This window comes from Phyllostomus hastatus, unplaced genomic scaffold, assembly GCF_019186645.2.
Source record: "Phyllostomus hastatus isolate PE091 unplaced genomic scaffold, TTU_PhHast_1.1 phas_contig_29, whole genome shotgun sequence".
NCBI classification, from domain to species: Eukaryota; Metazoa; Chordata; class Mammalia; order Chiroptera; family Phyllostomidae; genus Phyllostomus; species Phyllostomus hastatus.
In genome coordinates, this window is record NW_025333835.1 from 47,178,244 (window position 1) to 47,290,027 (window position 111,784).

Here is a 111,784-nt window from a genome sequence, read left to right on the forward strand (position 1 = left end):
GATGCAGTTACACCTGTAATCACTGTACATGTATCATCTCACTCAACCCATCGAGCCATTCGGCAGAGCAAGGATATAAGCAATGTTTATTTCTATTTTATAAACGAAGAAACTGAGACATAAAGACAGAAGACAGTGTGCTCAGGGATCACACAACCGGTGTATGGCTGGAGGGGGGGATGCAAGTCCAGACACTCAACTCCGACTTCCACAGCTTCAGCCAATGCTGCACTGGGCCACACAAACCACTTTCCCGAATTATACGCTCATACTTCTACAGTCGGAACTACACCCCAGCAAGATGCCCACCCACGTCCAGAGGGACATCCTGACCAATGCTGCCGTCTCTTACACAACCTTGACCTGTCACTAGATGGTGATCCCTCCCAACTGTTTAATCTTTCTTGGTTATTCCCGCATAATCCCGGAGGAAAGAAGTTCTACACTTTATGCTCTTAAAATGCTTTTAAGATTTATTGAGGACCTCAAAGACCTGTTGTTTATGCAGATTATGTCTTTTTTATGTTTACTAGATCAGAAATTAAAACAGACAAAATGTAAAGGATGCGTTTATTCATTCATTTAAAAAATAGTTGCCCCGGCTGGTGTGGCTCAGTGGATTGAGTGCCGGCCTGCGAACAAAAGGGTCGCCAGTTCAATTCCCAGTCAGGGCACATGCCTGGGTTGCGGGCCAGGTCCCCAATAGGGGGCGCACGACAGACAACCACACACTGATGTTTTTCTCCTCTTTCTCCTTCCCTCCCCCTCTCTCTAAAAATAAATACATAAAATCTTTTTTAAAAATAGCAAACCAATTAGATGTCAACATAAACATATTTTTATGAAATTACATTTTCCAAAACAAAAAATAAAATAGTGAAAACGTTGGCACAATTTTACACATTTGGCAAAACTCTCACCGTCTTGGGTAAAAGAAAACAGCTGGCCGTGTCCCCTGCATCGCTAACACCCGACGCGGCGGTGACACCCACGCTGAAGCCGGCGAGCACCACCAGCGCCGCGGTGATGCTGGGTGAGGCGCCGCGCTCCGCCCAGCATTTCCCCCGCCCACTCGGCGCGGAGGCCAGAGAGCTGACAGTGTGGCCCCGGTTATTTCAAAGGAAAAAAAAAAACTAAACATAACACTGATCAAATGAAGCTTTTGTTTGCACCAGCGCACTAGGTCATCCCTGACTGGTCTGCCAGGAGAAGTGTGTCCAGATACAGGTGCACGTTTAGTCTGTTCACGGGAGGGGGCGGGCCCCACGTCCTCTTAGGACACAGCGTTGGGCCGCCCGTCTGGAAACCACGTTCCTGCCCAGAGACTGGGTGTCGTCGTCCAAAGTAGACTTGAGACCCAAGACCCCGCTCCGGGTCTCGCTGCCGCTGCCATGCTGCGCTGCGTGCGGCCCGGCCAGCCTCTCCCCCGGCAGACTCCGACTCCCGGGTTTTGTCAGAAGGGAACCTGATGAAAGACAGAGGTTTTCTGCAGCGCTTTAAATTCTTGACCCGGACTGGAATTTCTGTCTAGCCGGAGCCACGGACTCTTGGAGCCGTGCTACTCAGAATCCGCCAGACCCGAGCAGCCCAGGGACTCAGGCTGAAGGAAGGCGCTTTGATGCGCGAACCCGTTCTCGTGGGAACTCGCACACTGTCATCTGGACATCGGGGCAGGGACATGCCCCTGCTGTCATCGCGTCACAGTCGTCTGGTCTTTCCGCCGCCTGCTCCGCTTATTTTTAGATGCCCTTGATCTCCGCCTCCTCCGTCACGAGAATAAAAGGACTCCTGTAAGCCCCGTTTGTCCCCTTGTGTCCCTGCTCATGTGTCGTTTTTGCTGCCGCACGATTGTTGAAACTCAGCCCCAGATGATTTAAACATAAGCTGGTTTACACATCTGGATGACCCCCTAGAAAGAAAACGTTACATTCTAAGTCGCATTGCTCGAGAGATCACTGTCGCATTGTGTGTTTTACTTTATTGCACAAAGGGGGGGGGGGTTGGCAAAAGAACGGGTCGTTTTGGCTGTATAATTATTCTGTTGTTCATCAGTAAAAGTGAAGATGAGAAATAACTTCTATAGAAGAGCATCTCCCCTTCTGGGCCTTTGGGCCACTTTCGAAGGTAACCTATCAAAAGCAGAGTCAAGGAAATTAAACAAAGGCTTATACTATTAAACATCAGTGAGGGAAAGATCCAGTTCAGAAAACCACAAAAATATATGAGTCAGGAATAAAGTAAATTAAATCTTCAACTTCATCTTCAAGCAGAACACACTTAGCTAAATTGTCTAAGTATCTGATATGGCAGCATCCAAAGTCAAGTGATTTAAAATTGTGATTAAAGAAGCAAAGAGACCACATTTATTTAAATGTAAATTAATTATTGACCACATGGCTGAGTTGCAATTTTAACTTTGGTTAAAGATTAATTCTGGTTGTTCCTAAACTCTTCCAAAATCTTATTACTTTGTAATTAGATGCAAAGATCATGCTTAAAGTTAATTTTTTATGTCATATTAGAAAGGAGAGGAAATTGATTGCATTAAGCAGAAAATTTTTCCTTAACTCAGGCACACTGATGTAAAAATGAGGGCCAAGTGAAAGAAAGGATCTGGTTTTTTTTTTTATTTGATCTTTGTTCGTCCTTCATTTATCTTAGAATTTATTACAAAGCTTCTCTACTAGAAATTGCTTTGTTGATTTATATTCAATGTAATATTATTAGAAAAAAACTTACCCCACCAATACAAATATACAAATACAATACAATACAAATAGTTCCTTCTTAAGTGTGTCTGTGAACTAGTTGTAATTAATATAATTTCAAATTAAACATCATAATTCACTTCCCCAGAAGAAAGAGTAACGCTTGTATTTGCTATATTTTAATTTACACTCCAGAAATACCCATTCCTCGCCTGTTCTTTGAGAATACTTGAACAATTCCAATAGCACTGTGTAAGAATGCTCAGCATAAGGCACGGATACTTTAATTTCGCTGCTATCAGGTGCCGTGAGCAGCGGCCAAGACGGCTCCCACCGACCCGGACTTTCAGAGCACGGGGCGGGCCTGCGGGAGGCCGCAAGGCAGAGGCCTGGGGTTGCAGAGTGAAGACGGTGCTGGGCCCCCAGCCCTGGTTCTCGAGTCAGAGTCCGGGTCAGCGCCTGGGATTCCCAGTGGGCTCCGGAGACCACACCGAGTTTATGCTAATGAGGGCACTCCTGATAGGCCCCTGCTAGTCTCACCGGGAGGCGGGCCAGGCCTGGAAGACCAACCAGGTGACTAGGGGGTGGGGACTCGGCGTCACGTGACATCGGGCTGCGGCCCGGGGGCGGGGCGGGGGCGGGGGAGGGGAGGCTCAGATGGAATTTAAAATCCTGTGGCTCACGAGGGGCTCCACCCAGGCTGCCCAGCGAAACCCTTCTAGGGGCCCTGGGTCCCGAAGGAGCTGGGGGAGCGCGCTGGAGGGGGACCCCCGCGAGTCCTGCCGGGGTGCCAGTCCTGAGACCGGGCGGCCACGTGCTTGAACCCCCTGACCTTGCCCTTTGCGTCTCTCTGGTTGGTTGGTTGGTTCCGATTCGAGAAGATCCGCGCTGCTCTCCCGAGTCCTGGGCGGTTGTTCTCGTGCCTGGGAGGGCGCTAGAGACCCCCGCACCTGCGGCCAGGCGGTCAGACGTGCTGCTGGCCTGGGAGCGCCCCAGCTCTCCGTCCCTGAAGCTGAAAAGGCCTGTGGGAGACGGCGTCCTGAGTGTGCGAAATTTGCCCAGACTCGGGAGAGTTCAGAGTCAGAGTCTCGTTGCTCGGGGACGTCCTTTCTAAGAGCAGGTAACGAAAGATGTGGCTCGCGCCTCACTGTCTGGGCTGCCCGTCTGGAGGGGTGGGAACCAACCACCCACCGAGCTCCTGGTGGACACTGAGATGCCCGGCCACCCGCCGGGGCAGGGAGCCTTGTCTGGACCTGGGCGCCCGGCCGCCCGGGCACCCCGCAGGGGGAGAGCCCTGGCGGGCATCTGGATGGTCATCTCATCTGAGACCCGCGTGGCTGAGCCCCGGACACGGGGGGTGGCAGCTGCTCGAGGTTTTAGCCCCCACATTCCGGGGCGATTCGCGATGCAGCAATGAGTAATTAGGACTCCAGGGGACATGCGGTCAAGGGCATTTCGTGGTGAGACTCGGGTCTCTGCCGTCCCAGCTCGCCCAGAAGAACGAGGCGTCCTTGCCCTCCTGTCACGGACTGGTTCTCTCGGGAACGGGCTCCAGTACATGCACATGCGTCCCCCAGGGCAAGCGAGATTGTCCCTCCGCCCACCGGGAGGGGTCGCACCAGCCCCCCGATCTCCACGGCAGGGCGCAGGACGGTCTAGTCCCGGTCCCGGCAGCCGCCCTCCAGGCACTCAGTCGGCCGCCTGGGCTTCTGTTCCCACGCGAGGAGGTGAGGAGGGTCGCCCGGGGCGTCCTCCCCGGGGTCAGGAAGGACGCACCTCACCCCGGCCCACGCCCCGCGGCCCAACCCAGTCACCCGGCGCCCCGCAGACTGCCGGGGAAGCCTCGGAGTGTGGTTTTTACACCCAGCCAGAAAGACAAAATAAAATCTGTGGCACAGATTGCACGCCATACAGTAGGGATCGGGGTTTTTGGAGGGTCCCGGGGCTGGTCGGGAGAATCAAGGTGTCCGTAACAGCGTCCTCCAGCGAAATCCGGAGGGGGGCACCTGCGTGATTCCCAGAGCACAGTCGGTGCAGGCAGGGGGACGCCTCCGGGGGCGACACGCGAGGTGTGTCCAAGTTCACTCTGGCACACGACCAGTCGGACGAACCCAAGGCAGGTTTCTCTGTTTCATGGGCTTTTGTGTTTTGTTCTATCGCATCTGGGACGGTTACAGTGTTAACGTGTTATAAATGTGTGATGTCACTGTGTGGCGCGGGTTGCACGGCGTTCAAACCAATGACGAGCAGAGGAGTGGCGTCGTCACCCGCACCCAGGGCGCAAGCTCCGACTGGGCTGCCTCCACGGCGGGCAGGTTGGTGCCTGATCTCCGCGGGGCCCCGGCCCGAGCGGGTCTGGTCAGGGCAGTCTGCGGCGGGCAGGCCCGGACACACCCGAGTGCTGCAGCCCCAGCGGACGAGTCACCTTCCTGCCCTGAGCACCCGCCTGGCCCTGCCTGCCACCTTCTTCTCCAGTCCACACCCATGCCCCCTTTTCTCCCATCCCACCACACACACACACACACACACACACCCTCTACAAGTGCCTGGGCCGTGCGACACTGGAGCTGACGTGCGTGTGTGTCTCCGACTCCAGGGGTGCAGCCACGGGGGGACCGCCCTGCCACACCCAGGGGCTGACATCCAGTTGGGCTTCTGTCCAGTCGGAGTCTGAAATCGGCCTCCCCGCTCCGGAGCTTCGATTTGGGTGAGGGTGCCGGCCGGCGACACGCCCGTTCCGGCCCACCCCCCGGACCTGCCCGCTCCTGGATTCCTCCCCGCGCTGAAGGCCACCGGCGGAGTGGCCGCCGAGTCGGGGCCACGCCTCCATGGCCGGGACACGATTCTGTGACTGCTTGTACACCAAGGCCTGTGACGGTTGAGGTGCGCTGGAGAGAAAAGAAAAGCTTGACAGGAGTAAACAATTATTTTTGAAAATTGAGAGTGCTAAGTAATTTGGGGTGTTTGTGAGACAGGAAGAAATTACCGTGATATTGTATTTGCACATACATGGATGATAATGTTAAAATACAATGAAGACTACAGAAACACACGAGTAAAAAACAACTTGGGTTGGAAAGGAGGAAGTCAACGTATAATAACATGAAACACCTTAAATCACCTCCCTGCATGCTCAATCTTTAGGTCCCGGGTCTCTGGAAGAAAAAATGTACATATTGTCTCAGCTGCGTGGAGCTCACAGAGAACCTGGAATTCAAACTGAAACTTGAGGTTGAAAGTCAGCGTTGTGGGCACACACCCTGTGGAAGAGAGAGGTTCCCCAAAGAGTCAGACTCTGCCCTTCCCAAACATGTGTCTGCAGAGCTGCCTTGAACTTGAATGATGGTAACAAGATTGAGGTTTTATTACCTTCGTGTAAAACCGAGGGAGTTGGGGCGGGGGGCGCGGGAAGGGGGTAGAGAATGGGGGGAAAAGGTGTTCCAACAAGCATGTTAACTGCCTCCTTTTAAATCTTGATTCATCTAGACTTTCCAGATCTGGGCACTCTCCACACCTTACCCCAAGCTCCGCTCTTTACCCGTGGATAGATCAGAGGAAGAAACTCCAAAACTAGGAGAGCCTCAGGTGTGCTGACCCCCGGCACGGGCTCTGGAAGCATGCGTCACACAAACAGACTCGAGGCCGTTTCCCTCTGTTCCCCCTGGAAGAAGAGAACGGGCGCAGGAGTTTCCACTGGCCGTGTCTGCTGAGCGCTCTGCTCTGTCTGCCAGCAGGGCTCAGCAGAGTCAGGGGGCCGGCTCCCGCACCAGTGCCCAGCCCTCCCCTGGCCGTGAGCGCCGGAACGACTCGGGCAACCGCGGATGCCCGGCTGTTCCCAGACGCCGGCTCTTCCAGCTGCCACCGAAGGAGGGCGGGCACCGGCAGACGCAGGAGCAAGTGCACCGGTTCCGTTCTGGACCGACTTTGATTTCACCGGGACGCTGGCCGGCAAGCGCCCCTCCCACAGAGAACTCGTGGGAAAGTGTTTTCCATGACAAGTGTCCGCTCTAGGTTCAAATCCCCACAGTCCCGGGCAGCCGGCCCTCGTCACGGGCACCGGCCTTTCGTCACCGGCTGGCGACGTGCACCTCGCCCTTGCCCCGTCCCTGGGCAAGGCCGCGGGGACCGCAGAGGGAAACGGGGGCTTGAACGCCGTCAACACCGTGAGCCTGAAACTCCCCTTCGTGGGAACAGAAAGGTGAACGAGAGGGACAAGAGAAGCGTTTCGGCCTCAGGACCCGTCCGACCCTCACGTCCCTTCTGCCTGTTCAAAAGCTTCGTTCCCATGAGGTGAGTCTGAGAGATCGTGTTTCTGCTCTGGAGGGGTCTTCCTCCTTTCAGAGAAAGTTCGGAATAGCATCTTCTCCCGGGGCGCCGAACAGGTCAAGTTTTCCGAGTGCCCCGGCTTGAACGTGTATGGAGGAGTGCGAGTCTCACGTTAGCTAAATAAGACTTCACTGGTGGACTCTGCGGCCAGGAGGGGCAGAGACAGTCTCCGTGCCCACTAGTACCCATTCTCTTACTTAGTTTTCACCGTCGCCGAAGATCGGCCTCATAAGGAAACTGGGAATTCGAGAGATGACCCAGCTAAGTGATAGCATTTCCGAGTTCTCTTGCATCGACACCTCCTGACCGCCCCTTGCAGAGGGACGCGGTTCAACGCGAGCAAAGCGGCCTTTGACGTGTTCAGTGTAGACGAGCACGAGGAACACCACACGAAACCGTGTGAGCGGCGCTCAGTGGTGCCTCCTGATCTTGAACTTTCTGCGTTTTAATGCGTCTTGTCGGGGGGCCTGTGGGCTCGTCTTGTCGGGGACTCTCTGCTTCCAGACTTACGTGGCCCTTTCCTGCACCGGGTTGGGAAAGTTTCCGGCCGTTATTATTCCTTCAGATACGTTTCCTGTCCCTTTATCACTCTCTTTCCCTCCTGGGGCCCCTGTGATTTCAGTGTTGGCACACTTGATGTCATCCCAGAGGTCCCCTAACCCATCCACCTTTGCTAACCTCCCTTTTTCTTCTTGCTTGTTGGACCGGGTGATCCCCGCCACCTCGTCTCCCAGCTGCTGGCTTGTTCTCCTGCGTCCTCTGTTCCGCTGCCGGTTCCCGCTGGCCTGTTTCTCATTTCGGTGGTTGTACTCTCCAGCTCCAATGGGTTCTTTTCTATATTTGCTGTCTCTTGGTCGAAGTTCTCGCTGAGCTCATCTGTTTTTTCCCTGAGACGGCTGAGCATCTTTATAGCCGTAGGTTTGACCTCTTTCTCTGGCAGATTGCTTGTCTCCTGCTCAGTCCGTTCGTTGTCTGGGGCTTTGTTCTGCTCTTTGGTTTGGAACACACTTTCTGTCTCCCCACTTTGACTCTATCTCTGAGTTTGTTTCTCTGAATTAGGTGAAGCCACAGCCTCTCCTGGTCTTGAAGGAGGGGCCAGTGTGGGAACCTCCTTCCATGAGCTGCACGGCAGGGCGCCTTTGGAGGTGCAGCCGGCGCTGAAGCCGGCATAGGAGTGGGTTGTCGTGAGTCTGGTGGGCAGGCTGAGCTGGGATCACTTCGGTTGGACCGCTGGAGTGGGAGTGGGCGCAGGTTGCAGCGTCCAGAGAGCAAGCCACGTGGGACCTCAGTGGTTGCTGACCCTGGCATGGTGTATGGGAAGTCCTGGGGACAAGCCAGGCCAGGGGAAACTATAACCGGGGAACTCCAGTGGGTCCCGGTGGTAAGAAGTCCCGTGGGCAGACTGCACTGGGACCACCGCGGCAGGCCGGCCGGAAGCTGGAGCTGGAGCTGGAGCTGGAACCAGCCGTGGGGAAGCCCCGGGGCAAGCCGCTTCGAGGCCCCGGGGCCGAGGTTGGAGAGGGGGCAGGCCAAGGAGAGTCCCAGGGGCAAGCCCTGGAGCCGCTGTGGGCCCGTGGCGTGCAGCTCCCAGGGGTGGCCCCGGCCAGCTGGCCGGAGTGCCTGGATGGTGCCCTGCCCGTGTGACCGAGCAGGGGGACCGCAGAAATGCTGCCTTCTGGAGCCCCCAACACGGAGACTCCCACGGTTCCCCTTCCACCTGGGGGATGCTCTGAGGTTGGGAAAGAAATTTCCTTCTTGTATGGTCTGGGGGCCTTTATTTATTCATTTACTTATTTTTTATTGCATGTATTGGGGTAACACTGGTTAGCAGAATTATACAGGTTTCAGGTGCACAGGCCCACAGGGCACATCACCCGTACACTGTACGGTGTGTCCACCGCCCCCCCTCAAACCTCCTTCCCTCACTCTCCCCCCACCCCACCCCCCCGCCCCTCACACTGGTCCATGTCCCTGAGTCCTTCCTCTTTTCTTTCTTTTTTGCTCAGTCCCTCCACCTCCCCACCCAGCCCGACCCCTGACAGCTGTCGGCCAGCTGTTTGTCTATGGGCCTGCCTCTGTTTTGCTTGTTAGTTCATTGAGTTCACTAGATTCTACATATAAGTGAAATCACGTGGTATCTGCTTTTCTCTGACTGGCTTATTTCACTGAGCATAATGCTCTCCAGGTCTGTCCATGCTGTCACAAAGGGCAAGATTTCCTTCTTTTTTACAGCCAAGTCATTGACCACCGTGCAAATGTACCAGAGCTTTCTCATCCACTCATCTGTCAAGGGGCACTGGGGCTGCTTCCATGTGTTGGTGGTTGTCAGTGATGCTGCTATGAACACAGGGGTGCATGTATCTGTTTAAATTAGTGTTGCAGGTTCTTCAGATAAATTCCCAAAAGTGGGATCGCTGGGTCATGAGGCCGTTCCATTTTTAATTTTCTGAGGAAACTCCACACTGTTTCCCACAGGGGCTGCACCTGTCTGCATTCCCACCCACAAGGCACGAGGGTGCCCTTTTCTCTGCATCCTGCCAACACTTGCTGTTTGTTAATTTATTGATTCTTGGCATTCTGACAGGTGGGAGGTGGAATCTCACTGTGGCTTTAATTTGCGTTTCTCTGCTGATCAGTGACGTTGAGCATCTTTTCACACGTCTCTTGGCGTCTGTGTGTCCTCTTTGGAGACGTGTCTACTCAGGTCCTCTGCCTCTTGTTTAATTGGATTGTGTGTCTGTTTGATTGCTTTTTGGTGTTGAGTTTTATAAGTACTTTATAAATTTTGGATATTAACCCCTTATCATATGTATTGGTGAAGGTGTTCTCCCATCACTGGGCTGTGTGATACACCACGTCAACTAAGTGCAGGATAAAAACCACGTGATCATGTGAGTGGATGCAGAAAAAGCATTTCCTAAAACCCAGCGCCCACGTATAAAAACTCTCAGCGAAGCGGGAACAGAAGGACGCTGCCTCTTTGTGGCAGGGGCCGTACCTGGCAAACCCGCAGCCAGCGTCACGCTCGGTGGGACAGAACTACAGGCACCTCCCTCAAGATCAGGAGCGAGACAAACATGCCCACGCCCGCCTCTCCTATTCGACACAACCCTGGAACAACCCTGGCCACAGCAGTCGGACAAGAAGAGGAGCTAGAAGGCACCCGAGCTGGACAGGAGGAAGCAAAACTTACTGATTTCGGATGACATGATACTGTGTGCAGAGAACCCTGAAGGCTTCACCCAAAAGCTACTACCACTGATGGATGAATTCAGTACAGCAGTAGGATACAAACTAAATCAGTAGTAGTGCATTTTTACACACTAATAATAAACGATCAGAAGGGGAAACCAGGAAAACAACCCCATTCACAATCGCTTCGAAAAGAACAAAGTACCTAGGAATAAATTTAACCGGGGATGTAAAAGTCCTGTGCTCAGAACACGGTAAGACACTGAAGGAGACACAAATAAAATGGGAGTCTATACCGTGTTCGTGGACAGGAAGAGTTAACATCATTAAAATGTCCGTACCACCCAAGCCATCTCCCTGCAGATCCGACGCAGTTCCTGTCAAGACACCAGCGGTGCATTCCGGGGAACCAGGTCCCCTTTAACTCGCCGAGTTTTTGTTGTGCTTGGGGGTGGGCCCTTCCGGGAGCCCTCCACACCGCAGGGCAGCACGTGGGGGCGGGGGCGGGGCCCGAGGTACCGGGTCTGTGTCTGTCCCCTCTGTTTCCGCATGGTCTTCCTCTCGTTCGTCATGTAGAAGCTACTCCGTCAGCTCCCAGTTCTTCTTCAGCAGGAATCGCTCCATTCGAAGGCGTAAGTTTGACGTGTTCCTGGGCGGAGGGAAGTCCAGGGGTTCTGCACCCCAGAAGCCTGAGCAGAGCTCCGTAATCGGGGTGCCTGCCCCCTCCTCCCCGCTTTGTTTCCATGTCCCTGTCTCCCCATACACGAAAGGGTTGTGCAGGTCCCCCAAACCAGGAGTCAAAGTTGAGGAATTGCTAACTCCTCTCAGTTCTTTAAATTACACAGTCGTTCAGGTCCCCTATGTCTCTCAAGTACTTTTACATAAATAGATGTCTTTCCTTGAAGTCTTTCTGTCCTTTTGACCCTTCCCTCATCTGACTCACTGGCAGTTCCCCCCCCCTGAAATGCTGAAACGCCCTCACCACGTCCCTCTGTGCTCCCCCCTCCAGCCCCCGGTGCCCCCAGAGCTGCAGCACAAGCGTTCCTGTCTTTGCTGATCCCGTCAAGAAACCCACGTGCAAAACCTGTTTCTCCTTTGTGTTCAAATTATGCAGTCTATCACTAAATCTCTAGATGTCTCTGCATCTCCACACTGCAAATGGGAGAAAGTTTTCAGTAAAACCATGAACGTCTCGCCCCTGGGGACAGCTCGCATTTCTTTCGTCGCGCTGACAGGTTCACGATCTGCCTGTGTGCCATTCCGCCCGCGGCAGATTCCACCCACCCGGCTTCGCTCCGTTCGGTTTGGTGTTACTGTAAGTGCACGGCGGAAGCTCAGAGCCCCGCACAGCTGAGCGGTGGGTGCCGCAGCGCGGCGAGGCCGGTGCCCGGAGCCGCGGCGTGCTCCTGCAACCTGGCTGACGGGCGGCAAGCTCCCAGTCCATCAGCAAGCGCGCCCCGCGTCCCACACGGGTGCGGCACGCCTGCATCCTGTCTGCTTCTGCAAACGCGAGTCTGCTTTCCGGTCGGTCTCCGAGGTGGAGAGAGACGCGCCGCAGAGGAGGGGAGAGGAGCAGCCGCGCTCTGCGTGCTCAGACCTGACGGCGGGTTGTTGCGAGGTCTGCACCACGGTAGAGTGTGCCTGGGGGCAAGCTGTGTCGAGTACGCATGACGGCGTGCGGCCTGCAGTGGAACCAGGAATCTCGGACGCCTCAGACCCTCGAGGGAGACGCAGACGCGCTGTTGGCCACCCGGCGGCGTGGAGCAGAAGACTTCCCACGTGGTGAGAACGGCAGCAGACCCGGAGGGAAGCGATCTGCCCGCAGACGTGGGGTGGGTTGGCAAGGACGCCGAGACTGGGCGACCCAAGGCCACACACACGCCGTCTGTAGAAGAAGCTCCTCCTCTCTCCACACGCGTGTTTCTATTTTTATTCATGTGTCCGCGTCCACATCAGCCACGCGGGGGCCGGACAGCAGGGCGGGCAGGCTGTGTGCTGAGTGCGCTGCTCAGAGAGAGTCAGACTCACAGTCGTTCTGCAGGGGGGTCTGACGGCAGTCAGTCTTACACGAGTGGTTTCAGAATGTGAGATTCTGTGAAAAGGGAAGGGAGGAAAGAGAACCAGAGACGATGGAGACAGCGTGGCAGGAACGGCAAAATCCGGCGGAGGCTTTGACTCTGAAACAACTCCACCCCACACACCCCTCCCCCCCCCCGTCAGTCCCCTCTGGCTCCGGGCTCTGCCCCATTTAACCCGAGACTGGAACCCCGTCTTCAGGCGCCTGTGTGCTCCTTCGTCGGTTTCCCCAGGGCAGGCGTCCCAAGTGCAAGGCCCATGAACTCCCGGACTCCGTGACAGAACTCGGGGGCGGGGGGTGCAAAGCCGTGCGCCCCCTCAAGGGGCGGGAACCCCTGTGTGAGCGGGCCGCTGTGCGCTCCCCGGGGAAGGGCAAGTCTTATTCAGATACATACATATATATATATTGTTCAGAAATACAAGAAAAGCACTAGCTGGAAACAAGTGTTAGTGGGAAACCGGGAGTTGTGCATTGCACAGCCGCTGTCCTAGCCGATGGGGGAGGGGTGGAGTCCAGTGAACGGTGACTCCTGGCCCCGGAGGGCCACCCCCAGGCTCTCGGGAGCCCCCCGCCGGCCCCCTGGTCGTTGAGACCGGGGTGACCGTGCCGACGCCCTCGGACCGCTGGTCTCTCGCCCCCCTCCCGTCGCAGCGGTCGCTGGGGGTGGCCGAGGCCCATGCTTGGCGTCTGACGTGTTCTGAAGTCCTCTTCCTCCCGCTGTTCCGACGAGCGCCCAGTCTAACGCTTACGACTTGTTTGTACCTGGAATTTTCCACTTCCCGTGTTCAGACCACGGTTGACTGCAGGGAATGGAAAGAAAGCCGTGGGTTGTTGTTTTTTTTTCCTGAGTTCAGGCTCACCTGGCCCAGCGGCATATTTCTGCAGAAAACGCCCGCCCACATGGGGGGTGGGGGGGGGGGCTGGTGCTGCATCCAGACACACACACAGCCAGACAGACACCAACGCGCAGGAACCTGGAGATGTCAGGAAGGGCAGTGTGAATGTGCCAGAAGACACTAGCTTAGCTACGTAATTAAGAGAAAGGGCTTCTGTTAAATCTCGCCGTGCACCCCAAAGACACCACAATAGGCACTTCTAATGGGCACCTCGAGAGAGGCCTCTTAATAAAAGCCAAAAAACAGGGTTGCTGTGCAAAACTGGCAGAAGTCGTCACATAATTTATTTTTTTTTAATTTAGGTGCCAGCAAGAGATGAGCTTTCTCCCTCACTCGTGTTTCATTTGGGTTTTCTGGGTCCGGCCCAGTGGGGGTCCCTTGTGTGGGCCGTGTCTAAACCCCACTGCGTTCTGGGTTTTGCTTGAAGACGTACGGGGGGAAGCCCACAGATACAGGCGCCCAGGATCGCGGGCTGTAGAACTCCATCCTCGCGCGCACGGCCAGGTATCTGGGGAGGCCGGTTTCAGAGGAGCCAAGTGCGGGCTGTTGTGCTGAACCCCAGGCCCCGCTGAGTTCCTTGGGCGGAGCCCCGCCCCCTGCGGCCGCAGGGACCGCCAGCCTCCTCCTCCTCCTCCTCCTCCTCCTCCCTGGTTCTCTTTCCTCAGCCAGATGGGTCCGTGTGGGCCGAGCGGTTCCCAGGGTGTGCACTCGGCGGTCCCCATCGTCGAGGTGGCCGGAAGACACGGCATCACCAGCCACCCCGCCCGCAGTGCTCAGCCACCCGGTGGAAGAAAACAGTCCGAGGGGTTTGCCGAATGTCCTTAAAAGGGAAAAACAGCATCTTTCAAAGTGTAAAGGAAGGAGCAAACCGCAGTCCTTGATTTTTAGTTCTTTTGATTTCACATCATTTCATCCAGTGTACCTCATCCTGGGTTTGTCCATGATTCACGAACTTGAGAAAAAGCGCCCTGAACCCTGCTGAGTGTCGGTCTCCCCGGATGTGGAGTGGCGCCACTGGGGCGTGCCGTGGGGCGCCGGCAGTGACCGCTGTCGCCCCTCAGACGGGCCCTGCTTCACTCCGGGAGGGGGACCCACGCGGCCTGGGTCCCGGAGGGGGGCTGGTCCCTCCACACCGGGCGGCCAAGAAGGACAGGCGCGTCCCTCCCCAGGGCCCTCGCAGCCCACGGGTGGGCCCGTGACTTCAGCTTGGGCTCGTCTGGGCCTTCGAGTTCACAGGGGCAGGGAGACGGTCGGAGCGGCTGCAGGGACACGCGGGTCCCGGTGGCAGGGCTGCCGCACTGGCCGAGGGGCTGGGGGGGGTCGGTGCCCCTTCCTCCAGGCCGTCACCCAGTGGCGCTCGGTGCCCGGAGCCGAGGCTCCTTGGCTTGGCTCACGTCCACATTCCGGAACCTTCTGGAGCCAGCTTCCCAGAATCCAGGGGAGCTCGACCACATCGTCGTCGTTTTTCCTTTTCGTCCAATTCAGCCCAAGTCAGGTCCCTGGTGGACTGCTGAGGAAACCGACCGGGACACCCGGCCACCCCGCAGAGCTGTCGGGAGGCCTGGCCCGAGGCTCCCAGGACACTCCCTGGGAAAGGATGGACGTGGGGCCGGCGTCACGGCGGGAGGCTCCTGCAGATCTCCGTGGAGGCGACGGGCGAGCAGCACGCGGGCGGCGCTCAGGTGCCTTCCCCGCGGGGAGGACCCAAGCGGGCAAAGGGGGAAACGAGCCTCCACACCACTGCTGCCCCGGCCGGTGGCTCCGTCGGACGGAGCGCCACCCAGTGCCCCAGACGTCTGGAGTTCCATCTCCGGGCCGGCGGGGACCTGGGCTCCACGGCTGTCGGGTTTCCTCCCGGACAAGGCGTGTGTGGGAGGAACCAACTGACATTTCTCTCTCGTATCGGTGTTTCTCTCTCTCTCTCCCACCAATAAACATTTGAAAAAACAAACCCGCTCACTCCTAGTCCAGGGTCCTCTCCTCTCCTCCACCATCGTGCCCACCTGGACATACCTCTGTCTGGAAGATCCAGGTGTTTCTGATGCTCGTGTGTCCTCTGAAAATAGATCTATCTTGAAAATTCATCTGTCCCCACAGTGAATTCGGTTTTATTTTATATCCCTAGGTTTTTCATTTTCTTGTTGCTTAACAGAAACGTAGTTCCTCAGTGTGCTGGGCGTGAGCCACCCGGACCAATGGACGGACATGCTGTCCCGTGTGTTTTGGGAGGAGCACCCGGTCGCCGGCATGGGCTCCGACCCAGTGTCCGTGCACAGAGTCCAGCTTCCCGGCGAGAACCAGAGCTGCTGCCTCTGACCGTGGAGCTCGGGGCCGCAAAACGCCAGGCCGTCCGTCCACTGGGCCCCGAACTCCAGGACCAGAGGGGCAGGCGTCGGAGGGGGGCTCGCGGCCGCAGTCCGAGTCCCTGGGTTCACAGGAAGAAGGCTGCAGCGGCGACACAGAGTGGGGAGCTGCCGGGCACAGAGCTGCTGGACGCCGGGCCAGGCCGGAATTCCCGCTCTGGGTCAGCTGGCCCCTCGGCCCGCAGATCAGCGAGGTGGGCGTTTATGGGCAGGCGCGGTTCGGGAGCTCCCGGAGAAGGAAGTTCTGTTGAGAGCTGTCTAGGGTGTTCGGTACAAAACCCCGGTCATTCACCTGTAAGCGTTTCCAAGGCGCCTCTGAGGCCATCCGTCCCACTGGGGCCTCAGGGCCCGAGACGCGGGAAGTGGACTCTGGACTGACCCCGAACCATTCCCAGTCTCACCAGATGGGGCTTCCGCTGGTCTGACTCCAGGGCCCCGGACCCGCCTTCCACTTTCTGCCCGAGTGTCTTAACTCTGCCCCCTTCCCCCTTTGTTTTAGGGAACAAGTTCTCTGAGCGTCACCTCGGTCCTGAGACCCTGCTGAGCCCCTGCCGCTCCCTCCCCTCCCCCTTTCTTTCCTCTTCGCTGCCCTCCCCACATTAAAAAAAATACCCCCCCAAAGTAAATAAATAAAAGTTTTAGCTTGAAGTTGACTGGAGGAGACGTCTTGGTGTGTTTTTCATTTGCTAAACAAATTCAAGAATTTATTTTAAAGGACATTTTGCCCAGAGTACATTCAGAAACTATTAAAAGGCTTAAGAAAATAAGAACTGAAGATTTAAGCTGAGGCTTAAAAAAAAGTGTAAGTTTTTCCAACTTATTTTATCCCTTATGAAATTGGGAATGTCAGCCGTAAAATAGTATTCCCTTGCTGATTTAAGGGTAGAAACTTTTAACATTGAAGAAGTTACCCAAAAGAGACATCTTCATCAATAATACTGACTTTCAGATGAGAATTGAACACTTCACTATTTTTTCAATAATCATAATGGAACATATTTAAGCAAATAACAGTATGTTACCTTCTATGTAGTTAAAAAATAACTAAGACATTTACCTCCCCCCTCCAAAAAACAGTAAGTCCTAAGAATCACTCTACACTTCAATCAAGGCAGGACAACAAAAGTTTTTTTAAAAGTACTTTATTGTCTTCCTTAAATATAAATGTGTGTGGCTCAGGGGGTTGAGTGCCCACCTGGGAACCAAACAGCCACTGGTTCAATTCCTAGTCAGGGCACGTGCCTGGGTTGCAGGTGAGGCCCCCAGCAGGGGGCGCACATGAGGCAACCACACATTGATGTTTCTCTCCCTCTCTTTCTCCCTCCCTTCCCCTCTCTAAAAATAAATGAATGAAATCTTTAAAAAACAAAATGAATGTGAGCCTCTATTCTTCCAACCATGAAACAAAATACTGAACTCTGCCCTTCAGGCATCCGACCATCCTTCAAATGCTGCTCTCGTCCATCACGGCTGGCGAGAGGAACAGAGCTGGGCTCGGAGGAAAGGGGGAGAGGAAAGCCCCGGAGCCACTTGGGAAGTGGCGGGGGCGGGGCTGTCGTCTGGCTCTGGCTGGGACATCCCCACAGCGACAGCACTGGGACGAAGCCCACTCAGCTTTCATCTGACCCTTGCCAGTTGAAACATACCCAGAGTTTGAGGTACGGCACATAAAGAGCCATATTCTGACATAGATGATCTGCCTCACGTGCATCTTCCAGGTTTACTTGTGAAAAGGCCCTAACATTTTTTTTTCCCCTGGGCACTGCAATTTGAATTCTGTACGCAACAGTAAGCAAGCATAATAAATGATAAAATAGGCCAAAAAATGTCAAAGCCAATTGGACATTGGGGAACAGTGTGAAGGGGAATTTCTTACACGTTGAGAACCCTGGCCACAAACCTCCTATGTTCCCGAATGCCCATTTCGTACTAAAGTGTGAAGTGTTCTCATCAAGGGCAAGGGGAGTTAAAAGCTTGCCCAAAGTACAAAATATAGAGGATGAACTCGGTATTAATTCACTTACCTAAATGTTATATGTTTGGATGAGTGTTTCATTTGAAAATCTCCCTCCCTCCCCCTCCGCCTCTGCCTCCCCCACCTCTGCCTCCCCCCTCTCTCTCCCCCTCCCTCTCGGAAAAATTCCAGAACTTTCCATCTTGACCCCAGGGGCAGACACTGCCCCGTGGGCTTCCTGGGGCAGAATCCCACAGCTCCCACTGAGACGGAAATTTAAAAGGGCACAAGAGCTCCTTACACTCCCTCCTTTCCCAAATCCAAAATATCTTTCAGCGGGAAAAACGGCGGGATGGCCCTTACTCCATTCTGTACTCCAGTTAATCACCCGATCGTTATTTTTAGGGAGAAAAGAACGTCACCCACAAGGTAACGCTCAGGTCGGTGCAAGCCAGACTGCTGGAGGAGCTAATGGCTGAGTTTTCCTTGTGAGCGTTTGGGAGGGGCGGGCAGGTAGAAAACTCCCCAGAAAGGGCGCTCACACCCGCCCGAGGCCGGACGGACGCCAGGGGGCAGGAGCAGGCGCTCGAGCTCCGACTTCCACTCGGGCGGGCGGCGGCGGGAGCGCACCTATTCCAGGTCGCCCTCGGGGTGTTTGTGGCTTCTCCGGGCGCGCCGAGGAACGCGCCGCCGCCGGGCGGGTGGAGTCTGTCCGCAGAGTGCTCGCCGCGAGCAGCACGGCCCGGACGCCGCTGGAGCGGCGCTGGCTCTGGAAGAGCCCCGGGCTGAACATTCCTCAAAACATTCCCGCGGACGGACGGACGGACGGCCGCGCTCGCCGGCTCCCCGAGTCCTTTCTCGCTTCTGCGCTGTGAACTCCGTTTGCGAAGGAGGAGCTTGAGAAAAACTCTCCGACCCCAGGCCCGGGTCTGTTTTAAGTCACCGAGAGACAGCGGCGGGAGGGGCGCGGGGGGAGGGGGGCGCTCGATCTACTTTGGCTTTTAGGTGCAGCCGTTCCCTCGCACACACGCTTCGGAGGGCGCCCCCGCACCCGCCCCGCCCCCACAAGCTGCACGCCGCTCCGGGTTTCGACTGGCGCCCCCGCGGCTTCGCGCAGAACTTGGCTCTCGGGCGCAATGCCAGTTCCGGGCGGACACGACCACCCCGGCGCCGGGCTCCCCTGCGTGCGGGGGTGGGGGCGGAGGTGGGCGGTCCTGCGTTGCAGGTAGCCGGGGAGGCGGATCCAGCCCAGCGGGCGGCCACGGCGGGGCGCGCCGCAGGGCGGGCGGGCAGCCCCGGGCCGCCCTTGGCCTCGCTCGCGGGACCAGCGGAGGAATCTTCTCTCCGCGGCCCCGCCCGCTCTCGCCCCGCCCCCGACCGCAGCCGCTGATTGGCAGGAATCGCTGTCCAACCCGCGGCTAGGGGCCTCCTCCAGGGGCCCACGATTGGCTGCCTCGGAGTAAGGGGTGCCAGGGGAGGGATTTCCCTCAAAGCTCAGGCTCGGTCCCGAGCCCCGGGGAGGAGCAGTGGAGCGGCTCGCTTCGCGCCACGGACCCGCGCGAGGCCGGGAGGGCCCGTCGTCCTCCCGGCGAGGTCCAGTCCCGCCCGCCCGCGCGCCTGGCCGGTCCTTCGGTCCCAGCCTCGGCCGCAGCAGGTCGCCGCAGGCAGCGCGCGGAGTCCTGGCACTTTCCGGAGGGGGTCTCTTGCGCCTGCCCGGGGACTGACCGCGCGCTCTCGGGCTTACCTGTCCGGGCTGCAACACCTGCACCATGCACGCCGCCGGGACCCCCGGGGGCGCCTCCTGCGCGCGCCACGGAGTCAGCTCCACCGGTTTGCAGCTCGCGCCGCCGCCGTGGCGGGTGCTGCTGCTGCCGCTGCTCCTGTCACTGGTAAGCCGCGCCCCGGCACAGCCCGGTGCCCCCGGCATGGAGTCGCTGTCCTCGGATCTCCCGGGGGTGGCCGGGGTCCCCGCCGAGGAGGCTATAGTCATGGCGAACCGTGGGCTCCGGGTGCCCTTCGGCCGAGAGGTCTGGCTGGACCCCCTGCACGACCTGGTGCTGCAAGTGCAGCCCGGGGACCGCTGCGCCGTGACCGTGCTGGACAACGACGCCCTGGCCCAGCGGCCCGGCCGCCTGCACCCCAAGCGCTTCCCGTGCGACTTCGGCCCTCGAGAGGTGAGCTACTCTCACCTGGGCGCGCGCAGCCCGTCGCGAGACCGCGTCCCGCTGCAGCTGCGCTACGACGCGCGCGGAGGGACGGCGGTGCTTCCCCTGGTGCTGGAGGTGGAGGTGGTCTTCTCGCAGCTGGAGGTGGTGACCCGGAACTTGCCCCTGGTCGTGGAGGAGCTCCTGGGGACCAGCAATGCCCTGGACGCGCGCAGCCTGGAGTTCGCCTACCAGCCGGAGACGGAGGAGTGTCGCGTGGGCGTCCTGTCCGGCTCGGGGACGCTGCCCCGCTACGGGGAGCTGCTGAACTACCCGCTACGGGCAGCTGCGGAACGACGGCCGGCCAGCGAGGGGGGCGCGGGGGAGCCCCTCCTGATGGACTGCAGAGCTTTCCAGGAGCTGGGCGTGCGCTACCGCCACACAGCGCCCAGCCGCTCCCCGAACCGCGACTGGGTGCCCATGGTGGTGGAGCTGCGCTCGCGAGGCGCCCCCGCGGGCAGCCCCGCTTTGAAGCGAGAGCACTTTCAGGTGCTGGTGAGAATCCGAGGGGGCGCCGAGAACACGGCGCCCAAGCCCAGCTTCGTGGCCATGATGATGATGGAGGTGGCCCAGTTCGTCCTGACCGCGCTGACGCCGGACATGCTGGCGGCGGAGGACGCGGAATCTCCGCCGGACCTGTTGATCTTCAACCTCACCTCTGCGCCCCAGCCCGGCCAGGGCTACCTGGTGAGCACGGACGACCGCAGCCTGCCCCTCTCCTCCTTCACCCAGAGGGACCTGCGCCTGCTGAAAATCGCCTACCAGCCGCCGTCCGAGGACTCGGACCAGGAGCGGGTCTTCGAGTTCGAGCTGGAGGTGGTGGACCCAGAAGGGGCGGCCTCAGACCCCTTCTCCTTCATGGTGGTGGTGAGGCCCATGAACACGCTGGCGCCCGTGGTCACCCGCAACACGGGCCTCGTCCTCTACGAGGGCCAGTCCCGGCCCCTCACCGGGCCCCCGGGCGGCGGCCCGCAGAACTTGGTCATCAGCGACGAGGACGACCTGGAGGCCGTGCAGCTGGAGGTGGTGGCCGGGCTGCGGCACGGACACCTGGCCCTTCTGGGCGGCGCCGGCGGCCGCCCTGCCCCCAAGACGTTCACGGTCGCCCAGCTGGCGGCCGGGCAGGTGGTGTACCACCACGACGGCAGGGACGGGTCCCTGAGCGACAACCTGGTCCTGCGGATGGCGGACGGGGGCCGCCGGCACCGGGTGCAGTTCCTGTTCCCCATCACCCTGGTGCCAGCGGACGACCAGCCGCCCGTCCTCAACGCCAACACGGGGCTGACGCTGGCGGAGGGCGAGACGGCGCCGGTCCCGCCCTCCGCTCTGAGCGCCACCGACGCGGACTCGGACGACGCGCTGCTGCGGTTCGTGCTGGAGTCGCCGCCCGCCGCGGGGCATCTGGTTCTGCGCCAAGCCCTCCCCCCCGGCGAGGCCGAGCCGCTGACCGGGAGCCCGTGGCGCAGACGGGGCGCGTTCTACGAGAAGACCGTGACGGAGTGGCGGCAGCGGGACATCGCGGCGGGGAGGCTGTTCTACGCGCACACGGGGCCGCACAGCCCCGGGCCGGTGACGGACCAGTTCGCGTTCCGGGTGCAGGACAACCACGACCCCCCCAACCAGTCCGGCCCACAGAGGTTCGTGGTCCGCGTTCATCCGGTGGACCGCCTCCCTCCGGAGCTGGGCAGCGGCTGCCCCCTGCGGATGGTGGTGCAGGAGTCCAAGCTCACGCCGCTGCGGAGGAAGTGGCTGCGCTACACGGACCTGGACACGGACGACCGCGAGCTGCGCTACACGGTGACCCAGCCCCCGACGGACACGGACGAAAACCGCGCCCCGGCCCCGCTGGGCACCTTGGTCCTGACCGAAAACCCGTCGGTGGTGGTGGCCCACTTCACCCAAGCCCAGGTCAACCACCACAAGATCGCCTACCGGCCGCCCGAGCAGGAGCTGGGCGTGGCCGCCCGCGTGGCGCAGTTCCAGTTCCGGGTGGAGGACCGCGCGGGCAACGCGGCGCCCGGCACCTTCACGCTGCACCTGCAGCCGGTGGACAACCAGCCGCCGGAGATCCTCAACACCGGCTTCTCGGCGCCGGCGGGGGGCCGCCACACCCTGAGCGCGGCCGAGCTGCACGCGACCGACGCGGACACGGACGCCGCCCACATCACCTTCACCGTCACGCAGGCGCCCCAGCACGGCCACCTGCGCGCGTCCGGGCGGGTCCTGCCGGCAGGGGGCGCCTTCCGCTTGGAGGACATAGAGCAGGGTCGGATTTCCTACGAGCACAGCGGGGACGCGTCCCTGGCCGACAGCTGCTCCCTGGAGGTCAGCGACAGGCACCACGCGGTGCCCATCACGCTCAGGGTGGCCGTCCGGCCGCGGGAGGACGAGGCGCCGCCGCCGAGCCTTCCCGAGGGCACCCTGGGGTCCCACCTGGACGTGCTGGAGAACGGAGCTGCCGAAATCACGGCGGGCGTGATCGCGGGGGCCCAGCGGGGCCCGGAGGACCTGCCGCTGACCTTCCTCCTGGAGGACCCGCCCCTGCTCGGGGAAGTCCTGGTCGGCGGCGCCCCCGCGGGGCAGTTCACCCAGAGGGACGTCCTGGAGGGCGCCGTGGTCTACGCCCACACCGGCGGCGAGATAGGCCTGCTGCCCCGGGCGGACTCCTTCAACCTGAGCGTCTCGGGCGCGGCGTCCGGAGCATGGCGCGTCGGCGGCCATGCGATCCGGACAGTGACCGTGTGGGTGACCGTCCTGCCCGTGGACAGCCAGGCCCCGGAAGTGTCCGTGGGTGAGCAGTTCACCGTGACCGAAGGGGACAAGGGCGTCATCACCTCGCGGCACCTCAGCGCCCACGACGTGGACTCGCCCCACGACGACCTCCTGTGCACCGTCGTCGCCCAGCCCGCCGCCGGCTACGTGGAGAACGTCTCGCCGGCCCCCGGCTCCGAGAAGTCCCGGGCGGGCGTGGCCGTGAGCGCCTTCACCCTCAAGGACGTCGCGCAGGGCCACGTGAACTACGTGCAGAGCGTGCACCGAGGGGTGGAGCCCGTGGAGGACAGGTTCGCCTTCCACTGCTCCGACGGCGTGCACTTGTCGGAGAGACACTTCTTCCCCGTGGTCATCGTCCCCGCCAACGACGAGCCGCCGGAGCTGTTCGCCCGCGAGTTCGTGGTGATGGAGGGCCGGAGCCTGGTGGTCGACACGCCCCTCCTCCACGCCGCCGACGCCGACGTCCCGCGGGAGGAGCTGACGTTCTTCCTGGCCCGGCCGCCCGCGCACGGCCAGGTCCTGAGCCAGCTGCCCAACGGCACGGCGCCGGTGCAGAGCTTCACGCTGGACCAGATCCTGGAGAGCTCCAGCATCATCTACGAGCACGACGACTCCGAGACCCGGGAGGACAGCTTCGTGCTCCAGCTCTCGGACGGGGAGCACTCCGTGGAGAAGACGGTGCTGGTGGTGGTCCTCCCCGTGGACGACGAGACCCCCAGGATGGCCATCAACCGCGGGCTGGAGGTCGAAATCGGGGAAACCAAGGTCGTGAGCAACAGAATGCTCCTGGCAACGGACCTGGATTCGGAAGACAGCTCCCTGGTCTACGTCGTGCGCTACGGGCCGGAGCACGGCGTGCTACAGAGGCGGACGCCCACGGGCGCCTTCGAAAATGTCTCGCTGGGCATGAACTTCACCCAGGAGGAGGTGGACGGCGACCTGCTCCGGTACGTGCACTCCGGGCGGGAGGGCGCGCGGGACCTGATCAAGTTCGACGTCACGGACGGCACCAACGCCCTCATCGACCGCTACTTCCACGTCTCCGTGGGCGGCGTCGACGTGGTCTTCCCCGAGGTCGTCAGCAAGGGCGTGACCCTGAGGGAAGGCGGGAAGGTCACCCTGACCACGGACCTGCTGAGCACCAGCGACCTGAACAGCCCCGACGAACACCTGGTCTTCACCGTCACCAGGGCGCCTGTGAGGGGCCTCTTGGGGTGCACCGACCGCCCCGGGGCGCCCGTCTCGTCCTTCACCCAGCTCCAGCTGGCGGGCAACAAAATCTACTACGTCCACACGGCCGACGACGAGGCGAAGACGGACAGCTTCGAGTTCCAGGTCACCGACGGGCGCAACTCCGTCTTCCGGACCTTCCGCATCTCCATCCGCGACGTGGACAACAAGAAGCCGGTGGTCACCCTGCACGACCTGGTGGTCAGCGAGGGGGAGCACAAGCTGATCACCCCCTTCGAGCTCACGGTGGAGGACGGGGACACGCCCGACCGCCTGCTGGAGTTCACGGTCACGCAGATGCCCCTGCACGGCCAGCTGCTCCTCAACGGCAGCGGCCCCGCCGCAGCGTTCACCAAGCAGGACCTGAGCGAGAACCTGGTCAGCTACAGGCACGACGGCTCCGAGTCCGGGGAGGACAGCTTCTCCTTCACGGTGACCGACGGGGCCCATGCGGACTTCTACGTCTTCCCCGACACGGCGCTCGGGACGCGGAGGCCCCAGGTCGTGAGGATCCGGGTCCTGGCCGTGGACAACAGGGCCCCCCAGGTCGCCGTGAACAAGGGGGCCTCGTCGCTCCGCACGCTGGCCACGGGCCACTTGGGGTTCGTGGTCACCAGCAAGGCCCTGAAGGCGGAGGACAGGGACAGCCCGCGGGCCTCGCTGCGGTTCATCGTGACGGGGGCCCCTCGGCACGGCCACCTGCTGCACCTGGGCCAGGGCAACCACAGCGTCTCTCGGTTCACACAAGGTACGTGCGCCCGCGCTTCCCCTCCTGCGTGGCCCTTCTCCGGCGGCGGCAGTGGTGCCGGCCTTGCTTCCGGAGCACGTGGCTGTCCCTGGAAACTGCAGGGAGGAGGGCCTCGAATTCGGGTCCCGAGAAGGGGCAGGGCGGGGGGTGGGGGCAGAGAGGGGGAGGGGGAGGGTCCGGGGACTCTCCTTCCCGGGAGGGCAGCCCCTCTCTTGGCACAGGTTCCCCCCCCCCCCGCCCCGCGGGGACCTCCGGTAGCGCATCGGCAGGTGTGGATGGCAGGGGCCGGGCTTCCCAGCTGGGCTCCGAGCACCGCACCCCCACCCTCCGAGGGCGCGGCCGCTCTGCGAGCTGTGCACAGTGCGTGAAGCGGTTCATCCCCGCGGGCAGAGGCGTGCTCTCTGCACGCTGAGTGCCCAGAGTACTGTTATTATTATTGTTATTATTATTACCACCATCACGTAGCATTGGAAGAGGGCCCCCAAATTTGCATTTCTTTAATTTTTTAGGGCGTTGTTCTAGTACAGTCATAGTTGTAAGTAAAATTAAAAGATGTATTTGTACGTTGGAGATTGAATAACTTTGTATGCCTCAGGACCAACACCTGTCCTGGGGTGAGAAGCAAGCCCCTAGCTAGATCCATGAAGATTACAGGCCCCGGGCGTGTCGCCACGGCACACCCCAGACGGGGGGTGTTAGCAGGCATGGCACAGGAGGAGACGGTGTGTCTGTCACCGCGGTGGGCCTCCACCTCACTGTCAGGACCCCAAAGACACGTCAGTGAAATGAGTAGCAGCGTAAGCGGGGAGTTGCTTTGTCCTGAAACCTCTCTCTGCCCTGTTTCAAGCGCAGCAACAGACTCCCCCGGCCCCCGCCCTGGTCTGCATTCTTGAGGCTGACGCGTGTCCCTAACCTGGATCTCGTGTGTGGGGGCCCCACCGGAGCCAGGAAGGGCGGAGGGGGGGCTGAGCGGTCGGACGGCTCTCACGGCCAAGGGCTCTGGGCGGCCCCCAGGAAACCCCCACCTCCTCGGGGGTGGGAAGGGGATCCGTCCTCTGTGGGCTCTGTGGGCGGAGACGGAGTGTGACCCCCGGGCGTCCCTGGGGGGGGTGTTCTTTTCCCGCAGTCGTGTGGAGCTCTCAGACAAGCAAGGCGTCAAGAAACACGGAGGCCGCAAAGCGCAGGGTTCGAGTGAGCCGCTGCTCTGCGTTAGGGGCTGGCGGCGCGCCCCACGGGCCGACCTCCCCCCGACTCTCGGCCAGAAGCCGGCGTGCGCCGCCGCAGGGCCCGCGGGGACAGGAAGGCTCCGAGGGCCCACGTCACGCCGGCCCGGCAGGCGGCTTTTGTGGGAAGGCTCTCGGAGGAAGGAGGCGCAACCTCAGACGGGCGTCTTCCCGGGGACAGGGCAGGGGGTGGAAGGAAGACGGGGCGGGCGGAGGTGGCTCCCAGTGTCCACTTCCCTCGGCCGTTAGCCACACCGCCAGCCGTCGTCACCAAACAGATGAATCTTCCCACGGAAGGACACGCGGTGGTGGCAGCAGTGAGACGGCAAACACCGCACATAATGACGTATGTAACAAGTGAACGATGGCCAGAGTGAACCCTGTGTTTCACGCACTCACCGCTGTAAGCCTACTCCTGCCCCCCCCCCGCCCCCCACGCCGACACTGAGGGTTTAGAAAGGTCACTCTGCATCACTGCTCTGGCCAGAGGAGGATGCCAGTCAGCCTCGGGGGTGTCTTAAAGGGGATTCTGGGCGAGACCCGCAGATGTGCCGTCTCGTGGCAGCTGCTGGTCTGGGGCCCCTCCCGGGACTCCTCACGACCGCCTCGGTGGTCCTTTGTAAGTGACGAATGAAGAACAGTAAGTTTGTGGTAGAAAAAAGGGAACGTAAACCTTGAAGATTTCTTTCTGGAAAGAGATCGTCCCATGCCAGGAAGAACCCGGTAGTGGCCGGGAAGCTGCAGGTGCTGAGCCCCCCCACGCTCTCTTCCCCGGCGGCTCTCGGGGCGACTTAGGGGAGGAGGTCGGAGGAGGTCGGAGGAGGTTGGTGCGCGAACACCGACTGGGGGGCGGGACTGCAGGACCCCCGTGGGCGCTCTCCCCCGGCGGGGAGACGGAGTGGAACTCCTAAGGGGCGCGAGCCCGGCGGGGCGCACGGGGCCTGTGCCGTCTCCCCAAAGCGGGTTTCGCGGCGACGCCCCCCCCCCGACCTCGCCTGGGAACAGCTCCACCGAGCTTGGGGTGGACTGGATGACCGGCTAAGCTCTGAGCGCCCCCGGGCAGGTGCCAGGGCGGCACCTTCACGGAGGAGAGCTGGTAACACGGACAGATTACGTTTTAAAAACTGTGTTCGCCAATAATAAAGACAGATTATGCCGGGGAAGTTAGTGGGTCGCTAAAACCGGAAGCCATGGAAAGGGCCTGTCTTTTCTTTTTTCTGCCCCTCCCCCACACGTCTGTTCTGTTGTGTGTTTTTTGTTTGTTTGTTTGTTTGTTTAAGGGCATTTCCGAGGCAGATCCGTTTCTCCCCGTGAGTAAGGGTCTTAGCGTTCATTAGATGCGTTGTCTTCTCTGTTCTCTCCGACATCGACTCATGACGGCTGGGTCAGTGTGGGGTTTTTTTTTTTTTCTGATTTTTTTTCTCCTTCAAAACGTGGGCTACTTAAAGTCAGCCGGCGGCATTGCGACTGGTGAGAGAGTGAGCTGGCGGGCGGGCGGGCCCCTGCCCGCTCCTGGGGCCGGTCCTGCAGGGAGGCCACGGGCGTGGCTCCTCCGGTGCCAGGAACCCTTCCAGGCCCCAAAATATCTCCCTGTCCAGCTGTCATGGGGCCCCATATTTAGGCAGCCGCTGCTCTGGTGCGTGGACATTCAAATGCCATGCAGGGTGGGGCAGTGCCGCATTATTACAACCAAATTCTTTTTTTAAAGCTTTATTATTGTATTATTTATTTTTAGAGAGAGAAGAGAGGGAGAGGAACATCACTGTGTGGTTGCCTCTCACGTGGCCCCCTACTGGGGACCTGGCCCGCAACCCAGGCCTGTGCCCTGACTGGGAGTCGAACCAGTGACCCTTTGGTTCGCAGCCGGCGCTCAGTCCACCGAGCCACGCCGGCCGGGGCTACAACCTGACTCCCGAGCTGCGTGTGCGGCACCGGGTTCCCGCGGGAAGGTGAAACCGAGGGGCTTAGAGACAGGAGCCCCCACTGCCTCCCTCCGGGGAAGGGGGTGGTGGCAGCCCACAGGGTCCCCTGAGTCACGAGGCGGGAGCCCCAGGGACTCATCGGTCGCCTTGTCCCTTGGCTCTTTCCCAGCGGACATCGACGACATGAAGATCTGCTACGTCCTGAGAGAAGGGTCCAACGCCTCCAGCGACGCCTTCCAGTTCACCGTGGAAGACGGCGGTAAGTGCCCCGCTCGCCTGCCGGTGTGCGCAGAGGGCCCCCCCCCCGCCCGGTCGCTCCGCGGCGTCACGAGGAGCCCGCACCGGGCGCTGTGCTGCGCCCGCCGGTTCCAGACCGAGGGAATGCGCTAGTCGCCGCAGGAAGTCCTGCGCGCGCTCCCCTCTGGCGTCTGGTGCAGCGCTGCTGGGCGGTGACCTCAGGTGACTGTTCCAGTCACTTCTGTTCCGTGGCCGGGGCCCCTGAGGGAAAGGTCTGTGCAAGCAGGACTCCCACGTCCCGGTGTGCGGACCGCGCCCGGCATCACGCCGCCCGCTCCGGCGACGAGAGGACGCCGGAGTCCAGCCGGGCTCCACGGGCGAGCCGTGTGCCCCCCCCGGAACCCCCCCCCGGTGTGTCTGCTCACGCGCACGTGGGAACACGGTGCCCTTTCCAGCTCGCACGGGGGCACGGGGGGCACTGACGCTGCTGGGAAGCGAACCGCGGTCACCAAGAAACCGGTGCGAAAACCGGTGCGAAGGAGAGGTGTGCGGGCCTCACCGATCTCGGTGTGTGCGCCCATTTCCTCAGCCGCGGGCACCTGGTGACTTGTCCCCGTGAAGTCTGTGTGGCGCGGTCTGAGCAGTGCTGGGGGGCGGGGACAGGCCCCGCGTCCCCAGGGTCCCCAGCGGGGGGCGTTCCTGTCGTCATCGCCCCTCGGGAGCACTGCCCGCTGCTCCCACACCTCCCGGCCCCCCCCAAACCCCGTAGACCAGGAGGAACGAGGCGGCGGTGGCGAGGTTGGCCACAAAGGCGTGCTCGTCCCCACGTGCTCGTGCGAGGCTTACAAGAACGTGGGGGGGGGGGGGGAATGTGCGTCGTGTGAACGGACGCAGGACATGGGGGGACGAGTGTAAGAAATTGGGGGGAGATGGAGAAAAGAGACAATTCGGGTGGAGTCGGCGGTTTTCCTGGGACTCTTTGGAGACGGCGCGCCAGCCCTGGCTGCATGGCTCCGTGGGTGGGCCAGGCGCCCGCCGTCCCGCGGACCAGAAGGTCTGGTTTGACTCCTGGTCAGGGCAGAGGCCTGGGTTGCGGGTTCGACCCCGGATCCGGGCGGGAGCAGGAGGCAGCCGACCGACGCCCCTCTCTCCCCCTGCGCACCACCTGCCGTCTCCCTGAAAGCGCTGACGACAGAAGCGCCCTTGGGGGGGACGCGATCTAGACGGACAGTGTGGCTCACCGTGGCGTCGTCACCTCGAAAGGACGGCGCGGCCGCCCCTCTCACGCGGTGAGGCCGTCCCTGGCGCTTGTTTAAAACCTCCGCGGGCGCAGCGGGGTCCCAGCTGGGGAGCGGCCCCCGCGGGGCGTGCGCCGGAGAAGCAGAGCGGGTGTGTCCCCGGGGGCTGCCGGGCTGTGTCCCGGCTGCAGGTCCAGGCTTCCCAGGCGCGGTCGGTGCCTTTGTTCATGCGGGACCACGGCCCAGCGATCTGTGTGCTGATGATAAGTGAGTCTTAGAATAAGACCCAGTTCTAAGAGGGAAACCAACTTGTACAAGAATCACCGGCTGCTCGCACCTGCTGGTCAGTAAACTTTATGGTGGGGGGGGGGGCTCTAAAACGATCTAATCCGGAAACCCGATTAAAAGGTAAAGACCAAATGGTTGGTTCAGGACGCCCTGTTGAACTCTAATAATGACTGAACAAACCTCCACAGCAAAAACACAGTTTTCTTTAAAACTGCAAAAAAAAGTTTGAAACTCAGTGGCCACCATTCTGAGACGTAGCCTATCCTTTTTATATTTTGCTTTTTTTCTTCCTCATTATATATACAAAGTCGGGCAAAAGTAGGTTTATATATACTGATATGAAAAATAATATAAAATTAATAATAATAATAATAATACAAGAATAAACTGTTTTGTGTACTCACAACTGTAAGCCTACTCTTGCCCCATCCTGTTTGTGTATATATACACACACACACTCCCTCTCTCTCTCTCTCTCTCTCTCTCTCTCTCTCTCATTCCGCACTGCTTTCTCTTTGGCTGGGTGGGATCGTGGCCGGCACTTTAAGATTTGAGTCTGCCCTCAATCTTCGGGAGACGTTGTGGAGTGCACCTCAGAACAGTAAGTTAGGGATGATGAGCTGAAGGGACCGGTTTTAGTTCTGGGTTTCCCGAGCACATGGCCAGCCTCGCCAGGCTGTGTCTGTGGGAGTGAGAACTGAACCCTGTCAGGAGTTTTTCCTCAAAAGTAGGGTTTCCATGTGAGAGAGAGAAAATTCCAGAGATGGGCTTACCCTTCTGCTGGCTGACATGCATTTCTTGCACGCTTGCGCAGACGCGTCCATGCTGTTTTCCGGCACTTCCCAAAGACAGGGGTGTCCCCGGGGGCGGCGGCAGGTGCCTGCGTCCTGTGAATCGGCGTCCCCCTGTGGTGGCTGCAGGGACCTCGGTCTCCGAGCAGCCCCGTGGCCTCCCCCGGGTGCAGCCACCCACCCAGGAAGCAGCGGAGCCCTCTCCAGGCGCTAGGCGACGACACCCCAGTGGGTCACCTGAGCCCGACTGTCGTGATTCACGACCGCCTGCTCCAGGCAGGAATGGTAATCGTGCTCATACACCATGGCCCTGGAATTCTTTCATCCTCTCACCTCTGGGGAGCAAGTCAGGGCACCGTGGCCTAAAATTAAGAACTCCCCACTCGAAGTTTTCTTTTCAGTCCACTGAATTTGTCTCTTCAAGTCAACTAGAGGGGTTTCAGGATAGTGACCGTGCCAACAAATTCCTGGGACAGATATGACCCTCGGACACCCTTAAAAATAAAATGTAACTTTTGATTTTAGGGGTTGAAAATGAGAGAGAAGATTGAGGAGAACAGAAAGATAAAAACCTCGTTTCAGACGTAATTGTGTTATCGTCAGAGCCCGGCTCCCGGCAGAGTGCCTCTGCCGTGAGGCGGCGGGCGTGATGGATTGGGCCCCCCCCCACCAGTAAGGGGTGGCGCTGGGGCGGGGCTAGCACTCCCTGTGTTCGGAGGGCTCTGGGGCAGCGGCCAGAGGCCAGGGCCGTCACGAGCGTGCTGCCTGCAGCACAGGTGACTGCAGGGTTTTCCCACCACGGGGTTCCAACCCCATAAATGCTGCCTAAGACAGCACGTGCACCCCCCCACACACACACACAGACCCTTAGATCTCAGGGTTCTCCCCGTCAGATCTGAAATCTTATGTACGAGTTATTATTACTTACTCAACTTTGCTTTCCTAGCATCCCTGAGAGCTTGGTAAAAAAAATTAACATGTACCAACAACAAACCTTGCTCCTATTTGGCAGATGGGAAAACTGAGTCACAGAGGAAGTGATCGACCCCCCTGGCGGCGGTGCAGGACCAGGCCCGGAAGGCCAGGTCTCCCTCCTCGGGAAAGGGCTCCGGCGCTCACCCGGGGTGGGGCGGGGCGGTGCGGGCGGGCGGCCTGGCCGTGGCACTTCCCCAGCCCCTCCGGCCTGGGTTCCAGAGCGTGTAACGGGTGAGAGCAGAGCCGGGGTCACCGCGGCGGGTGGAGAAGGAGCCCCGGGGCCTGGGGACGGTCAGGTCTGTGTCGGGCCCCCCGACAGTCACAGGGACCCCGGCGTTTACAGGGCCTTCCCCGGCCTCACGCACCGATTCTTTCGAAACGACACGGGGGGACGTACTCATTCTTTCTGAAGTTCAAAGACGCACAGATCAAAGCAGCCTCAAGGTACCATTTTATACCTCACTTGTCGTTAAGTAAAAACAAAACCTTTAAAAAATCACTCCGCACGGGGATTTCGATGGCACGGGCCCACGTGAACCCCGTCTGCGACGCTGTGAACCGAGAAAACGTTTTTAAGGGATCTGTCGCCATGCAAAAAGAAAATCTAGACATCGAGCGCCTGATACAAACAGAAAAAGCGTGTTAGTAGCGGCACCGCCGTAACCAAACACATGCGGCTCCTACAGTCCACGATCCCGAAGCCGGTCAGAGTGTGCGCTCATCTCGCAGTGGTCACCCACTGAGCAGTGACACGCGTCTGCCGGGGAGTCAGTGAAGGGCGTGAGAAGGTCAGAGCAAACCAGCCGTCCACCCCGGCCTCCGGGCCACGCACACGCGTGGGTTCCAGGCCGCGCTCTCGGGCCGCCCCGAGGTCAGGCCGGGGCCCCCTCCCCCACCGCCTCGTGTGCGGGGCCGGTGGCTGGGGCTGCCGCCCGTGGACTCGGCTAAACCGCCGCCTGCCTCCTCCTCCTCCTTGTCGCCCTTCGCGGCTTCCCGACGTCCCCGTGCGAGCCCCGTGTGGCCCGGGCTGTGACAGAAACACAGACCCCGAAACACGCCCTCCTGGGCCGCCGCCTCTCTGAGCCCCGGGTCCAGCCCCGGCACCCGGGGGTCTGTGGAGCGGGCACCAGCGCGTGTTCTCGGGTCCCCTCAAAACCCGGTGCCGCGCGCCCAGTGGGCTCGCTCTCGACTCTGAGTTCTCCGCGATGCTCCTACAGAGTGTTCTGGCGCCGTGCGCTCCCGCCTCTCCTCAGCTTTCCCTGCAGAGGGCTCCCCCTCTCTGTGTGCATTACCCCGTGGAAGCCCGTCCCGCACACCTGCCCCCGGTGTGCCCCCAGGTGTGCCCCCCGGTGTGCCCCGGGTGTGCCCCGGGTGTGTCCCCCCAGTGGCTGTCAGGAAACGGCCCACATGCCGTTTCCGCTGCAGAGCCGCTCCCCACACGAGGGTGGCGAAGTGTGTGCGTCTGCCTCTGCCTGTCTTCCAGCCGGGAATGCTGCACCCGGAGCTCGGGGGACCGGGGAGACCCCAAGAGGCGTGAAGGGGCCCCCTCTCGTCAGAAAAGTGTCGCCGGCCCCGTGTCCCGGTGCCCGCCCAGGGCCGGCACACGGCGCGAGTCTGACAGAGGCCCACGTGCACGGGGAGACACGTGGAGGCGGGGGCTCTGCTCTGATCCAAGGACCGACTGCAGCCGGCGCTCCAGGGAGCTCCTGTAGACACCGGCGCACCCACTGCGCTCCCTCAGGGCCCCGCCTCTCATCCTGGCATTAGCCTAAACCCCAGCGGTACCAGGGGCACTGCCGGCGAAGCTTCCACGTCTCAGACCCACGAAGCTGGCGGCTGCGGAAACCCCTCGGAACCCTCAGCAAAGCGCCCTCCGCCTGCAGGGCCACGCCGTGGCCGCAGGCCGAAGCCCGTGTCCTCCTTCAGACGCTCCTTCCAGAAGGAGAAAAGTTCTCAGGGTGGTACACTAGCTGTTCCACCGTTTTCGGGTTTAAAGAGAAGCAGAGTTTTTCTCTCTTTTTAAAATTTTCTTTGAAGATTTTAGTTATTTGTTTCTAGAGAGGGGCAAGGGAAGGAGAGTCCTCTGTGGGTAGGGAGGCCGGAGATGCTTTTCAACGCCCTGCGGTGCACGTGGGGCGGCCGCCTCCGGCAGAGACCTGCTGCCCCGAGACGCCCGCGGGGCCTGCAGCCCCCCCGGCCAGACTCCCTGTGGTCTGGCCCCAGGCCCTGCGGTTGCTGCTCCGTGACTCCGAGGACAAGCTCCTGGGGGCGGGGGCCTTCTCACAGCCGTGTGGGAGCTGTGAGCGGTGCACACAGAGCGTCCTACTGCGCGTGCAGCGGCCGGTCAGCGACGAGCGGAATGAACGGACTTGCTCGGTGGGCACACCTGGCCGGTGAGGCGTTCGGCCTCACGCCGCCCGTCGACGGTGGACGTGAGACTAGGACCCTGAGGAGAGAGGCGGCTCCACCGGACACGGCAGGCTTTAAAGCGTCACGTGCTGTCACAGCACACAAATCGTCATCAAACGCTCCTGAAAGTCAAGTCGCCATTCCCTGACCAAATCATGCAATTGCATCTTTAATCTTCAACGCTATGAGAGTGGTGAAATATTTTGTTGAAAAATTATTCTCCTGGGTCTCAAGGTACGTTTACAGCCTCGTCTTTAAGAGTGTGAAGCCGTATTTGTTTAGCCCTGGCCGCTGTGGCGCAGTTGGTTGGAGCACCGCCCTGCAAAGCGCGGGGTCACCGGTTGGAATCCCCGCCGGGGCACAGGCGTGGGTGGCGGGTTTGGTCCGCAGCCGGGGTGCCTAAGGCAACCGATGGGTGTGCCTCTCCCTCTCTTTCTCCCTCCCTCTCTGTCTAAAGGTAAAGACAGTATTTTTCGAAACACCTCGCAGGGCACCTGAGGGTGGGGCCACGTCTGCTCCCTGTTGCACCCGACACGGCCCTCGGCCCGGAGCTGTGCCCTTCCCGCCTCCCCTCTTTGATTACGACTGCAAGCTAGTCCCGGTCTGTTAGAGGGGGAGGTGAGGGGCGGCTCGCCACCCAGCGGGAGCCTCGCCAGCCGTTTCCGCGAGTCCCGCGCGGCCGCACGCCCGCGGGGCGGACCCGAGAGGGGAGCCCGCTCCTGGGGCGCAGGAAAGGAGGCCGGCGGAGGGTCAGGGTGCGTGGAGATCGGCGTGGGGACCCGGTGGTGCGTGCAGGGCTGGAATCCCCGGACGAGCTTTGCGCGGATGAGCCCGTGATGCCGTGGACAAGGCGGACTGGTGTGTGTGTGCTCCTCTCGCCGCCCTTACCTGGTGGCTCTCTGTTGAAAAATTTGTGTTTCCGGGAGCAGCAGGGCCCCTCCTGTCCGGGCAGGGCTGCCGGCGTTGCCGTTTTCCTCCCCCAGGATGAGCACAGCCGGGGCGCAAGAGGCAGGATTCTGCGCTCAGGTAGGCCGGAGAGCGGGGGGCAGGGAGCGAGGGGTTTGTGTCTGAGCGGGGCTGTGTGCCAGGGCTCCCGCCCCATCGCGGCCGAGAACACTTTCCACGAAACGCTCAGAGTGCGGGCCCGTCCCTGCAGACAGTGTCTCTCGGCCCAGGGGACTGGGGAAGTGCCTGCCTCACCCCCTTGTCAGGGAGCCCCCGGGGTCTGCGAGCCGCGAGGAGGAGAAACCCTGGACTCGGGACTTCCCCCGCGCCGATCTGATCACAGACTTTTTTCTTTTTCTTTGTAAGCGACAGCAATTAGCACACCAGGGAGACTGTCTCCCAGAGAACACAGCTCGTGGCTCTGGCCGCAGGGTGGAGTGATGAATTTCTGTGCCTGTGACACTTTTCCCCGGCTGAGTTATCGTATTTACGAGATAATGTCGAGATACGATCTCGAGTGTCATTCTAGAGATTTATTGCCACCGCGCAAGGCTCTGAAAAATATCAGTGAGCAGTTTCCACGGCGGCTACGTCACCGGGGCTGTGGTTTCGTTTTATTTTATGTTGTTTTGTTTTCATTGTTATCCCTAAATTCTTGACCAAACTAAGAACTCGGGCTGCTTTTATTTCTGGCATCGTCAGTCTTACTAACGCCAGTGGGTCTGGTTCTCACTCATCTCTTCCTACCTAATCAAATAACGTTTCCAAAGGCCCCGCTCTCACCGGTGACTGACGCATCACAACACACACGGCCTGTATGGGACGTGGACCGAATCTTTCTTTAGATCTTTGCAAAAGCGTTCAGTGTCGACTCCGTCATAAAGTTTAACACGTGTGGTCCGACTGCGGTTAGTACGGTTCTTTCAAAGTTGCAGAAGTGCCAAGTCCTTAACCTTCTGTTTGTGCAAGGAATTAGCAACACCAGGGGAACGAGTGGCCTCGCCTGTGGTCTGGCAGCAAACAAAGTAGCTTCTGTCGGGGAACTGCAGTTGTAGCCAGTTCTGGGGAAGGTAAACAGGAGAGACACAAGTCTGTGGAGAGAAAAAAAGCGTGAGAAGTGATTTCTCTTTCTCTCTCTTTCTCCTTTTTTTTTTCTTTTTGTATAAGTATTGGCTGTTTGAGGCCCTGCTGAGCCTGGGCCCCCAGGGCTGCTGGTCTGCGTGACCCCACCCCCTTCTAGTGCAGAAGCTCACCAGCAGGCGCAGGCGGACTCCGGGGAGGACTGGGGTGCAGCTCTTACGTGGGGTCTTTTCCCCTGTGCCCGCCAGACCGGGGTCCTGTGCACAGCCCTCCCCCCACCACAGGCCAGACCTTGACCGCAGAAAAGGACCAGGGGAGACGAAGGTTGCACTAGCCGAAGGGAAGGGCACCGTGGGAGGAGCCGGCAGCCGGCTGCGGGAAGCAGAGGACGGGTCAGCGGTGTGGAGGCCAAGGCAGCGGGAAACCCCCAGTGAGATCAGCGGAAGGAATTTTTTAAAATGAAGGTAGTCGGAGGCACTGGTCCCCGACCTTTCTGGCACCAGGGACCAGTTTTGGAGGGGACAGCTTTTTAACGGGGGGAGGGGAGGGGTGTCGCTCAGGCAGTCCTGCGAGAGTGATGGGGAGCAGGGCGCAGCGTCGCCCGCCGCCCGCCGTGCGGCCCAGTCCCCAATGGGCCACGGGCCGGCACTGGTTCGCCGTCGGGGACCCCTGGTCCGGGGGCCTCTGGTCCAACATGAACCCTAAGCACATCCGCCCCGTAGGGCTCCCCTACGGAGAAGAGACAGAGCAAGGAATCGAGAGCCTAGTTAAAGAAACACGGGCCGGAAACTCCCCTCGCCTGCGAAGGAAAAGGGCACACGAGTCCAGGAAGCGCAGGGAGCCCCAAAGGAGACGAACCCACAGAAGCTCGCTGCGAGGCCCGGGGTGACGCAGACGCCCAAGGTGGAGGGCAAAGGCGGGGTCTTCAGAGCAGCGAGAGAGGAGGAGGCGGCAGCGACCCGCAAAGGAGCTCCCGTCAGACCGCCGGCTGATCTCTCAACAGAGACACTGGAGACTCGCAGGGGGTCAGTGGCCCCGACACCGTCCACGTGAGGGAAAGCAAGAACCCGCCGTCCAGGCCGCGTTCCCCAGTGCGGCCGTCCTGCGGAACCGCAAGTGACATCGGCAGCCCCCCAGGCGGGAAAGAAAACTTACAGGGGTTCATCACCACCAAACCAGTATTACAGGAAAGGTGAAAGGGCCCTTTTAACAAGGAGGAGGAGGAGGAGGAGGAGGAGAAGGGAGGAGGAACATTGTTACAAGGAATAAAATGGCCATAAACAGGCCCATCCAGAGTCACCCTCAATGTGGATGAAATGCCCTGATCTAACGCGGAGGGGGGGGTGGGCTGAATGGACAAGAAAACGCCCCTGCGCAGGCCTCTCCGAGAGACCCGCTCCAGATCGGAAGACACGCAGACGGAGGAGACGAGGACCCAGAGGGCCCCGTCGTGCAACTGGAAGCGAGGAGGGACCGTGGTTTAAGAAGACAGGACGACCGGGACCGGGAAAACGGAACCGGGCGCCGCCTTTGCCTGGGGCTAAACAGACCGAGATCCGTGGTCGGGATCCCGTGGTCGGGATCCCGTGGTCGGGATCCCGTGGTCGGGCTCGTCCCCGCAGCCCCGCGTCCGTCTGCGGCGTGGCGAGGTCTCCGCGGTACCTGGACGTGCCTCAGTTTCTCCGGGACTGTCCCGGTGCACTTGTGGCCCCTTTTTTATTGTTTTAACTGGAGGGATTTGTCGTACATTCGACTTCTTTATAGATTGTATTTCTTTGTGTGTATGGAGCGATTCTCCCTGTTCATCGTTACTCCGTGGTGAAAGTGCAAACGGAACCTGAGAACTCACTCCACGGAATAAGCACAGGGAGGTGGGCTGGCACCTCTGCCATTAACAAAGGCGCTCACCTGCCTCCCACAGGGGTTTCTGGGGGCCTGGCGTTCCCATCAGTGCGAACCGCAGCCCAGCTCGCGCTGGGAGAAGGGGGTGCTGGGTTGCTGGGGATTCTCACTAATCTTGGCACTTTCTTGGAAAGAGTTGCAAGAAGAAAGTAAAAGAACTGCATGTGACCCATTCCTCACACGGTTCACCCCCGCTCCCTTCCCTCCCCCAAACCTGTTATGTACACGGCCGTGTTTTCAAAGGTACTCACAGCTCATTCTCACAAGACCGAAACCCTTTTCTGAGCTGTGATTTGTCATCGAGATAGGGCTCCTGCCTTCCTTGCACAGGTGCGGAGGAGAGGAGAGAAATAGGCAGGAAAAAAGTCTTGTTTGTCCATTTAAGGAGAGAAAGGTAAAAGACAACATTTTTCTTCATGTTTCTAAAGTATAAGGTTCTGCTTACGGACACCAAAATACAAAAGAGTTCTTATGCAGCTTAATTCTCCAGAACTTTCTCTTCCGCATCGTCCTGACCCAGGTCCTCGCTGAGAGACGCTCAGGTTCTTATGACTGCTGTCTGCACGAAGGAGCCATAATCCTCTTTTTTGGGAGGGTATAAATTCAAACACAAAGCGTAATGCTTCGTGTTCAGTTGCTGTCCACCCTGTTTCTGATAACAGTGTTTCTTTGGTATTTTCTATTGGCAAGTTCTGCGTAAAGATGGTAAGAAAAAAACCTAAAGCAGACTTGGAGAAATCGATGTTCACTTCCGGAACACGCAGCCACTGGGGAAACAGAGAATTTCCGTGTGACTGAGTTTATTTTACTTTGTGACTACTTTAGACATTAAATGGAGAACATTGTGACGAGTAAAACGTACAAAGTGAAGGACTAAAGATTATTAAGAAATTGGCTTTAAAAACAGCACATGGCTGCCCCTGTGGGGTCCCAGAAATCAAAAGATGCCGATAACACATCGCAAAGCAGCAAGTCCCCTGGCGGACGAGTTATCTTGACAAATGGACCTTTTGTGTCATTTTCTAAGTGAGTCCGATGGACGACATTGCAGTTGGTTTTCCGGCCAGAGCACCTCTGAGACAGATAGGGGGTGCTAACCACGCCGGACACCCCGACGGCCGGTGTAAATAAACCAGGGGGCGTCCTGAGCGGACAGGAAAGAATTGGCGGAGTCCCGATCGCGTCTTCTCACCAGGGGAAGGTGAAACCGTTCCGCGACCACCCCCCCGCCCTTGCACTCTGGGTCAGGGCACCGGGGGACCGCTCCGAGGCCCACAGGCCCCTTCCGGGAGCTCACCTGCATGGCCAGCTGCAAAATAAAACATGTGCTTGGGGTACAGTGACTCACAGGTAGATCACCCCCGTCAAGCAGCTACCGTGCACGCCCGTAAAAAAAAAAACACTAAAAAATGTGTAACTGTAAGTGTACAGTAGAAGCTAACTAAGCACATGATTACAGAGGAAGGGGAGAAGCAGTTTCATACACTGACATTCGATACCTGGTAATAAAGCAGATGATTCTGCATTCTCGCCGTTAAACGGGCCGGGCGGAGCCCTGAGATGTTCAGGTACCCAGTGTGCACCGCCGTCTGCTTTGTGTTCAGGTAAATGGTGCCTTCCACAGAAAGGTGGGGCATGTAAGTATGCGTTATCCTGGGTTCTGTGTGAAGCCTGTAATGGTAACGGTGCTTAAAGCCTCAGCTTAATTAAAACCCTCTTAAAAGAATGCAAGTGAGGCGCAGAAAATTGCATGTTCTAGTGGCCCCTTAAAGTGGAAAGTGTTAATATCATTTGTGCTGGGATTTTTTAACGTGGAGACTACGTATAGATGAGAATTTAACAGTTTAGGTTCCCTACCACCGGATCTTGCCAATTCCTCACCAGGCTTTGCTAGCCCATGGAGGTTGCTAGCTGAACAGAAACGGTGGCTAAAAACAAAGCATAAGGACCGTGTGGTCATTAAAATGCGTGAGCTGCTTTTATGAGATGAACTAGTTTAGTCGTCAAAGCCGTTACTTTCCGAGTTCTCTCTCTGTCCACCCATCTAGCGTCTACTGAGGAGTCGCTGGGTCTCAGGAGTAAGGGGAGCGAACCCGAAACTGATCGGGGCGCCGCCGGCTCCCGGTGGAGACCCAGCCCCGACGTGAGAGAGGGGACCCGGGGGCAGACTGTGCAGCACGGCCAGGGAGCCCCCAGCCCAGCTGAGGGGCCCGGGCCGGGGCCGCGGGACTTTCCCGAGTGGTGGGCGGCGAGCGGATGGTATCGCTGGGGCATGGTTTCAGGAACCGGCGACCCTTCTAAAGAGCTGTTCGGGGTGACCCGGGGCCAGGAGAGCGTCTGTGACAAGGACAATGAAAAGGGGCCTCTTCGCGGGGTCCCTGATTCACGTGAGACAGACGGCAGGCAGAGGGAAACCGTGCCCCGGCTGCTAGGGTCCTCAGACAAAGAGGGGGGTGTCTCGAAGGTGGGGCTAAAAGGTGGGGTGCGGAGAGGAAGAGGGTTTCCTGGGTGGGCAGTGAAATCACCAGTCTCTACGAGGCACTGTGGTTGAGAAACAGACCGGCACCTCCCCCGCCCCCCCTCGTGAGGAGTGCATGGTGGGAACACAGCAGGTCCCTCCGTGGGGGAGTCCGGGGGCGGGGCGCCTCTCACGAAGCGGCCACTCGGCTGAGACCGGTGACTGTGGCCCCCGGGCAGGGTCGTCACACTGTGACCGACGGTGCTCCCTGTGCGGTGCTCCACACCCCCGCGCCCGTTCCCGGGCTCAGTAGTCTGTGATCGCGCGGGACTCAGTCCCGGGGTGCAAGGTTAGCTCGGTAGCCACAGATCGATCCAGGCGGTACACCACGTGAACAAAGTGAGGGATAAAAACTGCGTGATCGGCTGGTGTGGCTCAGTGGATTCAGTGCCGGCCTGTGAACCAAAGGGTCACGGGTTCGATTCCCACTCAGGGCACAGGCCTGGGTTGTGGGCTGGGTCCCCACTTGGGGGCATGTGAGAGGCAACTACACACTGATGTTTCTCTCCCTTTCCTTCTCCCTCCCTTTTCTCTCTCTAGAAATAACAAAATCTTTAAAAAAAACACATAATCATATTGATAGAGGCAGAAAACGCTTTTGACAAAATCCAGCACCCATTTATTATTAAAAATAAAAAACTCTCAACAAAGTGGAAACGGAACAGACCCCAAACTAACAAAGGCCGTGCGGGACAAACCCAAAGATAGTGTCGTATTCAAAGGGGAAAAGCCGAAAGCATTTCTTTTTTTTTAAGATTTTATTTATTTATCTTTAGAGAGGGAAGGGAGGGAGAGAGAGAGAGAGAAACATCAATGTGCGGTTGCTGGGGGCCGTGGCCTGCAATCCAGGCATGTGCCCTGACTGGGAATCGAACCTGTGACACTTTGGTTCACAGCCCGCGTTCAATCCACTGAGCTACGCCAGCCAGGGTGAAAGCATTTCTTTTAAAATCAGGAGCAAGAGAGGGAGGGCCACTCCAACTGCTCTTGTCCAACACAGAACTGAAAGTCCCAGCCACGGCGATCAGAACAGGGTGGAAATAAAAGGCATCCAAACTGGAAAAGAAGAAGCAAACTGTCGTTATTTGCAGCTGACATGTGGCTGCATGTAGAGAACCCCAAAGATTCAGCACACAAAAACGGATAAATGTTCTCATCCATGAATTTAGTGAAGCACCAATGTATATTCAGAATAAATATTCAGAAACATGTTGTACGTTTATAGACCAATAATGAACTGTTAGAAAGGGAAACTAAGAAAACAATCTCATTTCCCAATTGCATTAAACAATAAATAACATACCTAGGAATGTATTTAACCAGGGAGGTGAAAAACCTGTGTCGGTAAAATTATAAGACACCGAAGAAAGATTCTGAAGAAGATACAAATCAACACCATCATCCTGGATAGGAAAAAATAACACCGTTAAAATTTCCATACTACCCAATGCAATTTCTATCAAAATACCCATGGCGTTTTTCACAGAACCAGAACAAATAATACAAAAATGTAGGCGAAACCACAGAAGAAGGCCGCAGCCGTGGGCAGCTGGTGACCGGCAGCCTCATCATGACGGCGCACCTGCTCACGCATCACGTCTCAGGCAGAGTTTCTTGGCAAAACGTCAGATCACCCAGGTGACACAGCCCCCTACAGCCCAGATTTGGTGCCCTGCGACTTCTGGCTTTTCCCAAGACTCAGATCCCCTTTGAAAGGGAAGAGATTTCAGACCGTCGATGAGATTCAGGAAACTACAACAGGGCAGCTGATGGAGACTGGGAGAACTGTGCGAGGTCCCAGGGTGCCTGCTTTGCAGGGGACTGAGGTATCACTGTCCTGTGTACAAGTGTTTCCTGGATCTTGTCTCTTCCTCAGTAAATGGCTTTATTTTTTCACATGTCCACGGCCGGGCGCACTCTGCCCAGACCTCCCGTGCACCCCTGCGTTCGCCGCAGTGTTATTTGCAATGACCGAAATGTGGACCTGACCTCGCTGCCCGCCGGTGGACAGGCGGGTCGGGAAGAAGTGGTACGGGAAGGTACACATCAGGATGTTGCCCGGCCATAAGAAACGAAACCTTCCCAGCTGCCTCAGCGAGGGGGCTAGGTGGAGTCGGCCAGAAGAAGACAGATACCCTGTGATCTCACTTACTTGTGGGACGTGCAGAACAAAATCTGCGCACAAACGGAACACAGACCCGCGGTTACAGGGACAGAGCGGTGGTGGCCAGGCAGGGCGGGTTCCGCGGGGCTGGGATGGGGGGCGGGGGGGGGGGGGCGAAGGGCTGAGAAACACAGACCGTCCCAGGAAGGCCGCACAGCCGCAGCAGGGGGGGCGGCGTGGGCGACGGTGTGACGGCCCTGCAGGGCGCCAGCTGGCCATCGGGGCGTCAGGGGCCACTTCGCAGATAACGAGGTTCTCCAGCCACCACGCTGCACCCTGACACTCACACAGAATAGCGTTGGCTGCAAACTGCCACTGGAAAATAAGGTTTAGAAACAATGAAAACTCAGGAGCAAACTCACTAAACTTCAGGATACGAACTGCGTGGAACACCTTGAAGAGAGCGAGTGGTTGCCAGCAGCAGCACACGGTGCACAGTGAGTGAGTGAGCACCCAGAACCTCGAGGCGCATGGGTCAGCCCCGGATCGGGGTGCTGTCCCCCGTGGGAGCCCTGTTCAGGCAGGGGACAGGTGAGCCCACGAGGACTCCGAGAGCACAGCCTGTGACTCCCCGCCCCCCATCTGAGCCCCACCTGCACCCCCACTTCCAGGTCGGAGGGCAGGGGAGCCGGGTCTGTGTGAGCTGACCCCCCCAGGCGCACAGGGCTGTGCTGTGGGAGTGTGGATTGGGGGTCCCCGTCTCCGGTGGCGGGACGCAGGGTGCAGAGGCCAGGGCCCCCCTGCGTGCAGGACACGCAGCCCCCCCCCCTCGCTCCCGGGGCAGTGGCCGCCTGCTGTGTCGTCGGCCAAGCCTGTCTCCGCCTCCAGGCGCCCCGAAGGGTCCGAGACCGCACGGACCTTGGAAGGTAATTTTTAACTAGAAAGTAACCTATTTACGGGAGTGCCTTTCAGCAAGTGGTTCGAACCGGCTTCTGTTTTCTGGCCTTAGGGTGCTAGAAACTTCTCGCGGAAGGCCACGGCCGGGTCTCAGAGCCGAGCTGGGGGAGGGCCGTGGGCACCGCCCGTGTTCAGAGGGGCCTGACCTCCCCGCGCAGCTCTGCCTGGCCGGGCGGCCGGCCCGGCCGGGAGAACCCAGGAGGAGAAGATCGTGACCGTTCACTGTGGTCTCGGGCGTCGCTCCTCCGCGCGGGGTCTCTCTGGTGGCCTGCGGGGAGGTGGTTCCGCCCTCACACCCGCCCGCCAATGTCCCTTGGTGGCGCCGTGCTCTCCGTCTCCGTGTGCAGGCGTGCTACCTGCCGTCCGCAGCGCGCCCGTTGTGAGCGTGTGGCTGAGGGAAGAAGCAAACACTGAGAGGGAATTCCCAGCTCAAACAAGTAACGAGATGCCACCCGGGGAAGAAACTCACATCGATGCTAACAAACAAACAAACAAACAAACAACCCAGCACATTTCCTCCCCCTGGAGACGTCAGGGCCGGGGCGGGCGGCGCGGACGGGGAGCTCACGGGTGACCTGCTCCCTCCCGTCCCCGTGTCCGCGACGCTTCCCCGCGTGCTTTCCCTCCTGCGTGATGTCCCGCGGCCCCCTCGCCCGATGCCTCTCGGCTCCGGGGGGTGTACTCCCCCCTCCGTCGGCGCCGAGGATGCAGCTGCAGCCCGGTGTCCTCTCGAAACCGCCAGAATATACATGCAAGCGAGGGGCGGGTTCATTAACAGTTCCGATCCCAGTGAGTTCTCCGGGCAACCGAGATCTCCCCCCGAGGAACTGGGCAGCACGGCCACACGCAGCCCCGCCGGGCGGGCGCGGACGACCCCCGTGCGCCTCTCTGCGGCGGTGCAGCGCCCACAAGCACACAGCGCCGCGGGTGCCGATGGCTCCTGGGGGGCAGCGAGGGCTCGGGGCGCAGCCCGGGCCGCAGAGCGCCCTCCGCGTCCGTGTCTGTCCACCGGCCCTCAGGTTTCCGCTGCACCGTCATCCTCTGCCAGGGGCCGGCTCGGCTCCCCGCCCCCACACCCCCCCAGCCCCCGGTGTAAGAGCTCCGGAACCCGGCCTCTGGGTAAGCCCTTAAGTCCCTTATCGGCGCCGGGCAGCTCCCGGAGTTCAGATTTCCCCGGGGAGTGAGGTCCGACCGAACAGGGAGGCCCGCGCGACCCATTGTGCATTGTCGGGGCGTTCAGCTGTCTGTTTCGGAACTGGCCGACATCCTAATCTCCGCCCGCCTTCGGGCATCTGATCCCGCATTTGCCTAATTAAAAAACGGGGCCGGGGAGGCTGCTGCTAAGCCACACACGCACGCACATGCACACGCACACACATGCACGCACACGTGCACACGCACACGCACGTGCATCCCCGACAGGAAGTGTGGCATGCAGGGAGCAGCCTACCAGCACTCGGGGTGTCTGCCGGAGCTCAGCCTGTGTTCCCCGGCGTCCTGCGCGCCGGCGCCTGTGCTTTGCCGTCTGGGTCGGGGAGCGGGAGCGCCCTGAAGCAGACTTTGCGCAGCTGACGAGACGGGAAACCCCATCGTTGTGTTGGTGCCCATCCCTCACAACCATGTACACGATGCGAGTCCGGGATACGGCACTGAATGGGGACAACTGAGGGTGACCCCGTGTTACTTGGATGCAGGTGGTGCGGGACCCCCTGTGCCCCCCTGGAGTTCAGAAGGTTCGTGCTCAACGCCGACCCGCCCCCGAGTTCACTCTGCGGGCCAGGGCCTCTCGGGACGCCCGAGGCCCGGGGAAAACCAGACGAGAGACTGTGTCCTCTGTGTGTCTGGAGAACGCCCTGGACAGTCTGTTCACTCTCATCACAGCCGCGGTGAGTGCGTGTGCGTGTCTGTGTGTCCGCGTGTGTGTGCGCACACCACACGGGTGTGCGCTGGAGCGGGTGGTGTCTCCGCTCGGCTCTAACGGGACTCGAGTCGCAGGAGGACCTGTGCCCGGGCCCAGCCCCCTCCTGCGGTGACTCGGGAAGCCCCCCCCCCAGTCGCACCCTCAGTCCGGCCTGCGCCGGGGAGGCCCAGTCCGCTGGGGGCCCCGGACGAGCAGCCACGGAGGCGCACTCCCTCTGTCACCGGACACAGTGGGTGCGTTGGTCCGGGTGGGTCCACACTGCTGCGTCCCCGGGGCGTCCCTCGCTCGCTCGCACGGGAAAGTCACCGGCTCCGCTGCTCCCCGCGCGGGGAGAGTCGGCCCTCGGACTGGGAACGCGCCCGCGGCAGCGACAGCTTGAGAAGCTCCGCGTGTTGGTGGGAGAAGGGGAGGGGCTGTGTCATGTGACCACACGTATTATCGATCCGTAAGGAAGCGTGGAGTTCATGCGGAAATGACGTGTGGACATGACTCGTACATGCTGACCTGTCGGAAGGCAGTGAGTCTGGACGCACGAGGGACACCCTGGTCCAGACACTTCTGCTTCTTTGTTGGGGGCGGGGTCTGACCGCCCTGAGCGTCCTGGAGTCCCTTGTCTCCCCGGCCTCTCTGCCCACGAGACCACCCCCTTGCTCGCCCCCGCCGTGACAGCCAAAAATGTCTCCTGACGTTGGCAAACGTCCATGGGGGCAAAATCATTCACACCCACCCCCCCCACACACACGCACCCCACAACCACTGGTTCAGACCACACTGTGAGGGCGACGTCGGTGCACTAGCACCCCGCGAGCTCCCGGAGCTCCCCACTGTCCCCAGGCCTCCGGGTGCTCACAAAATGCCGTCGGCACTGTGCGCGCTCACCCGACGGAGAAAAGTGTGGCTTCTCTTGGCCTAAGAGAATGTTATTACACCAATCCTCATTTTTTAGAAGGAGGGGAGGGAGGGAGGGAGGGAGGGAAAAAGAGAGACAAACTTTTATCTGAGGTATGCATTTGGACTTTGACCAAGTAGACACTTAGGCCTACACCTTCCCCGAGGGATCTGGTGATTTATGTTTTCAGCGCCCAGAGTGAGTGATCTCTCAGGTGCCTTCCTCTGCCCGCTGTCCCAGGCCCGGAGAGAGCGGTCCAAACTTCAGAGCCGGTGCAGCCCTGAGCCAGGCTCCGGTCGCAGGCCCTGGTTCAGGTGCACCCACAGGGTCCGCCTGAACCAGGGCCTTCCGATGCGCCTTTCAGTTTCCCACCCGGGCGACTGTTGGCGATTCTCGTGAACGTTGCTCCCGAGACTCGCTGCGGACGTGTGTTTGAGAGTTCGACAGGACGCCTGGTCATCACCGCTAGCGCAGCCCCTGGCTGCGAGTACCTCTCTCTCAGTTACAGAAACACGACTGTTTACACAGGGGTGATGTAGACACAAACGTTTTCCAATCCAAAGGTTACTTTTCATTTGAGGGCAAGGATCCGAACTATAAATCATTTTTCAAACAGAACAGCACGTTTTTCAAAGTTTTAAAAGTGCCTTCCGAAAGCGTACCCCCTGAGAAGCGCAGACCCGGGAGGTCTCAGAGAAGAAGGAACCCGGTCCCCTGCCGGAGGGGACGCAGCCCGGGGCGGCTGCCGCGGAGAGTGGCTGGGAAGCTCCTCAGGAAAGGAAGAACAGACTCCCCATGTGACCCGGCGACCCCTCCTCGGCGCATCTGCCCGAAAGTTTGAGAACGTGTATTTGCAGAGACACATGCGCCCCTGTTGTCCACGGCGGCCAGGACAGGGGGAGCACCGAAGTGCCCATCCACGGAGGGCTGGGCAGGGAGACCTGGTGCGTCTCTGCCATGGCAAACCACTCGGCCACAAGAAAGATGAAATACTGCCCTTTGTGACGACGCGGACGGACCTTGACCGTGTCGCGCTACGTGAACTTAGTCTGATAAAGCTCAGAACCACATGACCCCCTGGCGTGTGGGGTATAGCACAGAACGCCACAGACGCAGGCGACAGTGTGGGGGTCGCCAGAGGGAGGGGTGAGAGGGGGTGAAGGGTGGAGGGGGCCCACCCGTGGTGACGGGCGCTGACCCGACTGTGGGTGGCGGGCACACGGTGCAGATCCCGTGTTGCCGACGAGTACACCTGAAACCCACGTGACCCCGTGAACCAATGTCACCCCAGTAAAAATAAACGTAAGAACTTTTAAAGGTAGCGGCGCAGAGACAGACCAGGTGGAGGCACAGTAAAAGGACGAGGTCGGTGGTGGGGTCTGCTGACATTCGGTGGGCGGTGGGCCCTTCGCTGACTGGCTTCCGTCCGCGCAGAGGCAGCTGCCGAGGGGCCCTTCCTGAGAAGCCGCTCTGTGATGGGGCAGAGTTCGAGGCCCGCCCGCCCGCCCGCTCGGGAATCCCTGGGGTTGGCTGCGTGTGGTTGGGGGCTCCCTGGTTAGCCGGCCCACTTGTTCGCGGTGAACCTTGACATTCTACGGATTCCTGTCTTGTTGTGAACACAACTTCTATTTTTTATGGCGATATTTATTCATAGACTCGTTGTATCCTAATGCAAGTTTCCCCTTCCGTGGGCAGAAATCCTAATTTGCTGGTTATTTGTAAATGATTTTTTTTAATCCTCACCCAAGGATAGATTTATTGATTTTGGAGGGAGAGAAAGGGAGGGAGGGAGAGAGGAAGGGAGGGAGAGAGAGAGAAACATCCATGTGAGAGAAAACCATTGGTCAGCTGCCTCCCACACGGGCCCCAACCAGGGCCGAACCGCAACCCCGGCACGTGCCCGGACTGGGGATCGAACCCACAGCCTTTCAGTCTACTACGGGATGACGCTCCAGCCCACGGAGCCACCCGGTCAGGGCCTGTGAATGGCATCTTTGCTTCCTGGTCCGACTTTATTTGAGCGCGTCCTTGGACAATTCTACCAGATTGGTGCGTCTCGAGGCGGAACTCAGACTCCGCCTCCCCCCGCGGCCAGTGGCCAGCTTTCTTCGTCGGCCCCGTCTTTCCGACCCTCCCCCCCCTTTGCTGCCGCACCCGTGACCCAGTGGGACAGTCTGCCCCCGCCCGGCGCTGTGCCCCCACCCCCGCCTGCTCCCCTCCCTCCCCCTCGAGGCCGTCCCCACCCTCGGGCTCCTCCACGCGCCCACTGCCCCAGCCTCGCGTGGCCTCCCAGCCCGGGGCCCTCTGCCCCACTCCGAGCCCGGGTCCTGCAGGCCCACGGTTCCCCCTCTCGTCTCTGTGGGGAGTGACCTGGGACTTTGGTTCGCCTCCTCCCCGGGGTCTCAGCCTCCCGGAAGGGGCTCCCCAGGTGTCCCTCCTCCCCCTCCTGGCGCTCCGGGGCCACGCCGGCGTTTCTACCCCCTCGTGTCTTGTCTTCTTTCCCTCTTGCAGTCAGACACACACATGCGTGGCTTTTATGTTTTAGAGAGACAGTAGCTCTGGCCTGATGTGAAGGGGGTGTGAGCAGTCGCCGACAGGCTGGACTAGTTCAACAACATACGAGTCAGGCACAAAAGCCGCCTGTGTGTGACGAATCTGAAATAAATGAGAAGAAAATGAGGAGAATACGCGTGACTCTGCCTGTCCCTCTGTCTGTCCCTCTGCCTGTCCCTCTGCCTGTAACTGTCTCTGTCTCTCTCTTCCTCTTTTTCCTTTCCTTTCTTTGTGCCTTCCCTCCCTCCTTTCTTCCTCGACAGACATTGATGAAAATGCTTTTTTTTTTTTAGTATCTTCTGGGGCATCCCACCCCAGAAACCAGGTGTGGTGTGCGTGTTTCTTTTTCATTTAAAGCCTAGAAACCCAGAACTTCCCGATCTTGCTGTTGTGGCTGCGAACAGAGACCTCCCGGCATGTTGCTGACTCAGGTTTAAAAACAATGACAGGTTAATCTAAAAATACCTTCAGGGAGTTCCCCTTTAGTGCCAGCCTTCTAGAATATTCCGACTTAAAACTGACTCACAGTGTTTCGGCTGGTAGAATGGCTTTCGTGTCCCCGTCTCCCTTAACCCCTCCGTCCCAGCCATCAGAGTTTGCCTTTGGGTACAAAGGAAAACTAGACAGGTTAAAGGTGTTTTATTTGTTGCTGTTTGTTTGGGGTTTTTTTTTTCTTCTTCGAACAATCAGATTAAAGCGCTTGTGGGTTGTTTGGTTATCGTTTTTTCTCTCCTGCTTTTGTCTCCGTGTGGAGGTCACCCACGTTTAAAAGCTAATCCAAAGCACAGATCCCGCGGGACCCCTGGGTAACTGCAGCGTCCCGGGGTCCCCCCCACCCCCCCCCCCACCCCCGGGAACGGGCGCCGCCCGCTGCTGTGCAAACAGGACTGAGACAGCAGCCCCGCCTCTCGGGGCGTCAGGTAAATACATGGTGCCGAACCGGTTCATCGGCGAGGGGCTGGGGAGCCCCTGCCTTTATTCCCTGCCGAGCCCCCTGGGGTGGGGGGGGGGGGGGGGCGGCGGGGGCCGTCTGGCGCCACAAAAGGAATTAGGCTCTGGTTCGCCCAGAGCCCTGCGGGCGATTAGGTTTATTTTAAGAATGTGTTTCCAGAGATCTAACACAGCGAGCGGTGCCCGGGGTGGGCGGGCGGGGGGTGGGGGGGGTCTGCCGCACCAGGTGTTCCGCCCCCCCCCCTTTCCCTGCGCCCTGAGGCTGGGGGGGGGGCCCTGACAGACGCACCTCGGCTGCGGCTGCGGGTGAAGCGGTGTCTGTTTGGGGGAAAACAGGGCTGCTTTGTTCGGTTCGGCTGCTATTTGTTAACAGGGAAAATATAACAACAGAAGCGCGTCTCTGGGCTGCTTTAAGGGGAAATAATAAAGCCTTCCCCGAATTTAGTATCGCTGTATGTGATTATACTGTCGCATTATTCCGAACTCACGATGTTTACGATCTCGCGCCGAGGAGCAGCACCTGAGCCCCGTCTGCGGAGCCGCAGCGCCCGGGGCCGGGGGCCGGGGGCCGGGGGCCGGGGGCCGGGGGCGAGCGTCTCCGCCAGCGGCTGCCCTGTCGCCTCCCTCACGTCGCAGCCCTGCTCTGGCCCCGGTGGCACGGGGCGGCGGGGAAAGACGGGATTTAGGCTTCGTTCTCGCTCTGAAATGCTCGGGGTTCATATGGGTCTCCTCCGCCAACGTGATTCTTTTCCCTCTGTTTTCCGCTCCCACTGGAAAATAACTTTTCTCTCATCCTCCCCCGAGAACGTTTCGTGTGGATCGGAGAGCGAGAGGGAGAGCGACAGAAGGAGGGAAACGTGGATGTGAGCGAGAAACTTCTATCCCTTGCCCCAGGGACCCGCCCCAGCTGGGGATCGAACCCGAACTCGGTGCTCGGGAGGACCCCCAACCCCCTGAGCCCCCCGGGCCGGGGCTGGAAGACTTTTATGGAGACCCCCCCAGCTAAGCAATCTGCCCCGGCACCTAGCTCCTCCTTCCTCTGCGCCGGGGTCTTCCGCCGGCGGTCCCCTGGGCGCCTTCGGCTCCGCGGCCTGGAAGCGCCACGGCCGGACGCGGGGGCGGTGCCGGGGCGCAGGCGGAGCGCGCAGCGTGCCGAGGGCGGGGCCCAGCGCGTGGTCCCCCGCAGTGGGTGGGGCCCACTCGCGACCCTTAGAACCGGCGTGCGTCCTTGTTTGAGAGACACACCCTGTGCTTCCACCCCCCGAGACCAGCGGGCTCAGCCACCCGCGCTGCCGCGTCCCGGGCGCCCAGTGCGCGTTCCTCCGGCCCGCGTTCGCTCGCGGCTCCTGTGCGGGCTGTTCTCGGCGTTCCCCGCAGGGTGCCCCGTCCTTCGTCCTCCGCAGAGACACAGCCGACCCCTCCCCCCAGGCCTGCGCACGACCTCCACGGCCTTCAGGGTGCGGGGTCCAGGCGTCTGCGGAAGCCCGAGGAGTTTGGACACGACGAAACCCGGGCCGGTTACGAAACGATGGTTAAGCCGTAGGTTAGGAGGCATGAACTCGGGGTCTGACCTTTTTCTTTTTGAAACAGGGGCTGAGAACGACACATTCCTTCTTTTCTTCCTTTCTGTTTTTTTACTGGACGGGGCGGGGCCGGGTGGGGCGGGGTGTGGGTGAGGGGGCCCCCCTGCAGGCCCGGACTCGCGGGCTCCGACCCCGCGGCGGCCGGAAGGGGCGGCCGAAGGCGCGCAGTCGGGGAGAAGTGCTTTCCCTCCAGCTGCCCCGATTCTTGGCTCCGACCCCAAGTTCATTCAGAAATCGGGAGGGTCTGCCCCTTCGCCTGCGGTGCTTGCTTCTGTCCTTCGGCCTCAAACAGGGAGAAACTGACCTGCGCTCGGGCGGTGGGGTCGTCGCTGCTGCCCAGCACACAGCACGCCGCGCCCCTACACACGGAGTGTCGCCCTGGCTGGGGTGACCCCACGACTTAGCGAAGTGCGGGAGGAGAGTGGCAGGCCGCGCCTGAGCCCCAGATCTGTCACCCCCCTCGGGACTGAAGCGACCTGCGTCTCTGGACCTGACAGTGACCCCTGGAGGGTGGACACGCCCCCGCCCTCCCACACAGGGGCATTGGGAGACGCACTGAGACAACCGCCCTGTGACGGCAGTCACCCTGACCATGCTCCCCCCACTCCCAGCCTTCCCCTCGTGCCCAGCCCCCTCCCCCGGCACGGTCGGACCCCAAGGCGGTGCTGAGGTTCGGCCAGTTTACACCTGCGCTGCAGAGGGGTGGCTGTCAGGGACTCCCGACAGGCCTGCACCTGCGCTGTGTCATGCTGGTTGATCGGAGCCTCCCCAGCGGAGGTGGGCTCCACGGTCAGCCCACTCCCACAGTGTCGCCCCCTCTCTGCCCAGAACCAGGGTCGCTGGGTCCACCTGCCCCTTCGCAGGCCCCTGCCCGCCTGCCCACCGGCACCCCAGGAGCCACGGGTTCGGGTCGTGGGGGCCACAGCTGTGTGGAGGTCTATCCCCAGTGTCCGCATTAACGTAAAAGGCGTCCCGAGAGCGCCGTGGAGGCCGGCGTGAAACACGGGACGACTGACCGTCTCTTCGGGTGTCTCCTGCTGGCTTCCCAGTTCCTCCCCGGGAGCCCGGGCAAAGGCGGAGACCCGGAGACCCGCCGTGGCCTGAGCCCCGCGTGGCTCTGCTGGGGCGCAGTTTGCGCAGTCCACGTCCTTGTGCCCGACACCGACACGTCCATCTGTGTGACACGGGCGCCCTCTCCGGAGGGGCCTGTAGCGCAGGAAAATCAGCTTCCCCGAGGCCGAGACTCCAGCTCTCAAAAGACAAGGCAGAAAGAGGCACGCGCCCCAGAGCTGAGCTGCCGCGTGCACGGAGACCCCACAGGGAGCTGTCCTCGGGGTCTCCCGCAGAATCTGCCTCAGAGCTCGCGCGAGTGGATCCTCCTCCTCCAGGCTAGAAACTGGCCTGTGCGTTCCCTGGGTTGGTTATGATTAGGGCAGCGCGCAAACGCAGCCTCCACGCAGCCGGAGCCGACTTCGCCCACAACCACAGGGTCTGGGACAGAGGGCTGGGGGGGGGCGGGGGAGGGCGCCCTGAGGGGTCCCTTGAGCTCACGCTCGGGGGCACGTGCGGGGAAGGGCTGGTAGAGGGGGGAAACTGTGGCGGAAGAACACCTTCCCGCCTCCCGGGTGCGCGCCGTCTCGTCCCAGAGATTAACTCGGGGTGATCCGTCTCGAGTAAACAGTGTTCCTCACTTGCTGGAGTGAGAGTCGGAGAACTAACTGCTCCGGGGGGAGCTCCCGCGCCAGGCGCCCCGCGGGCTGCTGGCCCAGCCTTCCGTCCACCGATCGGCCCGCAGCCTGGTTCCACCCGCGTCTCTGGGCGAAGACACCTGGTCTGTCGGCACTGAACCCCCGGCCGGCGGCGCTGCCCCCGGCGCCTGGACGAGCCTCCCTGCCACCCGCAGACACCCTGCGTGCGAGGCGGGTCTCCTCGTGCTTGGGCGCGCCGGGCCGCACTTTGCCACTGAGGCTGGACAACCCGTCAGTCGGCAACATCACACCCAGGGGAACCCCGCCGCAATGCGGGAAATGCGGCATGCACTGGACCGTGGGCGGGACACGCGTGTCCACAACCAGAGCCGGGGGAGGCGGAGCAGCGGGCGATGCCCGTTTCCCGCGGGCGCTCCGAGGTGTCCGCGAGTGAGGACAAAGCCCCACGGGCGTTGCTTGGGGGGCTGCGGGCGCACGGCCGCGAGGAGGCCGACGAGCAGGTGCAGGCCCCGGGGAGACGCGGCCTAGTCCACCGACCTCCCGTAAAGCAGGTGAGCGGTGCTAGTCCTTGGGAGCCGGCGGGCGAACACCCGTCACACCCACTCCCGGTGGGCTCGCAGTCGGGTCGCGTCCCCAAGGCACGAAAGGGTATCACGGAGTCCCGCGAGCGCGGGCGTCGTTGTCGGCTCCACCCCCGCGCTACCTGGCAACGCGAGGTTCGGAGCCGGGGAAGCAGAGACGGGAGGGGAGCCCACGCTGGCGCCCCGGCTGGTTCCCACGTGTCCTCCCCCCACGCGCGCCTGCGGCTACGAAGGAGGAGCCTGCGGGTGCCTTCCCGGGAGCGGCCCAGGAGCCACGGCGCACGTGCGCGGAGCCCACCGCGGTCGGCCGGGGCCCGGGCCGCGCCTGCCTCTCCCCGCCTGAGCCCGCGAGTCCGCGCCCGGAGCGCCTCTTCCCCTGCGATTCCTCCAACGGTCTCTGCCTTCCGTGGGGGGAGCAGTCCGGCGCCGCGCCTCCTCTCCTCCAGGTGCCGGGCGCGCGGACGGCGGAGGAGCTGCGCACAGCACAAAGGAAGAAAGTGACCCATCGGTCATCACAAGTCGTATTGCCCGTCCCGGCGGGCTGGGTCTGCTGGTTGGGCGGCGTCCCGTACAGTGAAAGGTTGTAGGTTCGATCCCCGGTCAGGGCGTGTATGTAGGGGAGACAACCAATTGATCTCTCTCTCTCTCTCTCTCTCTGTCTCTCTGCAATGAAAAGTGTCCTTGAGTGATGATTTAAAAAAAAAAAAGTTGTATTGCCAGCAGTTTTTTAATAGCTTACCGTGAAACCACCACTGGAATTACGACGTGGTCTGCAGAACTGTGGAAGCTACCGACAGGTGCCCGGGCCTGTGCCCCAGCTCCCCCTCCGGCCCCACGAACCCCGCCCTCAGGTCGGGATAAAAGGAGAAGGAAACGCACACTCAGTGGCCGCCCTGAGCTCCCACCAGATCGGATTCCTTGGCGTTTCCTTCCTCTGGATTTCTTATCTCTGTGCTCAGAGCTAATCTTCCAGGCACAGCTCTCGGCCCCCTGACACGCTCTCTCTTCCCAGAACTCGACTGTGATCCTCGGGGCGAAGCCCCGCCCGCCCGCGCTCCTTCCTGTGGGCTCCCACAGCCGGGAGTCGGGGGCCTCTCTCCACGGCTGCCGCCCCCTCCCTCTGCGGGGAGACGTTATCTGCGTGCTCGTCCCATCTCCACAGCCGCACGTCAGCCCCTGGAGGCGCGGGAGGCGAGTTTAAGAGTGGAGCCGGCTTCAGCTTGGCCCCCCGGGGCTTTCAGCAGGCCGGAAAACTCACCTGACTTGCAGGGCCCTCGGAGGTTCCCGTGGGGAGGACTCGGAGGCAAAGCCAGGTCTAACGGACGCCCCAGCCCCGGCCGGTGTGGCTCCGGCGGCTGAGCTTCATTCCTCGAAGCGAAAGGTCACAGTTCGGGCCCCGACGAGGCCAGGGCTCATGCCTGGGTTGCAGGTCCCCCCCCTGCCCCGGTTATGTTTCTCTCTCTCTTTTTCCCTCACATCCCCTCTCTCTCCAAAAAAAAAGTAAATAGATAAAATCTTTCTTTTAAAAAAAGATTCTCCTAGCACAGAAATGGCCAGAAAATGAATCCCATGTTTTGACTATAATTTCTGATCCTCCCCACCATTAGTAACCAGGCTGATGGTGTCCCTGGTTGCCAACCGAGGTCCTTGCCTTCTAGGGGACAAAGCGCTTGAAAATAAAATGATATAATTTTACCCATTAATGAGGTAATGCTGTTATCTTAATCTCCTTTTGATGTCACTATTCCTGTTGCTGAGTTAAAGGAGGAGATACAACTCTTCAAACAGCTGCGCCTTGGATTCCCAGGTCAGCTTCCAGGCTGAGCTTTATCCTAGGCCAGTGGAGTTCTAGCAAGCCGGAATGTTCTATTGGGAACTACCTTTTCTTCGAGAAAAAAAAATGTGTCAAAACAATTTTGGATTTAAAAAACTGCCAAAGCTAAGTGGACGCCCAGAAGGGACCCGTCATGAAGCCCAAGTCCACGTCAAGACGCCGGTTCCACACTGAAGGGGGGGGGCCTTGGCCCTGGGGACATCCGGCAGCCCAGTGTTCTCAGGGAGAGCTAATGGGGTGGGGGGGGTGCGTCTTCGTGGTTCTAAAACAAAAGAAAGAAACCTGTTTCGTTTCACTGAAAAAGGACATGAAGGGCCGACAGACCAGCTGGAAAAGTTCAGAAGTCTTTTTGTGAAAGCCTTAATGGAGTCCGTGGTCAGGGTCTGGGAACAAAGCATTCAGAGTGTGCCTGTCAGCTGTCGGGCACCTGTCGCGGGGACTCACAACACAAGTCACAGACTTGAATTTGTTTGCAGTGGGACGTGGAGACTGCATTCCTGTTCTTCACAGGGGACAGAATCGACTGGAGAAAGGCAAAGAATCACACTGATGGAAAATCTTTTTTTTTTTTAAGTTGTTTAACTTGATCTAAAATGTCGCCTTCAGTAAGCCGGAGCTATTGTCATTTAAAGTAAAGAGCTACTGTTTCCATGTAACTGAGGTTTTAGAGGAGTTTACATGGTATATAATAAGTGAAGAAATAATGTATCTTTGCATTCTTCAGACGGAGAAATAATGTATCTTTGCATTCTTCAGACGAAAGGCAGAGCCCCATTGTGCACGGTCAGTTCCAGGAGGAGTTACAAAACGCCACGTCTCCCTCCTGGGCTCCCCACGTGACTGTTCCTGCCTGATCGCTGGTGCCCGAGAGTTCATAAATTCTGGAACACGACCGGCTTCGTGTGTGTGTGGGAATCAGACATGATGTCTTACGTACTTCTGTTCAGAATTAAGCTTTATACACATAACTTTAGATTCTCTAGCAAAACAGCCACGTAAAAATCTCTGATTTAGAGCGAATGCTAAGCCTCCAAAACAATCCCCCGGCAGCAGGCTGCTGTCGGACAAAGCGAGGCTTCTCGGAGTCGCTGCTGAATTTTATCTCAAATGAAATCTCCAAGCGCTGGACACAGGAAATCCTGGCAGCTGTGCGCCACTCGAAACCCCCGATTAAGCAGTAACCTGGCACCCTTCTCCTTGCAGAGCGCCGGTGCCAACTGGAAAACCAAGTGGCTGTATTTTTTAACCTGCAGAGAGAGACGCGGTGAGCTATCCCCGAAGCCATCTATTCTGTCCCCAGTAGCCCCCGGCGGTGTCACTTGGATAGACACGAATTCCAGCCGTTCGCGTGTACAGGCACGAGCGTAACAGCTTCACGAGAGCGCCCGGGAATAAACGTGTGGACGCCAGACGTCTTAGAAAGGGTGCCGTCCAAAACGACTCGGTCTTGAGCGAGCCCTGCTCCGCCCGTCCGCAGGGCGTCTGCATCCCAGGGAGACGGAGCGCGGCCGAGCGCCTCCAGCCAGCGCATGCGCAGGCCCACCCCCTTGAACAGGCCCGCGCTCCGGGTCACAACCGCGCAGGCGCAGCGAGCCGACGGAAACGCAAGCACGTGTGGGCTCCAAGGTTACGGGGAGCGCTGTAGTGATCGGCATGAAGGTTCTAGATGGGGCTGGGTTCGCACTGGGGCTCGCCGTTCCTCGCCGTGTCGAGGGAAGAAGGCGTCGGCACTCAATAGTCTTTTTCTTTTTTTAAGATTTTATTTTTAGACAGAGGGGAAGGGAGCGAGTCAGAGAAACACCAGTGTGTGGTTGCCTCTAGCGCGCCCCCTACTGGGGACCTGGCGCACAGCCCGGGCATGTGCCCTGACTGGGAATCGAACCAGCGACCCCTTGGTTCACAGGCCAGCACTCCATCCACTGAGCCACACCAGCCAGACCTGGACTGTATATTCTTAAAATACGTGCTCTCTAGAAGAGTGATAATTTCCGGAATATTTCAGGAAAGGCTGAGAATCAAGTAGTATAATTAGCTAAAAAAGTGCCCAAATTTAGAGAAACCGAGAAACCAGAGGGTACGTGATCTTTTACTCTGGGATGCAGGGGAAAGGAAACAGGAATAAAGTACACAAAATTATAAAATAAAAAGTACTCGTTGGGCACAAGAGTTGCTGAATGGGCCCGAAGCTACGAGTCACGAGTCAAATGAAACTGTAGTGTGTGCTGTGTGCGTGTGAGCCGACACTCGTGAAAGAGGGGTGAAACGCCTTGGCCGGTGGCTCAGTTGGTCGGAGTGTCATCCGTGCACCGAAAGGTTGTGGGTCCGACCCCTGTCAGGGCACAGACTCAGGTTTTGGGTTTGATCCCCGGTTGGGGCGCATATGGGGGGCAACAAAACCGTGGTTCTTTCTCATCAATGTTCTCTCCCCCCCCCCGCTTCCCCTCTAAGATCAATAAACATACAAGAAAGGAATAAAACACGCAGGAGTTAGCTACCTGACTACTTGGCTACTAAAAACCACACTTCTTGCGGAGGTTTCTCCGGTCAAGGAGGGAGTGGTCCCGGGGCGCCCCAGGAACTCCATGGGACATGAAGACGGGAACAGGGGGTCCGCCCAGCACCCGCCCCGGGTGCTCAGGCAGGTAGAAGCAGACACACTCCTGCGGATAAAGAATTACAGTTTACTCTGATTGGAAACAGAGGAATAACCAAGAAAACCGCTGTCCCTGCAGAATCTCAGCTGTCCTGGGTCCTCTCTTCGATCTTTAGGACACATGAATGGTTCACTCCAAATCGCTGCAATTTTTATTTTTAAACTTCCAGCCAAGGCCGGCACTTTCCCCTCTTTGTTCCCTCGCCGCGTCTCCCCTCGGGCAGCTTTCTGGGTGCCGGTGTGTTAGGTCGGCCCCTCTTCCTGTCTCTCCTTTCTCCCGTGTCTTCTCCTCCCACGCCGCTCCCTCCACCCCTGCACGGGCGGGCGCTCAGGAGAGAGGAAGCTGGAATTCAGATTGGGCTTCCCGCCTGCCCCTGTTTACTATTTGGGCTTCTCCCCACCCTGTTACAGGAAGACTTAAAAGAGGTCCTGATGTCTGCGTTCAGGCATCCCACCCTGCCCTGGAATAATGGGTGTAGATCAAAGGAAGTGCGGGGGGCCTGGGGGGGGGTCGTGCAGAGTGATCAGCTGATAAGGCTCCTCCTTTGGCTCACCTGGCGGAGCAGCCTCACATCAGAGGGGTCGCACACAAGGGCTGTTTTCTCCCGAAACCGGCAGCGGCTCCCCCCTTGGAGGGGGGGGAAGGGGGTGGGGGCCGCTTTGTCTTCAGAGTCGAGTGGAGTCGGTGAAAAGGGCTGTTTGTTTGTGCTACGGAATGGAGTGGAATCGAGTGGAAAGGGGAGGCGGAGACGGGATATTTGCTTTTTCTTAAGTGGTTATAATGAAAGCCTTCCACCCAGTTGCTCAGCGAACCAGAAAAAGTTAATTCGCCGAGCTGGGTGTGTGTTTTCACTGCCCAGGCCGCCTTCTGGGTAGACACGGCTGCTCCCTAGCGGCACCTTGTGGCAATTGGGTCATCCTGCAACGCGGCTGCTTGAGTTGACGATGAACCTCAGACGCTTCCTTCCCCCTTGCCCATTCCTGCTCGTAAAGATCGAGGGATTTTGTGGGTAATTCTGGCAGTTACTGCCCTTCAGGGTGGCAGCCACCGAACAAACACCAAGCCGCATCTCCACGGGCAGAGTCTGGGGTTGGGCATCAAACCAGGCAGCTGCAGTGATTCGTCAGGCGCTGTCACCCACGTATGCGGGATTTTTCATGTCATTCCCTCCGGCCCTGACGTGGTTCTCTGCTCCTCTGCTTTCCAGGCGGGAACAAGCTCACCAAGCAGCGTTTCCACCTGACCTGGGCCTGGATCTCCCTCGAGAAGGACTATTACCTGGTGCACGAGGACGCCAGGTTCCTGGACGTGGTCCTTCAGCGCAGAGGCTACCTGGGAGAGACCTCGTTCGTCAGTAAGTGCCACGCCCGCTCCCGGCCCAGAACCCCGCGGTCTGGCGAAAGTCCCCCGGCGTCTAACAGCGGTTCAGAGGTGTTTAGGTCCCTGCCCCCGTTTTCACGCTTAGGGAGATGTTGGCGCTGAAATGGCCTCCAACAGCTGGAGAAAACACACACGCAGTTTTGGGTCAGGAGTAAAGTCATCGAGACACAAAAGGCTATAAAAACCAGAAACATGAACCAAAATATGTACGTCTTCACCCCCACACGGGATCCTCCTGCTAATAGTAACTTTACCAAACTGGCAGCAATCACTGATAAGTTTTTTAAAAAGTTAATGTCACTAGATCTGAGAGAGGCGTAGGCAAGTGTGTCGCTTATCCGTAAGATGGAAGTCCTCGGAAATACCCGCGCACAGCGCAGGTGAAGGCCGCTCTAACAGTAAACAAAAAACTGTTCGGTGACCCGTGAGGCGCAGCGGCCAGCCCCGCGCAAAGGCCACCGAGGGAACCCGTCCTCGCCCCAGGGCAAGAGACTGAGGCCGGGGTCTTGCGGTTCCGCGCAGGCATCGGCACCAGGGACGGGACGGCGGAGAAGGACAAGGACTTCAAGGGCAAAGCGCAGAAGCAAGTGCAGTTCAACCCGGGCCAGACTCGTGCCACGTGGCGCGTGCGTGTGCTGAGCGACGGGGCGCACGAGCGGTCGGAGACGTTCCAGGTGGTGCTGTCCGAGCCCGTGCTGGCCGCCCTGGAGCCGCCGGCCGCCGCCACGGTGGAGATCGTGGACCCCGGGGATGGTAAGGCGGGGGCTGCTGCGGGGGCTGCTGCGGGGGCGGGGCTCTTAGGACCCACACTCTGTTCGGGGAGTTTTGTGTTCAGTGTGTGGGCTTTCCGTGGAGAGCCGTTCCCAGGAGCGTGTTCCCGAATGCTCGGCCATGCTGGGGGCAGGGGGAGCCCCGAGATTAACGAAGGGGCCTTATTATTTTCATGGACATGAACAGGATCATTAACACGTTCTTTCTCTCGCTGCAGTTTTATCCATTACAATCAGCATCTCCTTTTTCTTCAATGAATTCATCCCTTTTTAAAGTCTCTTAACAGTCTTTAAAAACTGCGCTTTAAACACATAGTTTACGAATCAGGTCACTGTGGGGTGGGTTTGTTCCGCACATGACACGCCATTGTTCCAGTTGCCCTCAGCCAGCGGCCCAAGATGTTCATGTTGCTGTGTGTCTCCAGATTGGTTACATCATGCCCGCCCCGCCCCGCCCCTACTCCCCCTCCTCGAAGTTTTGCAGCCGTCGCTTTTAATTTCTAATAGATTACATTTGCTTGTCAATGCACACCCTTGGCCGGCGTTGCTAAAAGTAAACTCCACTGCTTTTATGTGTAACTCGACCTTCTCCTCCCTCCTCCTGTCCAACTTCTACAGTCTTGGCTCGTCTCCTTGAAGCGGGGGCTGGCAGGGCGGGGGGGAGGTTGCACGGCTTTTGAAGGCTGGCATTTATAAAAAGCTTGGAAAGGCCCCTCTGAAGCTGGAATCCCGTCAGAAGCCAGACAGGAGTTTCTTTTCTGCTGCCAGCCTGCTGCTGTTGTCAGCCAGAAAACCCTTCGCTGCACCGCGAAGATACAATCTCCCCAGTGCATGTGTGGAAGCCCGCGGGTTAAAACACCGAGAACCACTAGAGAGAGAGCAGAGGGAACCCGGGCCCTGGCTGTGTTTGTGTAACCAACGGCCCCGCCCTCGGTTCCAGGTGAAGCTCCAGTGTTTATGCTTTCCACGAAGGACGTTAGTTAGCCTTTAACGGCGTGAGCGTTCACTGTGTGAGTGAGGGATAAGTAACCAGGATTTCTTGGTTACCTGAGTAACTTGGTTACTTAGTTACCCCAAGTGCAGGGTTGTGAGTGAGGGATAAGTAACCAGGATTTTAGTTACCTGAGTAACTTCGTTACTTAGTTACCCCAAGTGCGGGGGTTGTGAGTGAGGGATAAGTAACCAGGATTTCTTGGTTACCTGAGTAACTTGGTTACTTAGTCACCCCAAGTGCGGGGTGAGCGGTGGAGTAACAGTAACAGAGCTCCTCCAGGGCGGAGTTAGTGCAGATGAACTGGCCCCTTCGCCAGAGTTTGTTTCAAGCCACTTCATGACATTTTATCCTCCAAGTTGCACAAATGCCACACTCTACTGTAGGCACTGAGACAGTTACCCCGTCTGTGCCTTCGTATTTCTAAGCCCAGAGAGACACGCTCTACCTCTAGTAGGCCTGGGAGGTGGGGTATAAAACACGAAATATGTACGCACAATAACACACACACACACACCTCCTACAACCTACGGTCTTGCAGGCTACCAAAGAGCACTTCTCGATCACTTTATGTCACGGTAGGACCGTCTGAGGCGTCCGACAAGTTTCTGGAGGACGTGCAGCCCTCCTCCCCGGCGGTGGCCCCCCCATAGTCACTGCCACGTGCCCCATTATGCCTCTGTGCCCCAGGTCTTCTTGGAGACCAGTGGTCTCGACATCACAAGACCTGAGGTTCGAGTCCCAGCTGCACCACTTCCAGTTGTGTGACCCGCTGAGACAGGCCAGGCAGCTTCGGTGAGGCCTCCTGATGCGCAGATGGAGGGACACTTCATTATCCTCGCCTGGCGGCATTCTCGGGAAACGTGAAACACGAGTGTCCTTACATCTGATCTCATAAACGTCACGCTAGACTTGAAGAGACTAAACAGCCTCCTCGTTGCCACAAAGGATCCCCTTCTCAAATATCTCGGGGGGCAGCGTGTGTTTCTAAACTCTCTTGCGAGTCTTCGCGGGAGACGCGTGGTGCCTGTGAGCTCTCTGTCCATCCGTCCGCCCGCACGCTGGTTCCAGGACGGGCGGCCAGACGTCTTCACGCGGCAGCAGAGCCGCCCCCAGCGCACAGGTGCGCCGCGTGCGGACGGCGCTGCGCCCTGGGAGCCCAGAGCTGGAGAGACACGGTCCCTGCGATCACGGAGCACCGGGCCTGCGGGGGCGGGGGGGGGGGGCCTGTGGCGGGCGATTGCAGCAAAGCGGGAGGTTCTACCTCCAGGCCCGAGCGCGGCGTCCTCGGGGCAGGAAGGCGCCGTCATCGGCTCTGCGCTGTTTGGGGTGGGGGCTGCTTCTCCCCGCTCTCCAGTTTGCATCCACGCAGCAGGCACCCACTCTCCCGACACTCTCCTTGCCGCCCCGTGGCGGGTGCCCAGGGCAATGACGGAGCTCACTGGGCATGCGCCGTGCAGGCACCCGCACACGACAAACCATCCTTCCTCCCCCGTCTCCGTGCCCCGCCCCCGCCCGGCCGGCCTGTGCTGCGCGTCAGGCATCTCTCCTGCAGTTTCCCGGGTGCTCTCAGCTTCGGGTGTGTCAGGTGTCAGAACGCTGGTTCCCACACCTGACACACACACACAAGCTTCACACACGCTACACACACACACGCATGCACGGGTGTGTCCTGGATTCTCACATGTTTGTAAACAGGCTCTTGCAATGCTCTCTACCCACTTGTTTGCATTGCCTTGTCATGATTTAGGTACAGCTGGTGCATTTTATTAAATACAGACGCATCTGCATTCACCATGAAAGTAATCATACATGGAGGTGCTTATGCAAGAGAGAAGCATCGATCCGTTGCCTCTCGTATGCACACGCCCCACTGGGGACCGAACCGCAACCGAACCCACGACCTTTAGGTTTGCGGGACGGCACCCAACCCACCGAGCCCCCCGCCCCAGCGGCCGGGGTCACCCTGTGTTTGTTTTTGAACTCTGTAGCTGCTCACCCCAGGAAGAAGAACAAACAATTCTTTGTTGCAAACAAATACTCAGACAAGATACTTGTTACAAGTCCAGGACACAGTTTCCGGCACCGTAGAGTGGATGAGAGAAAAAAAAAAAAGGTGCAAAATAAAACTCTTTCAGCGACTTGAAACGTTCTGAAAGTTTCTACACCCACAAAGGAAAACACGCAGTAATACGAAGATGACCCGGAGAGGCACCTAAGCAACGTGCTGGCCTGATGTGGAGGAGCGATCTTGGAACTCCCGTGTCCTCACGGGATTGTTACACTTACGTTATTTAGATACGTTTTCATCATCCTCACTGGTTTCTTTCCAAGCCCCTGTTGAAGTTAGGTGACCTTACCGCACCTGTTTCAGAGGTGCGGCAGAGCTGTCCAAGTTCAAACACAACAGGGACCGAGTCTGCATCCGGTTCCCCTCGCCCAGCAGGCTTCTGGGCACCAGCGTAGCCTGGAGGTGCACCAGAATGGCTTCCAGAAGGTTCTGAGTGCGCCAGGCTGTTTCCAAACAACGCACACTCAGTGCCTTATCCACACACAGCATTTTCTTTACCCTCTTTGTTCTGCGATAACAAGAAGTGAAGAAGGGATTTTGTTTCTATCAGATTCTTAGCAGAGTCTGGTGGGGTGTTTTTTTTTTAACCTATTCAGTATAAATGAGAAAAGGTCAGCTGGAACATTCCCTTTCAAATGTAGCTACAACTACTTTATTTCTGAGAACAGAAGTCATTTTTTTTTTCACTAAACTTACAGGACAGTTAAACCTAAGAATAAAAGCATCAGTTACAAATCAAAGTATTCATCACATATGGTCACATTGACCAATTTTTTGAAATGCATTCACTTTATTAGGCTTCAAAATAAAGAATAATGAAACCCATCTGAAAATATAAAATCAGCACAAGTTCATTGTCCAAAAGGTGAGAGATTTCAAGAAACAACAGCTGCATGGAAGTGACCACCATTCGGGTTTGAGAGGGTGACCCCCCCAGCCCCTGCGCCCCAGTCGGTCCCCGGTCACTCCGTGCGGAGTTTGCTCTCCCCGCACGGTGGCCGCCGCCCCCTCCGACACACGCCCTCCGGACACGGCTGTCTCCTGGGACGGGACACGCTCCGTCCCTCTGTTACTCCGCTCTGCGGCCAGCGCCCCCGTGTGCACGCTAATGTGTGCGTTACACGTCCACACTCTTGCAGAACGCTTTGGTAACTTCACTAATGGGCACATTCTACATGATATGCTTTGCCCCGTGCTTTTGCAACGCCGTGTGAATAAAATCGTGTGTGCGTGTGATCTCTGCGTGCACGGCGCTTCTGAAACACGGAGGGTCCCTGGAAGAATTCTCCAGCCCCTTGTCCCCGGCTCCCTGCCCCCGAGACGCAGCAGAAACGTCCATCTCTCTCTTCTCGCCACCTCGGTCCAGCCCCTTAGTGTCCCGGGCATGCAGGATGCTCCCAGACGCCCCTGCTGTTCCTTTGGGAAGGCAGCCTGGCGGCTGCGAACGTGACCTCCGAGACAGACTTGCTGGGGTCAAATCCGGGCACCGCCGCCCACCGGCCCGCTCCCGCCGGTCACGGAGCCTCCCTCTGCGACCCACGTCCTCGGAGCCGCGGCGACGGTGCGAACAGGCCGTCCTTGTTGCGGGCACAGCACGACACCGGAGCCGCGGTCAGGGCGGGGCTCAGCGGACAGCAGGGCCCGCCCGCAGTGGCCAGCCGTCGGAAGGACAGCCCGGGAACCTCGCGGCTGTCCGGCACTTCGCCCTCAGAGGACTGCGCTTCCTCCTCGGGGCGGCGGGCCCGCCGCCAGCGCCCCCGGGCTCCGCCGTCTGCACGGCCCTGGCCTCCACGCTGGTCCCGGGGACTCATCCTCGTCGTCCTCGTCTCTGCCCTCCGTCCCGACGTGGCCTCGCCCCGAACCACCGACACGCCGGTGACGCGCCAACCTGCATTTCCCATCAGGGCCCCCCCCCCGCCCCCCGAAACCCAGGGTCGCGGGCCCCCCCCCCCCCGCCCCCCCAGGCCGATCTGACGTCGCCGCGGAGGCTTCGAGGACGAAGACGCCGCCCTCTGAGCGCGCGCGCCCCAGAAGGAGCCGTGGATCCCAGCCCCGAAGCCCACGCTCCGCGTCTCCCCCGCGTGTCCACCCGCAGCTCTGTCTTTGCGGCTGGCCGAGGCCGCGCCACCTGGGGGCACGCTTGCTGCCTCGGCTTCCTCCGGCGCCCCGTCCGACCCCCGGAAAACCGGTCGGCTCGTCGTGTGCGAGTCCGCGCCCGGCCGGCCCTGCTGCCCCGCCCCCCCCCCGCCCCCGCGGCCTCCTCCCGGGACCGCGGCCGGCCGAGCCTCGCAGCCGCACGCTTCGCCTCGGCCCCTGGGCCCCGGTGACCGTCTCACAACAGCCCCGAGTAATGCTCTTCAAACCCAGGGGCCGGCCCAAACAACGCCCCCTCTACTCCGCCCGGCCCCGGCGGGTGGGGACCGGCCGCGCCCACCACTCGGGTGGCGGCCCCTCACAGCCGCGAGCAGCGGCGCGGCTGAGCCTCGTAGGAACACCCACGGGCGTCTCCCGCGCGCGTGAGACCTTCAGTGACGCCGGCCGGGGCAGACACCCAAGCATCCGCTCGGGGTTCTCGCGTCAAATCCCTGAACCGACGCTCTGCGGAACTAAACGCAGTTTTACGTCGGACAGAGTGTGTCCCACACTCGGTGCCGTTGCTGCTGTCCAGCGGGCCTTCCGGGCGCCGTAAAGATGAGTCGCCGGGGCTCACGGCACAAGGACAGCGCGGGGACCGGGTGTCGCGGTTACCGCCGCGGAGGCGGGGGGCGCCCGGGCGGGGCTGGCCCTTCTGGCTGGGGCGCCCGTGCACGAATCCTAAAGGGACCGCTCTTTGTGAAGGACGACGAGGAAGGAAACCGAGAGTCGAGCGGTGCACGATGCTGCTTCAGTCGTCCAGGAGGAGCACCGCTGGGGTGAAAGGAACAGAACCCGCGGACCTAACGAGACCCGGGCTGTAACCGACGGACCAGGGAGGGTCCTGGAGAAGCACGCTCAAATCTGCGAGCGGTTTCCCCGTCTGTAAAGCAGGGGGCGGCACAGGTGGCCTGTGAGGTCTCCCCCAGCGCCGTGGTGTGGCTGCGCGGTGGGAAAGGGGGGGCTTCATGCCCCGAGAACAGAGCGGGGCTCAGAGGACGCGGCCGGCAGCACCCGCCGGCAGGGAAGGACATGACTTCTGGAGGGAGCAGCGACCTCGGGCTTTATTTCTGGGCGAGGGGTTCACTGGCCCGGCGCCCGCCGGCTTCATCCCGGCTTCGGCTTCCTCCCCCCCTCCCCTTCCCCGGCCCGGGGCTGTCCCCAAAGACCAGGCGGGGGGCGGCGGGGGGCGGGGGGAGTCCGCCGGTGCAGAAGCCTCCATCTGCAGGACTGTTTCTGCGGCGAGACGCTCAGGCACCCGTAACGCGGCTGTGGCTGTGTTCTCTCCGCAGAGTCCACTGTGTTCATTCCGCAGCCCGAGTTCTCCGTGGAGGAAGACGTCGGCGAGCTGTGGGTCCCCGTGCGCAGGAGCGGGGACGCCAGCCAGGAGCTGATGGTGGTCTGCTACACGCAGCAAGGTAGCGCGGCGGGCCCCACCCCCACCCCCACCCCCACCCCCACCCCGAGGGTCAGCCGTGAGCCCCTCGAACACGGCGCAGGCACGGCCTCCGGCCACGAGCGGAGCATTTTATTTTACTTTATAAGTTTCATGAGAAAAAATAAAAGCAATGGCGGGTTCTGCTGCCGCTTGCTCAGAAGTATCGGGTCCCCTCGGTTGCTCACTCCAGCATGGAGTGCGTTGTGGACCCCGTGACCTTGAGGCCCCTCCCCCACCCCAGGCCGCTCAGGCAGAAGGGGGTCCCCATTCCAGAATGAAGGAACACAAAACAGAGAGTGTCAAAGAAATGCCAACCCCGGGAAAGACACTAATGGTGAACGACTCAGAAATTCATTTCAGTCCAGTTTCAGACGTTTGTTGTGCTGACGGGCAGGCGCCCTGTAGGAAGCTGATTTTACGGGACACACAATTAAAATGAACACGCACTGTCCGTGGGTCAAGTGGACAGATGTCCCGAGATGCCGAAGCAGAAGCCGTGCACACTCTTGCTGTCTGGGCGGACACTCTGCCAGCTCCCTGCCCGTGCGGGGGGGGCAGAGGGGAGGCAGAGGAGGGTGGCGGCCACAGCAGGAGACCTCAGGGCACCCGCCTTCCACTCGGGGTCCCAGAGCCAGGGGGTTAACCTCTGTAATCCCTGATCACCAGACGCACAAAGCCCAGCCCGAGAGAGCACAGCGGTGGAGAGGGTCCGTGAGGCAGGAGACAGCCGGCAGGCCGCCGGCACACAGAGCACATGGACTAGCAGCAGCTGTTGTTCTGTTTCACCGGGTCGTCCTAAGGGGCCCCTGGCAGGAAGTAGGGAAAACACTTGAGCCCTGGCTGGGGTGGCTCAGTGGATTGAGTGCTGGCCTGTGAACCAAAGGGTCGCTGGTTTGATTCCCAGCCAGGGCACGTGCCTGGGTTGCGGGCCAGGTCCCCAGTAGGGGGCGCTCGAGAGGCAACCACACTAGGATGTTTCTCTCCCTCTCTTTCTCTTTCACGTCCCCTCTGTCTAAAAGTAAATGTTTAAAAAAAAAAAAAGGAAACATTTCAAATGGACTATTTGCCCTTGGTTTGAGGCCGTGGTGAACTTGACCCGCGGTGCCAGGCCGGTGACCAGGGGCAGTGTCCAGCCACGTTCGTTCACAGACAGGAGCTGACCGTCACAGGCTGTTGTCTCTGGACACGGCCTCGTGGCCGGGTCAGCGCCAAACGCTGTCCCCCGCCCCCCCCCCGCGTCCAGGCTCGGCCAGCGGCACGGTGCCCACCTCGGTGCTGTCCTACTCCGATTACATCTCGAGGCCCGAGGACCACACCAGCGTCCTCCGCTTCGACAAGGACGAGCGCGAGAAAGCCTGCCGGGTCGTGATCATCGACGACTCCCTGTACGAGGAGGAGGAGACCTTCCAGGTCCTTCTGAGCATGCCCATGGGCGGGAGACTCGGGCCCGAGTTCCCGGGGGCCCGGGTGACGATCGTCCCCGACAAACGTGACGGTGAGTGCCGGGCCCCCTGGAAAGGCGGCCCCCTGCCGGGCAGGCACGGGCGCAGGCCCCACGGCCGTGGGCGGGAGGCCCCTCAGGGAGGGGCGGTGTTCAAGCCTGTTCCCCGTCTGGGCGGAACGTCCCACGTGACTCTGGGGGGGTGAGCAGGAGGCCGCAGAGGGAGCCCTGCGTGAGTGGGACTCATTTCAGCCGGCCAGAAGCTCGTTTACATCAGAGAAGCCTTCTCTGAGCGGGAGCCCCACCGGGAAGGGAACCCGTGGAGTGGTGCGCGGGCTTTGTCAGCTCAGCTGGGCCCGTCCCGGAGAGGAAGGGCCAGCTCACGCAGCTCACGGATTTGGGGAAACCACATCTTGTGTCTAGAATGCTCGCGTTAGAGCGACGCTAACATTCGGGAGACGGAAAAGCGGGTTTCTGGCCGTGGAGCGTGTGTCAGCACGGCCGCCGTCTCAGGCCACTGGGATGGCCGGCGACCCCGAGGGCTCACTGGATGCCAGCGGGCGTTCGGGGCGTCTCACCCCGAGAGGCGGCGCGAGAACTCACGGAATGATCGACCTTATACCGGGTTTCCACGCGGGAGGGGCGTTGAGAGTGATGACGTCGGTCTCCCAGCACTCAAAGACAAGCCCGGAGCGAAGTGAACCTGCACGTTCGAAATGCCTGGCAACGCTTAAGAAAAATCGAATCCCACCCACCACGCGCACCACAGGGCCAGTGTCTGCTGCGCACCTACTAAGCGACAGGTGGGGCCTGGGAAGACGTTTGAGACCTCGGCCAGGATGCTTCCAACCTGTCCAGAAGGAGAAAAGCCAAGGGCAGAACTGGTCGCAGAAGAGCAGTTTGTTTCCACGGCAGAGACCGTGAGGAGGAGACAGGAGGGCGGAGTGGTGTGATCCGCAAAGCGTCCGGGGTCGCAGGGGTCAGGGGGGCGAGGCTGGCTCTGGGGCGCCGCGGGCAGCCCAGTCGGGCCGGGGTGTCTTTTCCTGGGAAGACCGAGTGCCCGGCCTCCTGGGCCAGACGTTGGGAGACCTGGGCCGTGGCCACGCTTCTGCCGCGTTCCCACCCAGGCCTCCCTTGAGGCCCGGGGCCCAGGGAGGCCCGGTCCCTACGACACCAACGCCGACACCGAGTCGTGGGAGCTGCCAGCGCACAGACCGCTGGGCACTGTCGCACCCGCGCTGGGGCCGTGACCGTCCGTCCTTTGTGGGAGTGGCCGAGGGGGGCTCTGTCGGCCGGCAGCAGAGGGGGGGCCCGGGCAGAGGCCTTGTGGGGGTGGGGGGGCGGCTTGCTTTTCACCCGGACCAGCGGACGTGTCCGGCCTCCCCTCCCCGGAGGAGGGTGTTTCCCGGACCGCCCATTCCGCCGCCCAGGAAGCCCGGCACAAAGACAGAGCCCGGCGCTCCCGGTGCCAACAACCGGCTCTTTCTCTCCTTCCGCGGCTGCGTGTTCAGAGAATCGCACTCCCTCGGAGGGATCGGTTTCAGGGCCACAGAGCCGGGGCTCCCCCCTCGCTCAGGCTGCAAGGGGATCCCGCGCGCGCGAGATAAGGTTGTGAGCAGGCCAGCTGGCGGCCGGGAGGGCTGGGGGCGGTGGGGTCCCCTTCTCAGCGCACCATCTGCTCTGCGCGGCGCCTCCCTCCCACTTCTGGGGCGCCGCCGTCCTCCCAGGGAACCCAGCCTGCGCGGTCAACAGACTGCCGTGCGGAACGCGCACGCTGAGGTTCTTGCACGGGTCGGCGCGTCTGCGTAACGCCGGGCGCTGCGTCTGCCCCACTCTACCGCGGGGACCAACGAAGTCTTCTCCGCAGGGGATGTTTGCTTGCTCACTCCAGGAGACAGACGCAATGTTGCAACATCAGCAACGCCGTCAGACTGGGGGGCGCCGTCCAGGCAATCAGATGGCTGCAAGCTTCCGGGGACAGGGCCTGCTGGGGCAGCCGCGCCGCCCAGGGTCCCACCCCGGCTCCCCCTCCTCGCGCAGGAAGGGGGCGCCTTCCAGGACGCAGTCTCACGCGAGAGCCCCACCTCACGGGACGGTGTGGGGGATGGAGGAGCTCGTGTCTGGGAAGCACCGAGAACGCCAGTGCTCTGATGCTGCCGCTGTTACTACTGCAGCCTCACCGGGGCGGGGGGCTGGGGGGGGCGGATTGCTCGCTCTTGCAGCCGCGGGACCAGAAACTTCGCAAAGGCAGGGGCTCCTCACCCTCTCACTCTGCCCAGTGAGCACACTCTGCAGAGCACAGCCCCGGGGCGTAGTGGGTGCTCAGTAAACTCACAGTAAGTGGAGGGACAACCTCTCCACGCCAGCAGGGAGGTCGTCCGGGGCTACCCTTCTTAACAGCCTTAGTCTTATACTATTTATAGCTCTCAGACAAAAAGTACAAGCCTCCACTGGTTTAAAACGATACATTGAGTGTGTTGACAAAATGCCAAAACTTTCAAAACGAAACATGTGCCTTTTAGCCTTCTTGAGTGACCCCAGGCCCTTCTCCGAACCCGACAGTCGGTCTCCCGCCCGAAGGTGGCAAAGAGGCATCGCCGTTGCTCCGGAAAGTTCTGCCCGAGCTGCTTAGACGTGAGGTCCGCTGCTCGGGTATCAGGTGCAGCTGGATTTCCGCTGTCACCCGGCCGTTGGACGGAGGGGCCTAGCAGCTGCTCCCTGGCCTGGGATCAGTCTGAGCAGTAAGAGCCTGCGAACTGCTCTTTAGTCCAGTCAGTCTGTCCTCCGTTTCCAAGCGGGCCTGGCGTTCACTGTTGCACCCAGTCTCAGGTGGGACAGAACCCGGGGTCCAGCAGAACCCGGGGTCCGGCAGGAGTGACGCCTGCTGGAGTGTGGCTGGTGACGTGGCCGTGACGTGGGCATGATAATGTGCAGGTTTACTTTGACCATGTCACCTGGAGTGCCCTGCGGCGTGCTTGAGTGTGGTGGTGTTGCGTTACAGAATGTCATGCTTACGATTTTGTAACAAAAAAGGGCGTCATTGGCGCTGGGCCCTGGGTATACCAGGGTTGGACAGTCGCCCACATGATGCGGTAACAGCCGTGATGAGCGTGTATCGGGAGCCGTGCCCCGCTGGCCCGTGCGGTGGGCGCACTGGGCAGGAGCCGTCCTTCAGGGTCGGCGACACCTCTGTGAGGCCTCCTCGGTCTCCCCACCTCCACAGGAGAGGAGGTGGGGCTCGAACACCGGGGGTGATGCGCCTAGGACCGCACCGCTGGAGGGGGGTCCGGGGAGGGCCGTGCCTCGGGGAGTCCCGTGCGGAAGACCTACTGAGCGGGGAAAGGGGGACATGGCGGGGCTCTTGGTGCCGCAGCCGGTGCCGGACGCCTGCTGGTCAGGGACGGGGCCGCGGGTGATGGTCCTCGGCCGACGGCATCCGAGGGCGTGAGGAGGCCCGCTCCCCCCCTACCCCTGATGATGAAGTAACCCTTCCCCAGTCTCCTTCTGACTTGACTTTGGAGTCGATGTATCAGACCTTTTCGTTAACTCGCGGAGACCCCAACCGTCTGTCATTACCTCTCAGGTTCGCCCTGAAGAGAAGGGAAACGTTTATTATCCACGGTGGAGAGAGCACAGACACTCCAGTGCGCAGCAGAGCACCCACCACACGGGACAGGAAGGGGGCGGTGGGGAAACGACCGGTTTTCTCTTCCCTCCCTTTGTTACGCCAGATGGTACCGTGCAGGGTCGAAACAGAAAACAGAAAGAGCTTCAAACAACCCTCTCCTAGGAGGCAGGGTCCCCAACAGTGTCTGTGGAATAAGGAACATTCGCAGAACCTCCTTGAAAGGCTATTGGAGAGTGAACAACCAAGGATTGTTTAACTTTTTTTAAAGATGTTATTTATTTAGTTTCAGAGAGAGGGGAAGGGAGGGAGAAGTGGAAGGGAAACACCAATGTGTGGTCGCCTCTTGTGCGCCCCCTCCTGGGGACCTGGCCCGCACCCCAGGCCTGTGCCCTGACTGGGAATCGAACCGGTGACCCTTTGGTCTGCAGGCTGGCACTCAATCCACTGAGCCACACCAGCTAGGGCTGTTTAACTTTCTTTAAATTAAAATTTTAAAACTCGCATTATCCCTGAAAAAAAAACAAAAAACACAAGAGCAGAGTTTGGGAGGGAAGCTGACGGGCAGCAGACCCTCTCACAACCTTTTGTCTTTGGAGAAAGTCTCCCCACGAGCTCTCGGCTGCAGTCGCAGGAGGACGCGGTCCTCACACGAATGTCATTCCAGACGTGTGCCGGCTGTTCCTTTCTCTCCCGGAAAAGTGTGGTTGCGGGGAGAGAACTGTCGGAGCACGCCTGTCCTGCGATACAGACTCTTACGCGTCCCCTTAAATACACACCTGAAGTGTGTTTGTTCACCAGGAATTCCAGGAATGCTTCCTAAAGACCGCGTGTGAGGTCGCTGGTGCGTTTAAGTATTTCTTGGAAGCAAAGTACAGGCCTTGTCGAAATTATTTAAAACTGATTTTTTAAAGAGAGAAGGAAGTTCACCAGGGTTTTTTCTTCCTTTCTTTTTTCTTTTCCTATTTACAAAAATATTTGGGGGAAAATGTTAAATGTATAGCAAATTAAATGTATGTAGGAAATATACAGCAAAGGAGGTAAATATTCTTTATCAGTATTTTCTTGTAATCTTACCTATTTTGCTTTATACATTTCTGTACAATTTCAAGGTTACAATCATGGTGGACTGTCCTTTTGTGTTATGTAAAGTTCGTGTTTTTTAATGATTCTGCTTTAAATTACACTTGGACTTTTGTTAGCCTGCTGTTACCACCTTGCCTTGTCTCCCTCGGCCTAATCTGTGTTTCATATACCCTTATACCTTTCATATTTTCCTGCAATTTTAGGTGTTTATTTTTTAAGCCAATTTAACACACTTTTAAAAAATAAGGATGTTAACCATTTACATGTTTTCTAATTACAGTGATACTTTTGGGCTTTTTACGTGAAGATTCTTCATGTAGATTTCTCCTTTTTTTCCTCCTTCCTGGCTTCTCGGCACGTCAGGAAACTCCCTTTCTCCTCCGCCGTTCTTGTTCCCTGCTGGTTTCTCTCCTTGTCGCGGCAGCGGTCACAGGTCCCCCAAAGGCACTGCCCCGCCTGTGGGACCCGGTCTGCACAGGCGAACCGGACGAAGACGTGAGACAGTCGGTCGCCCGGTGGAGGGGGGCCGAGCACAACCCGCTCACGGCTGGCGTCTTGGGTTCCGTCTCGGCGTTAGGGCGGGGACCGCCCGTCGTGGTTCTCTGTGCTCGTCGCCGCCAGTGCCTGGGTCCGACGGCGTGTTTTACCGGCGGCTCCACGGCGCCGCCTGCGTCCGCGGCTCTTCTTCCCTTTGCAAACGTCGCCCCCTCCCGTGCCCCCAACAAGCTGCCCCCGCGCCTCCGCGGTGCCAGCCGCCTGTCTCCGCCTTCCCCCCTGCGCCGTGTTTCTGTCCGGTGTCCGTGACTCGGGTGTGGGTTCCCCGCCCCCCGGCCCCAGCCTCGGGCGCCCGCAGAAGCTCTCCCGCCGGGCTCCACGCACCGCCGTGGGTGCTGGGGCTGTTCCCGTCCACGGGGATGCTGGTCGCATTTGGAGCGCGGCGCTGCCGGTCCTGACCCAGTGTGTTAGCAGTGAGGGGGGTCCTCGAGGCTGTGAAGGAGAAGTGGGGTGTCACCTGGGACCCTCCACCTGCCGTTGCCGCTGGGACGCCCAGTGCAGAGTGTGCAATGAGAGCTCACGGCCGCAGACAGAAAGGGAAGGACCTGGAGGGGGGCGAGAGGGGAAGGAGGAAGAAGAAGAAATCCCGGTGACCCCCTGCTGTCTCACCGTGGGGCCGCTCTGGGACTTAGCCCCCCCCCCCCCCCCGTGCCTCTGGGGCTCGTTTCCGGCCGTGCCCGTGCGCTCACGAAGGGTGACAGACGCCGTGTGTCTGTCTCTGTGCCCTTCTGTCCGTCTCTCTCTGTCTCCGATAAACCCCCACGGGCTGACTCGCTGGGTGATGAGAATTCCATCCCGTAACCTCGGGAAGACCACCCTCTGCCCTGAGACTCCTGTCCTGGCTCAGGTGGGGCCGGTGGCTCGGGGAGGGGCCCTCCCCGGGTCTGACGCGCTGGGGCCACCTGATGCGCAGCCTCGGCAAATCTCTCCACCTCCCCTCCCACCCCCCTGTTCCGTGAGAGCGAGGTGAGCGTGGCCCGCGCCTCTGTCGCAGGGGCGCTGTGAGCGCTGAGCAAAGACACCGCTTTCCCACCGGCCGCTGTGGCTGCGAGGGACCGCCAGGCGCTGCTTGGGAGATTCTCCCGCCTCCGAGGGGAGGCCCCAGAGGGAGAGCTTTGACGTGGAGACGGGCGGCCGCCCTGCCCCCGGGGCTCATCGTGACTCAGCCCACTCCCCCCGCCCCACCCCGGGGGGCTCGCCCCCGGCTCGCAGGGCCACCCAGCCGCCCCTCTCTCCCCTGCGGAGGCAGCCACCCGCCCGCCGCTCCCCCGCCCCCACCCCGGGGCCCCTGGTGCTGGGAGAGCCCTTCTCTCCCTCCCGAGCGTGGAGACGCACCTATGCTGAGCACTCGCTGTGGCCGGTGACGCCGTCTCCCTGGATGGTCGTTCTCACTGCCGGGCTCCTGCACGGTGCTAACGTGGGGGGAACCCCAGGGGGCAGCGGAGCAGCCCAGTTCCCCCCCACGAGAGCCCAGTGAAGGGGGGGCTACCAACATGCGGTGACCCCGCAGAGAGGGGGGCGTCTCCCCCGGGGAAGGCAGGGCCCCCCAGCAGCAAACGCCGGGAAGGAGCCGGAGCCATCCTGGTGGATGGGAGGGGGGTCGAGCTGCAGACGACGGTGGTGGTGCAGGGACGGCGGGAGGGGACCCGCCGAGGACTCGGGGGCACCGGGTTGTCGCTGCGCAGGAGCGGGCGAACCGGAGATTTCCGGGGCAGCCTGAGGCCGGACGTCTGGGGGCTTGTCCGCCCCTGCGGGGGTCTGCGGGCAGCGCCGAGGGCGAGGGCGGCAGCAGGTGTCAGCGGAGGGACGCCTCGGCCCGGGGGCACCTCCCCGGGGGGTCTGGCTCGGTGACGGGGCCGAGGTCAGACGGCAGGTGACACTGGCCACGTCCAGGTGAGCGGTGGCAAGACGGAGAGACACCAAGGAGCTGGCACTGGATGGCGGGTCCTCCTCAGACTGGAGGTGGGGGGAGGGGCTGACCTCGAAGGGCCCAGGACCCTGGACCCTGGGGCCAGCGCCCGAGGCCCAGAGCTCGGAGGAGAGGCCGGAGCTGCCGGTGCTGCGAGGAGGCAGCTCCTTCGCACTGTCCTCAGCCCCGAACCGAAAGCCGGCCCACGACGAGCTTTCATGTCGTTCTGTTCTGGGTGCGCAGGGCGGTGGGGGCCCCCCCAGCACCACGTGAGTAAATAAGATTCGGCTCCAGGCGGCTGTTCAGGCCTCGCCGCCACCGCTGCCACCTTTCATCCGGGAGACACGCTGCGGCCACAAACCTCTGCCCAGGCGTCCCGGGCTCAGCCAGGACGGTGGAAGTTAACGTTCCCCCCCGCCCCCGGGGAACACGGGAGCTGTCGCCCCCCACCCTCCGTCTCCGCGGCAGCCGTGCATCCCCCGCCTCGCCCGGCTTCCTCCTCCGCAGCGTCTGTGAGAGACCCCGGGGATCCCGGCCGCACTCTGCGCAGCGGGAGTGTCCCCAAGTCCGAGTCCGAGGGGCGCACGCCCGTCTCCAGCCAGCGCCTGCGTCTGCGGCCCTGGCGCACAGGGCACACACAGCACGGAGGACCCGCATGCACACGCACACGCACACGCACACACAGGACAGCCATCGGGCCCCCCACTGGCCAGCTGGGCGTCTCCCTCCCGCGCCCTGGCTGGCGGCCTCCATCCCTGGTCCCTCCCGGTCAGGGCCCGACAAGAAGAAACCAGTCGATGTCTGTCTGTCTGTCTGTCTGTCTGTCTCTCTCTCTGGCTCCCCCTCCCCCTTCCCCTCTCTCTCTAGAAGCAGCGAAAAAATGTCCTCGGGTAAAAATAAAAGCCCTCCTGGCATGGCTCACACGCTGTTTACACTAGCACTTGCCTCTCCGCGGCCCAGGGAGGGGCGGGCGGGCGCGCTGGAATGTCCCGGGGGGAGGGGGTGGGGCGCGGTGGGGAGGGGCCGGGGAGAGCGGGGGCTGCCGTGTGGCGGTCCGTGGTGTGGGCTGCGGCACGCGGGGGGGTGGTTGGTGTTTTTTCCATTCTTCTGTCACTCCAGAGGGTCCCATCCGGCCACGGCCTGTGTCCCCCGTGAGACTCAGAACCGACCGAGCCCAGCGTGTGGTTAAGGTCTCGTCACGCCGTCGCGTGGGCACTTCCAGCGCTGACGGACAGAGGCCCGCGGCTCCCGTGGCTGCGTGCGTGCACCGAGGCCCCAGACAACAGCAGACAGGCCTGAGTGCCCTCCGAGAGAGGCAGCCCCGTGACGCCCCGACTCGGGAATCACCGGGATTCGCCGGCCCGGGCGGCGGGTTGGGGTCTTGCTGGGGTGCCCTGCAGCGTCCGCCGGTCTTGACCCGTTTGTCCTTTTCCTGCCTTTCTCTGGCTCAGAGCCAGTTTCCGGAGTCTCCGGGCCGCTCCGCCGTTGGTCTGCAACGGCGTCTGTGATGCAGTTCGCCGCGTGAAGGGGTTTTAAGTCACGCGTGTCGCGTGAGGTTCTGCCCGCACGGGGACCATGATAAACCACACTTAAGTCCCAGAGATCTCTCGTAAGGCGTGGAGGAGCTTAAACACAGCGACGGTCACGCTTCTCGGTCCTCACTCGGCTACACTGAGAAGAGACCAGGCGCAGAGGCGTAGCCGCTTCTCCTCGTTTACGGCGTCAGAAACCAGGCAGTGGGCAAAATTGGTTTTCTTACCCCCAAAATTGTGACTTCATTTCGTCACAGTTCATCGCTTTATGCTTTAACTGCAGTGCTCGCAATGGGTTAAGAGGCCGACTTTCTGCTCAGGGTGCGCACTGCACAGGTGGGAAGAGAAACCACGTAAACGCCTGGAATCGACGGACAAGTTAAATGTTCGCTCCAGCCCCGGCCGGTGGCTGCGGTGGTTGGAGCGTCGCCCCGCAAACCGACAGGTCGCAGGTTCGAGTCCCGGCCAGGGCACAGCCCTGGGGGCGGCTCGGTCCCCGTCGGGGCGGGTGCAGGAGGCAGCCGGCCACCGTTTCTCTCCCTCTCTCCCTCTCTCTAAAATCAGTAAGCGTGGACTCAGGTGAGGATAAAAAAGTTTTACACATTCGTTTTAAAGAAATATCTCTTCTAATGCTTTCTGCTAACTGCTGTGGTGAAATCGAGAGACTCAGGATTAAAACCCTCTTTCCCTCCCCCCCCACCTTCTCTGCCCTGGAGGTGACGGCGCCCCATCACACAACTCCGGGCATTTGTGGCCTTGTCAGGTGAGCGGTCCCCCATGGCTCTCTCCTCCTCTCCCCGCCCCTCTGAGATAGACACACACACACACACGCGCGTGTGTGTAGCACACCTGTGTTCCATGGTGAATGTTCCACATTTGGTAACCGCTGTCATTCATCACCCTTGATTCTGAGGGACGGCTCAGATAACAATTTTCATAGTATTACATAGGACTCTTTTTTTTCTTTTTCTTTTTTCTTTTAACTTTACAGAAATACACAGGAAGCTCTCACATAAAAAGACCCAGTTTCGTTTCTGGGGCTGACACGCTCGCTCACATGGCCCCAGCCGGTTCTGCGGGCAGCGTGTGCAGGCGAGGAGGGGGGGTGAGGCAGTGGGAGGTGCCGTCAGCACCCAGCGGGTGTCGTCCCCCCCCACACGCCCCAGCGCTGTCCCTGAACCCAGACCCCCAATCCGCAGAATGTGCAGTTCAGCAGAACTGGGGAGAGACGGAGAATCGGCCGCTGTGGTGATCATTGTAACAACCCTTTACATTGTAACAGCACCCAGACGGGCCTGGTTTCGCCCTCCCGCCGCGACAAGGATTTCCAGAGGCCCCCCCCCCACCCCGCCCCTGAGGAGGGGAAATGCCAGGAATGTGGGGGCTCAAGTTTCAGGGCCGCCTGGACCGGGGTCGGCACCTTGACGCCTGGACGCCCACCGGTCCTGGGGGTGGCGGTGGCCACGCTGAGAGGACAAGGGGGCGAAGGGGGCGACGGGCAAACCGAACCTGCAAACACACTTCCCGAGTTTGCTGTGCACCAGGTGGGAGTTCAGTGAGCTTTTCACCAGGCCCCTCGTGTGAAGAACGGAAGAAGCAAACGGGTTTTCCCGGTTTCACCAGCGGTGACGTGCGTGGGGCAGGAGAGCGAGGAATCCGGCTCAGCGGGAGCCGTGCTCACAGGGGCGTCCCCCCCACCCCTGGGGCCGCAGGTCCTGCCCGCTGTCGTGGGTCTGGTGGTGCAGGGAGGGGGCCCAGAACGCGGTGGCCATCCCTGGGGTGGCCTGGGGTCTGAGGACCCGGGATGCGAGTGGCGCGACCGTCTACACGCAGCCCTCTTGTGCCCCGCGGAGCCGGACAGAGCTGCCGCGCCGCTCGCCCGGGTCCGAGGGCTGCTCTCCGCCGGGTGCGGGCGCTCGCCTGGTTTGTCCTGGTCAGTGGTCACTGCGAAGCTGCCCGAGGGCGAAGCCGATACTATTTCTGTAACTTCCTGTGAGACTGCAAATGGCCCAAACTTCGCTTTTTCAAGTGAGCGCACAGAATTCTCTCTCTGTTTTCCATGTGGGCCAGCTGACCGCCCTGCCTCCCGCCCCAGGAGGCGGCCGGCCGGTCAGCAGTGGCGTCGGACAGAAAGTGGTGACGCGGTCCCTTCATTTGTCGCCAACACTGGACGGGAATGCGGTCTCCGAAGCAGGTTTTAGACACACGCTAAACCCTGGGGGTGAGGTTATCTCCCTGCTGGAACCTCAGCTGCTGTGGGACACCCCCGCACTGTGCAGGGGACCTGCGGGCACGCCCTGTCTGCCCCAGGTGTCCGGGCCCGGCCGTCACCCAGGGCGTTCAGCCCGCTACCCCTGCAGGCGTCGGCCCCGCGGTGGTTCTAGCAGCCCCTGAGCCCCCAGAGTGAGGCCGGTCTACGGGGCGGGGAGACGCCGTGATGCCCGGAGTGCGCAGAGGAAGGACCGTGGGGGCAGGGTCCTCCGGTGTCAGCCTTGCTTATGCGTTTTGTTTCGTTTCGGTGCTGTCTCCCCCTTGAAACTCCCAAGAAGCCCGCTGAGGAGCCACGTGTGGGGTGGGGGGCGGGGGGGGGCGGGGTGGACAATGCAGCTCCTGCCGCGAGAAGAGAAAGTTCTGTTTGGCCTTCCCCCTCGGTGGTTCTGCCCCCGACACAGGCACTCTGGCCTGGGAACCGTGCACTGGGTCGGCCAGAAAGTTCGTGAAGGGAGAGGTGCATTTCTCCTTTTCACCAATAACTTTATTGACCTGAATACTTTGAGCACGGGGGCTGTCTCCCCATGGTATACGGTTGATGATTCTCAGTGAATGCCCTGATCTGGTCGCTGTCAACTTCAGCTGGTCTGCTGACCACAGAGCCTCATCCGGCAAGGAATCTCCAGCACGAAACCTCACAACCCGCTTCCGACACGTTCCGTCAGTCACAGCCCCTTCTGCACACACGGCACAGATCTTTGTCTGCATTTCGGTTGCGTTTGTATGTTTATTCAAATAACAAAGCACCACACGCCAAAAAGTGTTGCTTATTTTCTTCCATCTTCAATATTAAAATGACTACACAAAAATTCGGGAAATTTGATAGGTTTTTTAAATGCACGCTGGTAGGACAGCTGTCACTGTAAAATCTAACGTTGTTTTCAATGATGGTGAAGACAGCTAAGCACCACGAGAGCCAGCGTACAGAAAAAAAACGAACGAACTTTTTGGCCAACCCGACAGCTCTACAGGAGAGCGGTGCCGTCCCACTCAGAGGAACCAGGTGCTGGTGTGAGTGCTGTGGAAAATCCACCCACACGCGGGAGATAACGAAGCACAAACTTTATTACCGGGGGGGGCTCAGAGGAGAATCATCCCAAATTCTGAGCCCAAAAAGGCTGGGTTGGGGGTCCTTTTTATACACCAGTCACACAGGCAGAAAGGGAGGGGACCAGCTGCCGAAAGCGAGCATTCAGAAGCAGGGGCAAGGTTAGCGACCTTCAGATATCGTTACATAGCAACGTCTTGCTCCCCGGCTCCTTACCTAAAAATAACTTTTACTCAGCTTTTGTCCAGACAAAACTTGCAAGCGTTACACAGAGCAGTTTCTTTTCCTGCCACATGAGGACGTCGACACGGCGAAGTCACCTCCTCTCCGGAGCTCCATCCGTCTGTGGAGTGGGAGGCAGGAACATGAAACTAACGGGAGTGGCTTTCGGTCTGCCCCCCCCAGAGCCTGCCTTCCACTTCGGGGACGCCGAGTACTCCGTGGACGAGAGCGCGGGCGGCGTGGACGTGCAGGTGTGGAGGGCGGGCACCGACCTCTCCGGGGCCTCCAGCGTCACCCTGAGCTCCCAGAAGACCGACCCTCCGTCCGCCAGCGGTGAGCGGTTTCCCAGCACGTCTGTTCCACGTGCGGGGGGGTGGGGTGGGGGACGCGGGGGCATGCCTGAAAGCTAGAATCCCTTACCCCGTTACAGTAGCCAGATGGGGCGGGTGTTCCCCCGAAGTCACCGCCATGTGGGGGGCCATGCAGGGAAAATACGCTTCGGGGCCGAGAACCAGAGGCCCGGGCGAACACACGTTAGTCAGAGACCCGATCCCGGCGCCTGGTTTGCACGAACTGGTTCTCTGCACGCGGCAGAGCTGGTGCTGTTTCGTGGCACAGCGCCGCACCCGCAGGATTCGTCGGGCCGGCCGGCTTCGCCAGGCCTCACGGCGCGGAAGGGCCGTGCAGTCAGGAGGCTTTCCCCCCGCCACCCCCCCCCCACCTTGCTACTCAAGCCGCCCCGGCCGGCGCGTGCCTGCCTTTGGTTCTGGGGTCGACCTCTCCGAAAGGTGATGGCAGTGTTTAGGGCGAGCACGGGATTCCAAGTTTCCTCTTTTCCCTCCTCAGTCCCCGACAACACACACGCCGTCTTGTAGCACCTGCACACTCCCACGTGGCCGGGCACGCCTTACACTGTCATCACACACAGCAAGCAGGGTCACCCCCGCTTGTCACAAGTCACCCCTGAGTTTTAACTTCTTTAGCTCAGTGGAACCAGCATAGTGCTTTGCATGGAGCCAGTGTCCAATAGACATGTGTTTGGTCCAATGAGTTGTTCTATAAGAGAAAATTCAAGTCAAAGAAAGACGGGGATGAGAATAAAGGGGAAGAAGCAGAGGGGGGGGAAACACAGGAAGGACCACAATGGATTCAGATACAGGGATTTCTAAACACGAATGGCAGACACACAACACTCAAATACAGTGCCCATTCAGAGGTAAATTTGATACAAAGTGGGCGTGAGAAGTCACGAAAACAGGCAATGACATTGAACTACCATCCCCCAGTGTAAGTCTCCGTAGACGTAGTCCCTGAAGATTAGAGGGAAGTTCGGTCTTTAACCACGTTAGACATAACTGGAGATGTTGACGCTAGGTGTGTGTCTCATGGTCTGAAAACTACTCAGCCAAGGACCAGAGCCCAGACACGCCCTTGAGAATGATGGGCTGGCCCCGAACGGGGGTGCAGGCGGCTGGAGAGCCGGACGGGGCGTCCTTCCGCGGTGGGCCGCTGTCACCAGCCGCCGCACACCTGAGTGGGACGTCCTCTGGGAGCTCACAGAGAGAAACGCAGGTGTTTGACTAATGCGAGGTTTACAGGAATGTCTTTCTTTCCTACGTCATCTATAATCATCGTGTTTGGGGGATACACTGACTCTTAGACCTGATTCTGTCAGCTCCATTCCAGAATTCCAAAATAAAGGTGGAGAATCTGTAAGACACAATGCAAAAAACCACTGAAACTAAAATAGCACAGTCAACACGGACAGAGCAGAGCTCAGACCTGATCTGGGACCCACCAGCTCCGTACGCACCACAGAGACGAGTCTTCTGTGGTGCCTTCAGTGAATGTTCTGTGATGTTCTGTGATGCTGTGCTTTCTCTTTTTTTAAACAATTGTGAATGCACCCTCATGACCTGCTGCTGACCCTGGCCCTGTGTGAGTCCCGTCTGTCCCTCCCCCCCGAATGACTCTCCCGTCCCTGTCCCAGCCGGAACCGACTACGTGGGGATCAGCCGAAACTTGGACTTTGCGCCCGGCGTCGCTGTGCAGACGGTCCGCGTGGTCATCCTGGACGACCTGGGCCAGCCGGTGCTGGAGGGAGTGGAGAAGTTCGAGCTGGTGCTTCGCATGCCCCTGCACGCCGCCATCGGCGAGCCCGGCAAGGCCACCGTCGCCATAAACGACTCCGTCTCTGACCGTGAGTGCCTGCTCGTCGGCGGTACCTGGAACGATGAGCTGGGGTTTGTGGAAAAGTCAAATAAAAAAGTGAACACGGGCTTTCGCGCCTGCGTTCGTTTCCCAGAGCTGCCAGAGCCAAGCCTGTGGACTCAGAAGTAGCTGTGTCGTGATTCGGTGTCGCAGGAGAGTTGGGGGAGGGAGGAGGGTGTGAAGGAAGCATCGGTAATATTGGAGGTCACAGCAACTGAAAACTTCCTTTTAAAAGATTTATTGATTTATTTTTAGAGAGCAGGGAAGGGAGGCAGAAAGAGAGGGAGAGAAACATCAGTGTCTGGTTGCCTCTCGAGCGCCCCCTACTGGGGACCTGGCCCACAAACCAGGCATGAGCCCTGACTGGGAATCGAACTGGTGACCCTTTGGTTCACAGGCCCACACTCAGTCCACTGAGCCACCCCAGCCAGGGCAAAAACTTTCTAATTAAAAAAGAACCCTCTCGTCACAGACGAGTAGAAGCACACGGGGCCACGCAGACCCTTGGGTGCCCTGGCCGTCTTCCACGCCTCCACACGAGACCCGCCCACCCCCTCACACGCAGGCACCCTGCGGACGGCCGAGTGCGACCTTCCGGGACAGCCCGCTGAGGGCCCGTGGCCTGCTCTCTAGCGCGTGCTCGCGAGGGGACCTGCCTGGTCTTCTGTGAGATCACCTTGACGTGTTTGAGCAGCCTAGCCTCCCGTCCAGGTCTCCGTGAGGGGACAGCTAGCCGTCCCCGAAGTGTCTCCTGTGTAACCTCACACTCACTGTCAGCTTTTGAAGCGTGGTCTGGGGCAACTGTGCTTGTAACACCGGGCACAGTCCCGGTGGCTTTCCCATCGAGAACTTCTGAGCTCTGGCTGGCACGGGCCGGTTGGTTGGTGTGGCATCCCACGGACCGGAAGGCCACGGGTTCAATTCCCGGTCAGGGCACAAACCCAAGTTGTGGGTTCGGCCCCCACTCGGGGCGCATGTGGAAGGCAGCCGACCGGCGCTTCTCTCTCACCTCGGTGTGGGCTGGGCTCTCTCCCTCCCCTCGCGATCAGAGCCATGAAAAAGGTGCTCGGGTGAGATTTAAAAAAAAAAATTCGGAGCCGCTCACGATGAAGTGACACATACGGAAAAAAAATATCTCAAACATCTGCTTTTTTTCCCCTTCTTAACCTGGCACTGCCTCCCCGTCCTCCACCCACTGGCAGAGCAAAGTTTCAGGGGTAAGGAGCTCAAAGCGGTTCCTGGGCGATCGATCGTCGGCTCACCGCCAGGGGGCGGGGCGAGGGCGGGTGGGGGCGGGGCTCCAGGCGCTCTGCGCGCTGAACCTGGTCTCCGGACACCCGTGTCGTGGGGGACCCCCGCCCCCTCCGTGCGACCTTCGCTTGTCCCCGCAGTGCCTCGGATGCAGTTCCAGGAACGAGAGTACACCGTGGACGAAAGCGACGGGCAGGTGGTGGCCACCGTGCGCCGGACGGGCGACCTGCGGCACCGCTCCTCCGTGCGCTGCTACTCGCGGCAGGGCTCCGCGCAGGTGATGGCGGACTTCGAAGAGCGCCCCAACACGGACAGCTCCCTCGTCACCTTCCTCCCAGGTGCGGGCGGGCCTGAAACTTTCACTGGAATCTGAGTAAGCCAAGATTTGGTGATCAATATACATCAGAGGCATAAAAGGTGGTTTTTCTTTTTGAAGATTTTACTTATTTTAGAGGGGAAGGGAGGGAGAGAGGGAAAGGATCGATGTGTGGTTGCCTCTCGAGCGCCCCCTGCTGGGGACCCAGCCTGCAACCCAGGCCTGTGCCCTGACTGGGAATCGAACCCGCAACCCTTTGGTTCACAGGCTGGCGCTCAATCCACCGAGCCACACCAGCCAGGGCGGGACATATAAATCCTTTGCGTCCACAAGTGTGTGACGTAATTTTGTGTGCACCAAATGGTGTCACGGGGAGGTAGGTGGTGGCAGGTGGGATGAGCCTCCCTTTTGGTTTCTGCATCGGTGTACTGATCAGGTTACAGCGCCGGGTTGTGTGTGTATTCAGAAGGCGTCCAGGGGTGCGGCATAGGCAGACTCCCCAGCGCTGGGAGATGCTTCAGGTTCAGGTGACAGAAATGAAAAGGGGCAGATGGCAGGTTTTCAATGTGCACCCCGAGCCCTAAAACCGAGGATCGGTCCGACCCAGTAATTGTTCCAGAGACTCGAGCTGCGGCCCAACTGACGGGGAGCAGCCCGTGCGGGCGGCTGAACGTGACACAGTCGGCGTTCGCCCTGTGTTCCTTGGTTTCTGAGACGAGTGGCTGCCATTAAGGAACCTCCCCCCTACAGGGCGCGGCCCATAGCGGCGGCGGGGAATGAACGTTTAGCCGTTCGTTCAACAAATACTCGCCGAAGGCTCCTTAGGTGCCCGGCGCCGTTCTGCGCGCTGTGGGCACCGCGAGGAAGAGGCGACGCCCTCGCCGCCGCGTGGGGCTGCGGTGCCAGCCACGGGTGCCTCCTGTGGGCCTCCGGGCTGTGGCTGACCAGCTGTCCCCGCGGTTCCAGGCGAGAGCAGGAAGCCCTGTGTCCTCACGCTGGTGGACGACCGGCTGCACGAGGACACGGAGGAGCTCCGGCTGGTCCTGGGCAGCCCGCGCGGCGACCCGCCCTTCGGGGCTGCCGTGGGCGAGCACAGCGAGACCCTGATTCGGATCCGCGACGCCGCCGATCGTAAGGAGTCACTTCTCGCGCGCGGCTCTGAGCGGGGGCGGCGGGGGGGGGGGGCGTCCTTCTAGGTCACAGGTTCAGGTGGCTGAGAAACCAGACCAGGCTTCAGAAGGGACTGAGACATCAGGAAAAGGCTAAGTGAGACAGAGAATGGAGTAAACCGTTAAAAGTGGGAGTGGGCGTGGAAGGATGCGGTTTCCCAATCACCCATAGCCTCCCCTCTGGCCCTGACACCCTTGGGGGCAGGTGGTCCTGGGCCGGCCGTTTCCCCCCGCCCTCCGACCCGCAGTGCACCCTCCCTGGGGGCCGGGTCCTGCGGAGCCGGGGGGCTTCGCTCCGTTGCTCCTCACACGCCCTCCGCCCTCCGGCGGCTCTGGGCGAGGGGGCCGGAGGAGCCTGGGTGTGGGGGTAGCTCAGCTCCTGCCCCCACCCCCCCGGAGAGAAACCGGGGGCCGGAGGAGCGGCAGCCTCCCCTGACAGTTCCATTTGTCCCCGTTCCCCGCGACTGCAGAGACCGTCATCAGATTCGGGGAGACCAAGTTCAGCGTCCGTGAGCCTCAAGACCCCGGGCAGTCGGCGGTGGTGCGGGTCCCCGTGGTTCGCCAGGGAGACACCTCGAGGGTCTCCGTCGTGAGGGTCCACACCAAGGACGGCTCGGCCACCTCCGGGGAGGACTACCTGCCCGTGTCGGAAGGTACGGCGGCTCAGGGCCAGCCTTCCGGGGGCTCGTCCTCGGGGCGGGGGGGGGGGACCCGGGGAAACGTGTGAGAAACAACCAGTTGAAACTGAACCTGAACTGTGCGTGCTCCTGCACATTAATCTCCTTCAGAAAAGCAGAAACGGTGGCATTCACTGCCGGGACGGCCCCCTTTTGCCTCGGGAGGGCCGTGGGTCTGGACTCGGGGGGGGGGTCCGAGCAGACGCGCCGGGTTTTCTCCCAGATAGAATGGAGTGGAACGGAGAATGTCAGAGCGTAATGCACGCAGCAAGAACAAGAGGCTTTTTAAAACTCCGCGTTGAACGCTCTTCACACGCACACTCGTAGGCTGGTCCTCGTTGTCACGTGTGTTTCTCGCTGTCGGAGGAGCGACAAAAACTTCTCGTGTCCCTAGGTAACAGACTGAGGTTATGAACTGTGGTTGTGCCCTTGCAGAGATCGAGTTTAAGGAGGGCGAGACCCAGCACGTTGTGGAAATCGAAGTGATCTTCGACGGGGTGAGGGAGATGCGCGAGGCCTTCACCGTTCACCTGAAACCGGATGAGAACATGGTGGCAGAGACGCAGGTGAGCAACCCAGTGCAGGTGCGAATTCTCAGAGACACAGGCAAGCAACCCAATGCAGGTACAGATTCACAGAGATGCAGGTGAGCAGTCTGATGCAGGTGCGAATTCTCAGAGACACAGGCAAGCAACCCAGTGCAGGTACAAATTCGCGGAGATGCAGGTGAGCAGTCTGATGCAGGTGCGAATTCTCAGAGACACAGGTGAGCAGCCCAGTGCAGGGGTGAACCCGCAGCCAGCAGTCCGTGAGGGCAGCTGCCTCCGAGCCGCCCTCGAGGCTGGATGGAGGCGCCGGCCTCTGCACAAGCTCACGCCCAAAGGTGCACCTTACCCCTTCCAACTCCTAAACAAATCTTGCTCCCATTGGGTTATGACCAAGAAATTCCTGTCTGTCTTTGAAAACTCCTGTTTGTAGAAACTCAAGGACTGGAGTCGCTGAGCCCTGCGTCTGCCCCCTTCCCCTCCCCGGGTCAGTCGGGAACCACGTGGTTTAGGATTCATCTCTGGAACCCTGGCTGGTGTGGCTCAGTGGAGTGAGCACTGGCCTGCAAACCAAAGGGTGGCTGGTTCGATTCCCACTCAGGGCACATGCACAGGTTATGAGCAAGGTCCCCTGTTGGGGGTGGGCGAGGATTCGTCTCCAGAGAGAAAGCACCGCCTCGGCCACAGCTGAGAAAGCTCTCGTCTCTACCCGAGAGAGAGAGAGAGAGAGAGCGCTGGCTAACCCCCGACCCCGCCTCCTCGGCCTCGCTTTGTGAAACCTGTGTCCAGAGCCGCAGCCACCAGAACGTTCTCTGTGTATCTAATTCGTGTCGTATCGGCAACCAGACCTTCTTCAAGATGAACACAATTTCCCCAGATTCCCAACCTTTCAGCCTAAAATAATTCTTAAAGCTACATGATTTTAGGAACCCACCAAGGTGTTAGTATCTGTACTTAAATTTACTCTCTTTCTCCTATTATTTGTTTCACTGTTAGTAGGAGATCGACTCAGGGAGACTTTTCTCCCTGGAGTGTATTGATTATCATTTCGTGAGCTTAACTGCTGGGTGTTATCTCTGCTACGGTGGCCTGGCTTGTCCTTAAAGTCATATGTGAAGTTCAAGGATGGAAGTTCAGAGAATCTTTTTCGTAGGCCCTGATCACATGAAATCGAGTCTTCGGTCGTTATTTTTATGGAGCAGGAGAGTAAAGGAACAGAGACTCACGCGGGTCCCGGCCAGCATCACGGGCTCCGTTCACGAGCACTCCTGTGACCGCGGGTCTGGGGACCGTGCGGGTCTGGGGGCCGTGCCGCTCGGGCTCCAGGGGTCGCTCGGGGGCGAAGGCCCCCTGACCGGCAGCAGGTGGCCCGAGGTCCTGTCCTGCCGGGGCCCAGCGCCTCCTGCAGCCACCGCCCACCCACAGCTGCACTGCCCCCATGACCCCCAGGGCCCACCTTCTCTCGGGGGTCTGTGCGCCTCCCCCCCCACCGTCCGCTCACCAACTTGCCAGTGTGTCATCCAGCTCCCAGCCCCAGCGCCGAGTGAGCCGCTCTCCTCCCAGCCTGGAGAGAAAGCTAGAGCCCCAGGTCCCCATGGGCTGCTGGCCCACCGGGCTGCCCTGGGCTCAGGGGCGCTCCCCCGGTGCCAGCAGACTCGGCCACGGGTCCAGGTCCCGGGGCCCAGACCGCGGAGGGCCCGTCCCCCCTGCGGGGGCCCTGCCAGCGACGGTCCCGTCCCGACACAGCCGGGCCTTGCCAGGCGTCACGACAGCGAGCGCCCCGTGCGGCCGACGGGCCCAGAGCCCAGCGTCCCCGTGGTCACCAACGGTCCCCCCCCGCAGGTGACCAAAGCCATCGTGTACATAGAAGAGGTGAACAGCATGGCCGACGTCACCTTCCCGTCGGTCCCCCGGGTGGTGTCCTTGCTGCTGTATGACGACACCTCCAAGGCCAAGGACGGCGCCGGCCCTGCGTCCGGCTACCCCGTGGTCTGCGTCACGGTGAGTCGGACGTGGGGGCGAGTGCCGGGGTCGTGGGGTTCGGTCACTGCAGCCTCGCCGGTGCTGCGTCGGCTGCGGCACGAAGGGGCACAGTGGGAAGATGGCGCGGCCCTGACTTCGGGCCGGCCGGCCGAGCGGGCCCCCCCCCCACGGAGCTCCCTGTCCGGGCTCCTCCGTCTGGCAGAGGCTCGCTGACTGCGCTGTGCACGGCGTGCCACCACGTGGTGTCTCCGTGTCACAGCGTGTCATCATGTGTTGTCAGTGTCATCACATGCTGTCAGTGTGTCATCATGTGTTGCCTCAGTGTCACCGTGTGCCACCGCGTGTCTCAGTGTCACAGCATGTTATCATGTGTTGTCTCCGTGTCACCGTGTGCCACCACGTGGTGTCTCAGTGTCACAGCGTGTCCCCACGTGCTGTCACAGGGCCTGTCCCCGAGGGAACAGTAAGCGAGGGTGGAACTCCGCACCCCAGGGAGTTAAAAGGCAAAGGGGAGAGGAGCGTGTGAGAGCCGTCCGCGTAGGACGGGGCGTGAGCGCCCCCGAGAGCACGAGGCTGCTCCGTGCGCGGGGGCGGGCGGCGGGCGCGCGCGGGGGAGGCGGCCGCGGGCAGGAAGAACGGCCCCAGGGGGCGGCCCGTCCGTCTCTGTCGTGAGCGGCCGCCGGGCCTGCTGACTGCCCGCCGGAACAGCCCTGGCGTAGGGACCTGCGTGGAGCAGGCTCGGACAGAGGGGCCCGGGACTGACGGGCCGGGGGCGGAGCGTGGCGCCCGGTTGCCCGGAGACGGGGCTGCAGGCTGCGTTGTGGGGGGGGCGTGGGGGGGGCAGGGCGCGCCTGCGCAGAGGAGCGGAGCGGAGCGCGCACGTGAGCGCGTTCCCGCAGCAGCGGCCGGAGCTCCCCGAGAAAGGCCCGCATGGGGGGGGCGGGGGGGGCAGCCATCGAAGGAACGCTGCGGAAGAAGGAAGAAGAAGAATCGGCTGGTTCACCGACCCTCCCTCCGGGGTGGGGGCGAGACCAGAGACGTGGGGGGGGGGCAAAGGACCGGCGGGAGAGGCGCAGAGACCCCCCCTCCCTCCGTCAGGCCCGCAACCCCGGGGGTCCCCGAGGTGAGGGAGCGAAGACCACGCCCTTCCCTCAAGCTCGAGGCGGAAACGAACCCCCAGGAGCTTGCAGTGCGGGGTCGGGGCTCACGGAGGCTCCCCCAGCGGGGAGTGGGGGCGCCAAGGCTGCGCGAACGGCGAGGAGAAGCGGGGAACAAACGCGCTGGGGTGGGGCTCTGGGGGGAAGTGGCCGGCCCGTTGTGTGGGCTGCCGCCCTGACCCGGCCCTGACCCTGACCCGGCCCTGACCCTGACCCGGCCCTCTGCCCCCCCCCCGCCCCGCAGGCCTGCAACCCCAAATACCCCGACTACGACCGCACGGCCTCCATCTGCGCCAGCGAGAACATCAACGACACCCTGACCCTCTACCGGTGGCTGAGCAGCGCGCCCGTGGGCGCCGACGGCGTGGCCAGCCCCCTGCGGGAGGTGGACCTGGACACGTACTTCGCGTCCACGAGGACCATGGCCTTGGACTCCATCTACTTCCAGCCCGGCTCCCGGCTGCGGTGCGCGGCCCGCGCCGTGAGCGCCGAGGGCCGCGAGGGCCTGGAGCTGCTGAGCCCGGCCGTGACCGTCAGCAGGGACGAAGGTGACTGCGGGTCGGGGGGCCCTTTCCCTGTGGGGCCCCCCTCCCCCAGAGCCGGGCACAGCATCGCAAATGTCCAATTTCTGGTTACGGAGTCTTTATTCTGCCCCGTGTTCCGTAATACGCTCTAGTACTTAAAAATGGCATCATTGTTTTAAAAAATATTCATTAGAAAGCAAATAGTTACTCATTGCACGCTTTTAAATCGCCTGTCGTGCACCAGAGTTGGGACTGGCACATAAGTGCTTTATGTTGCAATTAAAAACACAAACGGCCCGGCCGCCGTGGCTCCGCTGGTTGGAGCGTCATCCCGTGACCCCAACGGTTGTGGGTCCCTGCTCCGGACGAGAGGCAACCGATCAGTGTCTCTCTCCCTCTCATTCTCCCTCCCGTCCCCCCTCTCTCTCAAACCAATAAGCGTGTCCTCGGGTGAGGCTTTAAAAAAATTAAACAGTGCTTTGAAAGGGGCCCTCCTGATAGTAAAACAGACAGCCCCGGCGCTGAGGCCTGCCTCTGATTTCACTCCTGTCCGAACAGGTGCCTGTTTCCTGGGCTGTGCACAGCGAGAAAGGCCATTATGTAGTCCTAGGTGTCTTGACGTTGTGATTTAGTATCTTGGTCTCTTCCATGAAGTGAAAATGAAAACATCGAAATTCTTTCAAAGCAAACATTGGAAAAAGATTTTCATATCCAAGTTCTTGAGGGTCACAGAGAGAGGGGGGAGAGAGAGAAAGAATGAGTCACATTTTATAATACACACACTAAGAAACTACACGTGTAGAGAATACTACACACTTTACTGATTCTACAGGGACTTTAGTTTTTGTTTTAAAAAATGAGTGCATATCTCATTTTATCAGCTTATAAATCAGTGTGTTTTATAACTAGTGATAAAAATATTACTCTAGAGTAAACCTCAAATTCACTGAAATGACACTTTATTTCGGGTGACTTCCCATCACTCGCACTGTGTCTGTCCCTACTTCACGTTAAAGTGACTCTGGGAACACGCTCATGACCCAGACTGTCCGGCACGTGTTAAATCACATTGAACAACTAGTTTTTTCTCAAACTTCCTAAAATACCCCAAATGTGGAGAAGTGACTCCTTTCCACACCGTGGTCTTCTGCTTCGTGACACTGTCCACTCTCAGCAACACCTTGGTCCGGAGAGAATGCGAAAGTGGGCAGAAAAATGACAGCGCCCGTTTTAGACATGTCCTCGAGGTGTTGTCCACTGTCTACTTCTAACACGAATATGCCCCTTCGTAGGCCTGTGCCAGCCCCGGGTGCCGGGGGCCGTGGGGGCGGAGCCGTTCTCGGCCAAGCTGCGCTACGTGGGCCCCGAAGACCCCGAGCACGCGAACCTCGTGCAGCTCACGGTGACGATGCCGCACACGGACGGTGGGTGCCCGGGGGCACAAATCCGGGGACGGGATCGGGGCTCCGCGTCGGCCGGTTCATTTCACTGCCCCCCCTCCCCCCCAAACAGCTGGGTGGGCAGCGAGCACTCACTTTGCAACTTGAACTTCAGGTCTTTCCGCCTCGTTCAAATGTTTCTGCTTTCTGGCTGCCTGTTTTTTAAAAATCGGACAGTTTAAGCATTCTCTAAAATTAGATCGATGCGACTCGTGTCCAAACGCAATGGAGCAAAGCCGTGGCGGACGTGCTGGTTTTCTCGAACGAGCCCAGATGGGCCTTCGAAACCTTTGAACTTGAACTTACAGCAAAGCGTTTTCATACGACACTGGTCTTCAAGGCGTCTTTGCTGTTTCACGGCTACAGTTTGGGAAGTCCCTCCCAACAGAATAAAATTAAAACGGCAACAAACAGTATTACACGTGGTGCCCCTTTTCTCCGGGTAGGGAAGTGTGGCCGGAATTTGTGAGGCGATACCTTTGTCCACATTTGATGAGCACTTTGCCCCAAACACAGAAGACATTTTCGAGTTGTATTCCACTCCGTTCGCTTCACACGGGAAGACACTTGCTCACTGTTACTTGGCTGCTCGTTATGTTTCCAGTAGCTCAGGGAGAGGAGGCGTGAGGTCCTGTCAGGAGTTACAAGGTGGCATCCAGCTTCCCCCATAAAAAGCTTTGTCTGTGCTTTACAAACCCGAATGTGTGTGTGTGTGTGTGTGTGTGTGTGTTGGGCCGGGGGCTCAGGCTGACAGGAACCTGTCCCCCGTTACAGCACCACGCTGGGGCCACGACTGACCACTCGTCTGTAGGTTAGCCTTGGACATGGGACCCCGGGGTGCAAAGAGCTGAGGAGACACCCACCCCCCGAAAACGGACCTACGACAGCCAGGGACAAGGGTGGAAGGGTCGAGTGGTATCTCAGTGTCCTCAGGACAACAGCCGTGTGTCAGCGCTCTCCCGGGAACCTCCCAGGGGCCCCGGGGACCCGGCGCGGCCCTCTGAGGGTCGCTGCTCTGAGGCCTCTCTAAGACTCGTCCGGAGGAGCAGGGGCGAGGACGCGCCCTCCGCCCGGGCAGGAGTGGTGACCCCGACTGCACCCCCCCGCAGGCCTGCTCCCCGTGATCTCCACGAAAGAGCTCTCCGGCTTCGAGCTCACCCTCAGCCCCGACGGCACGAGGGTGGCCAACCACAGGTGCTCGAACCTGCTGGACTACACCGAGGTCAAGACCCACCACGGGTTTCTGACCGACGCCACCAGGAACCCCGAGGTGGTGGGGGAGGCGTACCCGTACCAGTACAGCGCGTCCCTGCGGGGGGCCGGCACCCTGCGCTTCTACCGCAGCCTGAACCTGGAGGCCTGCCTCTGGGAGTTCGTGAGCTACTACGACATGTCCGAGCTCCTCGCCGACTGCGGGGGCGCCGTGGGGACCGACGGGCAGGTACGGGCACGGGGCGTCTGGGCCACGGTCGGTGAGCGGGTGCCCCGGGCGGGAGGATTGCTGGGCAGGCCGGGAAGCGGGAGGGACCCGGGACGTGTGTGGTGGGAGGCGGCCGCGGCTGCCCTGCCGCCTGCAGGCCGGTTTCTCCGCATTTCTCTCCCTCTCTCTCTCTCTCTCTCTCTCTCTCTCTCTCTCTCTCTCTCTCTCTCCCCCCTCTCTCTCTCTCTCCCCCCTCTCTCTCTCCCTCTCCCTCTCTCTCTCTCTCTCCCTTTCTCTCTCTCTCTGCCCCCCTCCACCACCCCCACCCCATCCCCATGTTCCCCCAGTTATCCGCACGCACGTGTCAGGGTGGGGAGGGCGAAAGACCCATGAGACTCCTACGTGAACGCACCCCCCGGGATGTGGTAGCTGCCCGATCAGCAGATGCTCGTTTACTCTCGCCCGCACCCCCCAGGCCACCAGCAGGGTGCCCCAAAGAGGAAAGTGTGACATTGGAAGCGAGACCCTTCCTCTCAGCTAATGACATTTGCTGCGGGTCTTCCCGCTTTCTCACGAGCTATATAATAGTTTAAAAAGTGCCTGAGGACAGCAGGAGTCACGGCAGTCCCGGGCTGGGGAAAATCCCCAACGCCCACCGACTGATGAGCGGGTTGATAAAACGCAGTGCCCGCACACAGTAGGCGCCTGCACGCAGTAGGGCGCTATCCAGTAAGAAAAGGGCTGGAACAGGCTGCCGCGTGGACGCGTGTTGACAGCAGCATGCCCGGCGTGAGAGAGGCCGCCACAGAAGACCGCGTGTCGGGTGGTCCCCTCTGTGAGGAACGCTCAGAGCAGGCGGATCCCCGAGGCCGAGGGTCAGCTGGTGGCCCCCGCGCCTGCGGGTTTGGGGGGGGTGGTCCTTACGGGACTGGCTGCTCCTGAGTAAGCAAGTCCTCTTCCTTTTGGAGGCGGTGCGAACGTCCCCCGATGGGCAGTGGTGGGAGTCCCAGGACTGCCTGGGCCCACCCCATGCCACCGATTCGTCCGCCGGGAGGGGGTCGTAGAGCGTGAGACCCGGGTCACAAAGCTGGTGCCGAGCTGAAGGGCGAGCGCGGCAGCTCCACAGGGTGCCGTCCGCCGCTGCTGGGGCGGCCGCCGGGCACTCCGTGCCGCGAAGGAAGCTCGTGCAGCAACGGCCCTTTCGTGGCCTCAAAATTAACGCGCTCTTTCTTCTTTTTCTTCTTCTTTTTGACGCTGTTTTCCCCAGCGGTGCCCCGGCACGCGCGGCTGCTGGCGGAGGCAGGAGGCGACCCGCGCGGGCGGCGGGGTGACGCTGACGGGCGCCGTCTCCCGTTGCAGGTGCTGAACCTGGTGCAGTCCTACGTGACGCTGCGGGTCCCGCTGTTCGTGTCCTACCTGTTCCACGCCCCCGCGGGGGCGGGCGGCTGGCAGCACTTCGACCTCAAGGCCGAGCTGCGGCTGACCTTCGTGTACGACACGGCCATCCTGTGGGACGACGGCATCGGCAGCCCCCCGGGGGCCGAGCTCCAAGGTGGGGCCCGCGCCCGGGGCGCAGGAGCCGCCCGGACGGCCGCTGAAAGCGGTAGAGGCGACTTTCAGGGCCGACGACTTTCTTTTTGTCACGAGAAAACACGCTCTCAGGGGCTCCAGTTTCGTGCGCTGCGTGACTGTCCCGCCCGCCCGTGCGAGGAGACCGGGCGAGGGGGGTCCCACAGGGCGGTCTCCCGTCTCCCTGGGCTCCGGAAACGGGAGGCGCGTGTTTGAGTCCCGCCCCCGCAGTAGCCAGCGGGGCGGCCCTGACCGCGGTGCTGACCCTTCTCCGCGAGCCGCTTCCCCGGAGGGAGGGGCTGGGCTCCGGGGTCCTTTCTGCTGTGCAGCCCCCAGGCCCTGGGACGCCGTAGCCGCGCGCGCTGGAGTAACGGGGGCAAGGCCCCGACTGTCGGACCCACCGGCCTCTGCACGACTTCGGTGCGGTGTCCGCGCCGGGACCCCGTAATTCGCCGTCCTGGGCGGGAGCTGGTGGGTCCGCTGCCGAGGCTGCGCCTCCCGCTCTGGCCGGCACCGCCGCTCTGGGTCCGCGGGGGTCTGAGCGCGTGGCTTTGCGTGAGCCCGAGGGGAGACACTCAGACCTGCTCCTCGGAGTCCCACGGTCCCGTCTCAGACCCGCCGCCCGGCACCCGTTAAACGTCCCCGGAAGCCACGCGCAGGGTGCTGTGTTCGCCCTGAGCGGTCACTCCCGATCACGCGGCACAATTTAACGCCGTGTTTCGCCTCCCGCCTCTCCCGCCACCCGGAAGGCTCCTGGCAGCGCGCGTGGGCCGGACGCCGGGAGACCAGGTGGACGCGACCTCGGCTGGGGAGGGGACCCGGCCCCTGGTCGCCGACCGCCCCCCCCCCATGCGCACTGTCCCCCTGCAGGCTCCCTGCACCCCACCAGCATGCGCATCGGCGAGGACGGCTGCCTGGTCGTGAACTTCAAGACGGAGGCTCAGTTCCACGGCCTGTTCGTGCTGTCGCATCCGGGTAAGGCCCGCGCCCAGTCTCTCCGCGTCCGCCCACGTTTCCGGGGCTCCCCCAGGAGCGAGGCGGCCCGCCTTGCAGGTGAAGCCCAGGTGTGTGCGTGAACCTGCAGGTGAAGCCCAGGTGTGTGTGCAGGTGAAGCGCAGGTGTCCACCTGAAGGCGCCTTCACAGACCAGCTGCGTCTGGTAATCTGCAGCGTCACCGTCGTCTGTGTAGACTTTTAGGGAAAATACGAAACGGTTGGAGTGAGTGGAAAAGAGAGCTCTACCGAGCTGATTTTAGGTGACGTTTTCCTCAGACAGAGCGCTCACTCCAATTCCGCGGCACAAAAATAATGGAATTTTAACGTACTTGTTCAGCAAGAACTTCCAAGTTCACAACGGCTCTCTCGGTGCTGCAAGGCAGCGTTAACACAGCCGGAAGCACTGAGTCTGTGTCGTCCTTAACTCTCCGACCTGTTGGGTCCTTACCTTTCATCACTGGCTGAGTGATGTCACTGACGGACGGGCTGTGATCTGAGCATCAGCCAGGCCGCAGTCGCTGAAGTCCCAGGTCAGAGCCTCACTTCATAGGAAGGACAGTGCACTCAGAATAATCCGTTGACTCTCTGTGTTACTGGGACGGTAACGTGTGTTTTACGGACGTGCCCACTTCTGCCAGGTTGGCGGTGAAGTCGTTCACTCGCAGCCTCCCCCGTCCCTGTTTATTGGGGGGGGGGGGCGGTGCGGGGGCGTGCTCCCCCCAGGAGAGAATAGAGCTGGACGTTCAGGAATAGAGAGGTGTCCACTGTATTTCTAGGAGACTGAACGACAAGAAGTACAGAACCAAAAAAGAAACATTTTTCATTGCAGTTCTCAGTTCTGGAAAATGAGGGCTGCGTAGCCTTTACAGTTCCCGTCCACGCGTCCTCCTTCCTAGTAAACGGAGACTCTGTTTGGGCGTGAACGCGGGCGGGCACTCCGCGTGAAAACAGATGCCACGCGTGGCTGGGTTCGCCCGGCGGGGTGGGCGCCGTGGACGGGGAGGCCGGCTAGCCACCCGCCTGGCCGCACACGCGGGGCCTCCCCCTCTCACAGCGGGAAGAGCGCTGAGTTAGGGGCCCGAGGGCGCACGACCTGGCTGTGGGGTCTTGGCAGGGTCTCGCGGTCTCTCTCTCTCTCTCTGCACAATGCCGCAGCGGCCCTGCCGCTGTGCAGGCTCACGATACGAGTAAAACAAATGATGTATCAGAAAGTACCTGTGAGACCCCCAGCCATCTTGCGCTGTCCCTAACCTCCACGCCGCGGGTGTCCCCGGCCCCTGTCCAGCCTCCCTCGCCAGCTCAGTGGTCACGTCGGCCGACCACCCGGGCCTGACTTTCTCCCTGCGCCTCCTGAGGAGCGAGCCCACCTTCAGCCAGCCCGCCCAGCAGTGGAGCTTCGTGTCCGACCTCGCGGTGAGTGACCGCACCCCCCCCCCGGCCTCCCCTCCGGGGACCTCTGGCCGCGCCGCCGGCTGATGCCTCCACGTCCGCCCTCCCCCCACAGGTGCGGGACTACTCGGGCAGCTACGCGGTGACGCTGCTGCCCTGCACCGCTCCCTTGCATCAGGGGTACCGCCTGCCGGTCACCTGCAGCCCCGGAGAGCCTGTCACCTTTGACCTCGACATCCGATTTCAGCAGGTGTGTCTCCTAGAGTTATTTTCCCGAGACTTGTAGAAGCCTACTTTGTTATTTGTTTGGGTTACTTTTATCCGTTAAAAAAAAATCACACAAGGACTTGAATTCTTGCATCCTGGGAAGAAAGAAGGAAGTCAGAGAGGAAGGAAGGAAGGAAGGAGGAAAGGAAGGAAGGAGGGAAGAATTGCCTTTCATCTGTGTTGGTTCAGTCTATCAAATCCATAATGCAAGAGTAGGAAGGGTTCCTTTTCCCTCATCTCTCCCCGGAGTTCGCCGCCCTGCAGACCGGGGAATTGTCCCCGGAGTTCTCCTGTTCGTCTTCTCCTCGTTTTCGGTCTTCCCGAAGAACAAATATCCCGTAGTCCGTGCCACCTCAAAGCACCTAACTGCCGTGTGGTCCAGGAAAGGTGGTGGCACTTGGTGTCCAAGACTTCCCACCGAACGCCGGCCTGCCGCGGCCGAGATGTTTGCAAGGCCGGCCGGGCCCCGGCCAGCCGGCGGGAGTGCGCTCCAGCTAATGCTCCTTGGTGTCCCGCGAGAGAAAGTGCCGCCTGGCCGGTTGGAAGGACAAAGCCAGCGTCACGGTTCCCTAAGTTGGTTCGGCTGGAGAGTCACACGGTGTTTAGTGTCTTACACGCCCGCGTGCAGCCAGGGCGCGTGCCTGTGCGTGACGCGTGTGCACGCCCGAACCACCAGCAGCAGGTGAGAGGGCCTCCACTCCCGGTTCCAGGTCAGCGACCCCGTGGCGGCGGAGTTCAGCCTCAACACCCAGATGTACCTGCTCTCCAAGAAGAGCCTCTGGCTGTCCGACGGGTCCATGGGCTTCGGGCAGGAGAGCGACGTGGCTTTCGCAGAAGGTACCGCCCTGCAGGCGGGGGGCCCCGCACCCGGGGGGCACACCTCGCACCCGGGCTCTGCGTGGCTGGGGCCGTGTTTGGGGGGGAACACTGTGCCCTCCTGTGCAGTTCTGGGAGTACGCCTGGGTTTCTGTCGCCGTGGCAGGCTGGGTGTGTGTCACTGGGTGGTTTTTGCTTCTGGAGAAAGGAGTCTCTATTTTTCCTTACCTCGGTGATTTTTAGAGTAAGTTCGTTGTTTTTTCTTTAATGTATTTCCAAGTTTTACAAACATACATGTTGCAGCCACGTGGGGTTGCCAGCACCCCGGGGGCCAGCACTGTGGCTGTCCCGCGCGGCACCTGGCCAGGTGTCCCGCAGCTCCGGTGGGAGCTCAGTGGGGCGTGTCCTTCAACCCTCTTTCCTGGTCAGACGCAGTTCATTCAGCTCTTTGTTGATTTCTTTTTAGTGTTCGCCTATAACGTGTTAGTCTGCATCTTGCCGACCAATTTATTTGTGCAAACTAGACTTTAACCACGCGAGACAGATGCTACAGAGGTTAAGGTGTAGCTGGGACTCGAGGTCATTGCCGTGGCTGGCTGGTCGCGCGAGAGCCAACCCAGGTCCTGCCCCCTGTGGTCATCCCGCATCACTCTGGGGAGTGACCCAGATCCGGGGGCGGACACTGAAAGGTCGTTGACACGCGACGGCCCCCTGGAAGAGAAGGAAGCCCTCTCTGGGGTCATCATCAGGAATCAGGAATCAGGAATCGCTCCCAGGGCCGCCCGCGCCGACCCCCCCCCCAACCCCGGGCTGACGCCCCGCGCCTCTCTGCCAGGCGACGTCATCTACGGCCGCGTCATGGTGGACCCCGTGCAGAACCTGGGCGACTCCTTCCGCTGCAGCGTGGAGAAGGTGTTCCTCTGCGCGGGGGCCGCCGGCTACGTCCCCAAGTACAGCCCCCGGGACGCGGAGTACGGCTGCCTGGCCGACTCGGCCTCGCTCCTGCACAGGTTCAAGATCGTGGTAAGTGCGGCCCCGCCGCGTGGAGCCGGGGGCGGGGGGGCGGGGGGGGCTGGCGGGAGGGCGGGGACACAGAGCCGGCCGGTCCCACACGGCGCGGGGGGGGGCGCCCCGGCCGGCGTGGCTCAGGAGTTGCGTGTGGTCCCACAAAGCGAAGAGGAGGGAAAGGTATCTTGGCTGCCCAGGGCCCCCCCCAGAAGAGAAAGGGGTGCCCGCCCCGCACGAGGACCCGCAGCCCAGAGCACCAGAGTCGGGAGGAGGGGCCCCCGCCGCAGGAGGAGGCTGTGACGTCAGCAGGGAGTCCTGCCAGGCCGACCCAGGGCTGCTGCAGCCCCCCCCCCCACCAGGTGCCCCTTCAGAGGGCCCACGCGCGGACTCACTGGCTCACACTGTCCCGAAGCTGCAGTGACGGGACAGGGACGTGTGGGAATCGTGCAGCTGCAGGACAGGGGCTGGGGGGACCCAGCTTTCCGGGGCGGGAGTGCCGGCGGGCCTTTCACTGTCCCTCTCACAAGGCGCCCCCCACACACAGCCAGCAGGGGCGGGGCCAGCAGGGAGGGGCGGGGCCAGCAGGGAGGGGCGGGGCCAGCAGGGAGGGGCGGGGCCAGCAGGGGAGGGGAGGGGCCAGCAGGGAGGGAGGGGTCAGCAGGGAGGGAGGGGGCCAGCAGGGAGGGGAGGGGGTCAGCAGGGAGGGAGGGGGCCAGCAGGGAGGGGCGGGGCCAGCAGGGAGGGGGCGGGGCCAGCAGGGAGGGGCGGGGCCAGCCGACACCGCCAGCCCCACGCAGCTCACCCAGGTCTTTTCAAAAATGGCCAAAGGACATTTGGAGAATAGGCCTTCTCCAAAGAGGACCTGCAGGTGGCCAGTAAACGTATCGAAAGATGCTCAAGGTCACTAAGCACCAGAGCGATGCAAATTACAGCCACACGAGACACCACCTCACGCCTGTCAGACTGGCCGTCATCAGTACGTCCACAGACGACAGGTGCTCGTGAGGACGTGGAGGGAACAGAGAAACTCAGAGATACAGAGAACATTTGACGGTTTCCACATCGGAGGGGGCCGGGGGGATGGGTGCAAACGTGAAGGGATTGGGAAGCACCAGTCGCTGGTTACAGAACCGTCCCCGGGGTGTGGTGGTAGGAGACGCAGCCAGTCATGTTGTCGTACTGCACACAGGGTGCCAGGTGGGCGCTGGTCTCGTGGGGCATCACTCTGTGCGTTATGTAAACGTCTAACCGCCCTGCCGTGCGCACACCTGAAGCTCATACAACGTTGAGTGTCGACTGTCAATGAAAACTACACGTTTTCAATCTGGGTGACGGCTTCGACCCAGACGACGACCTGGGTACATATTCAGAGTTACCCATCCTCCTCTTAACCTCAAGACCACGGCATCTTTTCGGAGGAGACTCAGCGGTGACGTTCTGGGGTTATTTGTACTTTCACGGAACTGCCAGCCCGGCAACCCTGCTTTTCTCTTTTGCCCCGAGGACAAAGCGCAGCCCGAGACCCAGGCCGCCGGTTTCGGCGACGTCCTGTTCAACGCCAAGCTGGCGGAGGACGACCCCGAGGCCGTCCTGCTGGTGAGCCAGCCGGGCTCGGATGGATTCAGAGTGGACGCGACGCCCCTCTTCCAGGTGACCGGCACACCCGCAGCGGCCGCGGGACCGCCCGCAGGTCCCTCGGCGTCTGAGCGCCTCGGCCGGCTCAGCGGCCCACGGCAGGGCTGGCTAGGTTGCCCTTGGCATTGAGGGACGCAGGTCAGCCACAGCCTGCCCTCCGGGGCCCGGGTGTGCAGCCCGTGAACTCCAGCCGTTCCCGCTGTCCATGTTGACGTGTTTTGTTAAGTCGGTGTGTGCTGAAGGCCCTGGTCCGGCACGGGAGGAGTCCCAGTCTGAGGGCGGGAATCGGCTTCTCCTACTCAGAAGCCCCTTCCTGGTGACTCCTGCTGACCCCTGGTGACCCCTGGTGACCGGCTCCATTAGAGCGGTCTCATGGGAGCCTCGGGACTCGGACCAACAGCTGGGCGGAGCCCGAGAATCCCCGCCCACACGGACCTTGTGGTCCAGGACAGACAACCGTGCCCTGGGGGGAGGGTGGACAGGGGAAGGGGACGAATTCAGAGATGGGGGCACACCGAGTCCTTGGGGAAACTGCACTTTCCAGGACAGTTACCGAAAAGTGTTCGGGCAGAATGGGTTGGAGCGATGTGTTGCCTTCAACCGAAAAAGGCTTTTCTAAAAGATCTTATTTATTTATTTTTTGAGAGAGGGGAAAGGAAGGAGAAAGAGAGAAACATCCATGTGTGGTTGCCTTTTGTGGGCCCCCTACTGGGGACCTGGCCCGCAACCCAGGCATGTGCCCTAACTGGGAATTGAACCAGTGACCCTTTGGTTCACAGGCCAGCACTCAGTCCATTGAGCCACACCAGCCAGGGCTGAAGAGAGAATCTTAAGGAGGCACATCTGTTAGGGAGGTGTGTGTGTGTGTGTGTGTGTGTGTGTGTGTGTTGTTACTGTCGACTCTCGAAGCATTCGCCCTCTTCTGAACCCCGCGGGCCCCAAAGAGCCGTCAGAAAGTCCCTTCTTCCCCCCAGTCCTGAAAAAGCAGAAAAGTGTCCTCTGGTCTTATGGGTGAATGTGCAGCAAGACGCACCAGAAACGAGTCCCAGGTCCCAGAGGTCTGAGTTCTAGTCCTGCCCCTGCCACTCACGGGTCACGTGGGTGACAGGGGGCGTGTCACTGAACCCCGTGTGGGTGGGAAGTCCGACGTCTGAAGGTCTCCCCAGCGCGGACATTGTAGGGCGACCGGGGCAGAGGACCGGACGCCCGCCCGCACGTCCTCCCTTGCCCTCGCGCACAGGTGACGGTGGGTGTCGGTGGATCAGGCCCAATCGAGTCGGCGCTCATCGCCGCGGCCGCCAGCTGCTCCTGGAGATGCTCGGAACCCGGGTCGCACAGCTGTCGCCTTCCTGACCAGCGGGGTTGTGTCTTCCAGGTGGCGGTGGGCCGCGAGTGGTACATACACGCCGTCTACACGGTGAGGTCCAGGGACGGCGCCGCCGGCGGCATCGGCAAGAGGAGCGCGGAGCGGCAGCACCACCTGGTCGCGGCGGCGGCGGCGCCGAGCGGGGGCCGGAGGAGGGCCCGGCGCGCCCCCGCGCTGGTGTGGGAGATCGGGGCGGAGAACGGCCGCGGCACGGACATCCAGCACATCGCCCTGGACCGCACCCGCGAGAGGCAGGTCCCCGAAGGGAGAGTCCCCGCGGACGGCGCTGCGCCCCTGGAGCCCGACGGCCCCCTCCCCGAGGTCGGCCTGGCCGTGGTCGCGGGCGGCCTCACCGTGGGGCTGCTGGCCCTGGGCCTCAGCGCCGTGGCCGCCGCCCTGCTGTGCCGGCGCAGGGGCCGGGGGAAGGAGGCCCCCCGGGGCCCGGGCAGCAGCAGGGAGCCCATGATGCCCCCGCGGAGCGGCCCCCACGGCGACAGCTCCGAGGTGTGACCGCCGTGGTGGCGTGCCCCCCCTCCTCGAGCGCCTCCGACCTCAGACACTAGAACCCCGAACGCTCCAGGAAGCGCGGAGGGCCGGGGCCGCGTGTGTGCCCGAGCTGCCTCCGGCGGCCGCCTGCGCTCGCGGACTTGGACTGAGTTCCGTCCAGCGGGCAGCTCGGACCTCGGGCCGCGTGCCGCCCCGTGCCCGCGCCGCGCAGCCCCGAGCCGCACGCACGTGGACCTCGGGCCGCGGGGACCGCGCTCGCCCTCCGCGCGGCGCGGGCGCAGGTACTCCCAGGTGCCTGCGGGCCTCGGAGTCTCCGCTGGTCCCGCACGCGCAGGTGCGGCCATCACGCGGTTTCACACGGTTTCTGGTTGTGCAAGTTTATTCCTGGGAGGGGTTGGGGGTTCGGTGGGGGGCTGGGGGCCTGGCAAACACGCCGGGGACCGCGACCGGCTTTCCGCGAGGGGAGGGCAGCGAGGCACGGTGGCCAGGGTGACGCAGCCGCAGGTCGCCCTCTCGGCGCCTGGGCGGGGGAGGGGGGAGGGCGGTTGGAGGGGCAGGAGCGCGCTCCCTCGCGTCCGAACCGTCTCTCGTCCTCACCGGGCCCTCCTGGTTAGTGCGCTCCTCTAAGTCTGCAGTCGGGTCCCGTGGAGGAGAGACAGGGGCGCGGAGGCCGCTCCGATTCGGTCTAAGTGAGACGGGGACTGTGCCCTCACACGACATTACACCTTGTTGGTGCTCAGTGTTGGCGGGAACCAGGGCTGCCGACAGGTCGATGACACGGCGGGGGGGACCCATAGGGATAGAGTCACCTCCCCACGACAACGCTCCGCAGTATGGGACCCACGGGCGGCAGCGGGGACGTCGGTGTGCGGAGAGAGAACGCGTTTGTTGCGAGAACTTGTCGAACGGAGTGGTCCTGACGCACCCTTTACGGACGGGGCGGGGCGGGGGGGCGGGCCTCAGGGTGGCGTCCTCGCACAGCCCCGCGCCGGCGCTCGGGGCGGCCGCAGGGCGTCACCGGAGCCTCCCCTCCAGCCTCCGCTGCGAACCCGTCGCCCAGACGCGGTCTCGGCGGCGCCAGCATCGCCGGCCACGCTCCTCTCCGACGCGAAGGCCAGGCGCGGGATCGCGCTCTGGCGTCTCCCGTGGAGTAACCGGCGCACCGTGGCCCTCTGGGGCCTGAGCGTAGAACCCGCATCGCCGCGCATCACGTCGAAACCCACGGGCGGGGCCGCGTGAACCTGCGCGGCAAAGCTGCCGTTTCTTCCCGGAAAACGTGCCTTTTCGCCGAAGGGCGGAAACCGTGGTCGGAAAGGGCCGGCGTCCACGGTTCGGTCAGCTGCGGTTGGAGGGCCGGTCAGGTTCTGCGCGCAGACACACGACCCCGGGGGAGGAGCAGCGGGCCGTCCGCGCTGCCTGGGGTCGGTCCCCGCCGGCGTGGAGGCCTGTGTCCGGCTGCACGACCGTTCAAAACACGCACCGCCTGGCCCTAACGTCAGGGCCGCGGACCCCCTTTCCCCGCGATTGTCCAGTCAGACAGCGACAGCAGCCCGTGCGTCACAGCTGCGCCTGTTCTTGGTCAGAACAGCAGACAGTCTATTCTTGGCTGCGCCGCAGAATTTGAGTGATTAATTTGTGTGCCACGGATGACAGAGGGTGAACATCGCTGGAGCAGGCCATGGTCCCCTTCCGCTGGGTCACCCGCCACTCAGATCCTCCAAAGACTTCCATGAATAGAAAATACTGGCCCTGGCTGGTGTGGTTCAGTGGATCAAGCACTGGCCTGGGAACCAGAGGGTCACCGGTTCGATTCCCAGTCAGGGCACAGGCCTAGTTTGCAGACCAGGTCCCCAGTAGGGGGCGCACAAGAGGCAACCACACATTGATGTTTCTCTCCCCCTCTTTCTCCCCCTCCTTCCCCTTGCTCTAAAAAATAATATCTTTAAAAAATAACAATAACCCCAGATGGAGGAATGTTGAAGTAACAATAATAATGCAAAATACAGTGGCATTTAGATTTTAAAAGTCGGAAATTTGACTTCTGCTACTATTTTGAAATATTTACTGTTGACTTAGAAACCAATTTAGTCTTTTAATAAAAAGAAAAAATATTTTTAAAGATGCTTATGTTTTGCAAATTTGAAATTTCTGTAGCTCTATTAATTTGAAAACAAGCACGTCACGGTTCTGTAAAACTCTCGCTTCTCCTGGCCACACCGGCGAGAATAAAGCAACGGAAGCGGGTCGGCACTCGACTCTTCACTGACTGAGCGTCGAGGGGTGGGACGCAAACCCCCCGGCCGTCCACTTTGCCACGGCCTGGGAAGTGTGGTTCGGCCGGAAGCTGTCCTGACTGCGGTTACCACACACACATGCACACACACACACACAGAGGCACACCTGAATATGAAAGGAACCAAACCTCTTACCTTCATAAAAAGACCCTAAGAACATCGTTTTAACAGAAATGGCTGAGATGAAGATTTTCAAGAAGGTCAACGCAAGGTCACTGTGAGAACACAGTCGTGGGAGTTTCTTTCACATTCATTCAGAGGTTTGTGGGTTTTCTTAGGGTGTTTTCCCTAAAACCAACTCTGGTATCGCCTGGGAGTAACGTACACATTTTCAGAAAATACTACCCACAGTTTCTAAGTGCCCCTTCCCTCTGTCCCGCCTTATTCCAAATCCTTTTGCGGTGGGGACAGAGGAATTTGGGTGGTTATTTTCATTTTGGTGAGAGATTTTAGAGGAGAAGTGTGTGGTGTGTTCCAACAGCCTTGAGTAGAAAGATGACACAGGAAACTTTATTAAATTTACTGGGGTGACATTGTCTAATACATGTTTCAGCGTACAATTCTGTATTGCGCCATCTGTATATTGAATTGTGTGTTCACCACCCAGCACTTCTAAATAAGCAAAGAAAGCGGATCCTCCCTCTGGAACCCAAGTCGATAAAACAAACTGATGTGAGATGCTCTCTTTCGATTTAATCTTATTGGCAGAAAACTCCAAACATTGAATTTGCCGACTTTAAACAAGACGTTTTGTTTCCCTATCATTTAAAGTGCATTTACTTCCTTTCCCTGGTGTGTGCGTGTGTGTGTGTGTGTGTGTGTGTGTGTGTGTGTGTGTGTGTTCTCCTGAAGAACAACAACAAAAACTGCTCTGAAAACATCTTCCTCCCTGCCTGCCCTCCTCCTCTTCCCCTCCCTACTCTTCCTCCTTTCTTCCCCCTCTCTCTGTCTCTCTCTCTCTCCCCACCCCACCCCCATCTCTCTCTAAAATCAATGAAACCCACCCTTGGGGGAGGATTAAAAAGGTAGACAATCGTGAACCTAGGTGGATCAGAAACGAGCGCCAGGCTCACAGAGCAGTGTAGCTCACTAAGACACGCACAGCCTGTGCACTGGTCAGAAGTCCCGCCGATACAGTGCGGTTTCGTGGGGGAAAAAAGCCATGAACCCCGGGCAGAGTGCAGCTCCGTCTGCGTCTCTGCGGCCGAGGTCTGGGTGGCCAGCCCGCGAGTGGGGGCAGTGCCAGGAGAGCGGTGGGTGGGCCGCGGAGCGGAGGGCTGGGCGGGGCTACAGGGAGAGTGCGAGGGGAGCGCGCAGGGCGTGGGCAGTGTGTGTGCCCACTCGCATGCCGACTGCCCCAGCCCTGGACACAGTGCAAGACCCCGCCTTCCAGAACCCAAAGGTTTGGAGCTGAAGCCAGAAAGAGAGTGGAAGGCTCTGCCCTCGCCGCTTCCCCTCCCCGGAGTGCCCCCCGCCCCAGCCTGGCCCGGAGGGAGCAGGTCAGCCTCAGGCAGCCGCTGGTGGGTGGTTCTTGACTTCCGGCAGGAGAAGTTTCACAGCATGAGTCCAGGTGACTGTGAGGCTACGTGTATTAAAACTGGGGACAGTGAAACAAGGGCGGGGGTGGGGGGGCTCGCGTAGAAGAAGCAACAGGAGAGCCCAGGCGGCGCTGCCTCCGCTCCCTGGGAGGTCAGGGAACAGGGGGCCTTGGGAACAGGTTCAGGGGGTCAGCCTGGGAGGAGCTGCCGCTGCCATTGCTCCCCTGGTTGCAGGTCTCTGGGGCCCCTTGGAGTTTACGGGCCGCAGGCCTGTGGGGGAGGGGAGGGGAGGGGGGAGGGGAGGGGGGAGGGGAAAGGTGCGAGCAGGGTCCTGGGAGTGGGAGGGAGAGCTAGCTGGTCCTTCCTCCTAGAGCGCAGGTGGCAGACACCAGGCCCGAGGGCCAAATCCGGCCTCCACCTTGTTTTATCCCTCCCCCGCACCTAGTTTCAACCCGGCCGCCGCGCTGAGCTCCTCGCCCCTGGCGAAGGAGTGGTTACATTTGTGCAGTCCTAACACTATATGTGATCCTTTGAAGGCACCTGCGAGGCTGATGTGGCCCCCGGTGAAAATGAGTGTGACGCCCCTGTGACCTGAAGATGTTGAGGGTGGAGATCTTAGGGGTGGATCTCAACAGAGCATTCAGCAGTTCCCCAGGTGTGTCCCCTTAGGGGCGTGGCCTCCTCTGATTGGTTGGTGGGCAGGTCATTAGTCAGTGCAGCTGGTCCAGATCAGCCCGGGCATCTCCTACCGGGTTCTGCTGCTTTCTCGGGCCTGGAGCTGAAACACCCGAGGCTGAGATGTTGCCTCTGGCAGGAAAGGCTAGTTTTGCCCCTGCCAGGCACCCTCTGCACCTCGCTGTAAATCGCTCCGCCAGTGTGTTCAGCTCTGCCTCAGTTTCCCTGTTCCTCTTGCCAAGGAATTTTCCCAGCTTCCTACCAGGACTTCGGAGTCAAGCCTGGCTTTAAATCCTAACCCCACACCCAGTGGCTGAAGGGCCTTGGATAGGGTCTGTGACCGCTGGTGAACGCTTTCTCGTCTGCACGAGAAGGACGCGTCTCCATATCCACGGAGGCTGGGCACCATGCAACACAGCCAGCTTTCAGTAAATGGACACGAAGAAATCGCAGGCCGTAGCTCAAAACAGACCCCAAACGAAAATTGCACCATAGCAACAAAATAATCTCTGACAAAACAATTTTGAATATTTTTAAAAAGATTTTAATTTTAATTTTTTTATTTGTATTTTAAAGATTTTATTTATTTTCAGAGAGGGAAGGGAGGAAGAAAGAGAGAGAGAAACATCAGTGTGCGGTTGCTGGGGGTCATAGCCTGCAACCCAGGCATGTGCCCTGACTGGGAATCGAACCTGGGACACCTTGGTTCACAGCCTGCGCTCAATCCAGGGAACTACGCCAGCCAGGGTTAAAAAGATTTTATGTTAAAGGGGGATGGAGCAACATCAGTGAATGCTTGCCTCTCTTGCGCCCCCTACCGGGGACCTGGCCTGCAACACAGGCCTGTGTCCTGACGGGGAATCGAATCAGCACCCCTTTGACTCACAGGCCTGCACTCAGTCCACTGAGCTACGCCAGCCAGGGCCACGACAATTTTTTCAACATGTCACCTCTACATTCTATGATTTCTTTATTTTTAACAGGGTTTTTTTTTTGGGGGGGGCGGGCATAGAGTTTACAATCATTGGTCACTGGTGGAATTAGCAGCGGAGTGAAACCGCCCGCGGGAGAGGACCTCCCGGTTAAGTTACCAAGGAAACGTTTCGGAGACAAGCGCTCTGGGTGGAGCCGGCCCGGCAGGATGGGAGACAGAGAGCTAAGTGCAATCTGCCCCAGGCGTACGCGTGCCTTTCTCACTTATTTTAAAGATTTTAAAGGGGGAGGGAGACAGAGAGGGAGAGGAACATCCGTGTGTGGTCGCCTCTCCAGCGCCCCCTACCGGGGACCTGGCCCGCAGCTCAGGCCTGTGCCCTGACTGGGAAACGATCCGGAGACCCTCTGGTTCCCAAGCCGGACGCTCAATCCACGGAGCTACACCTGCTCTGGTCCGCACGGGCTTTTTAAACCGTCACAGTAAAACGCTTCCACCTGCTCCACAGAGGCAGGACACCTGTTGCCTGACACCTGAAATCTTGGGGTTTTCCGTTCCTAGCGGACTGGACGAGCAGCAGTGCTGCTCAGCGGCGGCAGGTGGCGCCAGAGACCACGTCCTGCAGCCAAAGCCCAGCTGCTCGTCCCGCATCCCGGTTCCGAGGAACACCTGCCGCGGAGGAGAGGGCCGCGCGGGCCTGCCCTGGGGTCAGTGCCTGGAGCTCACGGGCTCGCGGTGGGTCGCCCATCGTCCCCAAATCTCTTATGACCGAGGCCGAATTCTAACACTGGGACCCCGCGGTTCCCTCCGGGGCCACGGGAACACCATTCTGGGTCTTGACTGAGTTCCCGGGACCCGAGAGAAGAAAAGGAGCCTTCGCTCACGTAAGTTGACTTTTCTGTCTTCTCACGTTCGCCCTCCCACGTCCTAACTCCTACCGGCACTTCCCTCCCCGGGTCATTTTTGGTTATCGAAGGGTGACGTGGTGATTGAGAGCTCCGTCTCTCTTTCTCCTTTCCCCGGCGCTATTTTGGGCCGTCTGTCTGCAGGACTTGAAGAACAGAGTAGACCCCGGCCGGTGTGGCTCAGTGGACTGAGCGTGGGTTCGAGAACCAACGGGTCGCCTGTTCGACTCCCAATCAGGGCCCACGCCTGGGGCGCAGATAGGCAACCGCATACTTTGATGTTTCTTTCTCTCCCTCTCCTTCCCTTCCCCTCCCCCCTCTCTCTAGAAGTAGATGAAATCTAAAAACTGAAATTATTTGAAACCCACGTGAGCTTGGGCACTGCCTGCTCTTGCCCCTCCCACCCCTCCCACTCCCCTCTGAATTGCACACAAACACACACACACAAAGCAGAGGTGAGTGATATAAATATTAGTAAAAAAAATTCTGAGAAGGTGACGGAGGGGATGGCCTTGTCACCTGTCGCTGCCCTCCCCAGGATTAAACTTGGCACCTTCACACAGGGCTGCATCGCCCTTTCAAGCATGTCCGCTCTGTCGTCTGCCCCCGCTGTTCTGCCGAGCGGGGACTCAAACGGAATCCTCTCTCTCCTGACCGTCTCCCACCTAGCAGTTCAGCCCTTGAACTTGGCTTCACCCTCCTTTGGCAAAACAAAACCCTGTAGGTTTGTTCCTGGAGGAGGATGGGGACCGGGGCAGGTCTGGCAGAGCATGGTCTGGAAACAGGGTTCTTCTGTGGTGTCACAGGAGAATTTTGGGGACACACACAGCAGGATTTTAAGCCATAGTGGGTCACTCTGTGGCTCCGTAACTTTAAGATTCGTCCATGTTGTTGCGTCAAGTTCTTGTTTGTCCATTTTCAGGGCTACTTCTCACTTGCTGGTGGAAATAAGCCACAGTGCGCTTATCTAGAATAAAGTTTTTGCTTTTGAAAATAATGCTACTGTGAATATTTTTGTTACATGTCTCCTGGCACACATACATGAGTTTTTCTAGGTCCTAATATCAAGGCATTCATATTCAGAAATGGAATTAATGGGTCTTATGTCCATGTTTACATAACAAATTTAGAGGTATAAAACATCATTATACTCCGAACTTAGATTTCCCCAAACGTTAATTAATGATGCTGAGCAATTTTTGCGTGGCTATTTATAATGCTTTGTTCCTTTCTGATTTGCACATGTGACTTTTGGTCTTTTTAGTTTTTCTCCTCTTTACTGATAGGCCGTCTTTACATACATGTATGTATACTTGGTGGGTATCCATACTTCCTCAGTACTTACCTGTCTTGATCCTTGGCAGTTACCTCAGTGGCAAATCCATTCTCGTAGCTGTGGCTTATCTCCTCACCTTGTCAATGCCGTGTTTCACACATGTATGTATGTTTATATATGTAACACATTGACACTGGAGGCGCCCTTTCCCACGTTTGTTTCGGTTTTCCGTGGGGCTCTCAAGTCGGAATCGGTTCCTGGGGCTGCCACTCGGGGGGCCAAGGGGCACTGCAGACGGGCTGGGCTCCAAGGGGCTGCCCCTCTGCGGCCACTTCCGCTGTCTCACCGTCCGCGTTGCTCTCCCGGCTGCCTCAGTCGACCGTGAGGACTCGGGGCGCCAGGGACGGGCCAGCGTGGGCACGGCCCCCGAAGTGGTGGGCAGCTTCATGACAGTCACGCTGGAACTCTCTGTGAGGCCACCACGTGTCCTGAGGGGTCCCCTCAGCTCCACCAGAGATCCTTAGTCACCCGAGAAGACCTGACATGTGAGTTGGAAGGAACTAACAACCTGTTTGGGGTGGAAGAAGTTGGGATTCTTTGGGACGACAGGTTTTGTTCACTGAAAAGCCAGAATGAGAACCAGCTGCCCACGTCCACTCCCATCCTTTTGTGCCATGCAGGGGGCGGGGCGGGGGGGCGTCCAGGAACAGCTCAAGCCCTCGGCACCAAGCAAAGGGGGAGGCCCTGGGCCCTAGGAGCAAACTCGCCCGCTGTCTCCCCAAGGACGCAGCCCTGCAGCCTTCCCCGGGAGGGGCCCAGAGGCGCCGATCTCCGTGAAGACACCGCTGGCAGCCTGTCACCCTCGGGCTGAGCTCCGTGGGCCACTGAGAGTCAGAGCTCACATGACGCCCAGGAGGGCCTCCGCCTGCCCAGCAGCAGCAGCTGGAGTGGGGCCCCTCTCGGCCTCCTGGTCTCAGAGAGGCCACCCTGCCCCGGTGCTGGCCGGCAAGGAGATGTCGCCAACCCCTCCTCGCCAGCTCGCCCACAAGGACATCTGCGTGAGATGACCCGTCGGGGCTGTCACGCTGGCCTGCGCCCCGCACTGCAAGACGTGTGGCCGCCCCAACCACCCGCACCCCAAGGAGGAGGTGAAATAAGGCCCCTCAAGGGCGAGCTGGCTGCCTGGACCCCATGGCCCTGGGGCCTCAGTACAGTTTCCCTTCGGTCGACTGAGAAGTGAAATAACAGTAACAACCATGCCCCCAAGTCCACCCAGTGGGCCCCTGCTGAGAGCCAGCGCTGGGCTCGAGCTGCAGGGGTGCGGGAGGCCCTGCTGGCCGCCCCACGGGAAGGCCTAGGAGAGAATGTCGCCCGGGAACAGGTCTCCTAAGTTTATTTGGGCAGAACCGGTGACAATGGCCGGGAAGCGACACTCCCGCAGTGGCGGCGAAGTTCTCCCGCGGACGGCAGCGCTGCCGCTCGTCTCACGCGTCCCAGCGACCGGAGGGGACAACGCTAGGGGCCCACGGACTTCGCTGGCGGCAGGTGCGGGCGGGCAGAGAAGCACCTGACCGGGACGAGCAGGGCGGCCTTCCTTCGCGCGGACCCCGGGGCTGGGGGGTGGGGGTGGGGCGGCAGGAGCGTCCCCGCGAGCGGTCCGCACGCGTCGGCCATGCGACACCACCCCGAACGCGCTGAGGAGCGCGGGCGGGGAA

The 111,784-nt window shown here is 60.3% G+C and overlaps 1 protein-coding gene and 1 long non-coding RNA gene across 2 annotated transcripts; one reads left to right on the forward strand and one right to left on the reverse strand.

The window, feature by feature from the left end:
- The first annotated feature begins 18,919 nt into the window (after positions 1 to 18,919).
- Positions 18,920 to 102,833, forward strand: FREM2 (FRAS1 related extracellular matrix 2). Its single transcript, XM_045838991.1, has 24 exons — positions 18,920 to 24,470; positions 27,785 to 27,874; positions 58,942 to 59,088; positions 59,637 to 59,867; positions 66,372 to 66,497; positions 67,761 to 68,012; positions 80,390 to 80,539; positions 82,197 to 82,406; positions 83,809 to 84,006; positions 84,951 to 85,115; positions 85,624 to 85,806; positions 86,266 to 86,396; positions 88,218 to 88,376; positions 89,760 to 90,063; positions 91,332 to 91,463; positions 92,588 to 92,919; positions 94,258 to 94,450; positions 95,338 to 95,442; positions 96,748 to 96,875; positions 96,967 to 97,101; positions 97,829 to 97,955; positions 98,770 to 98,957; positions 100,446 to 100,592; positions 101,953 to 102,833. Exons 1-24 carry the CDS (start codon positions 19,286 to 19,288, stop codon positions 102,451 to 102,453), a joined length of 9,519 nt encoding a protein of 3,172 aa, XP_045694947.1. The 5' UTR covers positions 18,920 to 19,285; the 3' UTR covers positions 102,454 to 102,833.
- LOC123818759 lies at positions 40,996 to 42,071 on the reverse strand. The gene is made up of 3 exons (XR_006785694.1): positions 41,988 to 42,071; positions 41,302 to 41,401; positions 40,996 to 41,054 (listed from the first exon to the last, which is right to left on the reverse strand). It is a non-coding gene; the product is annotated as an uncharacterized LOC123818759 (long non-coding RNA).
- Positions 102,834 to 111,784: the final 8,951 nt, after the last annotated feature.

What these genes read in the sequence shown, in the direction of transcription:
- FREM2 (XM_045838991.1), top strand. Translation starts at nt 19,286, where the DNA reads ATGCACGCCGCCGGGACCCCCGGGGGCGCCTCCTGCGCGCGCCACGGA. An exon ending in AAACGACTCCGTCTCTGACC is followed by an intron (nt 82,407 to 83,808) that starts GTGAGTGCCTGC and finishes TTGTCCCCGCAG; the next exon opens with TGCCTCGGATGCAGTTCCAG. An exon ending in CTACCTGCCCGTGTCGGAAG is followed by an intron (nt 85,807 to 86,265) that starts GTACGGCGGCTC and finishes GTGCCCTTGCAG; the next exon opens with AGATCGAGTTTAAGGAGGGC.